Genomic DNA, 131274 nt, shown 5'->3' with positions numbered 1-131274 from the left:
GAGGGGCAACCAGGACAGAATCCGGCGCCCCAACCGGGACTAGAACCCGGTGTGCCGGCGCCGCAAGGCAGAGGATTAGTCTATTGAGCCATGGTGCCAGCAACAATGAGTTTCAAAACTTTTAAAAATTAATTGATTAATTTGAAAGGCAGAGAGGAGAATGAGCGCGCTGGAACTGCAGGTGGAGCTGTGTCTGAACTTAGTCACTCCGATATGGGATACACGTGTCCCAGGCAGCATCGTAACTGTGTACCAAATGCTGCCTTGGTAAAGAGCCTTCTTAAGGGCAGCATGATAGTTCAGTGAGTGAGTGCTGGAGTTTGCAACAGGGTAGAAATGAGTGGATACCTCCGCACCACAGCTCCTCAGCTGCGGAGCAGTTGGGCTGCTTGGTTCTTAGAACTTAGAAATAACCCTGTAATTGATTTCCACTCAATAAGTAATTGTGGGACACCTGCTGGGGACCAGGCTGTGAGCTCAGACTTCAAGCAGGACAGCAGGCAAGGCCCTGCCCCTCGGGGCCCGCGTGGCCATGGCCACCCACCTTTCTGGATTTGGAGACCCTCGTGGATCGAGGAAGAGCTTTTGACAGAGCTTCTGACTATTCCAGTTGTCTTGCTGAAGGTCAGGGTGACCTGAAATTGCCCCTGCTGACATCCCACTCAGGAGTGGGCTGAGTGGGGAGAAGGTGGACGTCTCCCCGGGGAGGAAGAGGCGGGCGTGCTGGGGAATGGGGAGGGGAAGGGAGGGCTGACCAGCGGATGTGGTTTCTACCCAGAGGTGCTGCACACTGCTTCCTAATCGCTCATCTCAACCTCTGTGCGAGGCCCTGGGGATGAGGAAAGACATCCTTGCCCTGAAGGAGCCTGGTCTGCTGGCAGGTGCATCATTAGAATAAAAGATAAGCGCTCAAATGGAGATGGAAGTGGCCTAACAAGCCTGTCCATTTGTTTATATGGGACATGGGACGGGAGGGGGACTTCAGGGGAGGGGGGGGTCTTTGAAATGGGCCTTAGAGGATAACCAGACATTCACATTCAGGGACTAAGGAGCAGAGGACACAGGTGGAGGGCGGCAGAGTATGGTGGGTGCTCCAAGGCAGGTGAGTCAGAGGTGGTGTGAAGGCCACTGGACTGGATGTGGAGCGTTACCCTGTAGCCCGCAGCTGCTGGAGTAGGAAACACAATCAGATGTGCATTTTAGAAAAATCACTGAGGTGAGTAGAATGTGGGTGGGGAGGGAGCCCAGAGGTAGGGGCTGGTTAGACCTGCACGGCAGGAGGTCCAGAGGGAGTGAGGAGTGCTTGGGGCAGGGGAGGGGCAGAGGACAGGGCTGGGCTCCTTCACCAGGCCTGGACCTGAGGCAGGGGGCAGTCTGGGATGGCGTGGGGGGCAGAAGTGCTGCTTCCGGACAGGAGAAGGAGCATGGGAACAGACACGGGGAGGGTAAGTGTGCACCGTGACAATTAGGAGTGATTTGGCTGCAAAAAAAAAAAAAAACCTCAGAATATTTAGCTACCAGCAGTTTAAACAGCCGGACTTACTTCTCTCCCATAACAGGAAGTCTGGAACTGCAGCTCAACAGCGTGGTCTAAGACCCAGCGCTCCCGCTCTCCTGCCCTCACGCCCCTGGTTACGAGATGGCTGCCTCAGCCCCAGCCACCTTCAAGCTACAGTGACCACAGGAGGAAGCTCTCCTCTGCAAAGGAGCTCCCCTCTGGGCGGGTACTTGGCACAAGGTTAAGACCCGACTTGGGACTCCCACATCACACACCAGAAGAGCTCCAATCCGATTCCAGCTTCCTGCTAATGCACACCTGGGAGGCAGCAGGTGTTGGCTTGAGTGCTTGGGTCCTTGCCACCTGTGTGGGAGACCTGGCCTGAGTTCCGGGCTCCAGGCTTTGGCCTGTCCCTGTGGGCATTTGAGGAGTGGTTCAGGATGAAGCCAGGAGCCAGGAACTGCGTCTGGGTCTCCCACACGGGCAGCAGGGGCTCAAGTACTTGGGCCATCATCTGCTGCCTCCTGGGGTGCACATTAGCAGAGAGCTGGTTTGGAAGAGGAGGCAAGGTTCAAATCCAGGCACTCCAATATGGGATAGAGGCATCCCAAGTGGTAGCTTAGCCAGCTGCCCTGCAATGCTCACCCCCTCTCTGCCTTTCAAATAAATAAAATACAAAATAAAAAGGTTACCTTTAAAAGAAAGGGAGGGAGGGAGGAAGTCCCTGGCTGGGTCCCAGCTAACTCCCCCCTCCACCCCCAGCTCCCTGGGCCCCTGCCTCCACTGTGCCTGAGAAGGAGAAAGTTGAGCGCCCACTGGCGCTGAGCAGAGGCTCTGTCCCCCAACCGTGCAACTGCTCTGCTCCCCAAAGGCACGGATTTTGTTAGCCTGGAAGCAGGGGGCACGTGGCTTTTGGGTGATGGTGACCAGTGTCTGCGAGACGTGTGGCATTGGAGGGCCCAGTGGGACTCCTAGGAGAGGCAGGAGGAGGCCAGAGAGGTCGGCTCTGGAAGCTGAGGCTCGTGGGGAGCTGGGGCTCACGGGAAGGACTTGCCCTTGACCACAGGCAGGGAAGAAGGGTGGACTTGTGCTGGGGGCTGGGGGGCTGCGCCCTGCAGGGCAGAGCTGGGCACCGTGGAGGAGCTGGGCACAGCAGAGGAGCAGCAAGTCAGCCACTTTTATTTCAGAAGCAGAAACTTTTATATAACTTTTCCCCCCTAATTACAGAAACAAATACGTGACCTTTACAGAAAATGGAAACATAAGAAAAGAGGAAGGCCCCCGAAGTTCCGCCTCGGGAGCGAGCACCCGCCTTGCCTCTTTCCCATGGCTCTGTAATTTTTTATGGCGAATGTTTTCGGGAGGTTACAGCCCAGCTCGGAATCCGTGCGTTTGTGTAACCTTTTATGATGTTGCCATGTTTTCAGTGGCGTGTTTTATCACCGGCCCTTTCGTCCTTACAGACCCCCATGTGTGTGAGGTGGGCAGAGGCGGGTGCTGTGGCATCCACTGAGCGGCTGAGGAGGCCCAGGCTCAGGCAGCCCCCAGAGGCGCCCCTTCTGCAGCTCCCTGCCTGGTGGCCCCCGGGGAGAGAGGAAACTTCCCCTCCAGGCAGGGAGCTGTATGTGCTGTGAGCAAATGGATCCAGCGCCTGGAGAAGGGAGAGGAAGAGATTGGGAAAGCGGCAGCTCCTTCCAGAACCAGAGCCCCCTGGGCAGGGGAGCGGGGGTGGGGGGTGGGGGGTGGTAGATCCTGGAGGGGACTGGAGGGAGTCTGTGGTACAAGCTTTGCAATGCAGCCCCCCAGGGCTTGAGCCTGCCCTGGCGCATCCCTGCAGGAGGTAGCTGTCCAGATACCAGCTCCTTCTGGTTACTACAGGGGATCCCAGATAAGGCAGCTTGTGAAGAGGAGCACTGTGCAGAGAGCTGGGTTTGGGTCCCACCTGTGGAAACTTGGGGATGTGCTTTAACCTTTATGAGCCTTAGTTTTTTCATCTGTAAAATGGGGGCAAGGCTCTCTTTCTTCATGAGATTATTAGAGGGAGCAAATGAAATAACAGATTCAAGGACCCGGGGTCGAGCCTGGGGAAGTAGCTTGTGTTTCATATCACATGGTTCCAACGGAGAGGGGTGTCTTCAGGATACAGGGGCGGTGGGGAGGAGGCCCAGGAACGTAAGAACTGGCTGAACCGGGTGGTATGCTATGCAAGCCGTAAGGCATGGCAGCGAGAGCTCTGAGGTTCAGGGGGAGGGGGCAGAGAAATAGGCGAGACATGGCTTTTGGGGGCTCCCTGGTGGGAATGGTAGGTCAAGGGCATCCCACACCCAGAGGAGCCCTGAACCTGCAGGGGTGAGGGGAAGATGTGATAGTGGCTCGGTCCCCCGGAGGCTGTTCTTCCCTCCTGCTGTTCCTCATTCTGCCCCCTGACTCCACTCCACTCCCCCACCCTCTCCTGCACTTGTTCCGCATGGTCTTGGCATCATGGAGTCCACCAGCCCTGGGCCAGGCTGGGTCCCGGGGCCCCCGAGCTGGGGAGCTGGGTCTTAAGCAGGAATGTGAATTGCTAAGTAGCAGTGGTAGGAGGGCACAGAAAACACTGACAGAGACCAACTTGCAGGGGGTAGAGGGTGGGACCAGGAGCCACCCAGAGAGGTGGGGCAGCTGCGAACGCCAGGCAGAGCGTGGCTGGTGCCTTGGAGGGAAGCAGACATGCTGACCATGGCACTTGGACAGGAGACTCCTCTGGACCACAAAGTGTCCGGGGAAGTGTCTGGAGAGACAGACAGACACCCTGCAGGACATCCTCAGGACGCATTCCAGATAGGGCTGGAGAAAGGCCTCAGGCCAAGCAGGGCTGGCCTCCGATACAAACTGAGGGGTTGCACTTAGCTGGGGAATCCAGGCGGAGGGAAGGGAGAGAGAGCAGCAGCTGGAAGAGCGGATAATGGGTGAGGTGTCCCCGGGGAGCAGGGGCGCAGCAGCGGCTGGTGTTCCAGGAGCACGCTCTCCCTCCCTGGCTCATTTGGACACTTTGCATGCATTAGTGCACTCAGACTTCGCAGGCAGCCTAAAGTGCATCTCCTCACTTCACCCATGAGCACACTGGCTCACAGAGACATGGATGCCTTCCCTGAGGTCACACAGCTGGGGAAAGGTGAAGCCAGACAGCACACCTCAGAGAGGCCTCTTTGGACCCCTGAAATGTCCGCAGCTGCTCCTACAGCGGTGCTGCTCTGCTGGCCTCAGGTACAGGCCACTGGGGACACAGGGATGATGCAAGAACATTCCAGAACATTCTCTCCAGGGAGCTGCAGCTGCAGGGATGTTGAGGGGAGGATAGAGGTGTTGGTTCAGCACCAGGAGCCCAGCTGGGTTACAAAATCCTAAACACAAAATACTTCCTCCCCAGGTCCTTTGTGCCATAGCTCAGCCAATCAGACGCGGCCACCCGGGGCTCCTCCTTGGGGCAGCTGAGAATCCTTTTCTCTCCAGGGCTCCCCATGGTCCTGGTGGCCCCCTGCACCTGCCCATCTCCCAAGGCAGGTTCCCAGCGCTCCCACCCGTTGTCTGAATGACTGAACGTCCTTCCAATAAATTCTTTTTCTGCTTTAAGTGACCTAGAGTCATTTTCTGTGACTGACAAGAGAGTCGGTGATGGTGCCGAGATGTGCCCCCTGGGAGACGGGAGACAGGAAGGGTGGAAGAGTCTGAAGACAGGGCCAGGGCAATCAGGGGCAGGCGCTGGGGGTGGCGTGGGAGGCAGGAGTCCGATCTCAGCAGGTTAGATTTGAAAGCTTGGGAATTCCCAACGAATGGGTTAAGAGGAAGCTGCGGATTTGGGCTTGGACCTGGAGCTTTGACTTAGGTGCTATGATGGGGTTGGGAGCAGAGGCCCTGGAAGGGCCGTGCTGGGGGTGGAGAGCCGCGACAGAGAGCTGGCTTGCAAATGCGGTGTCTGCCCGAGCCGGGCAGGCGTCAGAAGCGAGCAAGGGGCCCAGGTGGACTTGTCACAGAGGCTGGCATCCCTTCACCCCAGTGAGCCCAGAAGGCAGAAGACACCGCTGTGGGTGCAGCCAAAGCCCACATCTGTCAGGGGCCGCACTCGGAGTCTCCACCGGTCCCGACGGCCTGCTCCAAGCACCGGCTCACTCTTGCACCTGCGAGACGGGGTGACCCCACCCACACGACACGGCTCCAGATGGAGAGGCTCCCCAAAGGAAACTGGGCAGCCATCCCCAGGAGGGGGAATGGCGTCTGGGCAAGCCAACAAGCAGGTGCTGGGGGTGGGGGTGGGGGGAGAGTGGAGGGAGGGCCACAGCAGCTTGAGGAGGCAGCAGAATGCAGGGAAGGATTTTTTTTTTTTTTTTTGACAGGCAGAGTGGACAGTGAGAGAGAGAGACAGAGAGAAAGGTCTTCCTTTGCCGTTGGTTCACCCTCCAATGGCCGCTGCAGCCGGCGCACCGTGCTGATCCGAAGGCAGGAGACAGGTGCTTCTCCTGGTCTCCCATGGGGTGCAGGGCCCAAGGACTTGGGCCATCCTCCACTGCCTTCCCGGGCCACAGCAGAGAGTTGGCCTGGAAGAGGGGCAACCGGGACAGAATCCGGCGCCCCGACCGGGACTAGAACCCGGTGTGCCGGCACCGCTAGGCGGAGGATTAGCCTGTTGAGCCGCAGCGCCGGCCCGGGAAGGATTTTTTTTTTAAATGAGGAAGCGTGGGCCCTGTTGTAGATGAAAAGGAGGAGCGAACCAATCAATGGAGGCAGCCTGGAGATGCAGGGGGAAACTGAGGAAGTCAGCCTCAGGAGGGGCTAAGGCGAGGGCCAAGCTGTGGTGCAGTGGGTTAAGCCGTGGCCTGCGGCACCGTCATCCCTTGTGAGCTGCAGTGAGAGTCCTGGCTGCTGCGCTTCTATTTTTTTCTAAGACTTTTAAAAAGTATTTGAAAGACAGAGTTACAGGGAGAGGGGGAGGGGGAGGGGGAGGAGGAGGTGGGGGGGAGGGGTCTTCCATCTGCTTGTTCATTCTCCAAATGACTGCAACGGCCAGGGCCAAGCCAGACCAGGCACATGCTTTCCCAGGCACATTAGCAGGGAGCTGGACCAGAAGTGGAGCAGCCAGGACCTGAACGGCACCCATAGGGGATGCCAGTACTGCAGGTGGAGGCTTTACCCTGCCAATGATCCTGGGAGAAAAGCAGACGATGGCCCAAGTATTTGGGCCCCTGTACCTACTCAGGAGATCTGGAAGAAGCTCCTGCCTCCTGGCTTCGGCCTGGGCCGGCCCCAGGTACTGTGGCCATTTGGGGAGTGAACCAGCAGACGGAAGATCTCTCTCTCTCTCTCCGTCTCTGTCTCTCTAACTCTGCCTTTCAGTAAATAGAAGCGGATCTTAAAATAAATCAGTGGCAAAGAGGGGAGAGCAGCTGGTTCTCAGGGTGGAGTGGGTCGGGGTGGGGGCGAGAGGAGTTGGAAGGAAGCCAAGAGCCGATTCCCAGGTCATCTGCTCTCCCAGGCCTCCCACAGGCAAAGAACCTGGCCTTGGGAGACCGGCTTGTCCCTCAGTGGCGAAGCCGAGCCCCTGCACAGGGCCCTGGACGTGGATGCTCGGCGCCACAGGCCCCGAATCCCTCGGCGATGTTTCCTCGCCCTGCTCCACTGCCTGTAAACCCAGCTCGGGCTGGAGCTGACTCAGTGAATGGAGCGGGTGGTGCAAGCCTGCCCACAGGCTCCCAGATCACAAGGTTCCTGGGGTCATTATCTCTTCCTTTATAGATAATATCTTCATGCTTGCCTTTATCTTGAGAGTTTTTCCAGGAAATGAGTAAAAAGTACCTGCCCAACGTGTACAGCCCCCAGACCTGACTAAAGCACGCTCTACCATCCCCAGAATTCCCGGAACACGGTATCACTGACCCATCAAAGGAAGGCCACAGCACGGCTGACCAGCCAGGGCCTCGCACAGGAGCAGAGCACGTCCTTCTCAATCCCAGTGTCCATCTGTGACATTCCTTACCGCGGGGCAGGCATTTGGCAAAGCCATGAAGATGTGGTGCCGCCACTTGCTGCACAGGTATCCCATATGAGATCCCTGCTTCCGATCCAGCTTCCTGTTAACACACCTGGGAGGCAACAGGTGATGGCTCAAGTTCCTGGGTCCCAGCCACCCATGTGGGAGACCCGGGTGGAGTTCCAGGCTCCTGGCTTTGGCCTGACCCAAACCTGAATTCCACCTGGCTATTGCAGTCATCTGGGAAGTGAACTAGCAGATAGGACCATTATCGCTTTCTCTCTCTCTTGCTTGCTCTGATTTTCAAATAAATAAATAAATAACCCTTAAAAAAAAAAGACACAGCTTGGGATGCCTGCATCCCATATCTCAGTGCCTGGTTGAGTGCTGACTCCCAGAATTCCAGAGTGCTGATGCTCACTCTGGGAGGCAGCAGGTGACGGCTCAAGTACTTGTGTCCCTGCCACCCATATGGGAGACCCAGATGGTGTTCCTGGATCCTGGCTTTGGCCTGGCTTTGGCAATGGAAGAGAAAAAGAGAGAGAGAGGGAGATATATATATATATATATATATATATATATATATATATCTTCCATCTGTTGGTTCACTCCCTAAACAAACACAACAGCCAGGGCTGAGCCAAGCTGAAGCTAGGAGCCAAGAGCTTCTTCCAGATCTCCCACGTGGATACAGGGGCCCAAGGAGTTGGACCACCCTCCGCTGCTTTCCCAGGCACATTAGCAGAGAGCTGGAATGCAAGTGGAGCAGCAGGGACTCTAACCCGTGCCCTATGGGATACTCGGGCTACAGGCGGTGGCTGTACCCACTACGCCACAGCGCCAGCCCCTAAATAAATAAAATTTAAAAAAAAATTAAATCCCTTGCCCATAACTCCTCAGAGAGCCCAGGAATTAAGCCTTGACTGCCTGGACCCTTGCTCCGCACTTTGCAAATCAGCACCTACTTCCTCCCGCTGCCCTGATGTCGATGAGTGGCTCGCGGCGTGCATGCGGGCTGAGTAGATCGAGGTTTGGCGCCTCCACAACACTGGATGCGACCCCGGGCAAATCCCACTGGAGCTTCAGTTTTCTCATTTGTAGAATGAGTGTAGGACCACAATGAGGATGGCATGAGATGGCATGGAGAGGGGCTGGCACGTCTGTCACCGGAGGCCTGGGACCGGCCACTATTACGGTAACTATAAGGACTTCACAGCACAGGGCACCCGATCCCACAGGCACCTGCCCTTGCCTGCCGGCAGCCGCCCTCCAGCACCCAGTGAAGTTCTTCTCAAGCATTACTGCTGGTCCCCAGGGGGTATTCCACGGGCTCAGGAATGCACCTGTGCTTGCCGGGGTGCAGCTGCTCTGCTGGGCGCAGCAGCTTCCTGCTGGTGGCGGTGTGGCGGTAGGCGTCCATCTGCTGTGCTGGGGGTGCCCAGGAAAGGCCACTCTGTGTCCCCGTGTGATGGTTCTGGGCCTCCGCTCCTTGGTTTTCACCCACAGCAGCCTGTGCCCATGGAGCCCGGCCTGCTGCCTGCCGCCCTGCCATGCTCTGGGGGGGTTTCTTGTTCCCTCCGAGGACGGGGGCCTTTGCCACTGAGCCATTTAGGAGTGTCCTTAGCCCCTCTGCGACACTCAATCCTGTGCAAGTGCTCCCTGCTGACCCCAGAACACGCACAAGCCATCAGGCTCTGTGCGTGTCTTGTCACAGTCCCCGCGGCGATGGCAGCCCAGCTCGGGCCTTCTGCAGAAAGCTGGGCAAAGCAAGGGACCTGCCCGGCCCTAGGTGAGGGCAGCCGAAGGGAAGGGGATCGGGGCTGAGAACACAGCTGCGGATCCGTCAGCAGCAGGTGTAGCGGGGTCCTGGCGAAGCCCTCTCTAACTCTGGGCTACACTGTCACCAGAGGCCTGGGGCCAGGCCCTGACACCCCAAGGCCCTCAACAGAGCCTGTCACTGCCCTCTTCCAGCCGGAGGACACACCCAAGCCCCTCCTCCCTCTCTGCTTTACCCCTGCACCCTGCACGCACATGTCAGCTGAACTCACCCCTCCCTCCTTCTGACAAGTGAATGTCCCCACGTGTCCCCTGTACAGTGGCAGGAGGGCAGGACAGGTGCCAGACCCCAGCCAACCACAATGCCCTGCCAGCACAGAGCCACTGATTCTAGAACAGGTAAAGCTGATCTGCAGTGACAGAAAGTATCTCAGTGGGCAGGGGGCAGCAGCCGGGGGGCATCAGGGAATTCCCCTGGTGGAAGGAAGTGCTCTTTATCCTGATTGGGATGGTGGTGACGGGGGGGTAGGCAGGTGTCAAAAGTCATCATCGGGGTGGGTGCAGTGGTCGGGTAGCTTGGGACTCCTGTATCCCATATAAGAGTGCCCGGTCAGAGTCCTGGCTGCTCCAATTCTGATCCTACTTCCTGCTAATGCATGTTGAGGAAGGCAGCAGGTGCTGGCTTAAGTACTTGAGTTCCTACCACCCATACGGGAGACCCAGGTCTCCTGGCTTTGGCCTGGCTCAGCCTGGGCTGTTGTGAGCATTTGGGGAGTGAACCAATGAATGGAAGATCTTTGTCTGTCTGTCTCTGTCTCTCAAAAAAATTTTTTTTTTGGGTAAAAACTCATCCTCAACCTCTATACAGCCATCCTCCAGCGTCTGTGGATTAGCTCCTTGGACACCAAAATCCTCAGGGCCTCAGGTCCCTCGTGCAAAACGGCACCGTATTTGCATATCATCCACGCCCCAGCGTTCCGTGCACGTGAAATCCTCTCATGATAGCTGTCACACCTAACATCAGGGAGCTGCTATGTAACTAACAGCCATACTGTGTCGTCTAGGGAACACTAGCAAGGAGAACGCCCGCGCTGCTGGGGTACAGATGCACCTGTTTCCCCCGCACATTCTGGGTCCTTAGCTGAATTCACGGGGGCGCGGCGGGGAGGGGTGGAACCTGTGGGTATAGAGAGCTGACCGCACTTCAGAGTGGCAGTATCAGCGTATCACTGTCAGAAAATTCCACGTCGGAAGAGCTGACCTGGAAACAAACTGGAGACCCGGGTTGTTCCTGGTGAAGGGGCAGGGGTGAGGGAGCCAGAGTGAGTTCCAAAGACCTGCTGAGGACCAAGGCTGGGGGCCCTGCCCCGTCCCGTCCCAGCAGGTGGAGAGGGGAGAGGGCCTCTCCTCTGCCCCGAAGCCGAAGCCGGAGTCCTGGGAAGTCTGATTCTCAGCCAGGAACCCCTTGCTCAAGACGCTTCCCCGCGGGTCCACCCAGAGCCTGGCCCGCTGGCTGTGTGCCTGCTCCACTGAGGAACCAGGAAGATGGCTCCTCGCCCCCGGCTACCGGGCCGGCCTGTAAAATAAACATGGCCAGAAACACCAGTGGCCGCAGAAGACACAGATGAAGCAAAAAAGACATTCAAAACACACAGAACCCTGCAACCGCCCCCGCTGCGCCCCACCCCCCAGCCTCGGGCGGCAAGCCAGGCTCCCTGGCTGGGGTGGGGGTGGTGAGCAGGCCTGTTGGGTGATGTTTATAGAAGGGGCTCCGTGCCTCCCTCGGGCGAGTGCAGCAAGTTGTAAAATTTGAAGGCACGTTTTAAAATTGTTTAAAATCCTCCCAATGTGTTTCCTGTCTGGCGCTGCGTATGGGGAGCTGGGGATCCGTGCTCCTGTGTGGCCTGGCTCGCGTGTTAATGAGGGAGCCTTGGTGGGGGGGGTTCGCGGGGCGAGAAAAGAGCTCTGTTGTGGGTCGGGTGTGTGTTCCAGGGGCAGGAATGCGTGTGAAGGGCCTGGGGACGTGGGAGGCCACCGAGGCCTGGGAAATTAGCATCTTTTTAAAAACCACTCTATTATAAATCATTCATTAAAGGCCTTGAGGGCTAATAACGCAGGGTGTGATTCTCCCCTCTGGAGCAGGTAGGTGCGATGGTGCCCGCCAGAGCTGCGCACAGGCTGAGTCGGAGGGCGCATCCCGGCCCCGGTCTTTGCCCCGAGCCAGGGCCGCCGCCGCCAGCTGCCGGGCTCCGAGCACCCTCTGCTCTGTGCCAATTAACCACTCCCTGTTCTGGGCCCCTGGCACTTTGTCTTTGACAGCGTTCGCTCATGGCGCTCCTTCTCTCTGAAATGCAGAACACATGTCCCGTTCCCTGTCATAAGTCCTGCGGAGACCAACACTTGGGCCGAGGGTGGGGGTGCCGTCTCCCGTCTTCCCTGCCTGTGTCTGTGTTTGCTGAACGCAGCTGGTTTTTGCTGTTGTCATTAAAAAAATTTTATTTATTTAGTCAGTGGAAAGGTAGAGTTACAGAGATAGACACAGAAAGAGAGAGAGAGAGAGAGAGAGAATCTTCCATTTGTTGGTTCACCCCCGACATGGACACAATGGCTGGGCTGGACCAGGCTGAAGCCGAGAGCCTGGAGCTTCTTTCAGGTCTCCCATGTGGGTGCAGGGACCCAAGCACTTGGGCCATCTGTTGCTGCTTTCCCAGGCGCAGTAGCAGGGAGCTGGATCGGAAGTAGAGCAGCCCCTGGGACTTGAACTGGCACCCGTATGGGATGCCAGCATTGCAGGTGGCAACTTAACTTGCTATGCCATGACACTGGTCCCATCATTTTTTAAAAAAATATATAATCATTTTACTGAATATAAAGATCCAGTCTTGACATGAACAGAACCTGGTAAAAACCATCACGCTTGGAGATTTTTTAAAAAATTTCCTACTACAGATGCATTCATTCTGCATTTAGATTTGGTGGAGTTCAAAACATAATTTGAAGAAAATGCGGTTTTCCTTTAATGTCATGATGTCTGGGTCTCTCATGCTAGGACACCATCGGTTTGGGGAGAGCATCTGGGGGAGTGGGGAGATCCGTGAGGTTTCTGTGCACGTGGTTGACAGAGGATGGCGACACGGCAGTGGCTGGGCACTCTTGCCCGGGGTGGCTTCTCGGATGGGTAGCATGGAACTCAGAACTGCACTGGATTCATATGGACAATACAAAGGTGCCCCCAGCACAACCTCATCCAATGGAAACGGGAAAGGAAGTGGCCCAGCACGTATGTGCAGCTTGCAAAGTGGAGTAACAACAGCGAAGAGGAGGGGCGGAGTCTGGGTGCTGAGCCCTGAGACTGTGTCAGAACTGGCCCGGGTGCCTGGGGGCGGCGGGGGGCGGCGGGGGGCGGCGGGGGGCGGGGGGCGGGCCCTCCCGGGAGGTATCTTTGTCCTGTTCCTTTAGCTCCCAACTGTCCACCACATGCTGGGCCCAGGAAGGAGCAGGGGCTGAGGGGCCCAGCAGACCTGGTGTCCAAGTGCTCCCTGGCAGTGGGCAGGCCTCAGTTCCCTCATCTGTGGAGTGTAAGTAGCTCTCGGGGATTTGGATGCTCCTGGAAGGTGCCTGGCTCAGCACTGGCGGGTGGAGACACACAGCATGCTGGTCTCCCACTTCGCCAGGCAGGTTCGCCTCCAGCCTCTCGCTCAGCCCACCCCTGCTGCCCTTTCTCTAAGTTTAGGCTGATGGAGGGGCAGGCATGGTGGTGCAGCGGTTTAAGCTGCCACATCGGATGCCCACATCCTCTGTCCGAGTGCTGCTTGGAGTCCTGGCTGCTCTGCTCCCGGGCCCCCGGGCTAACGCGCCTGGGAGGCAGCAGGCAATGACTCAAGTACTTGGGTTCCTGCCACCTATGTAGGAGACACAGATGGAGCTCCGGCTTTGTCCTGGCCCAGCTCCAGCTGTTGTGGCCATTTGGGGAGTGAATCAGTAGACGGAAGATCTCTCTTTCTGTGTCACTCTTCCTTTCAAATAAATAAATACTTTTTTTTTTTCATAAAAGGCAGGTTTAGCCAATAAAACTAGGGAAAACCCAGTAAAATGTGAATTTCGGCTAAACAATAAAGAATTTTTTAGAATAAGCATGTCTGGTGCAGTATTTGGGACATAGTTCTATTAGAACAACATTCACTGTTGACCTGAGTTCAAATCCAGCAGCGTTCTGTGGTCTGTCTGGCAACAGCGTATTAAGTTGCACGTCCTCCACTAAGGACAACTTGGTGACAGCTCCACCCTCTGTAGTCCTGTGCCCTTGAGGGCCTGACACCTGCTGCATGGTCAGGAAGCAGCATCACTCTCACTTATCAGTAATGCAGCCCTGACCACTTGCTGAGTGTCTACAACGCACCAGGCACGTAGGAGCCTTGTTCCACCTGCCATAGCAGCCCCCAAGGCTGGGTCTCCTGTCTTCTTGGTGTCACAGCTGGTACACCGTGGTGGCTATCCTGCCCCAGGCCCTGGCCTGCCCCCTCCTCGCCTCCGCGGGGGTCTGTGGTCACGCAGGGTGCCATTCTACAGCCTCAGAATCGCCTTGGGGACTGATTTCCCAAGTCCTAACCCACATTATGGCAAAAGACCCGAGCGCTCATTCAAGAACAAGAAAGTGTTTAAGCTTCTAGAAATTTCTAGAGTGCTTTAGAGTGGAGAACTCCAGCACTGCTGCCTGGAGCGTTGTGAAACCTGCCCCCGGGCAAGGTCCTGCCGGGCACTGGCACCGCACTGCAGGTGTGGCACGGTGTGTGGTGTGTGACGCACAGGCAGCTGGGGCCGCCGGCCACAAGGACACCGTATTCCCACGGTTGGTTGGTTTATTTATTTAGTTAGTTTTTGGGTTAAGCTTGGGAATCAACTGAACGAAGTGGCGGTCTTTCTGGAGAAGGCGTCAGGCATGATCAAGCAGCCTCGGAGGCCGGGCTCTGGGGATGTCCCTTGCTCGCTGGGTCCCCACTCCTGGGGCGGGGAGGACGGGTTTAGGGTCGCCAAATGGAAGTGCGACTCCTTTTGTTGTTCAGACCTCAATTAACAGATGCCTGCGACTTCCTCGCTCGCTTGCTGCTTCAAAGTTGGACACAGGCAGAAGGGCCAGGCACACTGGGAGCCTGGACAGCAGGAAGTGAGGTGGCCAGCAGGCGGGGGCTCGACCCTCCATCCGCGCTGGCTGGCGCCCCCTTTTCCTCTCATCCCGGCTCTTGTCTCTCTTGTTTCCCACTCTAATCTATTTGCATTGTGGGGAGCTGGTTTTACAAAGGGAGCGGCCTGTGGCTGTGATCACGGGGAGCAGCGCCCTCATGCGGGGGTGAGGCTGCGGGACTCGCACACCTGGAAGTGGTGGGGCTGGGATTTGAACGTGGGTCTGTGTGCGGTGAGGCTCAAAGCCGTGGGGAACGTGAGGGGTTAATCACATGAGTCTACTCGCAAAGCCACTCTGAAGCAATGATGATTCATTCCATTGAGCGCCTGGCTCCCCTGGCGATGGGCTCGGAGCGCCTTCTGGGAGATGGACAGCAGATGGGGAGTGGGAACTGATTTTTTTCACGAAAGGAAGCAGCGCTGAGCTGGGAGCTTGTAGAGTGAAGTCCAGCCAAAAGCCAGCCTGTTGGCTTCCCCAGCACCAGGGAGGGCTCAGGACTGGGGAGGAGCAAAACATCCTGCAAGGCAGGAGGTAGCCCAGGGCTAGAAGCAGCGATGGGGAGGCGGGGGACAGGGCAGTGAGCCCCCCCCCCCCGCCCCGCTCTTTCCCGCTGCCCCGGAAGTTAAGCAACGGCACCGCTGCAAGCCCTGCCTGCTCCATGGGGACCCCACAAGGACGCAGAAATTTCCATTTCACCCAGACCTTGCTCCACCTGCCAATCACTAACCACTCAGCACTTCCGTCAGGGTGTCTAGCTGGCACCTCACATGGATTTTATTATTTTAAAATTTTACTTGAAAAGCGGGGGGGGGGGGGCATTTACCATCTGCTGCTTCATTTTATTCTCTCTTTCTTTTTTTAATAATTTGCTTATTTGAGAGATAGAGTTACAGACACAGAGAGGGAGAGACAGAGAGAAAGGTCTCCCATCTACTGGTTTACTCCCCAAATGGCTGCAACAGCCAGAGCAGGGCCAATCTGAAGACAGGAGCCAGAAGCTTTTTCCGGGTCTCCCACGTGGGTGCAGGGCCCCAAGCACTTGGGCCGTCTTCCACTCTTTCCCAGGCCATAGCAGAGAGCTGGATCAAAGAGGAGCAGCCGGGGCATGAACCAGCACCCATATGGGATGCCGGCACAGCAGAGGGAGGCTTCACCTTCGACGTCACAGCGTAGATCCCTGCTGCTTCATTTTCTAGATGTCCACAGCAGCCCGGGCTGGGCCAGACTGAAGCTGGGGGCGGGGAGCTCCATCTGGGCCTCCCACAGGAGAGGCAGGGACCCAGGTACTTGGCCATCACGCGCTACCTCCCAGGGGTGCGCCAGCAGGAAGCTGGAGTGAACTGAGGCCCAGGCATTCCGACGGGGACTACAGTGTCCCAAGTGACGTCTGAGCCTCTTCACCGAGTGCCTGCTCAGCTTCGCTGGATTTCCACCCAGCTCAGCCCGCGCCCCCTGTGTTCCCTTCCGTCAAAAGCTGCGCTACCTAATCTCCAAACAGACCAGAGCAAGACTCCCCTGCTCTGTCCTCTCTCTAGACCATCAAGCCGCCCTCAGCGCTTCCCATCAGCTCTGCCTGCAGTCCAGGCCAGCCCCGCCTCGTCCACCCGGGCCCAGCGGCCGTCACTTTTCCCCCGGACCTGGGCCACAGCCCCCGCGCCCACCTCACCCCTCTGGTCCCATTCTTCACACATAGTCAGGTCCTGTTCTGTGTCACCACCTATGCTCCCCTGGCCAAACCCTGCAGGGGCTCCAGCACCAGGGAATTCACTTAGAACTTAGGCTGGAGACATCTTCTCAGGGAGTGCATTAACTCGTTCAGAGGCGCCTCCTTGATGCACCTGCGAGCAAGCTCCCACAGATGCCTGACACACAGACGGGCGTGCCCGATGCTTTCCACACACACACACACAGACGGGTACAACCACACACACATAGTCCCACACACACAATACACACATACAGACGGGCGTGCCCCATGCTCTCTACACACACACACACATAGACACAATCACACACTCACACACATACTGGCATTCCGGATGCTCTCCACACACACACACACACACACGTATAGTTATAAACATAGACACAGACACATTCACACACAGACACACACACACAGACTCGGCATGCCTGATGCTCTCTCCACACACACGTGCACCACACGCACACAGTCACACGCACACTGACTTGCTTGCCTGATGGTCTCCATAGCAGTCACACACGCGCACACACATGATCACCTGCACCAGCGGTGGGGGGGGCTCCCTGCTGGCCCAGGTGTGGATGTGGAAGTCGCTTCTGTAAGGTGGCACAGTGTTTGCATATCACCTGTGCTGCCCTGACCTCGCGCCTTATCAGACCTAACACCCGGAAAACACTATGCAAACAGCAGGCTTATTGGGTTATTAGGGAGTAGTGCAAGGGGAGAAAGTTTGATACATTTGATGCATATGTATATATTTGATATGCGATATGAGACAGAAGCGATTTTTCCCCCAAATATTTTCAACCCATGCTGGTTGAATCCTTGGATATGGAGCCTATGGGTAAAGAGGGTTAAATGAGTGTGTGTGATTGTGTCTGTGTGTGTGATTATGTATATATCTATGTGTATGGTTGTGTATATGTCTACGTGTGTCTGAGTGTGTATAAATCCCTGTGTGTGTGATTGTGTCTGTGTGTGTGATTATGTATATATCTATGTGTATGGTTGTGTATATGTCTACGTGTGTCTGAGTGTGTATAAATCCCTGTGTGTGTGATTGTGTCTCTATCTATGTGTGTGTGATTATGTAATATATTCATGTGTGTGTGGTTGTGTCTATATTTATGTGTGGTTGTGTGTGTGATTGTGTCTATATCCGTGTGTGTAATTTTGTGTTTATCTGTGTGTGTGCTTGTGTGTGCTTTTATGTGTACTCTTCTTTTTAAAGATTGATTTATTTGAAAGGTAAAGTGACAGAGAGGGAGAGAGGGTGAGCCATCTGCTGATTCACTTCCCAGATGCTCACAACAGCCAGAGCAAGGCCACACTGAAGCCAGGAGTCAGGACCAGGACTCCATTTGGGACTCCCACATGTATAGCAGGGGCCTAACTGATCTGCTGCTGCCTCCCAGGCACATTAGCAGGAAGCTGAATTAGAAGCAGAGCAGCTGGGACTGCAAATACCAAGTACTCTGATGTGGGATGTAGGCATTGCAAGCTGCAGCTTAACTGGCTGCACCACAAGGCACACACACACACACAGGGAGAGAGAGAGAGAGAGAGAGAGAGAGAGAGAGAGAAATATGCTCTCTGTTCTATCTGTTTCATGTTTTTCTGGGCAGACTTGGTTCTCTACTGTAGAGAACAGTGCCCAGGTAGAGGAGGGCCCTGGCCATACAGAGGGATTTTAGAATACAGGAAGGGCGTGGTGCCAGCCTCGGAAAACCAGGCAAAAAGACTTCGAGGAGCATACAGATGAAAACACCAATCTGCATGCCGAATGGTGAGACCAGGCCCCCTACCCCTACCACTTCCTGAAAAGCCAGAGTCCTACTCCCAGGAGGGAGAGCCGAGGTTTCTTTCCTGGACACCAGTCCAGAGCGAGGTCCTGAACGGAACCAGGCTAGAAGACACGGGACGCCGCCAATGTCCTGGGATCCTTTCCTTCCACCCGCACTGCCATGCTCTTCCTGCAAATGTTTTTAAACACATACTAATTGCCAGACATTATCAAGGTGCTAGGACTCTATTTGTAAACAAAACTGCCCTAGATCTTTGCCTTGAGGAGTTTACTTTCCAGAGGGCGGGCAGTCACAAAGCCAGCTTGCCCATCCTGCTAGCCAACAGCTTTTTTGTGGTCAGCTGAAATCCGTACAGGCCGGGGGGGGGGGGGGGGGGGGCTGGTGCTGTGGCATAGCCAGTAAAGCTGCAGCCTGCGATGCGGGCATCCCATATGGGTGCCGGTTTGAGTCCCAGCTGCTCTGGACTTGGGCCGTCTACTTCTGCTTTCCCAGGCACATTAGCATGGAGTTGGATTGGAAGTGGAGCAGCCAGGACTCGAACCTGTGGCCATATGGGATGCTGGTGCCACAGGCCAGGGATTTAACCTGCTGCACCGGCCCCTCCCCCAACCAACATCTTAACTGCTAGGCTAAATGCAGTGACAATTTTGAAATTTAAGCTCATTTTTCAATAGGTAGTGCATTTGCATGGTTCAAAATCAAAATGATTGGAGCAAGAGCTGGTGTTGTGGTATAGCCAGTAAAGCCACCACCCGCAACACCTGTACTCCATATAGATGCCAATTCGAGTCTTGGCTGCTCCACTTCCAAGTCTCTGCTAACGGCCGGGGAAGGCAGTACAAGATGGCCCAAGTACTTGGGCCCCTGTACCCACGTGGGAGACCTGGAAAAATCTCCTGGCTTCAGCCTTGCCCAGCCCTGGCCATTTTGGCTATTGTGATCATTTGGGGAGTGAGCCAGCAGATGGAGGATCTCTCTCTCTCTCTCTCTCTCTCTCTCTCTCTCTCTCTCTCTCTCTTTCTCTCTCTCTCTCTCCCTCTCTCTCTGTAACTCTGCTTTTCAAATAAATAAATATTAGAAAAAAAGACTGGCGCAGGTGTTCCGGCTAGTGATGGAGGCGCTGGAGTCAGCTTCCTGCCGGTGCAGACCTGAGCGGCGCTTGTGAGTGCCCCTGTGACTGGGCTCTCGACACCCGCGTGGAGGATCACTGTGAGCCATGGCAGGCATTCAGGGGCGAGCGCACTCTCTCTGCCCGTGTGACTCTCCACCTTGCAAATACAAAGAATGATTTTAAGAGCAAAATGACTCCACACACATCGTCTCCCCCTCAAATAAGCTATTCTCTCTCTCTCTCTCTCTCTCTCTCTCTCTTCATATATATGTATTTCATTAGCTTGTCAGGTATACTGCCAGTGGGTTTTCTAAAAGTTATCCTTACAAAATGTATAACATGAAACTTATCAACGTTATCACTTAAAGGTTTGTTTTTTGTTTTTGTTTTTTGGCAGGCAGAGTGGATAGTGAGAGAGAGAGACAGAGAGAAAGGTCTTCCTTTTTGCCGTTGGTTCACCCTCCAATGGCCGCTGCGGCCGGCGCGCTGCGCTGATCCGAAGTCAGGAGCCAGGTGCTTCTCCTGGTCTCCCATGCGGGTGCAGGGCCCAAGGACCTGGGCCATCCTCCACTGCCTTCCTGGGCCACAGCAGAAAGCTGGCCTGGAAGAGGGGCAACCGGGATAGAATCCAGCACCCCAACTGGGACTAGAACCCGGTGTGCCGGTGCCTCAAGGCATAGGATTAGCCTGTTAAGCCACGGCGCTGGCCCACTTAAAGGTTTTTATTAGCAGTCATTGTCTCCATTTGTGGGCTATGGTGTGACCTTCCGGTTCATGTATACCGAGGACACTGATGGAGGTGAATGATCAATGTTTCCCCCCTTGTGGACGCTGCTCCCTGGGTGGAGGCTTGGAGGTGCTTTCTTCTGTTCATAGAATACCTGTGGGTCACGGTGGACTCTCCTCTGCCCACTCTGCTGTGTGGCGCCAGCATCATCCCCTCGGACTCTGAATGGTCCCCACTGTCTCAACCCCCTCCATCCACTCCCTCCCACTGCTTCCTGCCCCTAGTCATCACCATTCTGTGTTCAGACTGACTTCCTTATTTTATTTTGTCTTGCTTTATTTTATTTACTTGAAAAGCAGAGTTACAGAGAGAGAGAGAGAGAGAGATCTTCCATCCTTCCATCCGCTGGCAAACTCCCCAAATGGCCACAATGGTCAGGGCTGAGCCAGCCTTAAGCCAGAAGCCAGGAGCTCCATCCGGGTCTCCCACACAGGTGCAGGGGCCCAAGCACTTGGGCCATCCTCCGCTGCTTTCCCAGGCCATAGCAGGTAACTGGATTGGAAGTGGAGCAGCAGGCACTTGGACAGGCACTCACATGGATGTCAGCTTTGCAGGCAGTGACTTAACCTGCTGTGCCACAGTGGGGTGCACAGATGGAGGTTTTTATTTTTAGCTTCCGCATATGAGGACGAACATGTGACATTTGTCTTTCTGTGTCCGGCTTAATTCACCTAACAGCCTTCAGTTTCATCCACTTTGCTGCAAATGACAGGACTTCATTCTTTTTTAGGGCTGAATAGTGTTCCACTGTGTACACCACACTTTCTTTATGCATTCATTTGATGATGGATGCCAGTGCTTCAGGCCAGGGCTTTAACCCACTGCACCACAGTGCCGGCCCCTTGCATGTGTCTTTTTTTTGAAAATCAGAGTTACACAGAGAGAGGAGAGGCAGAGAGAGAGAGGTCGGTCATCCATCTGCTGGTTCACTCCCCAATTGGCCACAACAGCTAGAGCTGCAAGGATCCAAAGCCAAGAGCCAGGATCTTCTTCCAGGTCTCCCACACAGATGCAGGGACCCAAGGACTTGGGCCATCTTCCACTGCATTCCCAGGCCATAGCAAGACACCTGGATCAGAAGTGGAGCAGCTGGGTCTCGAACCGGCACCCATATGAGATGCCGGTGCTTCAGGCCAGGACGTTAACCCACTGTGCCACAGCGCCGGCCTGGCAACTTCACCATTTTTAAGTGTGCAGTTCAGCAGTCTTAACTACATTCACAGAGCTATGCTCCGGTGGCTTTTTTTTTTCCCCCAACAAGATACAAGTAAGTATGAATGCACGACCTTATCTTTCTCACCTACTGTAGGCATTGTTCTTCACTGTGCTGTTCCACTTTATGATAACCCTGGAGGTCTTGCCGGGGAGAGCTCTGCATGGTTTTGTCTGATGGCTCAGGGCAGCATTGTGTGCATGTGCGCTAGTTTATTTAAGCAACCTTCCATAGGAGGATGCTTGGGTTGGTTCCAGTATTTTACTATTGTGAGTGCCACAATGAATAACTCTACACGTCATTTTTAATGTGCTCAGACATAGCTGCAGGACAAATTCCCAGAAGTGGGATTGCGGGTTAAAGGGTAAACGCATTTGTAATTTTGCTGCTATCACCAGCCCCCTTCCGTGTGAGTTACACTTCTTTCCCTTCCCACTGGCACCGCACGAAAACGCCTGTTCCCTGAAGCCACATCAACAGACGCTGTTGTAAACTCTTGGAGTTTCGCCAAGCTGATAAATGAGAAATGCTATCGCAGTGTAGTTTTAATTTTCATTTATCTTCTGTGTGAGATCGAGCATCTTTTTAAAAATTTAAAAGCTATTTGCATTTCCTTCCTGTGTGCTCTCCATGTTCTTTGGCCATTTCTCTCCCGGATTGTTGGTCTTCCCAGTTAATTATTAACTCCAAGGAAAATACAAGGTGGAAATAGGATGGATCACCGTACATTATGTGGTTCAACGGTGAATAATTGTTGCAGTTTCACAATCACCTAATTGCTCAATACCGAACAAAGCAACATTTTGGATTTAACTCTATTGGGAGGGTGGGGCGGAGTTGATGCGTCCGAGCGTTGAGAGGTACAACAGAGAACGGAATCCTCCACCTCCTGTGAGAAGTCAGTGGAGAAAGCCTAACACTGAACACAGGAGAAAGGGAAGAAACACGACACTCCAGTGTCTCCTTTAGAAATCCGAAGCACTGTGGCACAGCAAGTTAAGCCGCTGCTTGCACCTCCAGCATCCCATCCTGGAGTGCAGGTTCGAGTCCTGGCTATGCCACTTCCTAGCCAGCTTCTTGCTATTGCACAGGGGAAACCAGTGGAGGATGGCCTAAGTGCTTGGCCTCCTTGTCACCCATGTGGGAGACTCGGATGCCTTTGGGGCCATCTGGGGAGTGAACCAGTGCATGCAAGAGCTCTGTCTCTTTTTCTGATGCTCTGTTTTGCCAATAAGTAAATAATATATAAGAGATTTTTAAAAAGATTTATTTATTTATTTGCAAATCAAAGTTACACACAGAGAGGAGAGGCAGAGAGAGAGAGAGAGAGAGATCTTCCATCCAACTGGCTGCAACGGCCGAAGCTGCGCCGATCCGAAGCTAGGAGCCAGGAGCTTTTGCCAGGTCTCCCACGTGGGTGCAGGGGTCCAAGGACTCAAACCATCTTGTACTGCTTTCCCAGGCCACAGCAGAGAGCTGGATCAGAAGCAGAGCAGCTGGACTCGAACCAGCGCCCATATGGGATGACAGCACTGCAGGTGGCGGCTTTACCCACTATGACACAGTGCCGGCCCCAGTAGATTTTTTTAAAGTAAAAGCTGGAGCCAGCATTGTGGCACAGCAGGGTACGCCACCGTCTGCAATGTCGTCATCTCATGTGGGCTCTCGATCCATTCCGGCTACTCTACTTCCTACCTGGCTTCTTGCTGGTGCGCCTGGGAAAGCAGTGAAAGACGGCCCAGGTCTTTGGGCACCTGCACTCACATGGGAGAACCAGCTGGATGTCTAGGCTCATCACTTCCCATGGCCATTGCAGCCATTTGGGGGGAGTGAACCAGCCCGTGGAATCTCATTCTCTCTCTCCCTCTTCTCTCTGTAACTCTGCCTTTCAAATTAATTAATTAATTTTAAAAAGTAAAAGCAAAACAATGGAGGGAAGTGTAGGAAGAAACCATCAGAAGTGCTGAGGGGGTCGCGCCTGTGATTGGCAGCCGGGGAGGGGCGGGGCAGGGGCTGTCCTCCCATCACGGCCCTTCAGTCCCGATGGACCCTCTATGTAACGGTGTGACTGTGATACAATACCGTTAAAGGCGCACAATTAAAAGGGGTGGTGTGTGCACTACAGGATAGAGCTCCTGCTTTTTAAAATAACGGGGAGTATTACAAGGTGTGCCCCCAGGGGTGTGTGCTGGCGCTGCAGCGGGGAAGGGGCCACCACAGAAGGCCCAGCACCGACTTTTGGTAAAGAATGAACTTCACGAGGCGCGCGAAGTCTCTTCCAACATCACAGGCTGACTCGGGGCCGGGCCGCAGTCCCAGGGGCCACCTTCTTCCCTGCTGCCTGTTAACCACGGGCAAAGCTGACCAGCTGGGTGACAGAAGGGTATGCAGCCAGAGGACAAAAGGCAGATCGGGGTGGTGGTCCCCGAGAGAGAGAGAGAGAGAGAGAGAGAGAGAGCCTCAGAGAGAGCGAGCCTCAGAGAGAGCGAGCGAGCTCTGGAGGTCTGCAGAGTCCCTGTCCAGCCTTGAGGTGCGAGCCTGTGAGCAAATGCCCAGCACGCTTGGGGACAGCAGCGCAGGAAAGGAGCCGGCCACGCCCAGAGCCCACCGGAGCCCCTCTGGCCAGGGACACTCTGCGTTCGTCCCCCAGCCCAGTGCGCAGAACTGACAGCGCCGAGCCTGTCAGCTCTAAATGGATTCTTTCTCGCCGGCTCTGTGGAAATGGAGCCAAGCCTCTCAGGGTGCTGGGCTGCCAGCTGGCAGGCTGAGCTCGCAGCCGCGGGCGCTGGGGAGACCCAGCGGGAGGAAGGCGCCCTCCCCACGCCCGCTTCCTGGCTGCACCCAGGGAGTGGCTCCTGGGGGACTCTGTCCCGGCCCCAGCGATCCTGGCTGCTGCTTCCACGGGCTGTGCCTGTGTCTTTTACAGCTGTTTGTTTTTCACTAACCCATCCCTCCTGACTCTAATGGCTTGTTACAGTTAATAATTCTTCAAACTTTGCCTGTTATACCCGGTCTTCTGACTGGGGGCTGGCTGATAGATGGGGCACAGTCCTTTTTTTTGTTTTTTTTTTAAAGATTTATTTATTTATTCAAAAGGCAAAGTTACAGAGAGAGAGAGAGAGAGAGGTCCTTCCATAAGCTGGTTCACTCCCCAAGTGGCTACAATGGCTGGAGCTGCACTGATCTGAAGCCAGGAGCCAGGAGCTTCTTCCAGGTCTCCTACACAGGTGCAGAGGCCCAAGGACTTGGGCCATCCTCCACTGCATTCCAAGGCCATAGCAGAGAGCTGGATCAGAAGTGGAGCAGCTGGGACTCGAACCAGCACCCATATGGGATGCCGGCACTGCAGGAGGAGGCTTTACCTGCTATGCCACAGCGCCACCCCCAGTGTAGCCCATAGAATGTACTGCCTCAAGTGGCCAGACCAAAGCAACTCAGACCAAATGCTGTTCTGGTCTTGCCAGAAGGCAAACCTTACCTCGACTTATGTTCCTCGGTGACACAGCCACGGCCCCAGCAAGGCTCAGATACTCAAAGGAGAACAAAAAACCCAGCACCAAACACTTTAAAACACTCAGTGCCTGGCATCCAATCAAGAATTACCAGGAGTCGGTGCCGTGGGCCCAGCAGGTTAAAGCCCTGGCCTGAAGCGCCGGCATCCCATATGGGCACCGGTTCTAGTCCCCGGCTGCTCCTCTTCCAATCCAGCTCCCTGTTAATGGCCTGGAGGATGGCTCAAGTCCTTGGGCCCCCTGCACCCACGGTGGGAGACCCAGATGAAGCTATTGGCTCCTGGCTTTGGCCTGGCCCAGCCCTGGCGTTGTGGCCATGTGGAGAGTAAACCAGCAGATGGAGAATCTCTCTCTCTCTCCTTTTGAAATAAATAAACTTTTGGGAAAAAAAAATAATTACCAGACAGGTGCTGGCACTGTGGCATAGCAGGTTAAACCAGTCCCTATGACACCAGCATCCCATATGGGTGCCAGTTTCAGTCCTGGCTGCTCCACTTCCAATCCAGCTCTCTGCTATGGCCTGGGGGAAGCAGCAGAGAATCTCTTTCTCTCTCTTTCTGTAACTCTGACTTTCAAATAAATAAATAAATTTTTGAAAACAAAACCAAAAAACCCATAAACCTCAAAAATCAGCAAGTTGGGGGATAACCTCAAGCAGCCTGTGTGGCTTTTGGGGACTGAGATAGATGGGAGGGGTGCAACGGATTAATATTTGAGGAAATAGGGCCAGGAAGTGTCCCAGTTTGGTGAAAGCTATAAACCCACAGACCTAAGAAACCCTAAACACGAGAAATATGGAGATGCCACATGAAGGCGCATCACCATCTGCCTTCGTACCTGCACAATCCCAGGGAGAGAGAGAGAGAGAGAGAGAGAGAGAGAGAGAGAGAGAGAGGTCTTCCCTGCACCCAGTGGTCCACACCCCAAATATCGGCAATATCTGGGACTGGGCCAGGCTGAAGTCAGGAGCCCAGAACGTAATCTGGATCTCCCACGTAAGTGGCAGGCACGCAGATCCTGAGCCCTCACCTGCAGCCGCCCAGGTGTGCATCAGCAGAAAGCTGAGACTCAGCCTAGGCACTTCAACATGGGATGCCAATATCCCCAGCAGTCTCTCTCTCTCTCTCTCTCTCTCTCTCTCTCTTTCTCTCTCTCTCTTTAAGATTTATTTGGTTATTTGAAAGTCAGAGTTACAGAGGCCAGCGCCATGGTGCAGTGGGTTAAAGCCCTGGCCTGCAGTGCTAGCATCCCATATGGGCACTGGTTTGAGTCCCAGCTGCTCCACTTCTGATCCAGCTTCCTCTTAATGTGCCTAGGAAAGCAGTGGGGGATGACCCAAGTGCTTGGGTCCCTGTACCTATATGGGAGACCTGAAAGAAGCTCCTGGTTCCTGGCTTCAGATCGGCTCAGCCTGGGCTGTTGCAGCCATTTGGGGAATGAACCAGCAGATGGAAGACTTCTCTCTATATATATAAATATACCTTAAAAAGAAAGGAAGAAGACTAGTGTCTGCAAATACTAACTGATAGAATAAAAAAGGGAGAGAATGATCCAACATGGGAAGTGGGATACACAGCAGACTCATAGAATGGCAGATGTCCCAAATAGAATTCTGGCCTCAGAATCAGCCCTTAAGGCATTCAGATCCAGCTGAAAAGCCCATGAGAGTATTTTAGGCATGGAAAGCCAAGACACTGTGGCAAACAAACAAACAAACCTAAATGAAAGATCTCTGTGAGTGAGATCCCAGTGGAAAGAACAGGTCATCAAAGAAGGAGGTACCTTTCTCCGAAGGGAGGAGAGAACTTCTATTTTGACTATGACCTTATCTAAATATGATCAGAGTCAGTGAACTCAAAAGGCCTCCATAGCCTTGGCAACTCATGACAAGAGCCTAGGGTGATTACTGACGCCATAAACAAGAGTGTCAATTTGTTAAGTCAACAACAGAAGTCACTGTGCACTTACTCCTCATGTAGGATCTCTGTCCTAAGTGTGCTGTACATTGTGATTTAATGCTATAATTAGTACTCAAACAGTATTTTACACTTTGTGTTTCTGTGTGGGTGCAAACTGTTGAAAGCTTAATATATGCTAAATTGATCTTCTGTATATAAAGATAATTGAAAATGAATCTTGATGTAAATGGAAGGGGAAAGGGAGTGGGAGAGGGGAGGGTTGCGGGTGGGAGGGAAGTTATGGGGTGGGGGGAAGCCACTGTAATCCATAAGCTGTACTTTGGAAATGTATATTCATTAAATAAAAGTTAAAAAAAAAAAAAAAGAAAGTCAGAGTTACAGAAACAGAGGGAGAGACACAGCGAGAGATCATGCATCTGTTGGTTTACTCCCCAGATGGCTGTTGGGTTGGGCCAGGCGAAGCCAGGAGCCAGGAACTCCATCCAGGTCTCCCACGTGGGTGCAGGAGCCCAGGCACATGGGCCATCTTCCACTACTTTCCCAGGCCACAGCAGAGAGCTGGATTGGAAGTGGAGCAGCTGGGACTAGAACCAGCGCCCATATGGGAAGCTGGTGTCACAAGTGGCTCCTTTACCCGATACACAACAGTGTTGCCCCCCCTAAGCAGTGTCTTAACTGCTGAGTCAAAGGCACACTTCTCAATGTCTTTTTTTTTTTAAGATTTATTTATTTGTTTGAAAGGCAGAGTTACAGAGAGGCAGAAGCAGAGAGAGAAAGAGAGAGAGATTTTCCATCTGTGGGTTCACTCCCCAGTTGGCCACAGTGGCTGGAGCTGCACCAATCCAAAGCCAGGAGCCAGGAGCTTCTTCCAGGTCTCCCACATGGGTGCAGGGGCCCAAGGACTTGGGCCATCTTTCACTGCTTTCCCAGGCCATAGCAGAGAGCTGGATCAGAAGTCAAGCAGCCGGGATTCCAACCGGTGCCCATGTGGGATGCTGGCACTGCAGGCAGTGGCTTTACTCACTACGCTACAGCGCCGGCCCCCTCAATGTCTTTAAAGTGCAAAAAGATAAACACTGTCAATCTAGAATTCAGCAGAGATAGCTTTCAAATATGGTGATGGAATAAAGGTGTTTTCAGACATTTAAAAGCTGAAAGAATTAATCACTGGTAGAGCTGCACTCTTAAGAAATGCTTTTGAAGTCCATCAAACATAAGAAAAATGACACCAGATGGAAACGGCTGTCTCTGCAAAGGAATGGAAAGCATCAGAAATGGTGAATATGTGCGAAAACATAGAAACTAAAAAAAATTTAAATACATTTTTTATCAGGGCCAGTCTGTGGCATAGCAGGTAAAGCCACCACCTGCAGAGCCATCATCCCATATAGGCACCAGTTCAAGTCCTGGCTGCTCTACCTCTGATTCAGCTCCCTGCTAATGCACCTGGGAAAGCAGCAGAGGATGGCCCAAGTGCTTGGGCCCTTGCACCCATGTGGGAGACCTGGATGGAGTTCCTGGCTCCTGGCTTCGCCTGGCCCAGCCCTGGCTGTTGCAGACATTTGGGGGAGTGAACCAGCAGATGGAAGACCTTACTCTATCTCTCCCTCTCTCTCTGTAACTCTGCCATTCAAATAAATTTTAAAATAAAATTTTTTAAATAGAAAAATAAATTTTTATCTATTTGAAAGGCAGAGGTGTGGGCATTAAGTGTGGTGGTTAAGATGCTGCTTGGACTGGGTTCCTGGCTCTGTGGCTCAACAGGCTAATCCTCCACCTTGCAGCGCCGGCACACCGGGTTCTAGTCCTGGTCAGGGCGCCAGATTCTATCCCGGTTGCCCCTCTTCCAGGCCAGCTCTCTGCTATGGCCCGGAAAGGCAATGGAGGATGGCCCAAGTCCTTGGGCCCTGCACCCGCATGGGAGACCAGGAGAAGCACCTGGCTCCTGACTTCGGATCAGCGAGATGCGCCGGCTGCAGCGGCCATTGGAGGGTGAACCAATGGCAAAAAGGAAGACCTTTCTCTCTGTCTCTCTCTCACTATCCACTCTGCCTGTCAAAAAAAAAAAAAAAAATACTGCTTGGACTGGGTTCCTGGCTCCTGGCTGTGTCCTGGCCCAGCCCTAGTTGTTACAGGCATTTGGAGAGCTCTCTGCTTGCCTTTCCCTGTCTCTCTGCTTCTCAGGTAAATAACAATAAAAGAAAGATAGTTGAGGGTTGAAAGCAAAGTCTAGGCATTGTGTGCCAACAGCACCAAGCCTCGGAGGTGCTTCTGCTCAGGGCTGCGATGTTGCTGGAGGAAGGCAGGCTGCAGGTTAGAGAAGGAACCACGGAAACAAAATGCAGACCTAGCTTTGAAAGCCACCAAAGCGGATGCAACGGAGGCATGATCACAGGGGGCCGCCAGGGGGCGCAGGGGCCACCCGCTGTGCAGACCGAGCCACTGGGCGGGCTCCCCTGGAGCCCCCGCAGGTGTCTGGGATAGAGTAAGTCCTGGCAGAATAGCACTTCCTCTCCTGCCACCTTTTGGCAGTAAATCCAGCCTATTTTTAACTCAGGTCTCTGTTTAAGTGCTGTTTAAGCGCGGTGGCTTCTGACTCTGGCGGCTGCAGTCTGGCTGGCTTCTCCACTCTCTGGGAGGCTCGGAGACTGCTCAGATGCCCCCCACCCCGACGGCTCCTCAGCCACTTGTTCCAGGACAGGAGGCACACTCACTGCTGTGGGTGCCCACAAGCCAGGACACGCGTGGCTTAGAGCACCTCTAGGGGGCGCCACTCACCCGGCGCGGGGCCTGCGGGAATCCTGGGGCGGAGCAGTGCCGGGAATGGACTCTGGGGGAGGGGCCTGTGAGGGCATGGACTTTCTCGCTGAGTGTGCTTAGGGTCCCTGTGTGAAGGGGCGGGCTCTGCTATGCCTGTGGATGTTTTTGTGGCTTGGCGCAATGAAAACGAACCAGTCAACCTCTGTCTGCCCTCCTGATGGCGCTGCCCCTCGGTCCCCCAGCCCATGGCCGCGCAGAGCCCGGCGGTTCCAGCCAGGCCCTCCTCTCCGCCAGAGTCCTCCAGAATGGCCGTGGGTCAGGTAGCCAGGGTTTGTTAGCGCGGGGCCTCTGTGGGGTTCACCCTCCAGGAGTGAGAGACGCGCTCACGGCCCATGTCAGGCACCTTTCTGGGGTACACTGAGAATAATCCCTTTTCCCAGCATCAGACCAGGTCCTGTCGGGCCCCAAAGGGCACCCAAGAAGCAGGCCTCGCAGAAGGGTGCCAGGATCCCCCCGCACGCCTGGGGTGCGCAGTGGTGTGGAGGCCAGGGTTGGCAGGTGTGGACATGGCCGCACGTGGTGTAGCCTCTGTTAGTCCCTCTGGCCTCCTCCCACGCTTCGCCTGTGCGTCCTGTGGGTGGCGTGGGCAGGGGGCCTCTCTGTCCAGGACATGGCTGGGACTCTTTACAGCCAGCTGCACCTCCACAGGGCAGAGACGGGGAGGTGGCACCTTGGGGTGTCTGCGCCTACGCCAGGTGGGAGAGCCAGAAGCCCCCGCCTCTTGCTGTGTCTGTGCCTGGACACCTCTGGTCCTAGAGACAGGAGCTGTGGCTTCCCAGAGGGTGTGACGTGGCAATGCTTGCTCACCCGCCTGCTCCCCTCTGCCCCACCCCGGACCTCCCCAGACTTTGCCCAGCGGCCTTGGCGCTACCCTTCCCCGCAGGGGCCACTGTTTGTTTAGCTGGGCCTGCCTGCAGGTCCGCGTGGGAGGACCCGGCATCTGTCGCTGGATGCCAGCCCTCGAGTGTGTCGCTGAGTGTCCTGGTGTGGGCTCACACTTGCGTGAGTGTGTTAGGTGGTGCTACGCTGCTCCGGGTGCACGGGAAAGGTATGAGTGTGACGTCTATGAAGTGACATGTGGTGGGGGTGGGGGAGGGATTGGCATCGCCAACCGCACATGCAGCAGGTGCAGGTGGCCTGTGTGCCTGCTCCCTCCAGCCTGGGGTGAGGCCCACTTGCCCTTCAGCTGTGTAAACAAACCGCCCCCCTACCCCCTCCGTGCTGCTGTCCCCCCCACCCCCCTCCCCAAGCCACCAGGTTGATCGACTGCAACTGCGTGGGGTGGAAAGGTTGTGAGAGTGTGAGTGCATGTGAACCACAGTGTGAGCCCAAGTCGGAAGCCGGCGGCCGGCGACTCTCAGGGGCAGGCTGGGGACCCCCGGCCAGTGGAGCCCCGCTCTCCCAGGTTCCAGGGCCGGCCCAGCCATCCTTTCAAGGCCAGGCTTGGCAACAGCACTGTAATTACCTAAGGTCAGAGGCTGTGGTGAGCGTGGTGCCGACCCCCTGGGGGAGCAGAGACCCAGGCGCACGTGGGGTCAGGGGCAGCCACACCTCCAGGCTCTGCCCTGGCCCTGGTACGTCTGAGCTGTCCCTTGTGTCCGCATCACACTTCCGCTGGTGTGCAGCGGCTGCTGCTGCCCAGCTGTGTCGCCATCAGTCACGTCCTCTCAGCCCCACAGCCCCGCTTCTGTCTTTTGGTCCAGTCTAGTCTTCTCCCGGCCATGTCCCTACCACATCTTCTAGTCCACGTCCCAACCGGTGGGCCCTCAGCCTAGCCCATGCCCAGGCCCCCTGCTTGGCCAGTGGGACAGAACAGAGTGTGGGTAAAACGTGGAGGCTGGGGCCAGCATCCCATGTCAGAGCACAGGTTCAAGTCCTGGCTGCTCCACTTCTGCTCCAGCTCCCTGCTGATACACCTGGGAAGGCAGTAGATGATGGCCAAATTACTCGGGCCCCTGCCAGCCATGTGGGAGATCCAGACGGAGTTCCTGACTCTTGGCTTTAGCCTGACCCAGAACCAGCTGTTGTAACCGTTTGGGGAGTGACCCAGCATATGGAAGACCCCTCTCTCTCTCTCTCTCTCTCTCACACACACTTTGCCTTTCAAATAAATAAATCTTTAAAAAGAAAGAAAAAAAAGGAAAGAGAGAGAGAGAGAAAGGAAAGGAAGGAAGGAAGGAAGGAAGGAAGGAAGGAAGGAAGGAAGGAAGGAAGGAAGGAAGGAAGGAAGGAAGGAAGGGAGGGAGGAAGGAAGGAAGAAAGAGAGAAATGAGCTGAGCCCCTCTGGGTGGGGGAGGTGTGGAGAGGCCCAGGTCTGCTCGCCAGCACTCAGCACAGAGTGGGGGAGGGATAAGCAGAGGGCAGGGCTGGGAACAGTGCCGGCACTGGGAGGGGGCTGGGTCCTCTCCCTCCTGCCCCAGGCCTGAACGAGGGTCCCGCGTGCAGCCCCTGCTCCCGGCAAAGGCCCAGGCCCACAAACTCTTCCCAAGCTCTGCCCACGCACTCTCGGTACTGTGCCACCTGGTGGCCGTCTTGCAGACGTGCAGGCTCCAGGGCAGCCTGGATGGCAACACTCCAACCCTATCTCCACCCAGCTCCCCCTCCTGCGCTGGGCGGGCCGGGCTCTGAGCCTCGCTCCCCACCCCAAAATCTGGGTCCAGTACTTTGTTGCTGCTGCCATTTCGCACCCTGGAGAAGACAGGAAGGGGAGGATTGGTGTGAGAGCCTCTATGGGCAACCGAGGGCTTCCGGGTCGGCTGTGACCGTCCAGTTGTCCTTGCTGGAGGCAGATGAGACCGGCCAAGGAGGACGAGTTGCCTGCTCGGGGTGCAGGTGCCACCCGGCTGGAGCTGGCCTGGCCCGCCTGCAGCCGGCACAGCTCACTAACTTGAACTTCCCTGCCCTGCCCTCTGGGGCGGGGAACACCAGGATGGACAGAATGTCCAGGCCCTGGGGCACCATCTGGCAGTCACCAGCAGACTAGGTGACCCTAGGTGCAGGGTGTTGTGGGAGGAAGGGAAAGGGCGGCTCGCTCACCGTCCCCTGCTCTGGCCAGGGCCCGAGCATTCCATGCTGCTCTGTCGGTCCCCTCCATCAGTCAAGGCCGAGTCTGGGCTTCGAGTCTCCCTCCTCCGCTCCCCCCAGCCCCACCACGAGGGCCATCTCAGCAGTGTCTCAGCCAGGACACCCTGGGCCACGCAGGCCTTGGCGTCCCACGGCAGGGGCTGGGGACCTGGCAGGCGTGGGGAATCTTTTCTCTGCTAAGGGCCATGTGGACATTTATAACATCACTGGGGGGAGGGGGGGGCACACAAATTGATCAGCTGATTCTGAGTCCCGCCTGCAGTTGACACGGTAAGGCCGGACTGTGTGAGTCCCGCGGGCTGAGCGTGCCCACCCCGGGGTGCTGACGCTTCTCCCCAGCTCCCCTTGCACGCTTGGGAAACTAAAGCCTTGTCCCAGGTGAGATCCCAGCAAGCCCCGGCAGCTTCTGGGCATCCCGTGCGGAGCAGCGTGTCTCCCTCGCAGTCACTGCCTGACTGTTGGGAGAACTCTGCACCAACCTGCAGCTCCTGCCCACAGGGGCGTCTTCCCTCCTGGGGTGTCCCGGGATGAGCAAAGAGACACCAGGCGCTCTGTGGACCTGAGGTCCAGTTGTGCCTCTGCCACAGATGCCTGCGTAGCTGGGGGCCAGTCACCTGCTCTCCCCAAGCCCCAGGCGCCCCATCTGTAAAATCAGGGGTCAGCCCGGACCTGAGATCCTTTGGTGTCTTTCTCTACAGCTCCAGTGGCACAGGTGGGAGAAGGTGACAGGTTGTGGACATTGGGGGCAGGACTTGTAGGGAAAGGTCCTGAGTGGTACAGCAGGTTCCGGTTGTCAGAGGACAGTGACAGACCCACGATGGCTGCCAGCCTAGCACGTGCCAGGCTATGTAACCCTTGTCGATGGACATGGCCTCCTAGACCCTCATCGGTGCTGATAGATAGTGAGCCTTGGGGCAGGCGCTGGGGCACAGGAGACGAAAGCCGCTGGCTGGGACGCACACACCCAGCATCAGAGTACCTGGAACGGAGTCCTGCTTCCGTTGCTGGAGCTCCCTGCTGAAGCTCCCGGGAGGCAGCAGATGGGTCTTGGGTCCCTGCAACTCATGTGGGAGACCCAGATGGAGCCCCTGACTTCTGGCTTCAGCCTGGCCCAGCCCCAGCTGTTGTAGGCATTTGGGAAGTGAGCCAGCAGATGAAAAATTCTCTCTCTCTCTCTCTCTCTGTCACTCAGCCTTTCAAATAAATAAATCTTAAAAAAAAAAAAAAATTGTGAGCCCAGGGCCAGCATTGTAACGTAGTGGGTAAAGCTGCAGCTGGCAATGCTGGCATCTCGTAGGGTCACTGGTTTCAAGTCCCGGCTGTGCCACTTCCAATTCAACTCCCTGCTAATGGCCTGGAAAAGCAGTGGAAGATAGCCCAAGTGCTTTGGTACCCACATGGGAAACCTGGACAAAACTCCAATCCTGGCCATTTTGGTCATCTAGGGAGTAAACAAGCAGATGGAAGATTCTCTCTCTCTCTCTGCCTTTTTTTTAATTAAAAAAAATTAAAATATTTTTATTTATGTATTTGAGAGGTAGTTACAGCAGGAGAGACAGAGAGAAAGGTCTCCATCCACAGATTCATTCCCTAAATGGCTGCCATGATCAGAGCTGGACCAATCTGAGGCCAGGAGCGAGGAGCTTCTTCCAGGTCTCCCACCTGGGTGCAGGAGCCCAAGTGCCAACATCCCATATGGGTACCGGTTCGAGTCTCAGCTGCTCCACCTCCAATCCAGCTCTCTGCTATGGCCTGGGAAAGCAGTTGAAGATGGCCTCTCCTCTCTCTGTGTAACTCTGACTTTCAAATAAATAAGTAAATCTTAAAAAAAAAAAAAAAGTGAGCCTTAAGATGGCACAGTGGAGTTGGCATCTCCTGGCCCCTCCCCCCAAATGCATGGCCTTTGCATAGCCTCACTGTTCCTAGATTCCTCCAATCCAGCTCTCTGCTATGGCCTGGGAAAGCAGTTGAAGATGGCCTCTCCTCTCTCTGTGTAACTCTGACTTTCAAATAAATAAGTAAATCTTAAAAAAAAAAAAAAAGTGAGCCTTAAGATGGCTCAGTGGAGTTGGCATCTCCTGGCCCCTCCCCCCAAATGCATGGCCTTTGCATAGCCTCACTGTTCCTAGATTTGTGAATGCACAAGACACAGCCCGGCAGCCACACATCATGTGTGTTAGTGATTTGTTATGTCATTATGTGTGTCAGTGATTTCGGTTCATACATCAACATGCACAGAGTTACCAGCTTATTTGAGGCTGGAGGCTGTGTCTCTTTGTATCCCCAGGACCTGGGTAGAGCCTGACGGCATCCATGAGCCTCAGACTGGTCCACTGGCTGCCCTCCCGCTCCCACACCTCCCCGCTGCCCCATCGGGAAACCCATCCTCGCTCTCCAGAGCCCGGCTGAGGCGCCATCTCCTCCGCTTTATGAGTACAGGAGGGAGAGAATCCAGTGCACTGCCCGGGGCTCACGCTCACAATGCAGCTGAGGGAGGTACAGGTGCACACAGGAGAGGCCCCCCCTGGGGACCACCAGCACGGTGCACAGCTCTGCAATATGAGGACGGCCCCCTCCCCGGGCTGGGCCACTCTGCTCGGCAAGTGAGGCCCCTGGAAGCTCCGCGCCGTCGCGTCGCCGCTCGCCGCTAGCTGCCCACCTGTACCGCCCGACCCCGCCCAGCCCGGCCGCCTGAGCGGCCGCCTCTGCCCGCTCCCCGCGTTCCTCCCGAACCCTCTGCTCCGCCGCTGCGGGGTGCCGGTGCTGTCCTCCGGTGGTGCAGCGCAGCCAGCTCCTAGCCCTTTGGGCATCGAGTTTTTAAATGAATAAAATTACAAAGAGTTATAAAGGAAACCAATTATATTGAAACACAATTATCAAAGCATTTACATTTTTTGGTATAGTAATATATAGATATATGCTCCTTATTAACACATTGAGAACACGGAAGAGCTAACAGCTATGATCATTTCAAAGTGATGTGCATCAATGATATTTTGAGATATCGTCAACAATTATTATGCAGTCAGAAAACATCTGTGATTGCTGTTGATTACAAAGTCGCGGGTACCACGAGTACCGTGGAGGGGGCTGCTGCCCAGTTCCACACGAGAATGCTAAATTCCAGTTACAGGCGACAGAAAATTAAAGGCAGAATTGCTTTCCTATCTAGGTTCACAACCCCTCCTGGAACCCGTAGACCCCCTCAAGGACTTCCGATTACAGAGCGGAGTGGGAAGGGAAAGCCGTCGGGAGCGCGCCTTTGGCCAACCCCGGGAACTGCGCGTTCTGGGTCAGTTGTTCTCATGGGGTACTGGGGCTCAGAGTCGCTAAGGGACTCCCCCAAAGTCAGCCAGGCCGGCTTGGAAGTCCCCGCGACTGCCCACACTGAGCGGCCTCTCTCCCATCTGGGGAGCCTCAGGCCGGAGCGGGACAGGGAGCTTTGGCCCCAGAATCCCCTCCCCCCCCCACCTGTGGGGTTTAAGCAGCGCAAGAGAAGGCTGGTGGCTCCTGGAAATCACACACACTCCGTTATTTTTATCTCCAGTTTATTTTTTTAGACTAAGAGCAGAGTATGAAAGTCACAGCCAAAGCACTTGAAAAAGGCCCAGGAGGATGGGTGGGGACCACAGAGGGTGGGCAGGGGAGCTCCCGGGAGTTGGTTCCGGCTCAAGGCTGGAAGGGAGGGGGCGTTGTTGTCTCACGGTCTCCAAAAGTGTCGGTGCGTTGCATAGGTCCTGTCTTCACGGAAGACAAAAGGGCCAGGGGGGTCCCCCGGGGGCGGGGGCGGGCCTAGCCTGGTGGGGAGGGGTCTGAAGCTGGAAGGGGGAGTCGGGAAAGGTTCGGGGTCTGAGGAGGGGGAGGGACGGTCTGTACATTATATAGAGAGATATAGAGTCTGTACATGCCTGCCTGGCACCCGCTGCCCACCCCTTGCCGTGCCTGCCCGCTGCCTGCCCCCCAGGGGGGTCTACTTGTAAACCTGGATTCAATCCAAACCACAATCCCGGAGTGCGGGTGGGGGAGGGGAACGTGCTTATTGCTGTAAACCGGGGAAGGGGCGGCGCCGCGGCTGCCCCTCGCCCCTCTAGTCCCCTCCCCGCCGTCTGCCCCTAGAGGACAGGGAACGGGGTGCCTCCCGTGCTTCCATTTGCTCTCTCTGGGGCGCGCTCCTTCTCTGGGGGACACAGGCCGAGGGCACCAGGGGGCGGGGAAAGGTACCAGGGGGCGGGGACTCCTGAGCCGCTGCCCGCCCTTGATGGCCCCTAAGTTTGGTACCAAACATCTCCAGAGCCACAAGGCCCTGGGGACTCGTGGCTGCCCCTGTGCCTGCTCCACCACAGTGCCCTACCTGGGGGGGAGGGGGGTAGAGAGGGCGGGCACAGATGAATGGTGTAGACCCCGCCTCTAGGCAGGCTCCCCTTGGAGAGGCCCAAGGCTCCCTGCTCCTTCCCAACCCCGCCCTGCCCCATCTCTCCCCGCCGAGCGTGGGGGCAGAGCTAGGAGGCCAAGAGTGTCATGAGGAAGAAGGCGATGCCCACGGCCAAGGGCAGGTGTTCCCGCTTGGGGCTGGTCCCGCTGATGCTCTTCTCAAGCTTGGGCACCTGGGGGTTCTCTCCCTCAAAGTCTTCTGTGGACAGATGAACAGACAGACCGGTGAGCGCGGGGCTGCGTGCCTGGGCAGGGGCACGCGGCAGCGGCAGCAGCAGTGGGCGTGACCACCCAGGGGCAGGAAGGATCGGGGTGCCCAGGAGCAAGCATGCGAGGTGAGCAAGGCACGGGGGAGGGGGCTGCGGTTCCAGCAGTGGCCACCAGAGGGCGCTGCGCAGACTCACCCAGCACGTTGATCTTCACATTGGGGCCCATGGTGAACTGGGGGAGAGTGGGGACCGGCTTCTCCCCGGAGTGCGATGCTGCGGGGTGGGGTGGGAGTGGGGAGAGAGGAGGGGAGAGTCAGGGCCAGGATCCCCCTCCCTCTGCTACAGCTGGGGAGCAAGCCCCCCTCGCCTGTGCCCTCCGCCCCAGTCCCCAGGAAGCCAAGGGAGCCCCAAAGCAGGGGAGCCGAGGAAGGGGGCGCGGCCGGGAGCCGACGGTACTCACTGGAGGCGCAGCAGACGAACACCTTCATCCTCAGACACTTCCAGTGCAGGTTGTGGGTGGGCGTGGCTGGGGGCGAGACCGGGTCTGAGCCGCTGCCGCCCACTGGCGCCCGGCACCCTCCCTCAGCGCTCGCGCTTGTGGGCCTCCACACTGCTCCCCGGGCCGACCCTCGACGTGGGTCACCGCGGCTAGAAGCCCCTGTTCCTGACCGCTGAGGTCCCGACCCCAACATGCCCCTCACAGGAACAAGTGAGTGCGTATGCACGCTGGGCACGGTCATCAAACCCCTTTCCTGGCTTCGCGACCCCATCGGTGCGACACCCCAGGCGGCCGTTCCTCCGCCCGCCGCTGGACCCGTACTCTGGCTGTCACTCAGGCTCTAGCTTTTGGGCCCCGCCCCCGAGCTGTCACTCAGTCACCAGCTTTCGGGGCCCCGTCCCTTGGCTGTCACTCAGGCTCTAGCATTTAGGTCCCGCCCCCGAGCTGTCACTCAGACACCAGCTTTCGGGCCCCGCCCCCGAGCTGTCACTCAGGCTCTAGCATTTAGGTCCCGCCCCCGAGCTGTCACTCAGACACCAGCTTTCGGGCCCCGCCCCTTGGCTGTCACTCAGGCTCTAGCATTTAGGTCCCGCCCCCGAGCTGTCACTCAGACACCAGCTTTCAGGTCCCGCCCATCGGCTGTCATTCAGGCTCTAGCTTTGTGGTCCCGTCCCCGAGCTGTCACTCAGGCTCTAGCTTTTGGGTCCCACCCCGGAGCTGCCACTCAGGTACTAGCTTTCGGGCCCCGCCCCCGAGCTGTCACTCAGGCTCTAGCTTTTGGGTCCCACCCCGGAGCTGCCACTCAGGTACTAGCTTTCGGCCCCGTCCCTCGGCTATCACTCAGGCTCTAGCTTTTGGGTCCCGCCCCCCAGCTGTCACTCAGATACCAGCTTTCGGCCCCGTCCCTCGGCTATCATTCAGGCTCTAGCTTTTGGGTCCCGCCCCCGAGCTGTCACTTCGGTACTAGCTTTCTGGCCCTGCCCCTCGGCTGTCACTCAGACACCAGCTTTCGGGCCCCGCCCCTCGGCTGTCACTCAGACACCAGCTTTCGGGCCCCGTCCCCGGCTGTCACTCACAGATATAGTAATACTCGTGGCCGGCGTGGAATTCGTAGCCCAACGAGAAGGCGCTGTAGCGCTGGAACTTCTCCGAGAACTTGATGGGGCTGTGGGGCGCGTGCGGTCGGTTGCACTCCCAGCGCTTGAAGCCTTGGCTGGCGTTGCAGGTGCGGTAGCCGCTGCGACTCACCATGTACAGCACGTACTGCTCCGCCCCGCCTCCGGGCCCCGGCCCCGCCCCGGGGCCCAGCCCCGAGCTGTTGTAGTGAGGGCAGTAGATGTCCAGGTAATCGTTCACGTTCACCTGCACGGTGTAGCCCTCTCGCCGCAGGCTGTGGGGAAACGGAAGCCGCTCAGAGAGAAGAAACCCCAAGGCCAGCCCGCTTTCTGCGTCACCGCGCCGCAGACCTTCCCCTGGGTCCCCGGAGCGCCCGACTTTTCCTCGGAGCTTCCTCTCGTCTCAGCCCCGCTCTCGCCACCCGGGCCCTAGCGCCGCCAGGCCCCGCACTGCCCTTCCGGCCCGGTCCTCCTCGCCTCCCCGGCCTGTCCTTCTCCGGGAGGCCACCAGAGGGCAGCAGAAGCGCAGGGAAGCCCTCCGGCCTCCTAGGGGAAGGAGACGCGGGGCGGGGCAGAGGCAAGGAGAAACGTGCGCCTCGGTTGCCACAGAAACGGCGCAGGCCCCGGTGACTCCCAGACCCAGGCCCGGATTTCCTCTGTCCATCCCCCATAATTCAGCATGGATGGCAGGGATGGAAGCGAAGGGTGGAAGTGGGAGGGATCCCTTCCGTGGGGCGCACACCTCCATCTCCTCCCTGCTGCAGTCGTGCCCCCGCAAGGCCCGCGCAACAGGACCTGCCCTCGCACACGCGCGCGCACATCGGCGGCTTCATGCACATGCAGGCACAAGCTCCGTGGAGCGCACACACACACACACGCCCGCCGCCCACTCAGGGGCGGCACACAGAGCGGAGCCAGGCTGCGTGTGCGCCCAAGCGCAGGTCAGTGTTGGTTGACTCAAGCAATCTCAGGCCTCTGTGCCCTGACTCCCACTGACCTGCACCCTGTCGCCATGGACGGCCAGGCCCCCCAGGCACAATCAGGGAGTACAGGGCCGCTGCGCGAAGGTCCCGTGTGGCATCATGCCAGCCACTCAAAACTGTCTCTTTGTGCACCTTCCTCCCCTGCCTGGGCACCACTGCCACCCATGATAACGCCAGGAGTAGTGGGCACGGTGCCCAGACAAGATGGCTCTGCCTCTGACTTCCCTGATCCTTTCTGGGACACGGGGGCAGGTGCCGGGGCTTGGTATTCCCCACCTGCCTTGCCGGTCACCTTTAAAGCGTTAGTCCTGAGCTGGGTGGCGCTACCTCTTGGTGTGGGGAAGGGAGGAATCTCTGAATGAAGAAACTTGGAGTAGTGGGCAGGGGTCTTCCCTGAATTCCTTAGGGTAGGAAAGCACGCAGCTTGGCAGCGAGAGGGGAGGGTATGGCTGCAGGAAGGCAGGGATACCAGTCAAACTATCCAACCTTGGGGGTCCCTAGTCCCTTGGGAGCTCACCCAGAGTGAGGGGCCTGGCTCTCCGTGCACCAGGCACCACGCAGTTCATAAACAGTGATTAGATCCATTAGGGAAATGAACTGGGGGGGCCCTCTACTTGAGGTGGGGCCTTGAAGGTGGGGCCTTGAGGTCCCACCCCCACCTTACCACGTCCTGGGCTTTGCCTGTGCCGCCCTCTCCCCGAGGAGTCCAATCCAAGCTTCACAGCAAAGCAGCCGGGTGAGAGCTGGTGTCTGGGCACCCCAGTAAGAATGGGAACAGCCTCCTTGAGTCATCAGGAATGCCACCAGTCCCACTCGGTTCCCAGGGAGTGATGGGTCACCCGGCCCCTCCCTGGCCTTGGCACTCAGGTGGGCCTGGGGCACTGGGAGCAGGAAAACGGGTTAGACCAGGCCTGCCTCCCAGCCGCCACCTAGGCCTGCCTGTCCATCGTGAGCCATGGGTTCCTGGGAGGGGACCACCAGGCCTGGGCGGCTGCACAGCCCTGCTGGGTCTTCTGGCCTCGGACCTCGGCCCTATTTCCAGCCCCACTCTGAAGGAGACCCTCCCAGCTGCACGGGCCCCCCACAACACACCCCATTCCAGCAGGGAGTAAGTCGGCTTCCAGGCTATTCCTACAGGTCCCTCGGCAGGGGACTGATCTTACAACAAGAGTGCTGGCCACCACAAGTGAAGAGAAGCCACCTCTTATCTATGCCCACGCTAGTGGCAGGAGTGAGCCTCCAAATGACTCGCAAAGGTGAGCAAGCAGGAGAAGCTGGTGTCGCCGGCCCGGGGGCAGGAAGGGCTGGGTTCCAGCGATCTCCAGCCGCAACACCTGCGAGACCCGACCTGGCTGCTGGGCTTGGGCACTTCAACTGGATCTGTCAGCATCCCTGGCCTAGCAGTGAAGAGCGGCGCCGCCAGGGCCCCGGGCGCAGCCGCCGCTAACCCCGCCTCCAGGGCCGCGCCCCCGCGGGGACTGGGCTGTGCCCGGCCGCTCTAGACGCTTCTTTATCCTCCACCTCTCCCGCGGGAAGGCGAGTGTCCACACGGCTCCTCCGGAGCAGGTGCCCTCTCGCGCCGTTACTTCTGTCTCTCCGGGCTTGCAGCTCCCGAGGCGCGCCGGGGCCCCTCTGCCGCACGTCTTTAGGGCCCGCCTCCCAGCATCTGGCCCTCCTCAGCCCTCCGTCCGCGGAGGGCGCAGGACCGGCGGCTAGGGGTCGGGCACGGAGCAGACCTCTCCCACAGGCCAGTTAAGGGCAGGTCAGCAGCGCTCCTGACAAGCCCGCGGAGCCAGGAAGGGACCCCAAGAAGCTCCGAACTCGCCGAATCCCTGCCACTGTCGCTCTCCCGGCCGCCTCTCGGACGCGGGCACCCAGAGTTTAGGGAGTGGAGGACCAATATAAAGGGACCCGACCCGGTTCTTCCTCCCTGTAGCGCGCGCCCCCGAGGCTGCGCGCCGCGCGTTCCAGCAGGCGAGGCCGGACCACGTGTGCACGGCGTGGGGTCCGCGCGCCCAGGCTTGGCGGGGGAGGGCAGGTGGCGGGAACGCTCGCGGGCCGGCGCGTGCACGCCAACACCCCCGCACCCCCCAGGTGTCCAGATGCTGCGGTCCCGGGTCTGGGCCAGGGGGCTTCCCCCGGCCGCGACGGAAGGGGGAGGATCAGCGCGCCCGACGCCCCCGCCCCTCCTCCCTGCGACAGCGGCGGCGGCGGCGGCGGCGGCGGCGAAGGCGAAGGTTTATTGATCTGCAGCGGCGGAGAGGAGCGAGAGACCCGCCGAAAGCGAGACGCAGAGGCCCAGCGAGAGGGGCTCGCAGCCGGAGCCTAGACCCGATTCACCGACAGGGGAAGGGCGAGGGGCGCAGCGGCAGACCGGGAACGCGGGACTTAGAAAATCGGAGGGACATAGAGGCCGGCGGACAGCGGAGGCCAGACAGAGCCCGGGGGCGGGGGGGGATCAGGGACGCTGAGGCCGAGGGCAGAGAGTCGGGAACTGGGAGAAAGCGGCGAGAGACCATCGGGGACATAGTAGAGCCTCAATAAATATTTGTTGAATGAATGTATGAATGAGAGAGCCCAGCAACAGACGCGTTTCATAGATAAAGAGGTAGGGAGTTGGCTAGGGAAGATGTCCCTGAGGCACAACACCCTCGCTCGGTTCTTCAGGGAAATCACGCCCTGGCCAGGGGGCCTACCAAGGGGGGAACCCCTCAGATTCAGTTTCTGGCTCAGGAGACCCTGGACCTCACACGATCGTGCGTCCCTCCGCCGGACAGTCGCCATCCTTAGTTTCTGGGCCGGGTTGGGGGCAGCTCTCGCCTCTTCCAAAGGACTAAGCAGAGAGTCTGAGCTGGGTGGCAGAGGGCTAGGTAGCGGCTGCAGCGCCGGGCACGGCCCCCAGGTCTGTCAAAAAAGGCCGCTGCACGTGTCCCACCAGCACCCCACCACGTGACCCCCGGAGGCGGGGTCGCAGGACCCTCCCCCACGTGACCCCAAGGGGCAGAGACCCTCAGCACGTGACACGAGGTGGGAGCTAGGAGCCCGGCTCACGTGACGGGGGGGAGGGGGCGCGGGAGCCTGTGGCTCGGCCCGGCCCCGCCCCCAGCTCCCCGGCCCTCTCCACTCCCGGCTCCGGAGCACGTCGCTCTCACGATTTATGGGGCCGCGGCTGCCGCAGTGAGGGAGCCGGGGAGCCCGGGCGCAGCGGCAACAAAGGCCGGGAAAGCGAGGCGGGGGCGGCGGCGGCCTGCTGGCCCGGTGCGCACCCCCCTCCTGCCTCTGCCGGCCCGGGCTCGCACCGGAGTGGAGCGGGCAAAGAAGGCTCCCGGAACCCCGGCTTCCCCGCCCCCTCCCCAGCTTTCACCTGCGCCCAGGTGTATGCGGGGGAGGGGAGCCTTATCAGCACCCCCCTCTGTCAAAGCCATTCCCGCACCCACTCGGCTCAGGCTTTCCCTAAGAACGCGGGAGTGCCTCTGGGGTGGCGGGGAACCCGGGCCCCTCACCTGGGAGCTCTCCACTCCCCGTCAGACTCTGGCAGGGCGAGGGGGGGGGGGCGCCGGCGGACATTTGAGTCCGGGAGGAGAACGAGCCAGATAGGGCAGGGGAATCAGCCCCCAGCCCCCCCCCCCCCCGAGTTCCCGGAGTCCCACTCCAGGGAGGAGGGGCCGCATCCCCACCCCCGAGGTTTCCATGGGAAGCGAGAGGGGGGCGTCGTTGGCTCATCCCCACCCCCAGTCTGACACTCCGGGCGCGAGGAGGGAGAGGGGGAGGCGCGGAGCCCCAAACAACAAAGAGCGGAGCGGCGAGCGGCAGCCCCTCCCCCGGAAGGTTGGGGGTCGCGGCCGCCCAGCCCTCCCGGTCCTCTCCCCTGGGGTCTCGCCATTTGCTCCGGAGTCGCCCTCCCCGGAGTGGGGGGAGTCAGAGGCAGCGCTATCGCCACCGCCCGGGCAGGTGTGACAGTGACCCCCGTGTCCCCAGGGGTCCCCCCCGCCAACACACAGACACACTGAGGCGGCCAGGGTGATCCTCTCGGTGGCTCGGCGGGGAGGAGAGGACAAGGGCAGCCAGGACTGAGCCGAATGAGGACCGGCCCCTCAGCCGGCACCCGGCCGCCGCGCCACACACCGAGGAAACCGCACGGCCGCTCCGACACCCGCCCCGACCGCCGCCGCGCCGGCAGCCACGCCAGCCCAGACGCGTCCCCGGCCACGCGGACACCGACCGCAGCCCCCTCCCCGACTGGCCGCCTGCTCCCACCCCCGGCCGGTCGCCGACGCAGACACACAAATCACACACTCTGACACACGCACCCTGACAGCGCGCACGCCCGCTCACACTCGCAGCCGTCCGCCGTCTCCAGCCCCGGTGAGGGTGTGCGTGTGTGACACGCCGGCACCCCACCTCCCCAGCCCCGCCGAGCAGCGCTACCGACAGCGCTCTCCATCGCGGCGCCCCAGCCCGGCTCGCCGCGGCCGGCTCCATCCACGCAGCTCGGGCAGCCCAGGCGTTTCGGTGCCAGGGTGGTGCGCGGCCGAGCTCCCAGTCTCGGCTCCGAACCCACTTCTGAAAGCAGGGGATCCTAACTGGAACCCCCTGGAAGCCCTCCTGGGAGAAAACGGGTCATCTCTGAGCCCCCGAATGCGGCGGCCTATCGCCAGCACGCCGGCACCCCTAAACCCCAGCCCAGTCCAAGGGAGTGAGGATGGGGGACTGTGGGACAGGGACACTATTCCGGCGGCGCTGTGGCGAGAGGCCAAGATAGGGTGAGGGGTCCCCCCGGCAGCCTCCCCCGCGCGGCCCGAGCGCTCCTTACGATAGCCCAGCAGCCTCGCAGACACCCCCGAGTTCGCCGACGCTAGCAGCGTGCGTTCCCCTCTCCCTCGCCTCCCAGCCCCCAGCTCCGGTCTCCCAGGACCCCCACCCCGGGCTCCCCCCAGGACCTCCCCCTCTCCCTGACGCGGGAAGCGCGGGCGCCCGGGGCCCCCCGACTCACTGCTGGTTGGAGCTGTTCCAGTACACCGCATGCCGGTTGCCCAGCGCCCCCCCGGGCCCCTGGGCCAGCAGCGGCAGCAGCGGCACGGGCACGAGCAGCAGCAGCAGCAGCAGCGGAGCCGCCGCCATCCCCGGAGCCGCCGCCGCCGCCGCCCCCCGACTGAGCCCCGCGCTCCCGGCTTCTCAGCCAGCTAGCTCCCTGCTGCCGCCGCCGCCGCCGCCGCGGCCCCCAGCCTCAGGCCACGCCCACAGCCCAGTCCCTCCGCCCTCCTGGGCGCGTCCCCGAGGCCCCGCCCCTGGCGCGCTCCCGCCAGGCCCCGCCCCGCTCGGCCCGGGAGCGCGCGGCGCGTGGGAGGTGGCGCCCGTTGGGGCCCCTCGGGAACGACCGGAGCGCGCCTTGCGTCTCTGTCTAGGTTGGGTTTGCTACAGCTGGCCCTGGGCCTTATGCTCCCCAGGCTGGAGTTCCTAGGAGAAGGTTCTGGGCGTCCAAGGCGGAGATCTGGATCTGGCGTGAGCCGACTCCTCTGGGAGAGGGAGCAGGGGCCCACCCCTGGATGAGCAGGCTTGCCCCCTGCTTTGCCAACAGTCTGGCCCTCTGTCCGCCCCTGCCCCTCTTCCCCTGTGCGTGAGGAGTCAGGTGGGCACAGGAGGGTGGTGGAGAGGCCCTCAGCTGGCACCGTGGACCTGACAGCTGGCGACCCCACGCTCCCAGCTGAGCCTGAGGCTTGTTTTTCCTGGAGGTGGAGTAGAGCAGCCCAGCCCCCAGGAATGTGGATATGGGTGCTGGAAGGGCGCAGGAGGGGGCCCAGGGGATGTTTGGCCAGAGTAAGGCAGGTACAAAGGGCTCCTCACTCTCCGGGGGGGGGGGGGTGGACCTTCCTGGGGCAGCCAGTGGTGTCACCGGGCATTCTCACTCCTACTCGCGCCGATGCTGCCCCTCAGGGCAGAGCACCTTGTGTTCCAGCTTTCAGCACAGCCATTGTCCTCAGAGGGACACCGAGCACCCACATCGCACACGCACGTTGGGCAAAAACGCAGACACCCAGAGGCGGGGAACAGACACACACAGACACCCCTGGCAGGCACACAGGGGTCAGGGTGCTGGCAGCCAGCTGGAGCCCAGGAGGAACACAGGCACACAGAGACAGAGACACACACGCAGACACGTGCATGCTCACACAATGCCTCGCACACACTAACCCACATGTGTGCTCATCCTAGGAAGGAGAAACCCAGGAGAGACCTAAGCATGTGCACCCCTGTCTCTGCTGGCTCCGGCTAAGAGGCCCAGGCTAAATGAGAGTGACCAGACAGAACCAGGAGAGACTGGATCCTCAGAACCCATGCCAAGCACCTGTGCCCTTGCCCGTGATGCCGAGAGGCCGTTTTCCGACTGTGCTTCAGGCACCCTCTGTCTGCTGATCCTTGGCAGGGCAGGGTCCTGACCACAGGTGGGCCTCAGGTGCAGGGCTGGGGGCGGGGCTGTGTGCTTGCCTGGCTGCTACCAGGGAAGGGCAGGCTGAGGCCTCTCTGGGCTCTTCTCCACCCTGGGGGATTTCTTCTCCCTCTTCTGGAGCAAGAAAATAAATTGGGCCCCTTGGGGTAGGAGTGGGGGGACTTTGCAAACAGCTCTCCCTGGCCCCTGGCTCCTCATCCCCCGAATGATGCTACCTGCCTGCTCCAGGTGCCTCCACTGCCAGCCCCTTCCCCTCCCGCCCCTCCCTGCTCCACACAGGCGGGCTTGGCTCTGTGGGCCCCGCAGTGGACAGAGCCACTGCTCACATTCCTGTGAGTGGGAGCCTGTGGTTTGGTCTATGGCTTGGGATTCCCTTTTAGGAACCCAAAGTCCTGTGTCTGGAATCTGCTTCCTGCTTAAGGACTGAGGGTCCAGCTATTCCTCTCTCTCTTTTTTTTTTTTTTTTTTTTGCAGGCAGAGTTAGTGAGAGAGAGAGAAAACACAGAGAGAGTTATAGACAGTGAGAGAGAGACAGAGAGAAAGGTCTTCCTTCCATTGGTTCACCCCCCCCCCCCCAAATGGCCACTATGGCCGGTGCTGCGCCAATCCGAAGCCAGGAGCCAGGTGCTTCCTCCTGGTCTCCCATGCGGGTGCAGGACCCAAGCACAGGAGGGCATCCTCCACTGCCCTCCTGGGCCACAGCTGAGAGCTGGACTGGAAGAGGAGCAACCAGGACCAGTACCCGGCACCCCAACCGGGACTAGAACCCAGGGTGCTGGCGCTGCAGGTGGAGGATTAGCCAAGTGAGCCACGGCGCTGGCCACCAGCTATTCCTCTTTAGAGCCCAGCACCACTGGGGCTGACCTTGTGGTACAAGGGGCGAGGTCACTGCTGGAAACTCCACTTGTGAGCCAGCTTCCTGCTAATGAGACTGGGAAGGCGTGGAGGATGGCTGGAGTACTTGGGCTCCTGCACCCACCTGGGACACCCGGATGGCTCCTGCCTTGGCTGTTGCTGCCATTCAGGGAGTGAACCAGCAGTTGGAAAATTAACTCTCTCTCTCTCTCTCTTTCTCTCTCTCTCTCTTTCTCTCTCTCCTCTCATGCTTTGTCTTTCAAATAAATCATTAAAAAAAAAAAGAATCCAATACTTTGCCCTCCCTGGAGTCTGGAACTCTCTCTGCAGGATTTAAGGCACTCTCTCTGTGGAGTCTAAGCTTCTGTCTTTTGTTTTTTGCTGTTGTTTTTAAGTTTTATTTATTTCGAAAGGCAGAGTTACAGAGAGACAGGAAGAGACACAGAGCTTCCATTCGGTGGTTCACTCCCCAGATGACCGCAAAGGCTCAGGCTGAGCCAGGCCAAAGCCAGGAGTCTGGAACCCCATCCTGGTCACCCACATGGGTCCCAGGGGACCAAGCTGTCTTCCACTGCTTTCCTGGGCAGGGAGTTGGATCAGAAGCAGAGCAGCCGGGACTCAAAAACTGGCTTTGCTCCTAGGAGATGCCAACACTGCAGGCAGCTGCTTAACCCAGTGTGCCCCAATGCCGGCCCAGAGGTCTAAGCTCCTGGTTTATCTTTTCCTTTTTTTAAAGATTTGTGTATTTATTTGAAAGGGAGGGAGGGAGGGAGAGAGAGAGAGAGAGAGAGAGAGAGGTCTTCCCTCTGCTGATTCACTCCCCAGTGGCCACAATGGGGAGTCCAAAGCCAGGAGCCAGGAGTTTCTTCTGGGTCTCCTTCATGGGTGCAGGGGTCCAAGCACTTGGACCGGCCTCTGCTGCTTTCCCAATTTACATTAGCAGGGAGCTGAATTAGAACTGGAGCAGCTGGGACTTGAACCAGCACCCGGTGCCAGCCCCTAAGTGTCTGTTTTGTTGTTGTTTTTGACAGGCAGAGTTAGACAGTGAGAGAAGAGACAGAGAAAGAGTTATAGACAGTGAGATAGAGACAGAGAGAAAGGTCTTCTTTCTGTTGGTTCACTCTCCTAATGGCTGCCATGGCCGGTGCTGCGCTGATCCGAAGCCAGGAGCCAGGCACTTCCTCCTGGTCTCCCAGGGTACAGGGACCCAAGCACTTGGGTCATCCTCCTCTGTCTTCCCGGGCCACAGCAGAGACCTGGGCTGGAAGAGGAGCAACCGGGACAGAACCGGCGCCCTGACCGGGACTAGAACCCGGGGTGCCGGTGCCGCAGGCGGAGGATTAGCCTAGTGAGCCACGGCGCTGGCCTAAGCTTCTTTTTTTTTAAGTTGAGCTACTCTCTGCGGGGCCTAGGCCTGTGCCCCGGGGGTCCGGTCCTCTGTCCCTGGGCCTCTGTTCACAGGGCCGGTGGCTGATGCGGGCCTTTGTGTGCATCAGAGCAAGCACCCTGTCACAGCCCTAGTCCCCAGAGGCATCTCCTGGCAGGTGCTGCCTTGTGCTAAAGCCAGGGTGCTTCTCCCTTCAGTGGAGAGCCCTGGGTCTCTCTCCCTCGCCGGGAAGGGACAACAGGGCTGACATCAGCTTGCCCTTGGTGGCTCCTTTGTGCCACACACAAGCTGCACGACTCTGTGGCAGCTCCGTGTGTAGTAGACACCTCTGGCCATCATGCTCAGGCCTATCTACAGCTCTCAGCTTCCCAGAGGCTGGGTCCCTGTGTGTAAGACCTGGGCCACTCTCCACAGGCCTGGCACCTGCTCAGCAAGCCCGGGCTGCCCTCTGTGGCATCTGGGTCATGAGAGGACCCTGGCATCTATGGATGGGGCTAGGCCTTTATTTATAGCACACGGTCCCTAACTGTGACCCACAGGAGGAGGGAGCTTTCCTTGTCATCCACCACACACTCACACACACACACACACACACACACGAATGAAACAATGTTTCATGAAACAATACCCTCACTTAAAGAGGCTGCACTCTGATATTTTTCTTCTGTTCTATTCTTAAAAAGAAATAAAAAGCTGGTTGAGACCCATAACTTTGGTCTCTTAATTTCACGCCCCACAGTGGTCACAGTGCAGCACTCTGGTGTCTGCGCCTGGACGCTGATCCACCTCTCCCCAGGGCCGTGCTGCCCCAGGGGGCTGGGCCTCTCTCCAGGGCCTCCAGCCGCCAGCCTCGCCTTCTTCTCCCGGTGACCCTCGGGCCTGCCAGCACTCCCGTTGGCTGCTGTGACCTCTCCAGGGGCTCCAGGCTCAGGCCTCCTGGGGGCTCTCTGACACTCTGCTGCACTCTCCCCTCCTCCCCCGGGGCCCAAGGAAGCAGGGAGCTGAGCAGGTCTGGGGCCGGGATCTCTCGGGCTGTGTGGCCCGATGCGGCTCCCGGGACAGCGGGTGGCAACCACAGAGCTGAGCTGTGTTCAATAAATCATGGAGGCTAGGGCCTGGGGGAGGGGGAGGCCAAGAGGGAAGGGGGAGGGAGGCCTGGATAAATAATTCATTAAACAAATAAACAAGGAGCCTGTGAGAGGGAAGAGCGGGAGAGGCAGCCACCAGCTTTAGACATGAAATGTTCACAGGTTCTGCACCTTGCCCAGGGCCCACGTGCACCTCGCACAGGCAGGCTATTGGAGCCGTGGTCACACGGAAAGCTGGGTGCTCACAAGGAGGGCAACCCACGTGTCCCGTGACTTCCAAGTGCGCGTATCAGCATGGCTCCATGCTGTTGGAACAGCCACACACGACTGGCAGCAGGGAACACGGTACACAGTGTGTGGTCCGGGACATTGGGAATTAGCAGGCAGCACTGGGTGGGTGGGCTTGGGGTGTCACAATCTCTGATTCCAACAGTCCCTGTGCCCCCCACCGAGACCAGCAACCAAGAAGCCTGGCCTGGGGAGGTGGCTCCGGGCTGCTCCAGGTGCGCATGTGTCCTCGCGATGTAGTCAAGGAGTGTGCTGAGTGGGAGCAGCTCAACTTCGCAGCTGGCAGCGGCGGCCTGGGTTTGAATTCCAGTGCTAGCGCTTACCTGCTGCCTCTCTGTCAAGTGGGCATAATAACACCCTGCTCCGGAGCTGGCCGCGGTGCACACCGAGCTCCATGATGTCTGGGAAGCGCTGAGCACCGTGGTAGAGCGATGCTTGATTAATGCCGGCCTCACCAACCTTGTTATTAAGAGGTTATCTGCTGAGGTCTCCTTAACATTTGTTCGCACTCATTCCCAAGCTTCCGGAGAAGCTAGCACAGGGAGGAGGGGGATGCAGGCCTTGGGGAGCAGGGCAGGACTCCAGGGAAATGGGGAGGGGGCAACTTCTGGCCAAGTGGAGGAAGGGGGTCTGGGCCACTCAGGCCCCACAGGCGCTTCTGAATCCCACAACTCTCCTCCCGGAGATAGAGGTTTTCCCCAAAGTTTGCCTTCCAGGAATTGGCTGCAGGGAGACAGAGAGACCCCAGGCCAAGGCTCCCCAGCCCTCACTGCCACAGCCCCCGGCCCCACCTTTTCTACCCAGTGGCTGAGGGGCTTCCCTGGCAGAGCTGGCTACGTCTGTGCAAAAACCTACAAAGTGACACCCCGAGTGGGTGGGGGAGAATCCAGGCTGGAGGGAGCCTTTGAGGGCCGGGGTGGAGTATCTGGCCCCTTCCCAGCAGGCACCAGCATTCCCCAGCCCTGTGTCCCCGGAAAGGATTGGCTCCTAGGGGGAGGGAGCCAACAGACAGGTCTGAGCCGGCCTGCTTCTCTGCAGACACTGGAGGAGCAGGCTGGGGGAGGCGCCTGGGTGCTTGGTGGGGAGTACGGGCTGTAACCCCCAGGCCTCCTCTGAGGAGTCAGAGGCAGAAGTGTCTATGGTCTGGGCACATCCTACCATAGCCAGGCGCCCACCCTTGGCCGCCCTTGGCCAGCCTGTTGTCACTTAGGGGTCCTGGGGTCTGGGCCCCCAGGGTGAAGATGGTACCTGCCTACCCCTTCCTGAGGAGCCAACTTCAGCTCTGCACTTCCCTCCCCTGGGCTGGGCAGGTTCAGGCCAATCTACACTAGAGCCTCACAGCAAACATTGATCTGTAATAAAACCACAATGTGTGTTCAGGAGAAGGGGTTCCAGACACAGAGGGAGCTAGACAACACACACACACACACACAGAGATACAAAAGATACAACTCTTGGACGGCAGACACCAGCAGCCCTGGAAACATCTAACTCGGACCCAGGACCGTGCCAGACACACCAACATTGTCAGTGTTACTCATCCATAACTCTTTGCCATAAAATTTGCCCTTCAGAAGCAAAACCTCGTCTCGCAGCCCATTTTCCCTGTGTTCCCACAGCACTTCGTACACAGCTCTATATTACATCTGCACTTGGTGTTACAATTACGCACTGGCCAGCCTGTCTCGGGGGTAATCTGCAGATTCCTTAAGGAGAGCGATCATGTCTGATGCAGGTGTGGATCCCCAGCATCTAACATGAAGCCTGGTATTTGTCAGTAGAAGAAGGTGTTTAATAAAAAATTGTTGAATTGACAAAAACAAAAGAATAAAAGCATTCTGGGGATGGGACACCCATTCCCAGGACTGCTGTCGAATACCCATGCCGGTTACACCTGCCTCCTGGCTTCCTGGTCTCTTGACCTCACCACCTCTCAGTGTCCTCAAAGGTCCTCCTTTCCCCCCTCTTCCTTGGTGTGTGACCATGAATTTGAATTTCACCGGAGGGCTGGCAGGCAAGGTAAGGGTTAATGACACCTCATTAGTGCTTAATTGGAGGAAGGAAGCTGCCCTGGCACCAGACAGGTGGGCAGGCCTGCCCCTTGCTGGAACCGGGCACTCTGAGTTCCAGCACCCTGCCAGATGTGTGGGTGATCTGGCCCTGGGGACCCTCCACGCAGCGGGGGGCACCTCCCCCTGCCGTGGCTTTGCCAATTCAGTCTCCAGGCAGTAGAGACCAGCACTCCCCATCTGTCACCAAACAGCTAGAGGGACAGGCAGAATCCATGTCCTTTCTCCTTTGGATACGATTTGCCCCCTCCCAATCCCGAGAGACACTGTGGGGTGGGGGTGGGGCGGGGCGTGGAGCTGGACGGCTGAGGGCGAGATCAGAGAGTGCGCAGAGATAAGATTCCCCATACAGACAAGGGACAGGAGTGGGGATGCGGAGATGTCTGCCCAATTTGACCTTAAATGAAGAGAATGCAAATGAGATGCAGACGATATGCAGATGAACACAAGGATTTCAGAAGTGACATTCCTGGCGGCTGCAGCTCTGCACCCAGGAACCCCACGCTGTCGCCCATAACCTCCTCCTAACCTTTCTGGGTTAAGTGGCGTTGACCATTGCTTTAAGTGAGGGGAAAAAAGAGCGCAAGAGCTTGGTTAGGCTGCAATCGCAGGATTTGGGAGACTGAGCCCCACCCCAGCTGCCCAGCCCACTTCCAAACACCCACCTAAGCCGCCGCGGCAGCTCGGGTTAGGACCACTCCCCAGGTTACTAGCTCGGACGCGCCGTCGGTTGCTATGGGGACCCCCTCTTCCCCTCCAGGCTTGAACCAATGGATATCACCGCTGATGACCTCATGCCCCAGGCCCCGGGATTCTATTGGCTCTTTGGAAACCAGAGTGTACCCTTTCCAACTGCGTCACCGGCGGGGATCCCCCGACGACCCTAGCTACGAGGAGCGCTGGGAATGCACGAATGCGCTGAATGGATGAATACGGAGAAAAGGCACAAAAAGGAAGAAGAAAGAAAAGACCAGAACTTCAGGGTTTGGTCTCTAAGGGGAAAGGGCGATGTGCGGCCCGGCAGGATCTGGGTCGCACAGATCCGGATTCCGGCTCTCAGCACAGGGAGGCAGGGCGAGGCAGAGACCAGTGGAGTTTTCGCTCCTGCTCAGGAGAGACTAGGGCAGGTCCCGCAGACTGAGGGCCCCACCTTCAGCTGTCTAGCGCCTCCGAGTTTAGTTAGGGAAGGCCGGTGACGCCCCAAAACTTGCCGGCCTACCCAGCCTCCTGGCACCGCGCCCTAGAACACGCCTCAGGGCTCGGTGCGCGGCCGTCTCAGCCTCAGCAGCGGCCGGGTCTCAGTTCTCCACGGGGACGCGCCCCAGACGGAATCAGCCACCTGCGCAGGGCCCAGGCTGCGAGGAGAGTGCACGCGGGGAGGGCCCGCTTGGCCTCAGCGCCTGCAGCCAGGCGGGCTCGAGCTGTCGACCCCCAGAGCAGCCCCTGGCGGTCACCCAGGCACCGCCCTCGCACCTGCAGAGCGCTGGGCGGCGGGCGAGGGCGGGCGTCTGTGTCGGGCGTGCGCGTCTGGGTAAGGGCGTGTGTCTGGGAGCGGAGAAAGGCCACCGGCCCAGCGTCTCTCTCGCACATGCGTTCTTTATCAGCGGCTGATCCGCGTGCCAGTCTCAGACTCGGGAGCGAGCGCACCCGCCTCGGGCCGCAAGGGAGGGGTGTCTGGGACCGCGGGAGGTGGGGACAGACCCCCACGGTTCTCATTCCAGGGTCGGGAGTCGCTGCTAACCAATCGCCCCTGGCCTATTCGCGCGAGGTTTCTCTGGTGGGGGGGGGGGGGCAGTAGCACAGCGGTTTCCATGGCAACACGTAGACATCTTCCTGGATGATGGTAGAGACAGAATTCGAACCCAGGACCGGAAGACACAGTCCATACCTCCCCCAGCTCAGACTCCACTCTCACGCCTCCGCACCCCAGCCAAAGACTTGGTTTTGGCGACGGCCCTACAGACTTGGCCTTCACCTGGGAAGGGACTGCCTCAGAGCTTTCTCTGTCCGCCATCCCAGACCTCCGCCAGAGCGTTGGACTCAACGCTAAGGATGACAGCCCAAGTCGGTGCACGGTGGTGGGCGAGTCTCGCCTCCCAGAGCGGGGCTCACTGGGCGGGGGAGGGGCTCGCAGCTCTGGGCATCTCGGCCTCCGCCGGCCTCAGGACCCCTGGCGTCCTCCCTCCCCCGCCCCCGCCCCCATGTTCACACGCCGCCTCTCGCTGCCGCAGCCGGCCGAGCTAATCAGCACAACATCCACCTATCGATCGTGGGCTCGGTGCCAGGCCGGCAGGCTCCTTGCCAGGGGAGGCTGCGGGGCACCAGGGCGGACAGAGCACAGCTGCAGGAAAGGGGTGTCCCTTCCCTGGCTCCACACGGGACACCGTTCAGAAAGCGGACCCCAGCGGGCTTGGTGCCTCGCCGGAGCCTTGCCCGCCCGCCGGAGCAGGAGCGTGAGTGCGGGGCAGAGAGCACGGGACCCTCCCTCCTCGGCCCCTCCCCCTCCTCCTTATAAAAGCCAAGAACAAAGAGGCCGCTGGGGAAGCAGGCTTTGATCTGACCCCACCTTCCCAGTTCTAGGCCAGGCACCGCCCAGAGTGCCCTTGGGGAGGGGGAAGGCTGCCCAGCTCAGGGACCCGGGCACCCTGAATGGTGGGTGCTGCCTCCTGGCACCCTTTGCTTTAGCCCCAGCCCGGGAAGGCGGCGGCGAGGTGTGAGAGGGGCCGAACTCCACAGCTGCTGCTGGCACCCACCCGGCCCTGCCCAGAGGGGTGCCCACCGAGGCCGGGCACGGATGGCCTGGGCACAGCTGGTGTGGAGGTCAGGCCCTGCCAGGCTGGGGGCACGGGCAGCAGGGAAGGAGCCAGTGGGCAGTAGGCTGGGGAGGGCAACGAAAAGATGGGAGGTTTATTGAAAGTTTGGTCCAGACACTTATAAAAATACAAACTGGCATGAAATTCAACCTCATGGCAAAGTCCGTCTTCACAGAAGACAAGTGAGTGACCCCCTGGGCAGGGCAGGTGCTGCCCCCAGGCACGGATGCCCGGGGCTGCTGCTTCATGGGGGGCCAGCAGTCCACCTGTCCCAGGCCTTCAGCCGTGGCTGGCTCAGGGGTCCTATTCCAGCAAATTCCTGTCTTCCCAGGGCTGAGATGAGAGCATGGAGCAGCCGGCGAAGCTCCTAGGCCTGTCCTGCCTCTGCTCTGGGGGCCCGGCTGTCTGCAGCTCCCTCACGTTCCTCTTCAACCTGAGGCGAGGGGGCAGGGTCCTAGAAGGGTCACCTCAGAGCCCCTGGACCCCCGGAGATGCTCCGCCTCGTCTGACCCCAGGGCCGGTGGTGGCAGGGTTCCTCCTCCTCCTCCGGGGGTTTCCGGGGGGCCTCTGGCTCCTTGGGGTGGCAGGGAAGGCCCGCTTGGCTCAGAGGACTCGCAGCAGACGCAGGATTGGGAGCAGCAGCAGCAGTAAGAGACAGAGGGGGCTGGGCGCGTGGCCCCCTCGCCACCCCGATGTGCCGCTCTCTCCGGGGCTTCCGACGGGATGGGCGGACTCAGATTCTGCGAGGGGAGAAGGAGAGCTGGTGGGGCCTCCCGCCTCCTCAGCCGCCTCCCCTCCAGCCTGCCCATTCTGTGGGGTCTCCTGAGCCAGCCCCTCCCTTCCCAGATGGCCTGCAGAGACCATCAGCGCAGCGGCTTCAGGCCTGCAAGGGGCTCACCCTTCCAAAGCCCAGCTCCACAAAGGGTGCGTGGAGGCTCCCGCAAAGCTAGCTGGGGAGGGGGCACGAGTGGAAGGCCCACCTGGAGCCCTGAGCAGATGCTCCCAAGGCCCCCCCTCCCCAGGGCCCCCACAGCCGCCAGCCACTCACTGCTCTCCTTGCAGCAGACGGACACCTGCAGCCTCAGGCACCTGCCAGGAGCCTCCGGAGTGGGCACCGCTGGTGGGAAATTGGGAGGAAGAAGTCAGCACAGGCGCTGGCGCTTTGTACACTGCGCCCCGGGAGCGTCTCTGTGCCCCCAGCCACGCCCCAGCCTCCTGGCTCCTCTGCCCCCTCCTCTCTGCAGACTCCCTCTGGCCATTCCCGTGCTGTGCCCTTCCCTGGGCGCCGCAGGTCCCCAGCAGGTCCCCAGAGCAGTGGTGGCCTCGGCCTCTCCTGCCCCCCGCCCCGCTGTCTGCCTGGCCAGGCGGCCACACAGGGAGCCCGCTCTCTCCCCCGCTCCCCCTGGAGGTGCCCGCCCCGCCACTCACAGATGTAGTAGTAGGTCTCTCCAGGCAAGAACTCAAAACCCAGGGAGAAGGGGGTGAAGCGCTGAATCTTCTCTGAGAAGCGCACAGGGCCCGAGGGGGCGAAGGGCAGCGAGCACACCCAGCGCTTAAAGGCGCCCGAGCCCTCGGCCCGGCAGGCCTGGTAGCCCCGCCAGTCCACCATGTACAGAGCAAAGGTCTCGGGGCCCTCGGGGGGCCCTGGGCCTTCATAGTGCGGGCAGTAGATGTCCAGGTAGTCGTTGAGACCCAGCTCCACCACGGCGTCGCCTCGGAGCAGCCTGCAGACAGAGGGAGGGGTGGGCTGAGGGGTTCTGGCCCAGCACTGCAGGGTGAGGGCCTCGCACCCCTTCTCAGGGGTCCCCGCCAGCCTCTCTCCCACCTGCTGGAGCTGGGGCAGCTCAGAATCCCCATCCATTCAGAGATTCAGTGCAGGGAAGGGGCTGGGACCACAGCGCCCACCGCCACGGGGCTTCGTTGTGAGCTGGCATCCCCCACCCTGCAGGGGCCCACACTAGGCCTGGCACAGCACCTGTGCGTGAGCTCATAGGCAAATGGCTGCTGGGACAAGGTGGGGCAGACGGACTGGCCCACCATGCAGGGACAGAGATGGAGGTGGGGCCTGGGAGCAGCTCCCACTCCCAGCAGACACAGAGCCCGCGGTGGAAGGCAGGCCATGGGTGCCGGGTACAAGGTGCCTCCTCTCTTCTCTCCTGCCGGCACGAGGAATGCCAGGCACACGCCATCTCCACCCACTGCCCAGAGCACAGCCCCCTGGGAGCTGCAGGGGCAGCCAGTACCAGAGGAAAAGGCACCCCTACCCCCGCCCCACCAACACAAAGCAAAGTGTGACCTACGAAAGCCCCCATTGTCCCTCAGTGGGTGGCCGGCCAGAAGGCCACCAGCCCCTGGGGTTCAGAAATGAGGGCTCCTGGGCTCAGCCAGGCCTTAGGAAACGCAAGCTAAGCAGGACAGGGCCACCCTGCTTTGTCCCAACTCCAGTGCCTGGAAAAGTACACAGGAGGAAGTGCATGGCTGAACTGGGAACCTGAATTTTTAACAGGTCCTCGACCGATTGGGAGGCACTGGTCTGGAACAGAGAGGAATTCAGGGTCTGAGGAAAACAATAGGCCTTATCACTTGGTATTGGTATTGTAATGACAGGTCATTACCCAGCCCCCCCCCCCCAACCCCGGGTCAGTGGGCTCCCAGGGCACAGGGTCCCAGGTCCCCTCTGCTAATCCCCAGCCGCCTAGCTCAAGTCTCTGCACACAGTACGTGCTTAATAAATGCTAGCCAGCGAACAAATGAACACAGATTGTATCAAGCAGAAAATCAGCAAGGAAAACAGATGGGGACAGCAGAGAGCAGGGAGAACTGGGGAGGGGATGAGGCAGTGGAGCTGGGGATTCAAAGGCAGGCAGCAGAGAAAGCCGGATAAATAATGGTCTGTCTGCACAGCCCGCATCTCCCTCCCTCACACGCGCGGCCTCCGGAGCCGCCTGGCTTCTCAGGCTACCAGGTATTATTAGCCCATTTTGCAGATGACATAACTGAGGTTAGGGAGGTCAAATGACTGGCCTAAAAGGTGATTCAGCTAGAAGAGGGCAGGGCCGAGACTGGACCGAAATAGGAGGGTGGGTAAGGATCCAGATGAAAGCAGAGATACCCAAAGAGGTCCCGGGTCGCCGAGAGCCCAAGGGAAGGGCGCAGCGCGCAGGGCAGCCTCTCGCTCTACCACCCGAGTGCAGCCCCCCGACCTCGCCGCGCGGGCCGGAGGAGGGATGCGGACCGCCGGGCGAGAGCGAGGGGGGCGGGGCCGGAGCGCGGGCCGAGCCCCCCAAGCCCCACGCGCCGCGCCCCCGCGACCGCCCTCGGGGCTGGGGTCCTCCGCCCACCCCCAACACGTGCGGGCGGGGGGGAGACCCGGGACGCGCCTCGCCCCTCCCCCTCCCCCGCCGGCTCAAACAAAGGAGCCCCGGCGCGCGGCCCGGCTCTGGCGGCGCCGCGCCGAGAACGAGTGGCAGGCGCGCGCACGGCCCGGGAGCGCGCAGGCCCGGCAGGGCGCCCGCCCGGTTCGGCCCGGCTACCTGGGGTTGCTGGAGTTCCAGTAGATGGGGTGGCGGAGGCTGGAGCCTCCCCGCAGAGGGGAGCCGAGGAGCGCGGCCCACAGGACAGTCCACAGCAGGGGCAGCGGCCGCATTGCCCCCGGGGTCGGGTCCGGTCTGGCCCTGCGGGTCCCGGCCCGCTTCGCAGTCGGGGCGAGAAAGGTACAAAGTGGAGAGGTGGGGGTTGCGGAAAGGGGGGTGGGGTGCGGAGACTCCCGGGCCACGCCCCTGGATAACTTTCCACCAATGGGAACGCGTCTCCGCCTCTCCACTAGGAGCCAACTCTCGTTAACCCTTTGTGCGCCGCATCGCGCGCCAAGTTTAGCCTAAGCTGCAATCGAGGCCTCACCGCACAGCCCGGGGGTCACCGAGGAGGAACGTACTCCACGGAGTGTTTTTTTTTTTTTTTTTAAAGGGAGATCATGCATTTTATGCCTGCGTTGTTAGTACAGCATAGAAAGCATTGGAAGTTCGGCACACACCTTTTGCCAAGATGGGGAAAGTGCAGCAGGGCAAGGTCTGAGAGTACCCAGCCACCTTCAGGTATTGCCTGCTTTTCTTTGCGCGTCTAGGGCTAGCACGAGAGGAAGGGACAAAGCTGTTTAGGACGCCACCCCCCACACCCAGCCCCAGAGTCTAACCACAGATGCACCTGGGGGTTGGCGCCCGGCCTTTCTGACCCACACCGCTCTGGGCCGGGGGCCCAAGTGTCCCAAAGGCGAAGCGACCAAGTGGTGATGCCAGTACAAAGCACCTTTGTTCCCAAGCCCTCAGGTGGGGGCGGGGCGGGGGAGGGGGAAGAGGCAGGTGAGCGGCCTTGGGACCGTGGGAGCCGCCGCCCCGCCCCGCCCCGGCTCCGGGGCTCTGTGAACACCAGTCAGATCCACTTTTTCCCAGCCACTGGCCAGAGGGTGGGGACAACAGGTCCGACAGCTTGGCCGGCCGTCCACAGCCGCCCCTGGGGGCCACTCAGCGTCGAGGGAGAAGACCTGGAGACTGGGGGTGGCGAAGGGCGTACAATTCCCTGTGTTGCAGAATTGCACGGGGAAGCCATCCCAGCCAGGATAGGAGGAGGCCCGGGGCCTCGCGCACCGCGGGCGCGTCCTGGGACGCCCGTCCTCGGCTGAGGCGGCAGCGTCTCCTGGCGGCCACACCTGGAACCGCAGCAGGAGCGCCGCGGTGTGCATTAGCAGACAAACACCGAGCCGCGCGCTCAGAATCCCAAGTTTATTGCACAGAGCGGTGACAGGCGGTGCGCCCCTCCCGCAGCCCCCGTCCAGCCGCAGCCCCGCCCCGGCCCCCGGGCTGCAGCTCCGTGGGCAGGTCCCCTAGAGTGCTGCTCGATGGCGTGCTGTCTGAAGACTCCTGTTCCGCCGCGTGCAGGCTCTGAGTCTTTCGGTCATCTTGGGGTGGGGGGAGGGGACTCCAAGGGGTGAGGCTCCTTCTTGGAGTCCTACGTCCGGGTTGGAGGCAGCGGAACCTCAGGAGAGATCAGAGGTAGAGCGAGGACACTGCTGGGGGCGGTGGTGCTGGCCTGGGGCGCGGGAAGCCGAGAGGAAAAGGTCAGAAGTCCCCTCTCTCCAGACCACCCGCCTCGCCCACCCGTCTTCAGCGCCCACCCTCTACCTGGAGGGTATCACTGTAGGTGGGATCCCGGCTCCTGGGCCGGGCGGGTCACCTGATGGGCGCCGGCCCTGCGGGTCAGCAGGCAGTGGCTTCCTTGGGGGTGGCGGCTTGGCAGGCCCCTGGGACTGGGAGAGAGAGGAGGCAGGAGGGCGGCTTGGGTGGGTGGGGGGTGTCACGTTGCTCGCCCCGATGCACCGGTAGGAGGAACACCAGCTTGGGGACAGCGGTACCAAGGTACCAACGGTCACCCTTGTCTCCGAACAAACCTGTCACCATTAAGGGCGCCACCGGGGTACGTGCCCTCGGGCACAGAGGGGACGTCTCGCCACGGCCACCAGCGCCACAGCCCTACGTGGGGGGAGAGGCTGAGCCCTTCTCTCCCCCCACGGTTACCTTCGGGCGCCTCACCACCGGGTCAGCGGGCAGCGGGCGGGTAGGGGGATTGGGCCGGTCAGCCAGTGCAGCCTGAACAGAGAGAGGGGCGGTGGCTGTGAGAGCACGCAGAGGTTCCCCGGAGCAGCTCGGTTCTGCATGCAGTCAGTCTGGGGGGAGTGGGGGCATGCGCAGAGGGCGTGAGTGCATGCGCGCAGTTAGCAGTCTCGGGGAAGAAAGGGGAGGGTCGGCCCTCGGAGTCCCGGGCCGGCTGCAATCCCGCCGCTGACCACCAGATGGTGGTAGAATCCAAGGCAGGAGGCTCACCCTTTCTGTTGCTGGGGCTCAGCGTGTCGGAAGGCTGAGGGGGCCCCCGGTGACCTGACTGGCAGGGAGCAGGGATGACAACTGCAGCTGGGCGCCAAGCCTCCCACCTGCCCCCGGGGAGGGGGCCTGGCCCAGGTTTACCTGCAGTCTCTTGGGCACAGGGTCAGGCGGCAGCGGCCTGGAGGGGGCCCCTGGGAGGCCGGGAGTGCTGGCCTGATGAGAGAGCAGGAGGAGCTGACAGCCCAGGGAGGCAGAGGAAGCAGGCAGACGGGGTTAGTGGGGGCCGTGCGTGCAGTGACCGGGTGGCATGCGTGGCTGACGAGCGGGGAGCCAGAGTGCTGCCCACCTCCGCACGCGCTGCTGGCAGACGCCGGGGGCACAGGGCACAGGCACTCGGCAGCCCTACCACACGTGGGGGTCGGGGCCTTGTCCCACTGGGCGCCACCCTCCGCCACGTGCCCTCCACGGGTCACCCACCTCTCCAAGCCGCCAGCTCGGGCAGCTGAAAGAGCTCAGCACGCCCTCCTCTGGCCACTGCCTCTCCCCACTGCAGGCTGGACTCGGGTTCTGCGCCTGCAGCCAGGGGTTGGGCAGGGCTGGACTGACTGCCTTGGCTGACTCCGGGCAAGGCCAGCTGTTTTCTGAGTTGAAGCCTTCAATGCCTCCCCGGGGCCCACGCCAGAGGCCGGATCGAGCAGGCCCCCCTCTTCCCCGGCCTCAGGACTCACCTTAGCGCCCGGCACCAGCAGGGCCCTCCGTGGGGGTCCCGGTCGCTCCGGGGGGGCAGATTGGGCCACCCTGAGCATGTGGAAAGGCAAAAGAGGAGGGGGCCCAGCCTCAGACCCTGCTGCCGCCTGTGTGCACCCTTGGACAGGCGAGTCCTTTGGAGCCCCGAGGAGAGGAGCCGCTGTGGGGGAGGTGGTCAGCCTGAGGGGTGCTCCCAGGAGAGGTGGCCCTGGCATCTTGGGCAGCCCACGGGGGACCCGTGCGGTGAAGGTTTGGGAGCCTGGGTAGGGAAGGCAGGTGTGTGGGTGAGGCAGTCAGCAAGTCCAGGCTTGGGGCTTGGAGCTGCGGGCGTGGCGGGGTGGGGGAGGCTGCACTGTCCCAAGTGGAAGTCGGGGAGCAGAGAGGCGATGCCCCACCTGTATTGGCAGCTGGGTCCCTTGAGCTGGCAGAGTCGCTGGTGTAGGCGGGCCCGGTGCCAGTAGCTGGCACCAAGCAGCAGCAGGACCAGGAGCAGCAGGAGGCTGAGGAGCAGCCCGGTGGTCAGGGAGCTGCTCGCTGTAGGGGGGGGTCAGGGTCAAAGGCGGGCTGGGCCAAGAAGTCCGCACCCAGCAAGGGGCAGGGGCCAGAGTGGGTGAGGTGAAGGGGTCTGGGGTCAGAGTCGGGGAGCGCCCCCCCCTCCTGTGCTACCTCGGACCCGGGCGGTGCAGTCGGGGGGTGCCCAGCCGTCCTCACAGTGGCAGCGCTTGTTGCTGTCGCAGACCTAGCAGGGACAGGGCGAGCAACACGGGGCTTGCCCAGCTCTCAGATACCCATGGCTGCAAGGTGTGCTGGGGACGAGGGGCAGCGCCCGAGCCCTGGGGAGAGTCTGCCCGGGCCCACAGGAAAGGAGCCCTTCGATGTGCTGGGCGCCAAGCTGGAGGCCGGAAGTGGGCGCTCTGAGCCCATTCAGCAGGTGAGGGACCACTCAGGCTAACAACCTGCCCCAGACTCCCCAGGTCAGTGCGCCAGTCTGAGTCCCTGCAGCCCTTCTCCTGATCCAGCTCTCTGCTGTGGCCTGGGAAAGCAGCGGAAGACGGCCCAAGTCCTGGGCCCCTGCACCCACATGGGAGACCCAGAACCTCCTGGCTCCTGGCCCAGCCCTGGCTATTGCGGCCATTTGGGGAGTGAACCTGCAGGAGGAAGATTCTCTCTTTTTCTGTGTCTTTGCTTTTCAGATAAATACATCTTTAAAGAGAGAAAAAAAAAAAAAAAACTCACCTGCCTCCACACAGTAGGCAAGTGGCAGAGCCAGGATCAGAGCCGTGTGTAGCTGTCCCCAAGACAGTGTTCTTTCCTCCCTGGAGCCCCCGCCCCTCTCCCAGCCCCCACACCTGCTCACCCCATGCCCGTGGCAACTGCTCCGACATTCTTGTGCTCCCAGGAGAGCCTCAGGCTGACACCGGCGGTCCATGCACACCTGCCCCCAGGGAGAGAGCAAGAGTCCGGCCCTCAGCCTAAGCCTCATGCCCTCCGCCTGCCGGCACACACGAGTGGGATGGCAGGGCCGTGCTCCGTCTGCCACCGCACACGGCTCCCTTTCCTTCCGGCCTGCCCACCCAGGCTGCTCACCATGCCGGGGCCGCAGGCTGTGCCGGGCAGAGTCAGGAGGGGCTGGGCCACATCACTGCCGAGGTCCAGGTGCACCCAGCTGCAGTTCAGCTGGGTCCCGTTGGCTTCCACCATCTCCCAGAGTCTCTCTCGAGCCGAGCCCAGTAGGGGTCGGGCCCCGCCCCCCTGGCACTGGAGCTGCCCACAGATGGCATCACTGGGGGGTGCGGAGTGGACAGACAGGGTCAGTGGGGGGCACACAGGGGACACCCAGGGGAGCAGGCAGGTTTGCTCACTCACCTTGGGGTGCAGGGCACGTAGCTGCCATCCGGGCTGCGCCCGCAGCTCCCAAACACATCCCCCCGTGTGTTGGCTGTGCGGAGGCAAAGTGGCTGGGCAGGCTGGGCTCTGGGCCCCCAGAGTGACTGGCACTGCTGGGCATAAGAGGCACAGCGCCCATGCATGCACACAGCCTGGCCGCCGGCACAGGGCTCGCCGTCTCCCAGGCTGGAATCAGGGGGGCACTGGGAGCTGTCTCCTGAGCACACCTCGGGCAGGTCACAGTCACCTCTGGGAGGGCGACACTGCCAGCCAGCTGGGCGTAGCTGTGGGGGGGGGGGGCAGCGTCAGTGTGTGCCCCCCCCGGCCCACCGCAGGCGAACTCTGGGGGGCCCCCCTCGGTGCCCACCTGGCAGTTCTGACAGCAGGGGCCGTCGGATGCACACTGTGCCCCTGGCCTGAGCTGGCAGGTGAAGGCGTCACAGCAGGTGTCAGTGCAGTCCTGGGGGCACAGAGTGCTGAGCGCCAGGGCGGGGGCCGAGAGCCTCCCCCACCCCCACCCCGAGACCAGACCCCGAAGGGTGCCCAGAGCTGGAGCCCACCCCACGAGCCCTGCACCAGCCCCACACACGGAGGGTGCGGAGAGAGGTCTGGGAGGGGCCCCTCCGGAACGAGCCCGGAGCGCAGGAGGCTCAGAGAGGGCTGAGGGTGGGGGTGGGAGGCTCACGTCTGGGAAGCCGCAGTCACACTGCTCGCCCGGGTCCACAAACATATTTCCACAGAAAGCGGCCATCACGGGCAGGCTGGGCGAGCGCTCCAGGAGGCAGCCGCCCAGCCCGGCCAGGAGGGCTTGCTCCAGGGCCCGGCGGCTGCAGTTGCTGAAGTTCAGGCCTGGAAGGAAGCTGGGGCAGGTGACAAGGATGGTGGGGGCTGCAGGCCGCCTCTGGCCCCGGCCCCGCCCCACCCCGCCCCGGCCCCGCCCACTCCCTGCACCCTGCCCTTACTCTGTGGAGGCTTCCATGATGCAGGTCTTGGCTGGGGCTGGGCCGGGGCAGGGGCAGCGGCTCCCAGGGGAATCGTGGTCCAGGCCCAGGCTGTGGCCCAATTCGTGTGCGATGGAGGAGGCCACACCCAGGATGCTGGTGGAGTGGTCCTGCGGTTGGGGGAGGGGACACTGCAGGTGCAGCCACAGCTCGCCTCCTCCCGTGCCTGCCTCTCCGACCTCTGGGTGCCCGTCGAATGTTTCTGTACCTGGGCTCTGCCAGCTGCGTCGCCTTCCCTCACTGTGCGGCCCCTGGAGGTTACCCAGGCCCCTGGGCCTCGGCAGTCCGCACTCTCTGATGAGCCAGCTCGCTAGCCCAGGCCATACCCTCCCCGCCCCACCTTCCATATCCACGGTGTGGACCTCGGGCAGCTTGGTAGGGGCCGGGGGTTCAGAGAATAAACTGTACCCTGCCGGGGAGGAGGTGGCCTGGAAGACGACTCACCATGTTGACGGCTCCTGAGGAGTCAGAGCAGATGGAGTTCTGCACCGTCATGCCCACCACAGGCCCGGAGAACGAGATGCCGCTGTGGGGTCAGAGGTCAAAGGTCAGAGCCAAAGCCATTGCGGTCAGAGCTCCAGGGTCTGAGGCAGGGAGTCGAGGTGGCAGGGGACTGGCCGGGTCAGGGTCCGCCAGGGCCCCTCTGGCTGAGCCCCGGGGCCTTACGTCACCAGCTGGGCACTGTCATGGGGCAATCGAGGCAGCAGGTCCGCCTGGCGCCAGTGCAGGAAGTTGTCCAGCGTGACGGCTGCGTCCGGGCTCACGTCCACCAGGTCGTGCTGGGTCCAGGCCTCCAGGCCCACCAGCGCCACGCGGACATTCAGGGGCCGAAAGAACTGAGTGAGAGACTGGGCTCAGCGGACGGCCTGCGGACTGGGGGCTGGGGGCTGGGGGGGTGGGGGCGCTGTGGCGCTGCGGCTCAGCCCTGCACTCACCGTGTCCAGCAGCAAGGCCACTTCCAGCGTGCGGTTCAGCAGCTGCTGGAAGTCCGGGTACCTCTGCACCTGTGGGGCGGGGGTGGCAGGTGTGAGCGGGGCCTGCGTGGGGGTGGGCAGGGCGGCGCGGGGCGTGCAGGAGCCCGTGGGCTCACCTCCGCGTGATCGGCCACAACCACCAGCTCCACAGTCTTGGTCTCGGTGAGCACGTCACGCCTCCGCTAGGGACAAGAGAAGGAGGGGTCAGGGAGCCTGCTGCCGGGGACCGGCCCCACGTCTCCCGCCCGAGCCGTGTGCTCACAGAGCCGGCCCACTTCACAGCTGAGCACACTGAGAGCCAGAAGGGCCGGGGACTTGTCCAAAGTGGACACTTTGCTGGCTCCAACCGCCGTGCTTTTTCCAAATTAAAAAAAAAAAATCATCATAGCGAACACGATCAAATCCCCTGTGCCAGCCACGGTTTTAAGCACTTTTCGTACATATTGATCCATTTAATCTTCCCAGCAACCCTGTTAAGTTGGTCCTACTAGCCCCATTTTACACTTCAGGAAGTTGGGTCTTTATGGCTTTGTACGTGACAACCACGTATGAGGGGCTTCAAAATGTTCATGCAGGGGAGGGCGCTTGACGCAGTGGTTAGGGTGGTGCTGGGGCACCTGCTTCCCATGCTTGCCTGGGTTCAAGTCCCGGCTCCACCCCTATTTCCAGGTTCCTGCAGATCTGCGTTCTTGCAGTCACTGATGGCTCCAGTACCTGGGTCCCTGCCACCCCCGCGGGAGACCCACAGCTCGTTCCTGGTTCTTGGCCCAGCCCCAGTTAGTATGGGCATTTGGGGAGGGAGCCAGCAGGTGGAAGATCTCTGTCTCTCTCTCTCCCCTCTTGTTTCTCTGCCTTTCAAATAAATAAAATGAAACAAGAAGTCCATGGAAATGTGTTTTATGAAAAAACTACATGGATTTCAAATTAAGTTTATCTTTTTTTTTTTTTTTTGGACAGGCAGAGTGGACAGTGAGAGAGAGAGACAGAGAGAAAGGTCTTCCTTTTCTGTTGGTTCACCCCACAATGGCCGCTGTGGCTGGCGTGCTGCAGCCGGTGCACTGCGCTGATCCGAAGCCAGGAGCCAGGTGCTTCTCCTGGTCTCCCATGTGGGTGCAGGGCCCAAGCACTTGGGCCATCCTCCACTGCACTCCCGGGCCATAGCAGAGAGCTGGCCTGGAAGATGAGCAACTGGGACAGAATCCAGTGCCCCGACTGGGACTAGAACCCAGGGTGCCGGCGCCTCAGGCAGAGGATTAGCCTATTGAGCTGCGGCGCCGGCCTAGTTAGTTTATTTCAAAGACAGAGAGAGACTTTCCATCTGCTAGTTTTTTGTCTTTGAACTCTGTAACAGCCAAGACTGGACCAGGCAGAAGCCAGGATCTGGGAACTCAATCCAGATCTCCGCATGGGTGGCAGGGACCCAACTACTTAAGCCATCCACCTGCTGCCCCCCAGGGTGCACACTAGCAGCAGTGGAGCCAGGACTTGAACCCAGGCACTGGGACATGGAGCACAAGCATCCCGAGTGGCATCTTTTTTTTAAGATTTATTTATTTGAGAGGTAGAGTTACAGACAGAGAGAGAGAGAGAGACAGAGAGAGAGGTCTTTCATCTGCTGCCTTACTCCCCAAATGGCCATAATGGCCAGAGCTGGGCTGACTTGAAGCCAGGAGCTTCTTCTGGGTCTCCCATGCTGGTGCAGGGGCCCAAGGACTTGGGCCATCTTCTACTGCTTTCCCAGGCCATAGCAGAGAGCTGGATTGGAAGAGGAGCAGCCAGGACTCAAACCAGAACCCATATGGGATGTTGGCGCCACAGGCAGAGGCCCAGCCTGCCCCGCCACAGCGCCGGCCCCTGGAGTGGCATCTTAATGGCTGCAGCAAACGCCCACCCAGAGCTCATCTTCCAATTCCATTTGCACGAGCTTTTTGAAGTACCATCACATTTCCTGTTCCCAAGCGGGAGTGGACTCTGAAGACGCACAAGGGGCTGAGCCAGCTGCCCGGCCCTGGGCAGCTCACCCAGCCTCGCTGGGGCAGGCTCCTCCTGTGGGAATGGAGCCATAGCTAGCACCCACCTCCTAGGGCTGCTGGGCCCCAGGGGCAGAGCCCTTGTTCCTGTGAACAATGGCTCTGAGGCTCTGGGGTCAGCCCTTGAGACAACTGAAGCCCAGCCCTCTGCAGACCCTCCTCACCCGGTGGCTGGGGCGCTGTCTGTGGGGGGGCTCCGGCAGAGGCTGGAGGGTGGGCACAGATGTGCGCCAGCTCAAGGCACAGGTGTGACCTGGCAGGAGGAGGTCTTGGATCCGGGAGATAACGGGAGGGCCCTGAGGATCCCCAGGCCCCGGCTCCAAGGCGTAGCTTCTTTCTGGGGACAGGACCACCAGCCCCCTAGGGAAAGACAGGAAGTCACAAAACGTCCAGCTGTACCCCTGCGGGTGCCCTCACTCACTCCCCTGTCGCGGAATCCACCTGCCGTACCTGAGCCCAGAGCAGGTGCACAGGGAGGCCCAGGAGCTGGTGTGGCCCTGCACCAATCCCTCGTAGCAGCAGTCCTCCTAAGGCGCAGAGAAACTTGTGCCAGCGCGCCAAGCGGTCCAGGACTTGATCCCAGGAGTCAGGCTTACAGGCCAAGGTGTGCAGCGTCTGCAGGGCTACCACCCCCACCCCCTTCTTCCCTCAGCTAGAAACGGGGCACGGGAGGGCCCTGACTCACCAGAGTGTGTCCCTCGCTGACCACCCGGGTGCCATCAGGTTGGTACCACACCAGGGCTGGGCGGCCTGGCACCAAATCCCTGTGGGATGAAAAAAGGGAGGGGCAGTGTCTGGCCCACGTGCCACCGTGGTGCAGCATCAGGCTGCGGCCTGGAGCGGGCCGAGGGGAGGCGGGAGGCCAGGCCACTGCCTGGAACTTCCCCCTCTCTCTGGAGGCAGCAGCGTTTAGTGCTTGGGCCACTGATCCCCTAGGCTGTCCGAATTCCAATCCGGTGTTCACCACATCCTAGCGGTGTGACCGCAGGCAAGTTACTCAACCTCTCTGTGCCTTGACTTGGTCATTTGCACAACGAGACCCTTCTGAAGTCATTAGGGGGTGACAGGAGAGCGGGCAAGCACTTAGGACCCGACACCTAGCGAAGGTGACTGGAGCCGCTGGCCACGTGACTGTCACTGTCAGCACCAGCTCACCTGTTCTGAAGCAGCTGCAGGACGTGACTCTCTCCGTCCAGCTCCAGCTGGATCCTCAGGGCCTTGGGCAGGCTGCTCTGTGGGCACCAAGAGGGCAGGTCACCTCCCTCACCCTGCCCCCGGGACCAGAAGCCTCAGGTCCTCGGGAGAGCACCGAGCATTAGATCACTGGTGGGGGGATCCCCAGGGAGAGACCAGGAAGCCCTGCCTGGCCTGGGGCATTGTTCTGGGGGTTGTGTGAGGAGGTCAGGGGAGGTATCTGAGCCGCCCCTTCTCGGCTTCCTGCCCAGAGAGGAAGCACCATGGAGGCCCCGGCCCAGGCCCCAGCCCTTCCTCTGACTCAGCTGCAGAATGGGGCTGGGGGTGGGGGGCTTTGGGGAAGGCTTGACCCTCTCCAAATCCCTGCCACCATCGCCGCTGAGAAATGGGCAACACCAGGGGAAGGAAGCGAGTCTGGCCTCAGGATCTCCCCAGTGGAGACGGACGGCTTGGATGTGGCCAGGCAGACAGATGAGCGTGGACAGAGAGGGGAGAGGGAGCTAAGTGAAGCCAGGTGCTGGGGTGTGGTGGGGGAGGCAGTCAGACCCGGGGAGGATCCGCTCTAGCTGTGCCTTGGCCTTGAGATACCTGATTGATGGGGGGTGGGGGTGGGTCCACAAGCCAGGGGCAAGGGGAGCTCACCTGAAGCACCTCGGCTAGGCTGAGTGGGCGGTCGTCCTGAAGGATCTGGGGCTCCAAGGACCCACTCCGCAGCCTCTCCGGTCTGGCCTGCGGCTCCTTGGGGCCACCTGCAGTCCCAGGCAGCCCAGGAGAGCGCTGAGGCAATCGGCCCCACACTGGGGTGGCTGGTGCCCTCGAGACCCACAGAAGGCTCCCAGAATCGAGGCCTGTCTGCCTGAGTGGGTCCTGCACTGCATGCTGGGACTTACAGAATATCGGAGCGAGGGGGCTCGCCTCCCACCCACGGGTCCCCAAGTTCCCAGAGAAGGAAGCTCGCTTGTCCAGCCTGCAGCCCCTTCTTGACCTCCCTGGGCCAATCCCAGATTCTCACAGGGACCCTCCCCTCTCCCCACCCCTCCACCCCCCACCCTCAGGAACGCCCTCACTCGGAACTGGGCGAAGCCATGTGGCCGGGTGCCCAGCCACCCTCCCCTTCCCTCCAATGCAGAGGCGGGAACGCCCATTCTGGGTGAGCAAACACCCCCACCTCCCTAAATACCCCTCGTGCCCAGCCAGGCACACCCACTCCCCACAGCCTCGGCTTCCTCCCGGTACCCCCCCCCCCCCAAACAGTGGCCCGCTGTCTTCAGGACATCCACCCCCGCCTGCCCTCTCGGCCCCCCGGCCCAAGACAGCAGCGGGAAGTGAAAGTTCCAAGGAGGAGTTAGTGTCCCAGCCTCTTTCTTGGCCAGTTCGCCCTTCTGGCTCCTCCCGGCCCCTCCCGCCCAGCCGGGCTTCTGGTGGCAAGGACGTCAGGGCTAGCGGGGGTCTGGCAGGCCGGCCTGACACGACAGGGGGCGGGGGGCGGGGGCACTACAAGGATCCTCTGCACTGTGTCCCGCGAGCCAGCGTGCCACTTCGATGGCCTGGCACCAGCTGGAACGGCCAGCTAGGCCCCAGAGGAGCAAAGGCGTCAGTCCTGGGGAGCAGCGACCCTCCTTCCAGGATCCCGCGGGAGCGCTGGGCAGGAGCCTCGATGCCTGGCACCTAAGCCGGAAACTGTCTGCGGGCACCGCGCAGAGGACCGAGCGCCGTCATCCCTCCTTCCCTCTCCACTCCATCGCTAAGACACCGGGCCCTAGGCCCAGGACAGCGGGACAGCGCAGGCCGCGCTCTGGCGGGGCCCGACCAGGGTCTCCGGACGGCCCCAAGGACTCCAGTGGCTCCTCACTTCCCTGTCCCTCCTCGGGTCCGGCCCCCAACCCACTCCCGGGAGGGGGACTCACCTATATCTGGAAGTGGTCGGGAGGGCAGAGGGCTCCCCGCGCCCAGGAGCCCCAGGGCCCAGAGCAGCGCCAGCCGCATGGCAGCGGCGCCCCGGGCCGGGCGAGGGCAGCAGGTGCGGGGCCGCGCGCCGACGAGCCGCGGCGGCCGGGTCTGCCTGAAGTGCCCGGTGTTGCTGCGCAGCCGCCAGGCCCCGCCCCGCCCCCCGCCCCGGCCCGGAGCGGAGTAGGCCCCGCCCAGGCCCCAGGCCCCGCCCAGGCCCCGCCCCCGCCCGGCTCGGTCCGTACCGCTCGGCTCGGTCCGCGCCGCTCCGCTCTGCCACTTTCCCGAGACTGTGCGGGGTGGGGGCGGTGGCCGGATCCCACCAGCCTGGGTGTCGCGCTCCCCAGTGAGCTTCGCTGCCTTTCTGACTCATGTCCGCGGCCCACAGCCTTTTGGGGGATCAATCGGGGACCCCTCTCCCGACCGGCTCTGGCGGCCGCCGACCCCAGGAAGGCGGACAGCAGGCGCGTGCAAGGCGTTTAATGGCACGGAGCGGAGCCAGGCGCTCTTCACTCCGCGTAGGCGGTGTCGTCGTTGCTGTCGCTGTAGGCGGAGGAGGAGAGCTCCTCGGGGGGTGTGCAGGCCGGGCAGCACTGCCGCATGTCGTCCCAGCACGGCCGGCAGTACACAGCCTCGCAAGCCGGCGTCGGGCACACGTAGGACTCGGGCGTCTCGGGCGCCTGGCACACCACGCAGCGCCGGCGCAGCCAGCGGCGCAGCGGCGGGCAGCGGCGGTGCAGCAGGTCCACGAGGTGGTGGCGCTGTTGGGAGGCGGGGGCGGTTAGAGCCCGCTGGGGAGCGAGGCGGGAGAGACGAAGGGTCCCGAGACGCCCCAGAGCCCCAGGCTGGGGGCTGCAGAGCGAGGGTGCTAGGCAAGCGGGCCCTCGAGAGCCCCTCCCGGGGCGCCGCGAGGGAGCGTGGGAGGACGCAGCCTGCAAGGGTCCCCAAGTGTCGTTTGCCTTCCCGGGATCTCGCGGCGAGACTGCGGGGTGACACCAGTGACACGCATCGCCATCTTTATCCCCGGAGTCCCAGGAAGGGGAAGTAACTTTCTGGAAGACACGCAGACCTGGATGCCGCGATTCTAAACCACAAGCGGTCATCCGGCTAGCGGCTTTTTGCTCAAGAAGCTGGGGACGGGAGAGGGGCACTGCCTGCCACCCAAAAGCAGAACTCCTGGGGGTGGCAGCGTCCCCTACCCCACCCCCCGCACCCAAGGGCCGCCCTGTCTGGGCTAGTTCCTCCCGGGCTAGCCTTGGCACTGCACTCCTTTTGGGCTCTGAGCCTTTTCACGTCCTGTTCCCTCAGCTTGGAGGGACGTCCCGCACACTGCCATCTGTCATCTGCAAGTTCAGTTTCCTTTGGGCCTGACCAGGGAACCCCCCAGCTTGTTCACTGTGGCGGGTGGTGGGCTTCGGTGGGGAGAGAAAGCCGTGCAGACGCCAGTCCCACTTCTGTGAGCTCTGCGGGAGCCTCTGCTTGCTAGGCGTCTAATGCCAGGCTCCGTGCTAAGAAACTGAGTAAATGAACCCAGATCAGAACTTGATCCTCTGAGGCAGACACTGGCACTAGGATCACCTTGTTCAGGTGAGAAAACTGACCCTTCCCAGCGTCACCCCGCGCGACACATGGGGAAGGGACCTGCGGCGTGCTGGCACCACCAGTGACACTCCCTCCCTCCCTGCGGGAAGCAGAAGGAAGATTCACCCACTTTCCAGGCGGGAGAACCCACACAGGTCCCGTACCACGCGTGCTCAAGATCCTATGGGGAGGGGGCGCTCACCAGGGGGAGGAGCCAGGGTTTATGGAAGGCTCTAGGTCCCCAGAGCCCCACACCTGCCTGGCACTGGACATTCATCTCTAGTGGGGAGACCCTGCTGACCTGTCCAACTGCCCCGGTCTTCAGAGAGAGAAACAGGGGTCCCAGGGAGGACACTGGCCAAGGTCACGCAGCTTCCTGAGGGGATGTGGACTGGACTCTGTTCCTTCCCACTGTGCTCTGTGCCCATACCATGTGCCCCTGCCCACCTGCCCACCCTTCTTCCTCTGCACTGTGCTGAGCTCCTGGGTAGAAGGTGTGGCTCTGCCTGGGGCACCCCCATTTCTGGTAAACCTTGGGCAGACTGTATCACATCTGATTTTTTTTTTTCCTGCCTGCTTGCTTGTGGGACACCAAGCATCTCAGGCCGGGCTACATGCTGGACTACAGAGGTGGACACAACCTTGACCTCCAGGAACTGGATGACAAGGGCCTTTAGCGTGCATGGTGTTCACGTCGGCCTGGGGTCAGGGGTGGGTGCCGGGGGGGGGGCATGCCCCCCCCCCCCAGCCCAGAGCCGGCCCGAGCACGCAGCCAGCACTTGCCGGAGCCCTCTGCTGCTGTGCCCGCCTCATGATGGCAGCCCGCCTTAGCTTGGTGAAGGCTGCTCTCTTCCTCAATAGCTCATTGTAGAAGAACAGCACCCGTTTCTTCTCTCGCTGGGGGCAGAGCGGGAGGCAAGAGGACCGTGACAGTGCTGCAGGCGAAGGCATGCCCCGAGGGTGGGGAGGTCAGAAGGACACACCTTGGGGAAGTAGAAGGCGGCGATGACCCTTCGCAGCCGGTAGGCGAAGGCCTGGGCTAGGCAGAGGCAGGCCAGCAGGCCAGTGGGGAGTGTGGCTCTCCAGTAGGCCCTGGCGTCCAGGCACACGGGCTGCGGCAGGCAGGCTGGGGGAGGTGCAGTGCTGTTGGGCATCTGGTTGGATCCCCACCCCAGAGGGAGCTGCAGGTCGGGCCCTTCGCTCCCTGGGCCTGCCTGCCCCCACCCTGCGGGTCTGCAGTGTCAGTACCGTAGCTGTGTGCTCAGTGGGACACAGATCTGCAAAGTGTCACTGATGGCACAGAGTTCCAGGAGCTAGAGAGGCTCTAGAGAGGACTGGGAGGCCCTGGCCCCAAGCCCCCAGACCCTTCTGGCCCAAGCAAGCCCCTTGCCACCCCTCCGAGCCTGCAGGTGTGAGCGTGTGTGTGTGAATATATCTGTGTGTGTGTGTGTGTTTCCCACCCTGGTTTCTCCAACTCAAGCTGGCTCCAATTTCTACGGCAGCAGGGCCCAGACCCCACCTCTCGACCTGGGACCCTCTGGACCCCCGCCCCGACCCTTAGTTCCTCTCACGCATGTTGTTTGATTCCACCGCCATCTCCGAAGAGGTGTTCAGGGCCCCAATGGTTTTCCGAAGCAGCCGGGCCAGCATGGAGTCTCCCCCGACCTTCACCTCCAGTTTGTGACTGCCTGAGACCAGGATGGGGAGTGGGGGCATCGGCAGAGAGTTAGGGGGCGGGGGCCAAGGCCAGGAAATACCCAGGTGCACAGGACTTTCCGTCCCTCTGTAGATCCAGCCCCTCCCTGCTGTGAAGGGGAAACTGAGGCCCAGCAGGTGACCGCAGAGCTGAGATTTGACCCTAAGGGTGGCCCCCGCATTGCGCAGGTGGGGGCCCTGAGTCACAGAAAAGGGAGCAGAAGCGGCTCTGGGAGGATCGGGGTGGCTGCTGGGGGTGGAGTTCCCGGGTGGGGGCCGTCTCTGCAGCTGGCTCACTGCGGAAGGAGTACTGCAGGAAGGAGTGCTGGCGGATGGTGTCGAAGATGGAGTAGAGGGCCCAGTCCAGCCCAAAGAGCAGCAGCAGCAGCAGCAGGACGGGCAGCGTCTCCAGGAGCTCCCTCACCTGCTCGAGGGGCAGCGGGAGGGGTCGGGCTGGGCAGCGGCACCGGGCTGGCAAGCAGCACGCCCTCCAGCCTCTGGGTCGCGCCCTGCACACCACGTTTCTCATCTCAGAACTCTGGACGCTGGGCTTGCAGGGGAAGATGACGGTTTTCTCCTCGGCCTTGCGGAGCGGCAGCAGAGTCCGCTTGCCCTGGGGAAATCAGTGTCTGTGCAGGAAGGAGCCTCCTGGAGCCGGCAGCCTGCCCAGGGCACGCAGCGAGGCGTCTCCGGCAGGGCCGTGCCTCTCACCAGCTTCTTCCTGCGTTCGTCAATCTGGCGGAAGTAGGTGCTGATGTAGATGTTGTCAAAGCGGATGTCCTGGTTGTAACTGTCCGTGTAGGAGAAGGAGCTGGGGACAGACGGATGGGGATGTCACCTGTCCTCCAGGTCACCCACCTCCAGCCATAGGCTTCCTTTTTTTTTTTCCCACATTATTTTTATTTATTTGAGTTACAGGGGGAGAGGGAAAGATAAAGAGAGATCTTCCATCTGCTGGTTCACTCCCCAGGACCCGTCAAGAGCTTCATCCAGGGGACTAGAGCTGTAGCGTAGCGGGTAAAGCCGCCGCCTGCAGTGCTGGCATCCCATATTGGGTGCTGGTTCAAGTCCTGGCTGCTCCACTTCCCATCCAGCTCTCTGCTGTGGCCTGGGAAAGCAGTAGAAGGTGGCCCAAGTCCTTGGGCCTCTGCACCCGCATGGGAGACCCTGAGGAGACTTCTGGCTCCTGGCTTTGGATTGGCACAGCTCTGCCCGTTGTGGCCAACTGGGGAGTAAACCAGTGGATGGAAAACCTCTCTCCCTTTCTCTCTCTCTCTCTCTCTCTCTCTCTGCCTCTCCTTCTCTCTGTGTGTAACTCTGGCTTTCAAGTAAATAAATAATTTTTTTTAAAAAAAGAGCTTCATCCAGGTCTCCCACCTGGATGCAGGGGCCCAAGCACTTGGGCCATCTTCTGCTGCTTTCCCAGGCCATAGCAGAGAGCTGGATCAGAAGTGCAGTAGGGGCCAGTGCTGTGGTATAGTGGGCTAATCTTCCTCCTGCAGTATCAGCATCCCATGTGGGGGCACTGGTTCAAGTCCTGGCTGCTTCTCTTCCCACCCAGCTCTCTGCTATGACCTGGGAAAGCAATAGAAGAGGGCCCTGCAGTCATGTAGGAACCTGGGAGAAGCTCCTGGCTCCTGGCTCCTGGCTTTGGACCAGCCCAACTCTGGCCTTTGTGGCCATTTAGGGGAGTGAGCCAGTGGATGAAAGACCTTTCTCTCTCTCCCTCTGTCTGTCTATAACTCTACCTCTCAGGTAAATAAATAAAATGTTAAAAAAGAAAAAAAGTGGAGCAGCCAGGACACGAACTGATGCCCATATGGGACGCCCACAAAGCCAGTCCCTAGCCATGGACTTCCTTGAGGACCAGGCGTTCAATCCACTGGGCCAGCATCCACCAGTCTACACCCCGGGCCCTGTGCTAGGCACTGGGGATGGTGAGGAGGCCGCTTCTCTTCCAGTTGGGTGGTGTAAGGCATCCGCCCTCATAACCCATGCGGCATGAGCAGGTGAGTGGGAGACGAGGTGGGAGCCCGAGCGGGCTCTGCCAGCCTGCCTGGGAGTGTGGTGCGTGTGCGTGTGAGCTGGGGGCAGGCGGGCTTCCTGCAGAGGCAGGGAAGTGGGAGGCCACGCAAGGCTGCAGGAGTCCCTGCTTCTGGGCTCTGCTCGCAGCGCATCTCCCAGTGCTGACTGCAGGCACAGATCATAACTGCCACTCACCATCCCCCTTCCCGCCTGCCCCTCCCTGGCTGCCCCAGAGCACAGCCGTGATGTGTGCATGCACTTGTGCACATGTGTTTGTGCACGTGTGTGTCACACGTGTGTGCACACGCGCACATCGTCCATGTATCCTTCCAAGTCCCACATAATGCTTCAGTTTCCAGAGGAAAACATGTTAATTGTTGAAAATGTTTAAAACTATAAATGTATATTAGATAAGTGATGTGAAGTCTGAGATTTAAATTCCAGTACTATTGGTTCTGAGACCCTAAAAATTCCATCTTTGCCTTTAAGACAGAAATAGCTACAAATACAAAAACAGACTGTGAGCGCCCCCTTGTGGAGACACCTCCGTGGTGCTGGGATTCCTGAGCCAGGGCCTTGCCCTCCCACGGGCTGGCTCTGTCCCTTCAGCGAATGACCTCACCCAGGCTGAAAGCCTGGAAGTGGCTTTTGACTCTGTGCCTCCTTCCTTCCCTCCCCAAGCTGGCTCTGAGACCCGCTGCACCTTTCCCCTTCCGCCTCTGTCTCCTGCCATCTTCCTGCCGCGCCCCATCCCAGCTGGGCTCCGTCACCTGTGCCTCGGCCTGGCCTCCCTCCCTCCAGTGGGCCCCAGTCCATCTTGCACCCACCCCCAGGGCAGGGCTCTCCGGACTTTTCTGGTCACGTCTACTTGGGCCCAGTCCTCCACGCCAGGCTCTGTGCTCCACGCCCGCCCTGAGATGCCAGGAGAACGCCCCACCCTTCCGGCCATGGCGCCCCTCCTGTAGCCTTCAGAGCCCAGATGTGGTGCTTTGGGGGCCACTGCTCTGTTCCCACACCTAACCTGATGGCCCTTGAACCATGTGCCTTGTGGGTGCTATCACCACCCAACGAGACCAGGAGCTTAAGGGCGGGCACACGGTTCATTCACCTTCAACCCCCCCCAGCTCGCGGGCGGCCACTCTGGGCCCCTCGGACAGGGGCAGGCAGAGCAGGGGCATCTCGGGCACTGGGGTGGGGACAGGGACAAGAAACAGGGTGTCCGGAGGTCAGCAGGAGAACAAGAGCCCGGCAGGCCCAGGCAGTGCAGCTGGACGCCGGGTGGGGTGCGGTCAGGGACTTTGTTCTAGATGGAGGGAAGGTAGCTGCCAGTGCAGCAGGCGGGAGAAAATGAAAGCCAAACTGGGCGATAAAAATGGCACAGAGTCGGAGCCAAGGGGACCTAGCAGAGCGAGCAGCAACCGGAGCTCAAAGCCGTATGGGATGAAGGCGGGGAGGAGGCATGGAGGTGGGGACAGGCACCGTTCCTTCCTCCCGACAAAATGGCCACATTTCCTTTAGCTTTGTGTAAACAATGAATCCAGCTAGGCAAAGAGCATTCCGCGTGGGAGCTGGGCGGGGGTCCGTGACTCACGAGTGCAAGACCAGCAGGAAGGCGCAGGAGAACAGCGTGTGCAGCAGCCCCAGGGCCCACTCCAGCTGGGCCTCCTGGCGCTCCACGTAGTCCCGCACCTCGGTGCTCACGTGTTCCCAGCTGGTGTTGAGGCCCAGTACCGCGCTCTGCCTCTCTTCCTGGGGGAAGGCACGGAGCAGCCTCAGCCCGCGGCACCACCAGGCCGGCCACCCGCGCAGGCGCAGCAGGAGGCAGCTCTTCCAGACTCAGCCCTGCTGGCCTGACCCTGCTCACCTGGCTGCTTTCCTGCCCCAGCCAGGTTCATCCACACCCCCGGCCTGGCAAGACCGCCCCCCCCCCCCGCCAAGACACCAGCACCACGCCCCTCCTGGTGCCCCCCTCTCACGCCTGGTCCCCTCTTCCCTGGGCCTCCCTCACACATGCCCTCCCGCTACCCCGCCTGCCCCTCCCCCACCCCGCGCAGGTGCTTCCCACCTTGATGTCAATGTGAGCCGAGAATTCCCCATCCAGCCCACGAATAGACTGGTTGAGGGAGTCGTAGGTCTGCCCGAAGTTGCCTTCCACTGGGATGCGATGGCGGCACCACACCTCCATCACTGGCAGACAGCAGGGCGGGTCAGGGCCGCCCCGTCCGTGCGCGGCTGGCCTCCCCTGCAGTCCTCTTCCTGCGGCCCTGTCTCCCTGCCTGTGGCTTTCTACTGCACCAGCTCCTCCCCTCGCCTCCCTTCCTGGGGAAGCAGGGCCTGATTTCCATATTTTCGCCTGTCCATAGCCATATAAACGCTGATAATGGCAGTGAACGCCTACAGAGCCCTTGCTCTGGGTGCCAGCTCTGTTACTGCTTTTCGTGTATTATCCACTACAATGCTGGGAAAAGCACTAGCACTCTCATCTGTCAGTGGGAGCGATGGAGCTCAGAGCTTTGCTGTCACCTACCCTATGTCCCAAGGCCAGTTAGTGGTGGGCGGGGCTCAGAGGGCGGGCACTGTGTCCTCAGAGCCTGAACTCCCCCCACCCAGAGTCAGCCAGCTCTCCCCAAGGACTCAGCTCCCTAGCCCTGGCTCTCCCCGCACCCCTGCCCCCGTGCCGACCCTTGGCGATGCTGCAGAAGAACTTGAACTTCATAGGCAGGCAGAGCAGGTGGTTGAGGAGCGGGACCTGGATGCGCAGCATGCACTGTTGGTGCTTCTGGGCAAACCAGCGCCGGCAGCTCACTATGGCCTTGTTCACTACGTCTGCGGGGGAGGAGGGAGGGGTGTCAGAGATCCTGCGCCCCGACCTGGAGCCCCGGCCCCAGGCTGCCCAGCCGGGACCCCTCTCACGGGAGCAGCGCAGCTTCGTCTTCAGCTCATACATCTTCTGGGTGGAGAGGCGGAGTCTGGAGCCCAGGGCTGCGCGGGCCCCCACGCCTAGGGCCATGTCCTCGGAGCCCGCAGTATCCTCGGCGGTGTAGCCGGCCTCACTGGTCACCTGGGCGTCCAGCTCCTCGAAGGAGCTGGAGATGTTGTGAGCCTCCGCTTTCAGTGCGTTTTTACTGCTCTGGGGGTAGGGAAAGCTTGGGGGTTTGAGAGCTGCCAAGCCTGCAGCCTGCCCTCCTCCCCCAGGGCCAGGCTTACCACTCCCGCCCCAGGCCTGCAGGGAGCTGATGCTCCCGGACACAGCCGCTGGTGTCAGTGCTCGGCTGCTCCCATCCCCGTGGCCTCAGCTAATGCCCAGGACTCTGCTCCGCTGCCCCCGCCCAGACCCTTGCTGCTTAGTGGTTTCCTGGTCCTTGGACTTCACACACACACACACACACACACACGGCCACTTGCTCTGATCATCGGGAGATGTCCCCGCCTCCCAGACCGCCCTCCCTTACTCAATTCCTCAATCCCCTACTCCTCAAGGCTTCTGAAGTGTTCAAGGTCGTGGCCCCCAATTTCCTGATATGTTGTGTCACTCATCTGCCCGGAACACCACCCACCCGCTGTTGGGAATGAGGGGGAGGGTGCTGCTGGCACTGGCAGTGGGGACGGGAAGGGAGCCCCAGGGCCACGGCTCCTGGCACAGGTCCGCCCGGCCCCAAGCCCGCCCCGCCCCGGCTGACCAGCAGGTCCTTGAACACGGCCCGCAGGGGGGCAGTGGAGACGCGCCAGGCGGAGCGCGTGTTGTTGATCTGCAGCTCCACGGTGCAGCCCAGCGACGCTATCACTTCGTTGAGGTTGTGCCGCAGATTGGCCGCTGGCCCTGGAGGAAGAGGCCCCAGTGGGTCGCATCCCTGGGCAGCCGCTACTTCCCTCAGACACGGGTGGCACTGGGACCGAGACACCTGGGAGCACTCCTTCGGCTCCACGCTTGATTTTTCTCCACCAGAGAGGGTGAGGAGTTCTCTTGGGGATGCACAACAGGTCGCAGCAGCTGGGGTTAGATCCCTGGATTTTCCCCTTCCCCCGCCCCCCACTTCCCACCCAGGGTCGCTGCTTCAGGTCACCTCGGGTGACCGAGGAACACATGCTCACCCTCGTAGATGGCAGCCAGGGCGTACCCCAGGACAAAAAGCCTGCCCTCTCTGCCCAGCATCTTAGGTACTAGCAGGAGACTGGCACAGCGGACGTGGGGGGAGGTCCCCCAGCCCACGGCTCCCAGGCCTGTGGGGAGAGCAAAGAGAGGGAGCTGCCTCACTCACCTGCCGCAACCCCCACCCCCCACTAGTGGGACCACCACCTTCCCGCTCTGGATGCCTTCATTCATTCTGTAGCATTTACAGTTTAGCAGGAGGCCAGCCTGAGGAGGGCGCAGAGAGAGATGGCTGGTGACTGACTTGGATGAGTGTATGGGTTCTGCGTGTTTGTTTGGGAAGGGAGGGGAAGCCGCCACTTCCCGTGCCCTGGCTGGATCCCCACTTGCCCCTGGTGCCAAGGGAGCATAGATCGAGGCAGCACGAGAAACCTGCTGGGGGCCGGTGCTGTGGCATAGGGGGCTAAGCCTCTGCCTGTGGCGCCGGCATCCCATAAGGGCGCTGGTTTGTGTCCCGCCCGGCTGCTCCTCTTCTGATCCAGCTCCCAGCTTATGGCCTGGGAGAGCGGTGGAAGATGGCCTAAGTGCGTGGGCCCCTGCACCCATGGGGGAGACCCAGAGGATGCTCCTGGTTCCCGACTTCAGACAGGCCCAGCTCTGGCCGTTGCAGTCATTTGGGGAGTGAACCAGCAGATGGAAGACCTCTCTCTCTGTCTCTCCCTCTGTCTGTGACTCTGCCTCTCAAATAAATAAATAAACATTTAAAATAAAAAGAGAGAAAACTGGACACAGCACTGGTGCTGAGTAGCCAGGAGATAGGTCAGGGCCGGCCTCCACGCCCCTGGGGACCTGACACCAGCTGTGGCACTGGCACCCTAACTGCAGCCCCTCCCGGTGTCGGCAGGGTCCCCGCAGTTTCGCCCGGGTCTCCCTGTGGTGGCTGCAGGCCGATGGTGAGCTCCTGGAGGCTCATAACCCGGGAGAGAGACAGCCAGTAAACAGATGACTCCAGCCGCCTGTGCTCAGAGCAAGGCGCTCCGCTCTGGAGCTGTGGGAGCCGGCAGGGTGGGGCTGGAGGGCGGGACCAGGCCTGCGAGATGAGTAAGTGTTGTCAGGAGGCACGGACGACATTCCAGGCCCAAGGAGCAGCAGGCGCTGCTCAGGGAAGCTGGGGGGTGCCCATGTGGCTGGCGCCTACGCCCAGTGATGGCCAAAGCCGGCCCTCCGCCGCCGCAGCCCTTCTCACTGGGGCCGCAGCCTCCTGACGCGTGTCCCAAGGCAGCCTGAGAGGTCTCGGAACGCCTGAGCCAGACTGTGAGGCTTCCCTGCCTCTGCCCGCTCAGGGACCTTCTACCACCCGAGGGTGGGATCCCAGCGCCCCCAAGGCGCTCCCCTGAGCCCCGACCTGGCGCCCCGCCTTCCCATGAGCCTCAGCGCCCCGCCCACGCAGACCTGGCCACTGCTCCTTCCTGCTCTCAGGTCTGCCGGAGCCCCTCCCCCGCCCAGGTCTTCACATGGCCGGCTCCACCTCGCCATACAGGTTTGTGGCGAAGCCCGGCAGGCGCCACCCAGCACTCTTCCTGCCCTCTCCCTCGCTAGCACAACTTGGGTTTTGTTCCAGGGCAATAGCCGGGCCCTGCCCCAGGCCCCTGGCAGGGTGGATGTGGGTGTGTCTGAACCCGTCGCGGCCTTCTGGCCAAACACTCCAACTGGGGACAGAAGCTGACAAGTAGCTGACCTACATTCTAACCAGAGCCCCGCCGGGTGGGTGGCAGGTGCCGTCCGTGGGCTCACCGAGAGCAACACGAGTCTCCCAGTCCTCTACCCCAGCCAGCCGATATCATGTAGGGACTGGAAATATGACTTCTCTGGAAGTGGGGAGGCGTGGTCGGAGCAGGCAGGCACTGGAGCAGAGTTGGGCGAGGCTGGTGGCACGCGTCACATGGGGGCCCCTGGAGCCTCTCTCAGCTCAGCTGCAGGAGCAGGCTGCCACCAGGGCACAGGGACTGGAGGGCCGGGGTGAGCTCAGCTTGGTGTCTCCTGGACTGTGGGGCGGGAGTGTGAGCATGGAGGCCAACAACACCTGCTTTTCCCAGGACAACCCCAAGTGGGCGCCCCCCCCGGGGGGGGGGCGCTGGGCCTGGAGCCATCAGCGAGCTTCTAAAGGAAGAGGTTGGGGGTGGCCTGTGGGTGCTAAAAGGGCTCCAGTTGAGGTCAGCTAAAGAGAAGAGCCCTGTGCAGAAGGCTGGGCACTGCCGAGGTCCACGCGGAACCCCCGAGAGGCCAGCGTCAGCGCCGAGACAGCCAGCCTGAGAGCGTGCCAGCTCGCAACAGCATGGGGACCTGAGACTTTTGTCCCTTTTCCTCTCATTCTTCTAATCCCCTTTCTGATATCAGAAGAACCAGAAAGGGAAGGAAGTGGAGAAACAAGTGAGCGCTGGAGCCCAGCCCCCTCCTCTCCTGCAGACCCCACGCTGGGATCCGGCCTGGGGGTGGGGGCAGGGAGGTTGGCAGGAGAAGGGGAAGGATTCCAGGATGAAAGCCAGGCTGGAATTTTCGTGGTGAGACTGCACTTGACCGCTGCCCCCTGAAAATGAGTCACAGTTACGGAAGCAGGACGAGGTCTTGTAAAGGCAAATGACCAGAGATAAGGTCTGCATAAAGGCCACTGGTGGAAGAACATGCCTGAGTAGAGCGACCAGAGAAAAAGTTTCCTGCTGGTATCAAACAGACTCAGAGGCCGGCGTTGTGGGGCTGCCGGTTAAGTCACCAACCGCCATGCCAGAATCCCATACCAGAGCGCTGGTTGGCGTTCCGACTGCTCTGCTTCCAATCCAGCTCCCTGATAATGCGCCTGGGAAAGCTCCTGGAAGGCGACCCAAGTCCTTGGGCCCCTGCCACCCATGGGGGAGACCTGGATGGAGCTCCAGGCTCCTGGTTTTGGCTTGGCCCAGACCCAGCTGTGGCAGCCATTTGGGGAATGAACCAGCAGGTGAAAGATCTCTATGTCTAGCCCTCTCTCTCTAACTCTGCCTATCAGATAAATTAAAAAAATAAATAAATCTGGGGCTGGCACTGTAGCACGGTGGTAAAGCTGCTGCCTGCGGCTCCAGTATCCCATGTAGGTGCAGGATCGAGTCCTGGCTGTTCCACTTCCCATTCAGCTCCCTGCTAATGATGGCCTGGGAAAGGAGTAGAAGATGGCTCAAGTCCTTGGGCCCCTGCACCCACATGGGAGACCTGGAAGAAGCTCCTGGCACCTGGCTTCAAATCAGCAGAGCTCAGGCCATTGCAGCCATCTGGGAAGTGAGCCAGTGGATAGAAGATCTCTCTCTCTCTCCCTCTCTCTCTCTCTCTGTCTCTCCCTCTCCCTCTCTTCCTGCAAATCTGCCACTCAAAGAAATAAATCTTTTTTAAAAAAAATCTTAAAAAAAAAAAACCCAATTCATTCATACTGGGTACAATGCTAATTCTATCCCCTTGCCTGGAATAGGTTCTAGGTCAGCCATGTGTGGCCGTTCTTTTTCTTTTTTCCTTTTTATTTTTTAAGATTTATTTCTTTATTTGAGAGGCAGAGTCACAGACAGAGAGGGAGAGACAGAGAGAGGTCGGTCTTCCATCCGATGGTTTACTCCCTAAAAATGGCCACAACGGCCAATCGGGAGCCAGGAGCCTTTTCTGCATCTCCCCCATGGGTGCAGGGGCCCAAGTACTTGGGCTATCTTTTAGTGCTTCCCCAGGCCATACGCAGAGAGTAGGATCAGAAGAGGAGCAGCAGGGGCTTGAACTGGTGCCCATATGGGATGCTGGTGCTGCAGGTGGAGGCTTAACCTACTATACCATAGCACCAACCCCTTGTTTTTGTTTTTATTTATTTTTATTTATTTATTTTTATTTATTTTTATTTTTATTTTTTGACAGGCAGAGTGGACAGTAGAGGGAGACAGAGAGAAAGGTCTTCCTTTTTGCCGTTGGTTCACCCTCCAACGGCCGCCGCGGTAGGCGCGCTGCGGCTGGCGTACCGCGCTGTTCCGATGGCAGGAGCCAGGTGCTTATCCTGGTCTCCCATGGGGTGCAGGGCCCAAGAACTTGGGCCATCCTCCACTGCACTCCCTGGCCACAGCAGAGAGCTGGCCTGGAAGAGGGGCAACCGGGACAGGATTGGTGCCCTGACCAGGACTAGAACCTGGTGTGCCGGCACCACAAGGCGGAGGATTAGCCTGTTATTTATTTTAAAGGCAGTGTTGTGTGCGCACACACACACACGTATCTTCCATCCACTGATTCACTCCCCAAATGGCTGCAATGGTCAGCACAGGGCCAGGCCAAAGCCAGGGGCCTGGAACTCCATCTGGGTCTCCCTGGTGGGTGACAGAAATCCAAGTACTTGGGCCACTGTCTGCTTTCCCAGGTGCATCAGCAGGGAGCTGGGTCAGAAGTGGAGCAGCCAGGACTTGAACCTGTACTCATATAGGATGCTGATGTTACAGGCAGTAGCTAACCTGCTGTGCCACATGTTGGTTCCATGTTGCAGATCTGACCAAAGATATATGAAAGTCTGCTGGGGAGAGTACGGGAAGTTTTCCTTGTTCCTGGTCTTTAATATTGTTGTAAAAAGATGAGATATCTGGAGTTGTTGCAGCCATTTTGTGACCTGAAGAGAAGTAGCTAACAGGCCAAAGATGGAAGATAGAAAAGCCAGAAGGAATTTAGGCCCTTGCTGGTTGGAGCTGTTGAGTGATCCAAACTCCAATGATATCTTACCTTGAATCTTTTTGTTACATGAGATAATAAAGTTTCTCTGTGGTTGAACCACTGTTAGGTGGGTTCTCTGTTCTCGCAGCCCCACACCTACTGACACAAATTCTCCATTCAATATCACCTTCTCAGAGCTGGCACTGTGTGCAGCCGGTTAAAGCCAGGCCTGCAGCGCCAGCATCCCATATGGGCACCGGTTTGAATCCCGGATGCTCCACTTCTGATCCAGCTCCCTGCTGGTGCTCCTGGGAAAGCAGCAGAAGATGGCTCAAGTCCTTGGGCCCCTGCACCCACGTGGGAGACCCAGAAGAAGCTCCTGGCTTCTGATCAGCTTGGGTCTGGCTATTGTGGCCATGTGGGGAGTGAACCAGCGGATGGAAGACCTGTTTCTCTCTGTGTCTCTACCTTTTTCTATAACTCTTTCAAATAAATCTTTAAAAAACAAAAAACAAATATTACCTTCTCCAAGAAGCCTTCCCTGACTACTCAAGCTACAGAGGCCCAGAGAGAACTGCGAAGGGCCATGGGATTTGGACCACATCACGTGGCAGAGCCTTGAGGGTGAGGACTGTGTCTTCTTTCTTAGACTGGGGGCCTCTTCTCTCTGGATGGCCCCCTAAACCTAAGAGGAGGCCGAAGCCTCAGGAAAGCCTGGGGACAGAAGGCAGCAGCTCCAGCTCCACCCAGCCCACCCCAGGCATCCAGGCCTGGGCCGAGTGCCACAGGCCTCTGCCCGGCACTAACCCACCAAGCCGTACAGCATCACCATCTTCTCCTCTTCATATATGTTCACGGGGTTCACCAAGAGCTCGAAGAGACCTGGGGGCATGGGGCAAGCTAAAGGTCCAGAGCCTGCCCAGCTCTGGTCCAGCCCCCACCAGCCCCGACCCTCTGCTTCCATACACACCTATGGCCAGGAGTCCCCCAGTGCCTGCCCCCAGCAGGAAGGCGGTGACGGGAAACTCGCCGGGCCGGCGTCCAAGGAAGCGGCTGCAGGGGCCTGGCAGCCCCCAGCTCAGGAGCCTGTGCACCACTGGGAGGAGGGACACACAGGAACCCACCCCACAGCTGGCACATGGAGCAGTAGGATTGGGGCTGCCAGGGGAACCTGGGGAGTCCTGGAGGAGGTGGGGCAGGTGTGAGGGAGAGGAGATGAGAGGGCTGGGCTGGGGCCGGGGAGCAGGGCAGGACAGATGGAGGATGGGGCTCCCCAAGAAGAGGGCAGGGGTCTCTGGAGGAGAGAGGTGGGGGGGCGGGGCCCTGGGGACTCACTGGTATGGGGCGGTTTCTTCCTCGGCCCCCATGCTCCCTTCTGAAGGAGCTCAGTGTCCATGCGTGTGTTCCGTGGAGCCCTCTTGTAGCTCAGAAGCCTCCCCAAGGATAGCCTCCGTGTGAGGTGCTGGCCAGAGAAGCAGGGGCGGGGCCTGCGGAGGCTTGGAGGTGGGGGGATGGGGACCAGAGACCTCGGAACTGGCTCCAGGGCGTGGGGACACAGCACAAGCCCTCAGAACCCCCGGAACACGGAACACGGTGACACTCCGGGGCCACAGAGCCCGGGGGGCCTCCCAGGAGACGGGTGAACCTTGGCCCCAGCAGCCATGCCCAGAGTCAGGGAGGACGCTGCGAGCTCCTGGGTGGCAGAGGAGCCCAGTCTGGCCCGGGCTGTGGTCCGAAGCACTGGGTGCTTCACGCTGGGCCTGATCCTGGCCACTGCCTACGGGCTCCTGGAGCTGCTGGTGGAGGGGCTGAGCCCCTGGGGCTGCCTAGTGGGCACCCTCACTGTGGGCGCCTTCCTCAGCCTGGGCTTGGGCTTCTCCCGCCAGGTCCGCGCCACTGTGTTCCTGCTGCTGCCCCAGGCCTTCTCCAGTGAGCCCGGCACCCACCCGGCGGCGGGGCAGGTCCTGGGGCAGGAGGGCTGGGGGTGGGGTGCGGCTCGGGGTGAGGGGACTGTTCCGCAGGCTCCCGTTCCCAGCAGGGGTCCCGGTCACAAAGACACCTGTGTCCCCTAGGGCAGGGCCGGATGCTGCTGCTGGTGGCCGCGTTTGGCTTGGTGCTGCAGGGGCCTTGTGCCAACACACTGCGGAACTTCACCCAGGCCAGCGAGGCTGTGGACTGTGGGGCAGAGCTGGCCCTGAACCAGACTGCTGAGATGCTAGAGAGGGCCCGGCAGCCCCTCGTCAGTAAGGACCCCCCCATCTCCTGCTGGCCTTTGCGTCCCCTCACCCTGCACATTCTGGGGTCCTTTGGCCCCATTGCTGTCTGCTGGTCTGGTATCTAACTTCAGAGGGTCCGAGGCAGGAAAGGGAGTCTGGGCCTGGCCTACCCCTGCCTCATCCTGGGTCTCTGGCCTCCTCCTCTGCCGGTGACCACAGCCCCCAAGACCTGAGCATCCAGACTCCCCAGTTCTGGGGAAAGTAGCTGTCTCTGCCCTCCCTGCCCCAGGGGAAGTGCTGCCAAGGAGCCCCTAGAGAGGGAGCCTCCCAGAGCCCCTGCCCCACCCTTAGGTGCCCTGCACAAGATTAAAGCGATTGCCCAGAGGGCCAAAGTGGTGGCTGACCGGGTGCGCAAGTTCTTTCGGGCCATCATGGACGGCGTGAAGCACGTGGGTGAGCCATGGAGCGGATCCAGGTTGCTCCTTCCTCCTGGGGGGGAGGGGGTTCCAAGTGCACCCAGCCCCCCCCCCCCCAGCCTCTCCCGAGGGGACACAGCCTAGTCAGGCCACACCGACAGGGCTCTGCTGCTGGTTGGTGGTCTTGGCCCCTGGGAAGAGGCTGAGGGGCTTGGGCCCTTGGTGCCAGCCCCGTGGCTGTCCACAGCCAGGGCCCTGCGCAATGTGTGGTACTGGCTGCTGCACATCGGCGACGTGTGCAACGCAGAGCTGGGCAACCCATATTCCAAGTGTGCACGGGTCTTCGACAACGCCAAGGACAAGTGCGTGACAGTCATTCCCCGCGCCTACCACCTGTGCTACACACTCATGCCGTTCAAGCTTGTGCTCTGCGGACTTGCCAGCCGTGAGCAGGGCTGGGGGTGGGAATGAGGGGGTCAGCTGGGAGGGCAGGCCGGGGGGTCCCAGGGGGTGATGAACAGAGAGCCAGCGAGCACACTGGGCCTAGGACCTCCGGAGACAGCCGGGTGGGAGACCAGGGGTGGGGCAGGGGCAAGGTTTCAAGCCAACGTGGAGGCCAATCGGAAGTGGAGAAGGCCCAGGGCCGGGAGGGGTTGGGGGGGCGGGCCGCGTGTCCTCCCGGCTCCTGACCGCGCCGCTGTGGTTCTCAGTGGTCCAGGTGTTCTGCGTCATCCCTGAGTACATCCAGCCCTTCTTGCGCAAGACCATCGGCACCCGTGAGCGGCCCCTCCCCCGCCACAGGCGGTGCCCCTGGGTGGTCTCCTTCCTCGGCCTGCTGCCGCTGCCAGTCTACCCCGGGAAAGGGTCTCAGGAGGCCACCAGCCCAATGTCCACGTGGTCCCCACAGGAAAATGGAGGCCAGCAAGGGGAGGTGGCTCAGCAAAGCTGGGCTGCAGAGCAGCGACCCTGCCCCCACCCCAGGTCCCTGAGGTCGCTCACGGGCCAGGTGCACACTCAGGTGTGCAGGCTTGGTCCCCTGCGCTGTGCACCACACACCCACGCTCTGGGGGTTCCGGCTGCTCCCCAGGGACACCTCTGCCCCCTCCCGTCTCTGCTCCCCCCTGACCCTGCTTCCCCAGGGACACCCTGCCCCCATCTCTCTCTGCTCCCCCTGCTTCCCCAGGGACACCCCTGCCCCCATCTCTCTGCTCCCCCCGCCCTGCTCCCCCAGGGACACCCCTGCCCCCTCCTGACTCTGCTCCCTCCCCGGGGCCCCAGCTGTGATGGAGCTGATTAACCGGGTGCGCAGGGAGTTTGAGTTCAACATGACAGCCACGCACTACTTCTCCGTGGACCTCAATGCCTCGCGGAGCCTGTCGCAGGTGGCCTTGGACTTGCAGGAGGCTGTCAGCCTGAAGCTCTACCATATCCGGGAGGTGCTGGCGCTGATGGGCTACACTATGCCTCTGCTGATCACGCTTCTGTACCTCCAGTGAGCACTGCGGGGCTGCCGTGGGGACCCGGGCTGAGGGTGGGCGGGGCTGCTCAGGGTGCTCTCCATCCCCAGGGCCCTGTTTTATCGGTACTGTTACCTGAACTGGGACGATTTTGACAACGTCTACATCACCAAGCGATTCCTGCACATGGAGGCTGTCCGCTCCCTAGCGGGGCTGCCCACGGTGCTGCCACTCAGTGCCCATGAGGCTGGACGCTACATCCAGCCTGGTGTGGGCCCTGAGCATGGGGCGGGAGACCAGGGCTCCCCCAACTCCAGGCGGGCTTGGTGCAAGGCCAGAGGGAGGCGCCATGAACCAGGCCCTAAGGACTTGTCAGGCTAGGGGGAGCCCTCAGGAGTGGGAGGCAGGGAGTGGACAGGGAGCAAAGGAAGGGAAGGGAGGGAGGGGGCGGCTCTCTGGGCAGGAAGTGCAAACGGGAGTCTGATGCAGGGGGAGGGGCAGGAGTGATCCTGGTGCAGGGGAGGAGGAGGGAAGGGAAGGTGTGCCTGCACCTCCAGCCCGGGGCCCCCTGCCCATGGGTCCTCCCAGCTGCCTTCCTCGCCTCTTCCAGATGAACAAACAGGCCTAGGCAGGGGCAGGTGCCCTCCCCAGGGGCTGGGGTTCAAGGGGAGGGGTGCGGGGCGCAGCCTTCTGACCAGCGCAGTGCTTGCAGGTTCCATCTTCCTGTCCCGATGGGAGCAGGTGTTCTACATCCTGGACACCTTCAACCTCATGCGCCACCTCCTCCTGGTCCTGCTCCTGGTCTTCCTGGACTATTCCGTCTTCTGGGTGCTTGACCTGGCCCGGTACCAACTGCAGGGAGAGGTCGTGGCCCGCAGTGAGTGCCTGCGCCTGCACCTCCCCAGCCTCCCCTCATCCGGAGGGGTGGCCTGAGTGTCCCCAAGTCACCACCCACACCCTTCTTCCAACTCTGCCTGGTAATACCTGTGTGCAGGTCAAGGTCACGGCGCGCCAGAGCAAAGACAGCAGCTCTGCCGGAGTCCCACCGGCCTGGCTTGGAGTCCCGGCTCTGTCGTCTGTCAGGCGGGTTCTCCATCTTAGCGCTGGGAAACTGTGTGTGTCCAGTGGCCGCTAGGGCCACAGCGGCAGCGTGCCACCAGCCGAGGAAGGTCGTTGTCCCAACTCTGCGAGCCAGGGCTCCTGGAGCACAGCAGCAAACACAGACCCCCCCCACCCCCCCCCCACCCCCCCCACCCCACCCCCCAGCAGAGCAGTCCGGGCCTGCGGTAGCCGGTACTCAGTACTCAGGCAGTGATTCAAAAGAGCTCTTCCTGGCCGGCGCCGTGGCTTAACAGGCTAATCCTCCGCCTTGCGGCGCCGGCACACCGGGTTCTAGTCCCGGTTGGGGCGCCAGATCTATCCTGGTTGTCCCTCTTCCAGGCCAGCTCTCTGCTGTGGCCCAGGAAGGCAGTGGAGGATGGCCTAAGTCCTTGGGCCCTGCACCCGCATGGGAGACCAGGAGAAGCACCTGGCTCCTGGCTTCAGATCAGCGCGATGAGCCGGCCGCAGCGGCCATTGGAGGGTGAACCAACGGCAAAAAGGAAGACCTTTCTCTCTGTCTCTCTCTTTCTCTCACTATCCACTCTGCCTGCCAAAAAGAAAAAAAAAAAAAAAAAGAGCTCTTCCTGGGGTGGGCGCTTGGCACAGCAGTTAGAATGCTGCCTCCTTTATCAGAGTGCCTAGGTCCCTGGCTCTGCTTATGATCCAGCTTCCTGCTAATGTGCACCCCAGGAGACAACAGGTGATGGCTCAGTTACTTGGGTCCCTGCCACCCGTGTGGGAAGATGAGCTCTGGCTGGGGTTAATAGGAGGATAGGAACTCTGTCTCCTCTGTGTCCCTTTGCCTTTCAAATAACTTACAACACACTAGTAACACAGTAAGTGTTTCTGGGTGCTCATGGAGGCAGAGGGTGCACTGACAGACTGCTGAGGTCATCTCAAACCTGTGGCCTGGGCAGGTGGACCAGACACCAGTGGGACGGGGGGGAGGGGCGGGGCAGGTTCTGCCAGCCACCCTCCAGAGGACATGGGTACCTGCCGTGAGTGTCCCTCACACAATTTCCCTGTGCCAGGCCCCGTGTTAGTGTCCATAACCGTGGAGGGAGTTGGCTACACTGGGACTATCTACCGTGACCTGGTGTCGGCATTCGATGTCCTACAACAAGGCAACATCAGCATCTTGTCCCGCCGCTGCCTCCTGCATCCCTCGGAGCCTGACACCACTGGTTATATAGCCATCGGTATCAACCACAGCCCCGAGGGTGAGGGAGCCCAGAATAGTGGGCTGTGGGGGCTGGGTGAGGCTCACAGCCCTGTGTGCTCTCCCAGGCGCTATGTACGGCCTGTGCTTCTTCGTCACGCTGTGTGGCCACTACGTCAGTCGGCTGCGGCGGCTCATCTGTGCCTCCTACTACCCATCCCGGGAGCAGGTGAGGCCCCCGCCACCCGCACTGCCCCTCCCCAGGGGGCTGAACTCCCAGCCAGCTGGCTTGGCTTTGAGAGCTTGGAGTTCTTCAGCAACCCTGTCCTCTCTCCTCTGGTGACAATCCACAGCAGGTTACCTGGACTGTGGGGTCGCTAGGCCCCGGAGGGGGCTGGGAGAAATGGTGCCTCCTGGGGCAGGGCTGCCCAAGCCAGAGCTTGCTCCAGACTTGGGTTAAAACCATGGCAGGGCGGGGGTGGGGTGTGCCGGAGGTAGGGTGGACAGGTGGAGATGTGAGTGGAGACTCACTGTGTGACTGCTCACTTACTGAGCACCTACTAGGCGCCATTCGCTGTGCTCCTCTCCAAGGACCCCAGGGTGAGCCCGGCACTCAGTCTACAGGCAGGCCCTTGGACAGGCTTTTCACGTGACGTTATGATTTAAATAGTGCTTTTGCTAAGGAATGAATTAAGAGCTGTGGGAACTCAGAGCAGGGAGAGGGTCGCTCTGTCTGGGGAAGTCCCAAGGGCTTCCTGGAGGAAGGGGAGCTGCAGCCAAGCCTCAAAGGATTCACGGGAGCTGGAGGGAAGGAAAGGATGGGGAGCGGAGATGGGTGCAGAGGGCCTTTCAGGCTGACGTCACGTCCAGGATCAAGTGGGGTGCCATCCCCCACCTCCCCCATCTCAGGAGAGGATTATCTACCTCTACAACGTACTTCTGAGTCGCCGGACCAGCCTGTTGGATGCCCTGCACCGCACAGTGAGGCGGCGTGCGGCTGACCACGGCCATGGCAGCGTCCTCCAAGTGCTGGCCAGCTGGTGAGCCCACTGCAGGGGGGAGGAGAGAGGGGACAGGAAAAGAGCCAGGGGTCAGAGTGGACCATTCCACGCTGTTCATTCCCGGAGGAGAGGGGGCGGGTCTCAGAGCAGGCAGTGCAGGGAGGAAGGGGGATGTGGCAGTCAGATGGGGAGGCAGGAAGGCCTCCAAGGCCGAGGCCAAGCTGGAGGGCCTGGCCTGCTTAGCAGCTGCGAACCCGTCTCCTCAGGTGCCCCTGCCTGAGCCCGATTGCCAACCACTACCGGCGGCGCCAGGCCTACTGCCTGGGCTGCGGACAGTCCCAGGACGATGGGGACATGGAGAACTTTGTGTCCTGTAGCACCCCAGGCTGCCGCGGTGAGATCCCTGGGCAGGGGCCTCTCCCCGCTGGGGCTCACCATCCAGGCACATGACCCTTGGCTGCGGCCCCCTCGCTGCGTGGCAATCACCAGGGCCCCGGGGAGCGCCTTTTCTCCCTGCTGTACGCCAGGCCACCACAGCAGCTCCCTGGTGTGCGCACTGGACAGGGATGTTCCCAGCAGGGGTGGCACAGGGCATGGCGGGGCAGGCTCAGGCTCCCCCCTCTGTCCTGGCCACCCTCAGGCCTCTACTGCCCTACCTGCTTCCGCCTCCTGGACAACACCTGCTCCGTGTGCACGGCTCCCCTCTCCTACCAGGGGGACCTGGAGCTGGAGCTGTGAGTGCTCGGGCGAGGTGGGGTGGCTGGAGTCTGTGGCAGCATCGAGAGGGGCCGCCCTCCCCCGGGGACACCGGGTCCCTGAGACCTGGGACTTGTTCAGGGACTCCAGTGACGAGGAAGGCCCCCGGCTCTGGCTGGCTGCTGCTGGGAGGAAAGACCCCGAGGAGGAGCGGCGGCTGCGGCAGCAGCTCCAGGAAGTGCTTGGCGGGGAGTCCAGCTCCGAGTCCAGGTGAGCGCGAGGCGGAAGGAGCTGCCCCTGGCAGCCCGGAGGGGAGGGGCGTCGTGTGCACCGAGGGCTTCCTGGGTGCCTGGACTGGGGGTGGACAGGAGGGAAGGAGCTGAGGTTTGCAGAGTGCTGGGGCGGGGCCGAGGGAAGGGGGGTGACATCACTTAGGTCACAACAGCAAGGGGAACAGCCGGATAAAGGAGCAGAGCACACCCCACCAGGACAGGGGGTGCATTACGAGAGGTGGAAACACACCGGGCTGGGGGCACACTGCGTCTTGTGGGGCTGAGAAGGGGGGGGGGGCGACATTCCAGGGGAGGCCTGGAGAATGTGACACATTCAGGACGGTAAATAAAGACAAGGCGGACCAGATGCACGGAGGGGGTGGGTGGGGGTGGGGGTGGGGGCTGAGCTGGGAGCGGAGCGGGGCGGGGCGGTGGCCAGGTGGGCTAGCACCGCCGATTGAAGCTGGGAAGAGCCGGCGTCCCGTTTGCCATCAGCAGAGGTGGCCGAGCTGAGGCTGGCTGGAGCAGGAAGGTGGGTGGGGGTGGGGGGACAGTCACGCCCGCCACAGCCCAGGAGCTGAGAGCCACGGGGATTTCTCTGCTTGGCCAGAGATCGGTTCTGGGAGAGAGGACGGCCCAATTTGAGATCTTTGAGGAGGTTATCTGTAGGGCAGCCAGCCGGGGATGCCCTGGGGCGGTGGGAAGGGGGCAGGGCTCTGGGCTGGAGGTGTCTTTTGGGCGGCTGTAGACTTAGAGAGGAAGAACTAGATCCTCCTGGCGTAGGACGTAGGACGGGGCCGGAGAGAGAAGGCGGCCAGGGACAGAACCCTGAGGAGCTCAGTCACAGCAGAGGGTGGGGGTGGGGCCGAGAAAGCAGGGGAGCCAGGACGGGACCATTGCTGGGTGGCTTTTGGGAATGTTTTAAAAATGTTTATTTATTTGAGGAGAGAAAGGGACCACTCTGACCTGCTGGTTTGTTCCTGGCGTGCTTGGCAACAGCCGGAGCTAAAGCTGGGAGCTTGGGAACTCCATTCACGTGTGTGTCCTGGGGTGTTTCGGTGCGGTGGGTTAAGCCACTGCTTGGGGTGTCTGTACCCCATGTTGGACTGCCTGGGATAGGGTCCTGCCTCTACTTCCAATCCAGCTGCCTATGGATGTGCACCCTGGGAGGCAGCAGGTGACGGCTCATATACTTGGGTCCCTGCCACCCACGTGGGAGACCCGGATGGAGTTCCTGGCTTGTGGATTCAGCCTGGCCCAGCCCCAGCTGTTTGGCATGTGAGGAGCCAACAAGCTGATGGAGAAAATCTCCCTGTTGTTCTGCCTTCCAGATAAATAAATAAAAACTTACACACACACACACACACACAGGAGGTCTCCTATGTGGGTGCAGGGACCTAATTCCCGAACCATCACCACTGCCTCCTAGGGCCCGCACTGGCCAAGCCGGAGTTAGGAAGCTGGTTCCAAACCCAGCTGCTACAGGTATCTTACGCACAGGCTAACCACCTCCTCCTGTGGGAACAGTTTTCAAGGCCAGCCTCCAGCCATGGTGGGTTGAGGAGCGGGTGGTACAGAGGACTCAGACATGGGGGCTGGCGTGGCAGCGCAGTGGGTAGGCTGCTGCTGGTGACGCCGGCATCCCGTATAGGAGCATTGCTCCTCCCATCCAGCTCCTTGCTAACGTGCCCTGGGAAGTAGACAACGGCCCGGCCCTGTTCTTTGTCTCCCTGCCACCCACCTGGGAGACAAGGATGGAGTTCCTGGCTCCTGGCTTTAGCCAGGCCTACCCTTTGGCTGTTGCGGCCATATGGGAAGTGAACCAGTGAATGGGAGATCCCTCCTTGTCTCTACCTCTCTGGCACTCTGCTTTTCCAACAAATTAGTCTTTACAAAAAGGAGGAAGAGGAAGAGGAGGAGGAGGGAGAGGAGAAGAAGAAAAGGAAGCTTGGGGGCCAGCACTTTGGCCTAGCGGGTAAAGCCACCACCTGCAGTGCCAGCGTCCCATATGGACGTCGGTTCAAATCTTGGCTGCTCCACTTCCAATCCAGCTCTCTGCTGTGGCCTGGGAAAGCAGTGGAGGATGGCCCAAGTCCTTGGGCCCCTGCACCTGCATGGGAGACCCTGATGAAGCTCCTGGCTCCTGGCTCCTGGCTCCTGGCTTCAGATGGGCCCAGCTCCATCCATTGCAGCCATCTGGGAGTGAACCAGCAAATGGAAGACCTTTCTCACTCTGCTTCTGCCTCTCTGTAACTCTGCCTTTCAACTATCTTTAAAAAGGAAGGAAGGGGCTGGTGCCGCGGCTCAATAGGCTAATCCTCTGCCTGCGGTGCTGGCACCCCGGGTTCTAGTCCCGGTTGGTGTGCCGGATTCTGTCCCAGTTGCCCCTCTTCCAGGCCAGCTCTCTGCTATGGCCCAGGAGTGCAGTGGAGGATGGCCCAAGTCCTTGGGCCCTGCACCCCATGGGAGACCAGGAGAAGCACCTGGCTCCTGGCTTCGGATCAGCACGATGTGCTGGCCGCAGCGCGCCAGCCGTGGCGGCCATTGGAGGGTGAACCAAAGGCAAAAAAGGAAGACCTTTCTCTCAGTCTCTCTGTCTCTCTCTGTCCACTCTGCCTGTCAAAAAAATAAAAAAAATAAATAAATAAAATAAAAAGGAAGAAAGGAAGGGAAAGCTTGGTGATGAAGAAGAGGAAGGAGTCAGTCTTACACGACAGGAGCTTGAAGGGGACCCAGCATTAAAAGACTTTATTTTTACATTTTTATTTATTTTCATGACAGAGTCAGACACAAGAGAGGGAGAAGCATTTCCCACCTGCTGACTCACTGCTCAGATGCCCACAACAGCCAGGGCTGGGCCAGGCCAAAGCTTGGAGACAAGAATTCCATCTGGGTCTCCCATGTGGGTGGCAGGGGCCATCAGCTGCCACCTTCCAGGGTGCGCATCTGCAGGAGACTGGAGAGGAAGTAGAGCTGGGGCTCGAACCCAGGCACTCCGCCATGGAACGTGACTTCCTCAGATGTGCTCAGTGGCTGCCCCTCCAAGATCTTTCCATATGCAAGCACAGGAAGAGCTGAGCATTTAAGAAGTGGACGAGAGCGCACTATCAAGGGAGGGCTGGGTCTCAGGGCCAGATGGACAAGATGGCCTTCGAGACCAGCAGGCTGGCCCCAGGCAGGAGGGGAGATCCAGACACCTGTGTGCCGAGCTGAGCCTACTGGAGCCGGGTGGCCTGGCCTTTCTCAGGGGAGTAGGAGGTGAGGGCACCTGCTGAGACAGCAAAGGGGTGGCTGGGAGTGGAGTAAAGGTTTCAAGGAGTGGGTGGCGGAGGCGGAAATACCTGCTTTGGGGAGTGTGCAAAGAAGCCAGTGAGGGAGGCCCCAGCGATGCTGGGACCCATAACCTGCTGCCTGTGCCTGGTTACGTGGTTTTCTCGGACAAGTGTGGCAGCCACGGACAGGATCTGAGTGCTGACGGCTTTTCCTGGGCAGCTCAGGGGAAGGACGAGATGGGGAGAGAATTGGGCGTCTTCAGGAAGCACCTGAGATGACTGGCCTGGGCAGGGGGAAGGAGCTGAGGAGCCAGGGCAGTCTGGCCAAGGTCTATGTGCTGAGGAGATGTGAAAGCAGGGCCAGTGGCCAGGAGGGAGAGCCGGCCCCATGAGGGTAGGGGGCTTTGAGGAACGGCCATGTCACAGCCATGCAGCCAGGGGAGAGAGCCAGTGGGTAGCCAAGCAGAAGAGGACCTGGGCAGTGGGGGGAGTGGTGCTGTGGCTTAGTGGGTAAAGCTGCCACCTGCAGTGCCGGCATCCCATATGAGCACTGGTTCTACTGCCGGCTGCTCCACTTCTGATTCAACTCTCTGCTATGACCTGGGAAAGCAATAGAAGATGGCCCAAGTCCTTGGGCCCCTGCACCCACGTGGAAGACCCAGAGAAAGCTCCTGGCTCCTGGCTTCAGATTAGCACAGCTCCAACCGCTGTGGCCATCTGGGGAGTGAACCAGCAGATGGAAGACCTCTTTCTCTGTTTCTTCTTCTCTCTCTGTGTAACTCTGATTTTCATATAAATAAATCTTACAAAAAAGGAAAAAAAAAAAAAAAGAGAGAGAGAGAGAGAGGAGGACTGGGGGCAGAGGCAACGGTCATCAGAGCCAAGGAGGTTAAGGATGGAAAAGCCAGCGTGGGGTGGGTCCTCCACTGGGGAGGCAGCCAGGCCACGCTGGCGGCCAGCAAGCCCAGGGCAGGCATCTTGGGTAGATGTGGCCAAGGGTCGGGGAGGCCTGGTAAGACGCACAGCACCAGGGCTGTCACTGCTGTGACGGCCGGAGGCTTTGAACAAACACTAGGGGCCAGCTGTGTCTGAGATGGGTAAGCCGCCTCCAACTTGGGAGGATTGCAAAGAAAACTGTCCAGTGGGCACATTCCAGCGTGAACAGGGCCCTAGAGGCCGCGCTCTGCAGAGGGGCTCAGGGAAGCAGCGCTGTCTTCCGGGAGCTTCCAGAGCCCTGAGAGTCACAGGCTGGGTCAGCACCGGGGCAGCTGGAGCCTGAGCAGCTCTGACGGCCGAGCTCACCGGCGGGTCTGCCCTCCCTGGTTCAGCCCTCAGCACCAGCTGAAAACCAGAAGCTCCCTACAGCCACCAGCTGGTGTGCCCAGCGCACCTGTGAAAACAGACGCTTGGTGACTGGGCTGCCTCCTTTCTCTCTCCCCTAGTGACCTGGACGAGGAGCAGGGACCTCGGCAGAGGCGGCACAGGCAGCAGCCCCTGCCTGAAGGCTACCAGTCTGTCGGCATCCCCATGGTGCCTGAGCCCTACAGACCACCCCCCAAACCCTCTGCCCTCAAGGCAGCCCCCTCCGCAGCTTCAGAACCCCCAGTCCCTCTAGCTCCCACCTCCCACTCCTCCTGATCCCTCCCACCCACCCCTAAAATGAAAGAACCAAAAATGGACACAAGCATGAATCTTAAATTATTATTATTTCGTCCTGTCGCTTACACCCGAGGTGGGGGGGGGGGGGGGAGGGCAGGGGGAAGGGAAGGAACAGGAGAGGGGGGACCGCCTGCCCCCCTAAGGCACTGATTGGGAAAGCCGCAAGTAGGGAGAGGGGAGGCCACGCTGTCCCCGGTCTCTGGGGCTAGGCCCCAGGTCTCCCCCGCCTTGGGCTCCCCCTATCACCTGAAATGCTAAAGATGAGGCCCAGGGTGACCCGACCTCCCCCCCACCCCAATATATTACATCATCACTTCTTAAATAGATACAGGGACTGGTCCCGCTACCCCCTCCCTGTGACCCCTCCCCACTGTAGGGGGTACCTGGGCAGCTGTGCAAATGGGCATAGGGGTGCACGGGAGGGAGGGAGAGCACCGGGCCCCTGAACCTGCCCCTTTTAGGAGGGGGAGGGACCGCCAGGCCAGGGAGGGGAATAGTGCAAGGCAGAGCCCAGGCCGCAACGGGGGTCCAGCACCCAGCGAGGAAGGGGGAGGGGAGATACTCCCCCGCCCCAGCAGAATTGGGTAGTTAAAAATCTGAGACTAGATTTCCACAAGACCAACAGAAGAGGCTATGTACAGAGGGGGTGGATTCGATCCTCAGAGAAGTGGCAGGGCACGGTGCTCCCCCCGCCCGGCAGGCGAGTAAGTGGGAAGGGGCTCTTTCTCCCGCGGGTGCGCAGGCCACTTTCCCAGAGGCCAAGCCAGCGAGGAGGTAGGCGCCCGCTCCGCCGATGGCACGGCTCGGGTGCGCCAAGACGCTTCCCGGTAAGTGGCCGCCGGGGGCGCTCACCCGCGCAGGGCACGGCCGCCAGAGGGCGCCGGCTCGCCCGCTCTCCGCAAGGCTCCCCCCAACCCCTCACCCGGTCCCACGCCCAGCGCCCCGCCAGCCCGGGGGCGGCGTGAGTCAGGGGCGGCAGCGGTGGCGGCGGCTCCGGCTCGCACCTGGGCGGGGAGGAGGTAGGGAGGAGGAGAAGAGGGTAAGACGCCGCCCGGCCCGCCCTGCCCTCTGGCCCCAGGGAGGGAGCGGCGGGAACAAGACATTCCCTGCCCGGGGACGCGGGAGGGGAGTGGAGGGGAGGGGAGCGGAGCCGAGCGGCTCCCCTAGCTGGGCGGGGCCCCTCCCGCTGCCCCCAGGGGCGGGCGAGCCAATCAGGCCACCCCGCCCCCTTCTCCAGGACCCCATGACTCAGCGCTGGGAGCAGGGCGGAGGGGACTGGGATGGCTCCTTCCTCACAGGCCCAGGCCCCCCCAGCCTTCAGCGCTCCCACCTTGCTCTCCCTCACCTACCCTTCCTTTGCCACCTCCCTCTTTGCATAATTCATTGCCAGGAAAAGGGAACAGAAACCAGGAAGGAGGGGTCTTGGAAGGGAGGGGCGGTCCTTCACCCCCTTTCAGCCAAAACCCCCAGGGGGCGTGGGAGCGGGGCAAGGCTTTGGTCCCAAGCCTGCACCCCCTGGAAACCCGCATAGCCGAAGTGGGACCCCACAAATCAGAAATACATTATTGCTTCTACTGCCCAGGAGCAGCTGGGGGACAGGGAGCCCACCATTCCGACAGCCGTGAATACATCCGTGCTGGCGTTTGGATCGCTCCTCAGGCGAATCCCTCCACCGGGGAGCCGCTGCCCGCAGACCCTCTCAGTGCGCAATTGCAATGAGGGCTCGAGCCCACGGGGCCCGTCCTGAGGCCAGCAAGGCTCGTGCCCCCGGCCTCAGCTCCGTCCTGCCTGCTCCCACTGCTTGGCATGGGTGTCCCTCACCTTGTGCTGTGCCAGCCTGGCCACTGCCACGCGCCCCTCTTTAAGAGGATTCCATGGCGCCTTCAGCCTGGGGTGTGGTGGGCGCCCCCTCCTCCTCGTCGTCATCGGGGGGCCCCGGGGTGGAGACAGGGGGCCCTGTGGGGGCGGACTGCTCCCAGAATCGAGCCAGAGAGAGGCGGAAGGTGTCCAGGTGGCCGTTGGAGAGGTCGAGGCCCGCGGGGGACGGGGCAGCGGCGGAGGGCGGTGGGTAGTGCGGCGGTGCTTCGTCCTTGCGGCGCCGGCGGGTGCGCACCTCCAGGCAGTTCTGGCCCTTGAGGTGGCGCTGCAGGTGGTCCTCCTTGGCGAAAGCCTTGTGGCACAGGTGGCACTCATAGGGCCGGTCCCCCGTGTGCAGGTGCATGTGGTTCTTGAGGTCGTAGCTGTGCAGGAAGCGGGCTGGGCAGTGCGGGCACGAGTAGGGGCGCTCTCCTGTGTGCTTCCGCATGTGGATCTTCAGCTTGTCATTCCTGCACAGGCAGGTGCCAAGGGAGAGGAGCGGGGCTCAGCATGGGCCTCCGGGGCCTGTCCCACTCCAGCCCTCACCGTTTGCCTCCCGGGACGCCCTTGCTGACTTGCCTCCTGCTGCACTGGGCCCCTGGGGGGCCTCACTTCTTGGGCAACTGAACCTTCTGGGCCCCAGACCCACTCTGCTTGTCTGGCTTCCTCCTGGTCTCTCTCCTCCTTCCAGTAACCCACACATGGCCTAGTCCCCCTTCACCTACGCCCACCCCCACCCCCCATCCCTGCAGTGTACTCACAGTCCCTCCCCCACTCACCTGGTGAAGCGGACGCCGCAGACCTCACAGGCAAAGGGCTTCTCGCCCGTGTGGGTCCTCATGTGGCGCGGCAGCTTGCCTGCCCCGTGGATTATCTTGTGGCACACCGGGCACTCCTGGGGCATCTGGGAGCGGCGTTTGCGCACCAGCTTGTCCTGGCCATCCAGGCCCGGAGCCAGGGCGTCCTGGTGCAAGGAGCTCAGGTAGGCCATCAGGTCAGGGTCAATGGCATCCTCATCTGAGCCCAGCTCCTCCGGGGACAGCGGGGGGCCGCCACCTTGCGCCAGCCCATAGGCTGGCGGGTACACCAGCTCCTCCTCTTCTTCCTCACCCTCATAGGCCTCGTAGCTCAGGGGCCCCTCCGGAGGTGAGGCGGTCCCCGCGGGAGGGCTGTAGCTGTCTCCCAGCCCACTGCCCCCGCTGCTGCCCACTCTGCTTACCACCTCCTCCTCCTCATAGGTCGAGGGGTGGGTGGGCACTGCGGGCACCTCGGGCACTAGGTGGTTTGCCCGGGCCCCCTTGGTTTGCAGGAACGCTTTTCGGGGCTTGCGGCTGCGGCGGGCGACAGGCCGAGGTGGCGGGGGTGGCGGTGGAGGGAGGGCCACCTGCGGAGGGCTGTCTTCGCTGCCGTTGGGAACTCCTGAGGCTGAGGCCGAAGCTGTGGCCGTGGCCGTGGCCGTGGCGAAGGCCTCCAGGTACTGGCGGGCTCGCTCACAGTCGTCCTCGTCCGGGCTGGGGGCTTCCAGCCCGCTGCCCTGCAGGATCTCCATGCAGGCAGCGATGACGCACGGGATCTCCAGCAGCCGGGCAGCCTGGAGCACGGCTGGCATGTTGGCGCTGCTAGTGGTCAGCGTGGCTGTGTAGGCAAATTCGAGCAGGGCACCCAGTGCCTCCGGCCCTACGAAGTCCAGCTCACACACGCCGGCGCCCACGCCCCCTGCAGCTGTCCCGCTGCCCCCAGCTCCCATGACAGCTCCGCCACCGCCCTCCGTGAAGAGCTTCTTGAAGTAGTGGCTGCAGGCGGCTAGCACGGCCCTGTGGGTGCGGTATTCGAGGCCCTGCGTCCGGATGGTGAGGTCGCAGAGGTGGCCCAGCTGGCGCTGCTCATTGAGGCAGCTGAGGAGCTCACTGCTGTGGTCTGGGAATGGAATTCCGATCAGGTCGTCCTCAGGGCTCCCCATCTTCTCCTGTGGGGTCAAGCCGAGGGGGAGGTTAAGCGCACTGTGCCTGCAAGTGGGGTCCGGAGCAGGTGTGCCGACCACAGCCGACACTTCCTGCGGCGTGACCCCAGGCCAGACACTCTCCTGCGTACTCTACACCCACTTCCTCTCCCGCGACACTTGCAACTGTGAGCAGCACCGATTTCAGACAAGGACACCTTCAGACAGGTGAAGCAACCTTGCAGGTTAGGTGAAGGACAGGGCGCAGACCCCGAGACCGACCGGGGCCCCAGAGTCTGCTCAGCTCGTGTGTTGTGCTGTGACAGCAGGAGCCCTGCCTTGCCGGCCCTTGCTTAGAGTGCCATGTGCTCCACCTGCCCCAATCCCCACCCCTCCAGGCGAAGCACTGGACTGGCAGAGTTCAGGCTTTGTGCAGTTGACTGAAGAACTCTGGCAGCTGCCCTCGGTCTGCAAAGTGGGGTGGGGGCCAGCACTATGGCACAGAGGGTAAAGCTATTGCCTCCAGTGCTGGCATCCCATATGGGCACCAGTTTGAGTCCTGGCTGCTCCACTCCCGATCCAGCTCTCTATTATGGCCTGGAAAAGCAGTGGAAGATGGCCCAAGTTCTTGGGCTCCTGCACCCGCGTGGGAGACTCAGAAGAAGCTCCTAGCTCCTGGCTTCAGATCAACACAGCTCTGGCCATTGTGGCCACCTGGGGAGTGAACCAGCGGATAGAAGATCTCTCTCTCTGCCTCTGCCTCTCTGTAACTCTGGCTTTCAAATAAATAAATACATCTTTAAAAGAAAAAAAGAAAAGAAAGGTGGGGTGGAAATGTTTGTGATGGAGCCTCCTACAGCCTGGGAGAGGCCAGTGAGAGTCCAGACCTACACTGGCCTAGGGTCTCCGCAGGCCAGGCATAGCCAGCTGCTCCACCTCGAGCTCCTGTGCCTGGAGCATTAGCATACTGGAAACAGGATGCAAACACGAGCCCTGAGCGGCAGCTTCCAAGCACCAGCCTCTGCCTCCACGCCCCTCTCCCCCAGGCACCAAAAAATTCATCTGGGCTCCTGGATTCCCCACCATCTAGAGACCAAATGGGAAACACAGCTCCCAGCATCCCTCCCCCCACATCCTCCCCTCCCCCACGGGGCTAAGGAGCAGCCACCCTTTGCTGGGGTGTCGCTGGCGGGGGTGCTTCCTGCCCCGCACAGATAAGCATCGCCCCTGCCCCCTCCCCCACTGCCAAGAGGCCAAGTTCCAGTCTTACCCTACCCCCTCAGCCCCCTCAGCCCCCACTGCCACCTCTCCCTCCCCATTCCCAGACAGTCCCCTCTCCAGAGGGCCGTGGTCCCCCCCACTCTGTGCCTGCCCCCATCCCCGCCAAGACCCAGAGCAGCCGGCAATCCCAAGGTAGGCAGGGGTGGGCAGGGCTATGGCACTGGCTGGCCTGGAACCCAGTGGGCAGACCTGCTTCCCAGCCTGGCTCTGCGGCTATCTTGCTGCGTGACCTTGGGCAAGCCGTTTCTGCTTCAGTTTTCTCAGCTGTACACGAGGGGGTGGGAAGGGAAGCCCCAAGGGTTCAGCCCCTCAGCCCTGACATTTTGTGGGTCTGGAGCAACTGGAGGCAGCATTGGGAAGTGGAAAGAGCTGGGCTCTGGAGCCCCCACACCCCCTGCTGCCAAAGAGCTCCAAGACTCCACACAAGTGGCTGCCTCTCTGCACCTGTTCCACATCTGGAACCAGGGGAGAACTCCAGCAGACTCCCAGGGTCGTGGTGAGGTACGGCCAGTGCCTGACACACAGTAGGCACGCAACAGATGTTCTGGCCCTGGCCTCACCAAGGGGCAGATTCCACTCAGAAAACTGCTGTGGGACAGTCTGCCTCCCTCCCTCCAACAGCCCTGAGGGATCCAGATCACCACCGGCTACATGACCTTGGACAAGTCACTTCCTTTCCGGAGGGGGTCTGCTCCTCCTTTATGCTATTAAAGGGTGGCCCAGATGATCCTTGGGACGGCTCCCACTGACATTTCGTCAGTGTCCTGTTCGGCTCATTGATGGGGAGAAGTTTATTGTAGGGGAGGGAGGAATTGGGGGAATCAAGGTCCACAGATTTCCTCCTGAGGATACAGGAACTGCATTGTCTGTCTGCCTCCGTGCCTGCCATCTTCATTACAACGCGGGCTCCTGCATGGAAGCCTTGAGTGAACGGCCCCCACGTGTCTGTCTGTCTGTCTGCTTGTAAGCCATACCCAGGCAGCCTTGGCCCACCCCAAGTCCCCAGACCACTTCTCGGCTCGGAGCCCAAGAAGCCCACGAGCTCTCCCAGCTGCCTTTGGTTCTCCAGCCTATACTCAAGGCCCCAGGACTTAGGAACAAACAAAAACCTGGTGGGCAGCACTGCAGCCACGCAAGCAGCGGTGGGCACCTCCTGAGCCCTAGTGGATCCTGTCCCTCCTAAGAAGGATGGGTGGGGCTGTCCTCGGTGTCCATTGGCTGGGAGCTGGGCACCCGCAGGCACGTGGCTCACCCCATCCCTCTCCCTCCTTCCCTACCCACCCCACCCATTCCCGCTGCTAAGCCCGCCTTCTTTCTCCCACCCCAGGGCTGGTCTCCGTGGCAACTTGGTGTGGCGGGGGTGCTGATTGGCTGACCCCACTGTCAGGTCACAGGCTCAGGCTGGTTCACCACGCAACTCACACAGGGCTTGGGCAAGGGTGGGTGTTTAACCCCTTAGGCCCAAATCCAATGCCCATGGCCAAGAGGTAGCAAGGAAGGAGGGAGAGAGGCAGAGGCACACGTGGGAAGGAGAGGGTGTTTATTCGGTTCTCCAGCGTCTGGGAAACTCCCCCAGCCCTTACCTGGGGCTCTGGCTCCCATGCCAACAGAGGTGCCACCTGGAGCTACACTGGTGCCAACCAGGACAAGGGGGCACTCCTAGCCCCATCATCAGGGAGGAGTGGGTGGGGTGGAGGCCTCCCCTTCTTTCTGCCGGGGTGGGGCACTGGTGCCAGGGTGCCCACCCCTACCTTGGGCACCCTTCCCACCTCTGCATCCCAGAGAGCCCAGCTCCCTGATGCCCCACGAAGGCAGCCCATCCCCACCCAGCCTGGCATGCCCCCTCTTGCTAAGACCTTGTGGGCATGGGCGTGTATGGTAGCTGGTGGGGGGGGCTGTGCCAGGGAACCAGACGAGGTCTGTTTGGTCTGTTTGCCTGGTAGGGGGAAGAACTGGGGGCCCCACCCCTTCACTCCCCTCTTTTCCGCCACCCCCCCCCCCAGGCTCCCCTCACTGTCAGGCCTGCTAGACCGGCCAGGCCGGTGGGCAGCTCTCTTGAAACTGGGCCCTGAGTCAAGCCTGCCCCATCTTTGGCTGGGGGAAGACCTTAGGGTAAGAAAGGCGGGAGGGGGGCAAAGGTGGGAGCCCCTATCACCTACCCCTCCGTGCCCAGCAGCACCTGCCAGGGTGTGTCCACCACCAAGAAATCAAAAGGTAGAGGGCACTGGCCCTGTCTTGGAAAGAAAAAAGGAGACTAGAACTCTTTCCAGGTGCTGACCTCAGGCAGTGTCCAGCACAGGGCTGGGGGGCACCAGGGCCAACACTGCTGGCCTGAGCCAGCCGAAGGGCAGGAATAGGAGGCCCCGAACGGGGCAGCTGAGTAAAGCTGGCCCCCCTCCCCCCCACCCTGGGGATTAGGGGAGTGAGGCTTAGTGTGGGGGGCAGCAGGCGGAACCAGGATTAGCAGAGGAGAAAATAGATATGGGCCTGAGACACAGGCACACAGCGCCCCCCCCGCCCCCCAGGCTCCGAGGCCCCTACCTCTAGGCTCTGCCAGGGAGCCTGAGAGGAGCCGGGCCAGGCTTCTCCAGGAGCAGCAGCTCAGGGTGAGGGAGGATGAGGACCAGGTTGGCATCTTCCTGCTGGGGGTAACGGAGAGACCTGAGGCTCTTCCCAGTGTTCCTGGCGCCTCGGCTGGCCACCCCTCCCCCCCTTACTTCTTTCTCCTTTCTCCCCCCAGCCCCCACCCCAGCTCCAGCCTCAGGTTCTCTTCCTGTTTTTTTGGAGCCAAGTTTGCACGAAGCCAGGGCTTTGGCCTGCGGCTGGCCCGGGGGAGTAGGGAAGCTGGACGGCCAGTCTCAAGTCCTCAGGGGCCCAGGGATCCTCGCTCCGCTGCTCCCTTCACGCCTTCCCAGGACCCTTGGGGCTCAGGGGCCACAGCCATCTTGACTGCCCGGCTGGGGAGGCAGGGTGACGGGCCACATGTTACCCAAAGACTGGGCGGGCTTCGGAGGACTGCTCCTCTGGCCAGGGATGCCCTAGGCACTGGTGGAGCCCTCGGTCTCTCCCCCGGCCCCCCCAGGCTTGTGCATGCCTTCCCCATCCCCCTTGTGACGCTTCCCCCCTCCTAACCTCACCACCCCCAGCACTCACACTTCCTGGGGGCCGAGGCGGGGAAGAGAGACCGCAAGCCACGAAGGGGGAAGGAGGCGAGGGGAGTTGGCTGCTTCCCGGTGCTGTGGGGGTTAAGTCTCCCCGCCCCCCGCCCTGGCCCCAAGCCCCCCAATCCTGGTGCTGGGGCTCCCAATGAGGGAGACATCCCTGCCACACAACATCCTCCTTCCGAGGCACCGGCCCTAGCCCACCGAGGGAAAAATGAGGGAGAGGAAAGATGGCGGAGGAGGGGAAGGGGTGACTGGCTTTCTGCCTTTGGGTGCCCCCTGCCCGCCAGCTACCTCCTCTGATGGTCCTCCTCTTGGCCTCCTTTTCTGGCCGCTCACTGCCAACCCTCGTCCTCCGGCCACAAGACCCATCCTTTGCGGCCTGTCCTTTGGCCCCCCCGGGCCCCTCACCTCCTCTCGGCCCCCTCTTTGCGGCGAGGCTGCCTCCTGGGAACCATCCCTGCCTCTCCTTCCCTGGCTCCTCCAGCCTCTCCCGCTGTCTCCATTCGTCCCTGTCCCAGGCATCCCTCCTCACCGACGCACTAGGCAGGCACAGCAAGAGAGCACGGCGGAACTCACTCGGGGCGCACGGCCTGCCCTTCAAGGCCTGGTCTTGCCAAGAGATGGTCGTGTCCAGGGCACTCAGGTGCCCGCTTCGGGATGAGGCGGGGGGCCAAACTTTGGGGGCCAACCGTGGAGGATGAGTGGCGGCCGGGGGGTATGCAGTGAGAGCGGATGTGGGGCGGGGTGGGGGGACGACCGGTGCCTTTCTGCCTGTCAGAGTTTCCAGCCCTGGAGCCTGGACTTTCCCCAGACGTTGCCCATCCTGGGCCAGCCAACTGTCCACTTGGACAGCCCCTGGCCATCAGGGCTCCCAGCAGGTTCTGTCCGGGCAGCGCTGTCTCCCCTTGGGGCCTGTGGAGACCGCGGAAGGTGCCAGGGTCTGCCCTGTGCCCACCCCCTCCCCCAGCGTAGTGTCTCGGCCTGGGTAACCGAGCCGGCTGGTAACCCCACACCTGCCAAGCCGCCGGCAGAAACCTGAGCCCCCCAGCCCCAGAGGACACCCCAGCCCGATCCCCGGAGCCCGGCTCCCTGCCAGCCTGTCCGAGCCCCTGGCTGGGCCCAGCAGCCACTCGGCTCCTGCAGGCCCGTTCTGGTCCTTCTGCGCCCCCTCAGGCTCCCTGGCCTCCCCACACTCCAGCGCCTCAGCTCCCCAGGAAAGTTTGGGCGCCCTCCTCCTGGCCTGTTCTAGGCCTTGGAGCCCCCCTACTGAGGCCTGATCTCCCAGGCTAGAGCAGGGCCTACTCACCTGACCGCTGAGGGGCCTTGCCGGCAGCTCCTCCTGGCCCCGGGGGGCAGCAGGTTGGGAGGGGTAGGGGAGGCCAGGCTGGGGGGAGGTAGGGTGGCTGTTCCCCGCTCCAGCTCCCTCCTTCAAAGGGGCCGCCTACGACCTGGCCCAGCCCCTCCCCCCAGAGCCTTAACCCTCTGGGTGCTGTCCCCCCTCCCCCCAGCTTGGAGGGAGGGGTTACCAGAGGGCTGGCAGCGTGGGAGAGGGCCCAGTCTCGGCTGTGCTGCCCGAAGCCTTGGCTGTCCCCACCCCCGCCTGTCCTTACTCAGTGCTAAAAGGGGAAAAAGGTGAGGGATAGGAAAGGTAGGAGCTGGGGCAGTCCAGGAGGACAGAGGTGAGGAGGAGCTATGGGAGAGGTTGCTGGAGGTGGGACCAGAAGGAAGCCGGGAGGGGAGGGGACAGGAGGCGGAGGTGGCCAGAGGAGGGAGGAGGGGAGCCAGGGACAGTCAGTGCCAGGGGTGACAGGTGCCTGGGTCCTAGACCCTCAGGGCATGTGCGACAGGCACCACAGGGAGGCCCTCCAGACCCTGGTCTGCCCCCCTCAGCACTCCCCCCCCCTACCCGGAGCTGGCCGAATTCTCCCCACCCTGTACTGCGCTGGGGCCCTCGGGGGCTGGGCAAGGCGGCACCCCGCCCTCCCCATAGCCTCACCCCAAACCCACTCACATACCACAGTTCCTCACCCGGGTGCCAGCCCCTGCCAACCAGGCCAGGGGACAGCACTTGTGCCAGCCCCCAGTGGCCAGGGGGATCAGGGGGACAGAGCCGACCTGAGCGGGGTAGACAGATGGGGGGAGCTGTGGGCACCGAAAGAGGAAGAAGCCGGGAGGGGGCATCTGCTGGGAAGCGCCTAGCCCCACCCCTTGCGCAAGCCTCTGCCACCCTGGCCGGTTGGGTGGGACCCGCCTGGGCCTGAGGGGCAACTCAGGAGGGCTCCGAGCCCAGAGATGGGTGGGCCGCAAAGTTTCCCTTCAACAGTTCCTGGGGTCCCGCATTCCTGAAATGAGGGGTACCCCAGTGTCCACTAGACACTAGGCCATCCCAAGTGCTGCCTGGCTAGGAGTGGGGACAACAGAAATGCCCCCTAAAGTGTCCTCCCCCCTTCCCCCCAACAGCTGCTGGCTCAATGCCTCTGGCCTGCTGCCCCTCAGCAGCTCCCGGCCCGGTTGGCACCTGCCCACCAGGATGCTGGCAGTCCTGCCCTCCTCTCCCTTCTACCCCCCTGCTCCCAGCGCCCTATGCCAACTGTGGGCCCAGGGTGGGGGAGGGTCACCCCGGAGCCTTGGTGCCAGCCAGGCGGGCCCAGGCCCCTAGGCCCTACAGATAAGGCCCAAGACCCTGTTCTCAAGGCACCTTCTCGGAAGGCAGCTCACCGGTCAGGGCCTGTCCAAAGAGAGACGGGGAGGTTACGGACAGCCCCATGAGCAGTTATTGAAGGTTCCACGCCCCAGGGTGGGGGCCAGTGTCTCCTTGCCACCAGGCGCCAACCTCCCGGCATTCCCCCTGCCCAGGCAAATGGTTGGGCACCAAAGTCCCTGCCATTCCTGGGAGCCTTACAGCCTGCAGCCTGCGAGGGAGTGGGGTGGGGCTGCTCTCTGCCCTTTGATCCCCATAAAGGGAGGGAACCAGCCTAGAGGGCAGGGGGCAGGCAGGGAGTTCATGGGGCCCCTCATTCCACCTCTGCCAGGGGCAGCAGGGCAGGGTGTGGGCATCTCGTGGGTGGGGCTGTCAGGTGAGGATGGGCAGCATGTCCCAGCAAGGGAGCTGAATGCCAATCATGGTGTCACATGGGAATGGGATGGCAAGAACAAACTAGAGGGGGGATGCAGAGGTAAAGAGGGTATCCACGTTCCAACCCATACCAACCCTAGCTCTTACCCTCATCAAGAAATATTTCCAGTCTCTAACAAATTAAGAGCCCTTGGAGGACTACAACTCCCAGTGTGCACTGCAATTGCACTGTGTGTATCTTGGGAGTTGTAGTTCTCTTAAGCAGCCTTGGGTTCTCTTTCCCAGAGCCTTGCTGCCAGAGTGGGGAGGGCAGAGGACGTAGTCTCCAGTCTCCACGGGTGCCGTGTTTAGGAAGAGGTAAAAGACTTAGTGGTCCATGGTCGGGGTGGGGAGAAGACCCCTGATCCTAAGCAAAGGGAGAAGAAAGGAGGAAGGAAGGAGAGGATGTCTGTTGAAAGGGACATATGGGTGGGGAGGAGTTGGGGGGGGGGTGGAAACAGGAAGGAAACTGAAGCCAGTGACATGAGGTCGAAAGAGAGGGCCTGGGGGAGCCCCACTCGAGGTCTGGCAGGGACTGGGAAGGCATTTCCCCCTGCCATTTTGGTTACCTGGGGAGGCGTTAGAGGAATCGGTGACGGCAAACAGTAGCAAACGGAAGTATCTGTGGGATCACTGGCTCCATCTGCCTGTGGTACCCTCAGCCCCCTGGATCTGGCCAAGGTATCTACTGGCCCGGAGGCTCTGAGGGCTGACCTGCTCAGGGAAGCTGGCAGGCAGCGGAAGGGGTTGGGGGAGCTCAGGGTCAAGGCTGAGGTGAGCAGAGGCCTGTGCGGGCCAGGGCCCAGGTGTGAGGTCAAGGCAGGCTGCTGGCAAAATGAGGATGCTGTCCTCCGGGGCAGAGCCCATGCCAGCTGAGAGCCAGGGCCAGCTGCCTCCCACCCAGCCAGGTGGAGGGACGGGGTGAAGATGGCGGCCCTCTCTAGCTCCCAGGGGAGTTTGCCAAAGGTAGCTTTCTACCCTGTGCCAGGTAGCCTTGACCATTAACGACAGCCACTCGGGGGCAGACAGCAGCTGCAGGCCTCTCCCTAGCAGGGGTGGAGGTCAGAAGTGGGCAGGGGACTTGCTCTGAGGCCACTGTTTCTGGACTCCCCAGCCTCTGGGACATGCTGAGAGGCCACAGCCAAGACTCTCGCTAAGACCCAAGCCTGGCTGGGTGGGAGGTCGTGCTCCCTGGAGCACTCAGAGTCCTTGAGGGGTGGATGACAGTAGTTCTATCCCCTTCCCCCCAGTTCCCCCAGGCCCGCCTTGGCTCCTGGCCGCTTGTGTGTTGGCAGGACTGGGGGGGGGGGGGGGCGAGGCAACTTCAAACTGTCCGGGCAAAACGTCAAGTTTACTCACGAGTTTACTCAGCAGAAGGAGGGGGAAGAGGCCAGGGCGGGCACACCCCATGCCAGGGTCCTATCCGTCTGCCTGTCCCCACCTTCCTCCCCCACCCTCCTCTTCAGCCCTAGGCCAAAACAGGCATAGGCCCCAAGGCCTGGTGGCAGGGAGTCTTAACTCAGGAAGGTCAGGGAGCCAAGCAGGCCGGAGGCAGGAAGCCCTGAAGCAGGCCCAGAGGCTTCTGTCAGAGGGCAGTGCCCTGCCTGGAGCCCATTCACTCCCCATCTCGGGGCCCCGGCCTGGGGCCATGAGAACTGGGTCTCTGGGCCCTCAAGAAGGGGGCAGTCCCAGGCCAGGTCTCCTCTATCTGAGCAGTCCCCTGGGCAGTGACTTCTGACCCCAATGCCCAGACTGGGCTATGCCTCAGGCAGCAGTATGATGGCATTGAGACAGCCATAGGATCAGGGGCTGGTGCTCTCGGCCTTGGCCTGGGATGGGGGGCTGGTACCCTATCTGACCTACTTCCCTTTCCTCCCCACCTGCTTTCAGTCTCTGCTCCTCTCCCCTAGCCTGCACTGTCCCCACCCCAGAGGCGCTCCGCCCCCCCATGCCCGCTGGGCCCCCCTCCCCCACCCTTCCCCAGGGTGCCAAGTGCAAGCACACAAAGGGCCCGATGGTGCATTGTTAGCCCAGCCCCCGCTGCCCGCCGCGCCCTCCCAGGGCGGGCACTAGGCCAAGGAGAAGCTGGGGGCCCTGGGTGCCAGGGGGCACCATGGGGAAGGCAGAAGAGGGCAGCACCTGCCTCCCAGACGCTGGAGTCCACACCAGCCAGGGCTTGGTAGTGCCGAGAGTGCCCCATTAGAGCAGGCCTCTCTCCTTGACACCTGAGCCTAGTGGGCACTGCTTTCTTTCTTCCCCAGAGCCCCTTCCTGGTGGCATTAACCCCTTCCTGACCCCCCTGCACCACAGCTGGGGGGTTGTGGTACCCAAGGGAGAGGACAGTGTCTGGGGGTGCCAGCAGGCTGTGTCGTGCCCACAGCAACCACCTAACAGAGGCACGCTGCGGGAGCTGGGGTCCCGGGGGCCAGGGACAGAGGCACTGACAGAGATTTCGCCTTATTTCATCAGCTGCTCCAGGGGGAGCCCCCTGCCCTTCTCCCCAGTTACCACGAAGGAGGAACACGAACTACCACCCAAGCCTAGTCACAAATACGTCCCTCTCCAGGCCACCACAACGCTCCTTGTGCCCACTCTCTCTCCACCTGATGATAACTCCACGCCACCTCTACCAGCTGTGACAGGAGGGTACAGGGGTGACCAAACCAGGTGGGGGGGACAGCCCCAGACAACCCCATAACCCTCCAGGTCTCAGCACCCCCCAACACATACACAGACTCCCTCAGGGAACACAGAGTTCCCATCTTGCTTTAACCCCTCTCTTCCCAATCTAAGCCCCCCACAGCCCCCTCCTCAGATAAATGGTCTCCCTCCTTCAGCAATAAGTCGGGGGAAGGGGGAGTAGCTGCGCTGACTCACTCCTATTCTCAGCTGCAGCTAGGGGTCTCCGAGGCATTCAGGCGGGGGTCAATTCAAGAACGCCCTCCACCTGGCCCGGAAGCCAGGACAGACTGCCGGTCTCCCCCTCTCCCCAGCACCCACTTCCGGTGTCCCAAACTAGGTCAGCAGCGCTCGTTTCCTGTGGGTCAGCTAGCACCGGCGCCTCTGCCCCTCCCCTGCTCTGGACCCAGGCTCCCGGGTGCCCCCCCACCCCCTAGGGCGCCCCGAGGTCTCACCACGTCTCAGCCGCCCTTTGATACATGGGGGTTGTGCGGGGCGGGGGGCAGAGGACCCGCCCTCTCTCCAAACACCAGCAGGGCCGGGGCGCCTGGGCAGGCACGTGTCCGGGCACAACCCGCTGCCCACGCTGCCCCCCCACTCCCGGCCCCCCCTCGCTCTGGCCGGGACACGTCGCTCTCTTACTTGGGGTGGGGTGGGAGGAGGGGAGAGAAAGCTGGAAATTGAAAGCAGCGCCCCCCACCCATTTGAATGGAAACCCTCGCGGCCAGAGGCGCACACTAGGTTCCGCACGACATGGTAGCGACCCCCACTCTGGGTAGGGGCAGGTGCGCCGGCGCCGGTGGGGGACGGGTGGTAGGTAGGAAAATTCTTCCTAGTCACCCAGCCTCGCTCTCGGGTTCTGGGGGGGCATGAGCTGGCTTTGAAAAGGTGGCGGCCGGATTGCAGCCTGAAGGCGGGGAGTATGACTGAGGGGCGGGGGCGAGGGGTCGTTCCGTGTCGTTCCGAGGCTGCTTCTGAGCCTCACGGCCGCCGGAGAGAGAACGCGGCGCTGGAAGCGCAGGAAACCGAATAGTCCAGCCGGTAACTTTCCCCCAAGCCCCGGCTCCTCCGCGCCCCCCCCACCCCCATGCAACTGGCTCGGGTCCAACCCACCGCGCAAGGGGGCGCGCAAGGGGGGGGGGGGGCGCTGTCCTAGTTTGAGTCCGTCAGCGTTTCCATTCCCTCCACTCGGTCGGGTCTGGGGTCTCCCTCCAAAGTCACGAAGGAGACTAGGGGAACGCTCAGTGCCTCCTCTACCCCTCTCCATCCTGGAGCCCACGGTCTGATCTCAGAAGTGCAGCGAAAGTTTCTGGAGACCCTCCGCCCAGGGTTGGGGGACGGCCGCAGTTCCTCCTCTACCTTTCTTCCCAGTTAAAACCAATTCCAAAGACCCGAGGTGCCGGGAAGACATAGGGAAGGGGAGTGGTGGGAATCCGGTCTGCATGCGTGCGTCTGTGGGGGTCCCACGTACAGGACGGTCGAAGGACACTGCAGTAGTTTCCAGGCTAGTGGACCCCGAGCTAGCAGGCAAAAGTGGGGTACACTCACCTCTCGGCCGTCGGGTCTGCTGGCTGGAGCTGCTGAGGCACAGAGTGTGGGGAGAAGCGCGTCCCCCCGCCAGGCCCGGGGGCTTGGGGCCCTGCTCCAGTCCTGGTCAGAAGGCCGCGGTCAGTCGCTCGCCTCTCGCTGCTGGGGGGCTCCTCCTCCGCCGCCCTCTGCCTCCTCCTGCCGCCCGCCCCCCCTCGGCCGCCGAGAGCCGTACATTCACCTGGCTCCCACCCGCCCCCCCCTCAGGGCCCGCCTCACCTGTCCTGCTGTCTCACCTGTCCTCCTGCTTGCTTTCCCCCCATCCCTCCCCTCCCTCCCCCCGCCCCCTGCCACCCCCCAAACTCCCCCCCCAACCCTTAGCAACACCCTCTGTCACTTCCTGGTTTTTCGCCCGCCCCCCCCAGGCCCCCCTCCCTCCGCCCAATAAGGACATAAACTTCAACCCCTTCGTCCAGCCAGTACCCGCAGGGAACACATGGGTCCCTCCCTCCTTTTCCCGCCCCCTTTCTCCGAGCTCTTACTTCGCTCTCCGAGCTTTTCCCACCCTCCTCCTCTCCCTCTTTCTTTCCTTCTTTCTCTCTCTCCCTTCACCTGCCGCGGTCCCTCTCCCCTCTCTGTCTTCTCCTGCCCCCTATCTCTCCCAGTCCACCTTAACTTGAGCTCCGCCCCCGACCCCCATCCAGCCCTCTGCTGCTGCTCCGCCCCGCCTCCTGCACTCCACCGCCCTGTAAGCCCATTGGTCTGATCACCCGCCTATCCCAAGTGGGTCCCTCCTTGCGTTCGTCCAGGGAGGGGGCGGAGCCAGGGGGCGGGCCTGAAACCTGGAGGGGAGGGGGAGGAAGCCGTGTCCGCAGCGGCCAGGGAACCCAGCACCCCCCCACCCCCCACCCCCCCCACCCCCAGGCCTCCGAAGCTCCGTCCCCTTGAAGAGGGGCTTCAGTAGAGCCAGCACCTTGGGAGGAAGGGTATGAGAGGTTAAGGATAGGCTCGGTGGGGGTGAAATGGGGACGTAGGGTCTTGAGGGAAGGGGTCCCGTGAGGGGCTATAATCAGGTCAGGGCCCCAGGAGGGAGGGGGAGGGGGCCAGCAGGCCTTCAGCTCGGCCCCTTCGCCCCACCCCCCTCAGCGGGAGCGGAGGAGTTGAGGCTGCGGGCACCCTGCGTCCCTCCCCACGCGTGACGGCGCCCCGCGGGGAGGGAGCGGCGCCCTGGGCAGGCAGCCTCTGCGCCCCAGCCGGTGCCCGCTGCGGCCTTGGCATTGTCAGAGGGGCGGGGCCCGGCCCGAGAAGGGGTGGGGGAGGCGCGCTCCCGCTGCTGCTCCCGCCGCCATCCTGCCCGTTCCCCAAGTGGAGAAACTGAGTCTCCACGGAGGAGGGACTTCTTGACACCAGGTGGTGAGGGGACCCTGTGTGTTCTAGGATGCCTGCGCGACAGGGCTTGGGGGGACGACCAGGCTCCGTACTGAAGTGTCCCCCGACTGGGAAAGTATCCTGTGAGGGTACTTCCAACCGGGCCTGCGGCGCTGCGTACCCCAGAGGGCCCCTCCCGAAAGTGTCAAGCGGAACCAAGTCCGGCTCCCTAGGGCCAGGCTCTGCTCCCCTGTCGCCCGCCAGGCCGGACCGGGTCGGACTCGCTTTTCCCTCCCAACCCCCCCCCCCTCCGCAGGGGGCCTCCCTCCCTTTCCAGCAGGTGGCTCCGCGGGACACCAGCTCAACCTGTTGGACCACAATGGGCGGCGCCAGGGGGGCCCTGGCCCTCACCCGGGCTGACCCGGGATCCCCGCGCAGGGGGAGGGGCGGAGCCCGGGTCCCGCCCTCCCTCTTTCTCTCTCTCCCCGGCCGTGACTCAGCCTCGGGGCCGCTGCCCTGCGCCCCAGCCAGGGGCGGAAAGTGTGAGGCGCCCCTGAGGGCCCAGGCCAAACCAAACAGCCCCCCACCCCAGACATTATCTCACTGGAGAATTAGGGGGGCTATAGGAAGAAGGGGGCCGGCAGCAGGCTGGGGGCGCTCCGGCTCGAATAATCCGCTCCTGGTTTTCCTATCGTCCCGGTCCCCCTTGGGTCCCAAGGCCGATCACCGCTCCGGGTTTTCTTCTCGGCCCCGCTGGACAGATTCTGGTCCTGAGGGCCGGGAGCGGGTGGGGTCCAGGACGGGGTTTTTCCCTTCTATCTCCAGCCGTCGGGGTCGCGCTGGCCTGGGCGAGGGCCGTGCGGGGGGCCCGGCGGCCGTGCCAGAGGCACAAGCGACTTGGAGCAGGGGCTGTTCCGGGGCGGAGGGCGCTTGGCCGAGGACGGGGGTGGAGGGTGGGGGGAGGTGGCGGGAAAGTGGCCCAGGGCCTCCAGTGGCAATGCAAGGGCGGGAGCCTTGGCACCAGCCCTCAGGTACAGAGTCTCCAAAAGGCGCCCAGATCCCCAGGCTTGCCTTGCCCAGCCCCCACTCTGGGGGTCGTGTCCAGCGTCTGGCGGGACACGAGCTGGGTCTTTCGGCGCCTGGATCGCCACTCCCTACTTAAGTCCCTGGTCCTGGAACCTACTGTTGGTTCCGCAGTGACTCTCCCCCACCCCATGTTCCTCCTTTTCTGGTGCAAAGAGCTCTCCTCGCTCATGGGTCGGAGGGGGGGATCCCCGACTTGAAATTCCCGCCTACCCCCCGACTCCCGGCCCTTACCGCGCCAAACCACTGAGACTGCCGCGGCCGAGAAACGTTGGCTGCGGGCCCCGCCCCCTCCCACGAAACCCAGGCCGGGCCCCTGGGGCCTGTGGCCGCCCCCGCCCCGCCGCCACCGGGCGGGACTGGAACCCAGAGCTGGAGGGCAAATGTGGGGCCTGGAGGGGCCTCCTGGGGATAGGGGCGCGTCCCGGAGCTGCACGCTGAGCTAAATCTTTAGGCAACCCTCTAGACCTTAATATTTGGGGAGAGAAGCAGAGTGTGTGAATACCCAGGGAGTGAGGTGTTCGCCCTAAGAGAGGCACGGAAGCCCCGGCTGGGAGGGCTGGATACCTGGGATTGGGGACAGCGACTCGGCGTGGCGGCCAGGTGCCGGGACTGGCTGGGCCACGTGCGTTGAAGCTAGTTGCTTGCTGAGCCAGGGGTTCAAGAAGGATCTCGGCGGTGAGAGAGGCAAGGAGCGGGTCGGGGGACCTGTTTCGGAAAGTGGGGGGCTGAACTGCAAGCGGAGCGGCAGCCTGCGCCAGGCGCCCACCTCTTCCCCGCTACCCCCTTCCCCCTTCGGCTGCCTCCGCTTCCCTCGAAAAACCCGCCGCCCAGGAAACCACTGGGGGCGCGGAGACCGCAGCCCCCCCCTGCCCGCCGCCCCCCAGCGCCCCCACAGCGACCGCCCAACCCACCTGAAGGGACCGTGGCTGCCAGGGGTACCCCCTCCCGCCGACTCCCCCCACACCTGCGGGCGGCACTATTTATAACTCCGCGCCTATTCCGGGCCTCCGGGCTGCAGCGGGCTGCCGCGCTGCGATAATCGCCGCCGGGATCTCTGCGCCCCTCAGGACCGGGGGAGGTAAATTTAGCTTCAGGAAGCTCCGGGGAACATTTTCCAAAACTCCACGTCCCAGAGAAGGCGAGACAGAACCCCTGCACCCTCGGCCCCCCTCCGACCAGCCGCTAGGCGGCGCAGGTCTCTCGACCCCTCTAGCACAGCCGGCCAGACAGGAGTTAGAGTCGCTGCTTTGAAACTGGGGTGGGTTCAGGGCTGGGGGCTATTGATGGAAAGGTACTGCAGCAGGGCAGGGTCGGAGACGTCGGAGAATGGCTGGAGAGACTGGGTACGCTTCGAGGCTGGCCAAGACTCCTGAGCCAGAGAAACTGAGAGGAGGGGCAGGACTTATGTCTGTGGAGGGGGAAATAACTCACATGCAAACCGCATGCAAATAGGACGCGAATAGATGGCCACTCTCCTCATTTCCACCCAGCCTCTCCGTGTTGCTGGGAAAACAGTGGGACCCTTGCATGATCATTTCTATAATATTCTATAATTTATATAATAATTGCGTGCTTCTTGGCCCCTCTACACCTGCCTGCCACCCGCCATCCGGCTTCCATATCCGACACAGTCCACTTCCTCTTGTCTTGGTGGGTGGGGAGGTCATTTCCAGAGTGGCCACCTTGTCCACTCCATTCCTACCCTAACCATTCTTGTGGCTACTAGAACTGTCCCCTCCCTCCAGCCCCACTCCCACCCCTGTCCCCTGGGCTTGCATGGGTGGGTGAAGAATTACAACCTCCCCACCCCCTGTACCCCCACCCCCACCCCCATGCAAGTTTCTGAGCCAGAAGTCCGCACACTCACAGCCCGAGGAGCTCTGGTTGGGAAGCCATGGGCCAGGAAAGATCTCCTGTGTGGTTTAGGTGAGGGGCGGAGAAGCAAGCACAGGGGATTTTTAGAGAAGTGGGGCCCGGTGGAATGGGTGCAGCATGGGCGAACGGTGCTCTCCACACTCGCTTGCCTGGCTCTGCCTCCCAGCGCACTGAGGCCATGGTCGTCGCCAACACCAGCTCGGAAGAGGAAGGCAGGCCAATTAGGAAAAGCCCTGGATTTCAGCTCTGGAAGTCTGGGCTCACTAAATGGCGGTGTGCTGTGAGCTGGAATGAATCACCTCGTCTCCTGGGCCTGCTTCCTCCACATTACTGTGGGATGATTGCTCTTGTCCTCCACGCTTTCCGAGTGGACATCTGTGAGGCTAAAAGCACTCAGGAACGTGAAAAGGGCTCTCAGAGTGGCACGTGGAGCTCCTGTCACTCTCCTCGCCCCTTTCCTTTCCAGCTCTCACACTCTCTTAGGCCACGGTAGTTTCCACTCCGTTCTGCCTCCCCAGTGCCCAGCTCACCACAGGCCACAGCCCTGGGCTCTGAGTCCCTCCACCCATCGCTTCCCCAGTAATCTTGTAACCAGGAGTATAGGATTTGGGCAAAAACTCGGGCCAAGGATCCAAGACTGTTTGTAAGTGCCTGCTCTCTTGAGCTTGTCTTTTGAGAGAATATTCCAGGAAAGTTCACTTTGCAACATTGTACTCAGAGGGAGCCAGACCACCCCAAATGGAACAGATAAAGGCTGTAGGAACCCCTGCAAGTCAGATCTTTGTGACCTCAGCTCTCCGCTGCTTACTGGGCATACAGTGTATGAAGATGTATACTGCTTATATTGTACAAGCAGGAGGGCCCTTCATTGCCTGCTCAGCTACCCCTGCCTACAGAAGCCCTGGCAAGCTGTGTCTCCCCAACACAGTTTCTTTTCGGGAACTAAATCCTCTCACAGCCTCCTTTACTTGCTTTGCCCTGTCAGCGTGGGAAGTTTTGCTCAGGGCCTAGCAATCCTGAGTTGCTGACCTGAAGATCCCAAAGGTAGAGTGGCCACCTGGACCCCTTTTTGCTCAGCACCTTGTGGAATGGAGGGGTGATAAACTTGAGATTGCCACTCTAATATTTAACTGTCTAACCTTTGGTGAATGTGAACACCAGGGGGCAGGCATTATGGTGCAATGGATTAAGCTACTGTTTGGGATACCCACATTTCATATCCGGAGAGCTTGGCTACTCCACGCTTCCAATCCAGCTTCCTGCTAATGTGCCTGGGAGGCAGCAGATGATGGCTGCAGTGGTTGGCCCCCTGCCACCCACATGGGAAAACAGGATGGTGCTCCTGGATGGAGCTCCTGGCTCCTGGCTTCAGCCTGGCCCAGCCCTGGCTGTTGTGAAGTGAACCAGCAAATGGATGATCTCTCTCTCTCTCTCTCCCCCCTCCCCCCTTTTTCTCTCTGTCACTCTCTACATCATGCTGCCTTTCAAGTAGATAAAAATAAATTAATAAACATTTAAAAAAACAAATTGAAAACAAAGCAAATAAAACCCAATGCTCCCCCTCCTAAACCCAAAGGGAACTCCAGGGTCTCCTTGAGGAAAGGGGCGGGGCTCTCAAACCTGTAAGGAGAAGCAGAGCAGGGCCACCTGTACCCCGAGCCCTGAGCCTGCACTCGGCTCCGAGCACTGGGGAGCTCCAAAAACCTCCACCCTGTTCCTCTGACTACAGCTGGCCTTCACTATGGGGCAGCGTGGTCAGCACCCCGCTCCCAGTGCACAGGCCTTCGCTCAGCGCTCAGCGTAGGAGAGGCGTGTGTGCTCTGCTGTCAGAGGCCAGGTGGGGAAGGAGGGTGGTTTTTTTTTTTTTTTTTTTTTTTTAAGATTTATTTATTTATTTGAAAGTCAGAGATACATAGAGAGGGGAGAGGCAGAGCGAGAAAGAGGTCTTCCAACTGATGGTGCACTCCTCAGATGACCACAACAGCCGGAGCTGTGCTGATCAGAAGCCAGGAGCCTCTTCCTGGTCTCCCACGTGGGTGCAGGGGCCCAAGGATTTGGGCCATCTTCTACTGCTTTCCCAGGCCATAGCAGAGAGCTGGACAGGAAGTGGAACAGCCGGGATTCAAACCGGTGCTCATATGGGATGCCGGCGCTTCAGGCCAGGGCATTAACCTACTGCGCCACTGCATTGCAGCGCCGGCCACGAAGGCGGGTGATTAACAGGTGTCCATGCCATTCACTGCCTCTGACTTGCATAATTAGAGGGCTCATGTTAAAGGCCTGAGAGCCAACCCTGAGGAACTCCTGTCACCAATAAGGGGCACTTGTACAGTTCATAATCCCACCTGGGCAGATATTCAGACTTTTTTTTTTTCCTCTAAAGTTTTATTTATTTGAAAGGCAGAGTTGCAGAGAAAGAGAGAGAAACAGAGACACAGAGAGAGAGAGAGAGAGAGAGAGAGAGAGAGAGAGAGAGAAAGTGGTCTTCCATCTGTTGGTTCACTCCCCCAAATGGTTTCAGCAGCTAATGCTAGGCCAGCCAGAAGCCAGGTGCTTGGAACTCCATCCTGGTCTCCATGTGGGTGGCAGGGGCCCAAGCACTTGGGCCATCATGCTCTGCTTTCCCAGGCACATTAGCAGGGAGCTGGATTGGAAATGGAACAGCTGGGACTCAAACCTGTACTCATGTGGGATGCCAGCACTGCAGCAGGTAGCTTAACCTGCTGTGCCACAATGCTGGGCCAGGTATTCAGACTTTAGTGACCAGCCCTGTGACAGCAGAAGCAAAGGCAGGTGTGCTAACCAAGGCCAGGGAAGAAGCTGACAAATAGCTGCCAGCCCACCAGAAAGATGAGTTCCAAAGATGGCTCCAACCAAAGGGTCTCCAGAGGTTAGGGCATTTTAGGAATATTTTGCTAAAAGGCATGCAGGAAGTAAGCAGGTCCCTCTCAAAATGCAGTAAGTACGGGGCTGGCTCTGCGGCTCACTTGGCTAATCTTCCGCCTGCAGCGCTGGCACCCTGGGTTCTAGTCCCGGTTGGGGTGCCGGGTACTGGTCCCGGTTGCTCCTCTTCCAGTCCAGCTCTCTGCTGTGGCCCGGGAAGCCAGTGGAGGATGGCCCAAGTGCTTGGGCCCTGCACCCATGTGGGAGACCAGGAAGAAGCACCTGGCTCCTGGCTTCGGATCGGCTCAGCATGCCGGCCACAGTGACCATTTGCGGGGTGAACCAACAGAAAAGGAAGACCTTTCTCTCTGTCTCTCTTTCTCTCTGTTTAACTCTGCCTGTCCAAAAAAAAAGGAGTAAATAGGAAACTGTCTGCCCTTCTAGAGGCTGAGTGGGTGCTTGGACAGTCTGATTGGGACCCTGAAACCCCCAGAAGTCGAGTTGTTCTAAGCACCTGCTTCCTATAGAGTGTTCTGGACAACCAGAGAAAGCTTCAGAAATTGGCTGTTGGTCCAGAGACTAATTGCTGAGAACTGACAGAGATTACCTTTAAGGTAAGACAAGCAAGGCAAAGGCAGGCAGCTTTATTGGCCATTGCTCTCCAGCCAGCTCCAGGTAGCCCAGGTGGACGAAGGAAGACACTAAGGTGAGAAACAGCAGCCCCCAGTGTGGGACCAGTAATAGGCCACCAGCTAAGTGAGGGCCCGGCCAGTGTGCGTGGTGCAAGTAGGCAGGAAACCGGAAATGCGGGTGTCCAGGTCATCACTGGGGAGAGAGGGCTCAGGGCAAAGCTGGTTCCTCTCAGCTCCCAGGAGGCCACTGGTGCTAGGGGCTCTCCGATTGGTTCCTCGTAGTAAAATCCAGAGCTCCCCTGAGAAGCATTGGGATACCCTAGAAAAAGAAGGAAAGAAATATGTTTTTGCTTGACACTGGAGCCATGTTCTCTGTGTTGACTGCCAAGAAGGACTCTCTTTCTAAAATAGAGTAACAGAAAATCAGGGAAAGATTTCTGGAGTTTCTTTTTTCAAAGATTATTTATTTGGAAGGCAGATTGAAAGAGAGAGAGGGAGAGAGAGAGAGAGCACTTCTATCTACTGATTACTCTCCAAGTGGCTGGGCTGGGCTGAAGCCAGGAGCCAGGAGCTTCATCTGGTCTACCACGTGGGTGCATGAGCCCGAGGACTTGGGCCATCTTCTGCTGCTTTCCCAGGTGCATTAGCAGGAAGCTGGATCTGAAGTGGAGCAGCCAGGACATGAACCAGTGCCCCTAAGGGATGCCAACATCTCAGGTGGCAGCTTAAACTGCTATAACACAACACCGGCCCTAGATTTGTGGAGTTTCTTTTCTTTCTTTTTTTCTTTTTTATTTTTGACAGGCAGAGTGGACAGTAGAGGGAGACAGAGAGAAAGGTCTTCCTTTTTGCCGTTGGTTGGTTCACCCTCCAATGGCCGCCGCGGTAGGCGCGCTGTGGCCGGCGCACCGCGCTGTTCCGATGGCAGGAGCCAGGTGCTTCTCCTGGTCTCCCATGGGGTGCAGGGCCCAAGAACTTGGGCCATCCTCCACTGCACTCCCTGGCCACAGCAGAGAGCTGGCCTGGAAGGGGGGCAACCGGGACAGGATCGGTGCTCTGACCGGGACTAGAACCTGGTGTGCCGGCACCGCAAGGCGGATGATTAGCCTGTTAAGCCACGGCGCCTGCCCTCTGGAGTTTCTGACCTCTAAAGTAGGCCCTGAAGTCCTGACTTCTCATTTCCATACATTCCTGAATCTCTCATTCCATCCTTAGGAAGGGCTGTGGAGCTGGGCTGGGTGCTGCTGGGTATTTAAGTCAAGTCAAGCCCCATGCAAGGCCCCAAGAGCCAGGGAGCAGAATTCTCAGCTCTCCACAAGGTGCTTTGGGATCGTGAAACCATTCCAGAGAGTATTTCAGCTGGGGTCAAAACAGAAGGATGGGCCCGGGGTCAGGTGGCAGGCTGTCAACAGCCAACCTGTAAAACTAACACTAAAGAAGACTGGCCACTGGTGCTGGGTCAAGCAGGCTGCTCGGAGGCCCGAAGCGATCACTGGAATCTTAGTGGCCATAAGCACTCCTCAGTCGGGGCCTCAGCGGCCCTGTAAATCCCTTTGCTTCTCCTGTACTGCCTGCAAGGGCCCGGGCTCTGGTAAGTGTAGGTTTGTACGGGGCTTGAGGGCTGTGAACGAAGCAGTTCAGGACGTCCATGCTGTATTACCCAGCCCCTATACTCTGTTGTCCACGTTGCCAGGGGATGGCAGGCATATACCGTCCTGGACTTAGAGAATGTGTTCTTTTGCATCCCCTAGACCCTGAATCTTAAGTTATTTGCTTTTGAGCAGAAAGACCCCCAGACTCACCAGAAGCTGCAATGTTGTTGGACTATTCTACTACATAAGGTTCTAGAATTCTACAGTTTTCAGGAAAAGTTTGAGTGAAGACTTGAGGAGACTAGAGTTAGAAAAAGGGACAGTCTTAGAATATATGGATGACATTCTTATCACAAGCCCCTCAAAGGAGTCTTCCGATTACAGACATCATCTAGACACTGAATCATCTGGCAGAGAGAGGATATAAGGTATCAAAGGCACAGGGGCAGCTGGTGTGGCGCAGTGGGTTAAGCTACCACCTGCGATGCTGGCATCCCACATGAATGCCGGTTCGAGTCCGGGATGCTCCACTTCTGATCAAGCTCTCTGCTAATGCACCTGGGAAAGCAGCAGAAAATGGCCCATGTGCTTGGGCCCCTGCACCCATGTGGGAGACCCAGATGGAGCTCCAGGCTCCTGACTTCAGCCTGGCCCAGCCCCAGCTGTTGTGGCCATTTAGGGAGTGAACCAGTGGATGAAAGATCTCTCTCTATCTCTGTAACTCTGCCTTTCAAATAAATAAATAAATCTTTAAAAAAAAAAAAAAAAAAAAAGGTCCCAAGAACTGTGGAGCCTACTGCAAGATGGCAAAATGGAAATTTGTAACTTGGCTCCATCCAAGACCAGAAAACAATTACAGGGACTCTTAGGGATGGCTGATTTCTGTTGGATTTGGATACCCAACTTTGGTCTAACAGCAAAACCACTTTACAGCTTATTAAAAGAAAGGAAGCTGATCTCTAACTGGGTAAACAGTGTGATCAGGTCTAGAAGAGTTTAAGGAATAAGAGCTCTCTCTCTCTGTTTTTAAATTAATTTATTTATTTGAAAGGCAGAGTTATAGAGAGGCAGAGAGAGAGAAAGAGAGAGGTCTGAGGTCTTCCATCCACTGGTTCACTCATCAGATGGCTGCAGTGGCCATAGCTGGGCTGATCAGGAGCCAGGAGCTTCTTGTGGATCTCCCACGTGGGTGCAGGAGCCCAAGGACTTGGCCCATCCTCCACTGCTTTCCATAGGGGAGAGCTGGATCAGAAGTGGAGCAGCTGGGACTCAAACCTGCGCTGATTTGGGATGCCGACACTGCAGGTGGCAGCTTTACCTGCTATGCCACAGCGCCGGCCCCTAAGATAACTCTTGTTAGAAATCTCTGCTTTGGAATCACATCATCAAGAGAGCCCTTTGACTTGAATATATGTGAAAGAGAAGGAACTGCGGTGAGAATCCTGACCCAAATGTTGGGACCATTAAGACAAGTGGAAGCTTATTTTTCTCAACCATTAAATATTGCATTCCAGGGATGGTCACCCTGCTTGGCTGGCAGTTAGAGCCACCAGTATGCTGATTAAAGAAGCAGGAAGGGCCGGCGCTGTGGCTCACTTGGTTAATCCTCTGCCTGCTGCGCCGGCATCCCATATGGGCGCCAGGTTCTAGTCCCGGTTGCTCCTCTTCCAGTTCAGCTTTCTGCTGTGGCCCGTGAGTGCTGTGGAGGATGGCCCAAGTGCTTGGGCCCCTGCACCCGCATGGGAGACCAGGAGAAGCACCTGGCTCCTGGCTTCGGATTGGCACAGCGCCGGCCGTAGTGGCCATTTGGGGAGTGAACCAACGGAAGGAAGACCTTTCTCTCTGTCTCTTTCTCTCACTGTCTATAACTCTGTCAAAAAAAAATAAAAATTAAAATAAAATAAAAAAGAAGAAGCAGGAAAGCTGGGGGCCGGCACTGTGGTGCAGCAGGTAAAGCTGCCACCTGCAGCACCAACATCCCATGTGGGTGCTGGTTATAGTTTCAGCTGCTCCAACTCTGATCCAGCTCTCTGCCAATGAGCCTGAAAAAGCAGTGGAAGATGGCCTAAGTGCTTGGGGCTGTGTTACCCATATGGGAGGCCCAGATGGATTTCAGGCTCCTGGCTTTGGCCTGGCCTAGCCCTGACCATTGTAGCCATTTGGGGAGTGAACCAGCAGATAGAACATCTCTCCCTCTTTAATTCTGCCTTTCAAATAAACGAGGAAGTAAACCTCTGCATAATGTAGAAGAAATATGGTTTGTAGATGGCTGCAGGTTTATGGCAAAGGGTCAATGGAAAGCAGGGTGTGTAATCATGACTTACACAGAGCTGTTGAAGCCATGCATCTCCAGAGACATCTGTGCTAAAGACAAAAATAATAACCCTAACTAGAGCACGAGAACTTGGGAAAGACTTTATATATATATATATATATATATATATATATATATATATATATATAAAACAAAAAAACATATATATATATATATATATTTCTTTTTTACTTACTTGAAAGGTAGAGTTACAGAGAGGCAGAGACAGAGAGAGAGAAAGAGAGGTCTTCCATCCGATGGTTCACTCCCTAGATGGCCGCAACAGCTGGAGCTGCACCGATCTGAAGCCAGGAGCCAGGAACTTCTTCTGGGCTTCCCATGTGGGCGCAGGGGCCCAAGGACCCTCCTCTGTCCTCCCAGGCCACAGCAGAGAGCTGGACCGGAAATAGAGCAGCCAGGACTTGAACAGGCGCCCATATGGGATGCTGGCATCGCAGGCGGTGGTCTCATTCACCATGCCACAGCACCAGCCCCGGGAAAGACTTTAATAGTTGATACTGACTGTAGGTATGCCTTCTCTGTGGCCCATGCTCACAAAGCCATTTGGCAAGAAAGGGCTCCTAAATGCTGAAGGTAGAGACTGTAACCAAGGGTGCAGGATTGGGTAAAAAGGGGGCACTGGAGTGTGGACAGAGCCTCTGTAACAGTTTGTTCCTCAGAGGATGCTCCAGGAAAGCTTCTCTTACAGCACTGCGTTCACAGGGGCACAGGAAAACTGCAAGAAACCAGTCTGAATCCGATTCTGGAACAGAGTGTGAAGACGCGTCTTGTTTGAAGAGGAAGGGCCCGCCCCTCCCCTCTTTCCTCCACTCTGGACTACTCCCCTAACCCTTGCTGTAAAAGCCCTAGCTGCGCGCTCCTCCAGAAAGCGGTTTCTGTAGGAATGCCACTTCCCACTGTCTCCTTGTCACAGTAAATGCAGCTTTCCTCTGAGCAACTCCCATGGGAGCCCAGTTATTTGGTGACACCCATGCAAAGGGACCCCTTGTGTCAGCTAACAAAGTTAAATATGATAAAGGAATTCTCCGGCTGCTCCAAGCTGTGGAAGAAATAGCTGTCGGACACTGCGAGGACATTGCAGAGGAGGCTCTGAGGCCATAAAAGGGACCAACTCTGCTGCTGCTGCATCCCCAGACGGCCGCGACGGGCAGAGCTGCACCGATCCGAAGCCAGCAGCCGGGAGCTTCTTCCGGGTCTCCCACGAGGGTGCAGGGGCCCAAGGACTTGGGCCGTCTTCCACTGCTTTCCCAGGCCATATGGGATTCCAGCACTGCAGGTGGCAGCTTTACGTATTACGCCACAGCACCGGCTGCAGTCCTTGAATTTTTAAAAATAAACATGTATTATATATTTGGAAGGTGGAGAGAGAGAGAGAGAAGAGAGAGATCCTCCATCGGCTAGTTCACTCCCCAGATGCTTGCAACAGCCAGGGCTGGACCAGACTGAATGGAGCCAGGAGCCTGGAAGTCAACTGGGGTCTCTGGCATGGGTGGCAGGGACCCAAGTACTGAGCCATTGCCTGTGTGTTAGCAGGAAGGCAGATTCTGGCGCAGAGCTGGGCTTCAGCCCAGGCACTTTGATGTGTGATGTGGGCATCCCAAGTGGTGTCTCAACCAGTGTGCCAAATGCCCACCTGTGGGCTATTATTAAGTGTGCCTGTGATGTCATCCATTATGATGGAGGCAGGCTTTTGACAAGATGCTACTTGGGATACCTGTATCCCATATCAAAGTGCCTGGGCTCCAGTGCCAGCCTGCCTCCCACTCCAGCTTCCTGCTAATGTGCACCCTGAGAGGCTGCAGGAAAGGTTGAGAAGAGAAAATGCATGAATGACCACTTAAGGTAATCAAAACCCCAGGGACGGAGGACTTGGTGGATAAAATAGAAAACAATGCACCTACGGCCATAAAGATAACGTACAGGGACAGTGTTGTGGTACAGTGGGTAATGCCACTGCTAGGGACACCTACATTCCACGTTGGAATGCCAGTTTGAGTCCCAGCTGCTCCGGTTCTGATCCATATTCCTGCTTATGTGCCTAGGAAGGCAGCAGATGATGGCTCAAGTAATGGGCTCCTGTCATCTCTGTGGGAGACCAGGATGGAGCTCTGGGCTCCTGGCTTTAGTCTAGAACAGCCCTGACTGTTGTGGGCATTTGCTATGTCTCTCTCTTTCTCTCTCTCTCTCCATCACTCTTTCAAATAAATTAATAACTATTTTACGGGGCCAGTGTTGTAGTGTAGCAGGTTACGCCATTGCCTGTGATGCCGGTATCCCACATCAGAGTGCCAGTTTGAGGGGCTGGCATTGTGGTACAGTCTGGCTGCTCCACTTCCAATCCAGCTCCCTGCTAATGTGCCTGGGAAGGCAATGTTAGATGGCCCAAGTACTTGGGTTCCTGCCACCCACCTGGGAGACCTGGATGGAATTCCTGCCTTTGGCCTAGCTGTTGCAGCCATCTGGGGAATGAGCCAGCAAAAAGAAAATTTTTCTGCTTCTCTGTCATTTTGTCTTTCAAATAAATATATATTTTTTAAAAAGGCTCTATAGACCAGGCCTTCTAAGCCCTTCACTACCCAAAGTGGTATACAGGCAGGGCTACCTTGCAGGTTAACTTCATGGTTCTATCTTCAGCCCAGGGGGATTTAAATGCTTCCTAAGGGTTGTAGCACATTTACTGGGATGATAGAAGCCTCCCTCTGCTGAACTGAAGTCATTAAAACCCTACCAATAGAAATTATCCCGAGATCCACTCTGCTCAGGACGGTGGAAGGTGGCAACGGATTGTGCCCCAGGCTTCGGGGCTGAGTTAGAAAAGCCAGGCTCCTGGAGGCCCTGGTTGTCTGGGGAGACCAAGACAAACAATCAAGCCGCAGAGAGAACCTTAGCTAAAATTGGCCAGGAAGCTCCTGAAAACTGCCTGAAGCTCTTACCCCTTGCCTTAACCTGCGTTAGAGCAGCCCCCAAAAGAAAACCAGCCTCAGCACGCACGTTCGAGTTGCCCTATGGGAGACCCTTTCCCAGTGTGGCTGGCCCTGGAGCTGCCCACATGTGGAAGAGAACAGGAAGACATATAATACAACTCAGGCAGGTGGTGACTGCTTTTAACTGATAAGCAAACAAGAACCCACCCTCCTCTGTTGAGATAAAGCTCCTCCCACAGGAACCAAGAGATTGGGTTCACATCAAAACTTGGAAATTGGGTTACCAAGATCAGCTAAATCCCATTGGGACAGGACTGCACTCGGTTCTGCTGAACACATGTCTTTTTTTTTTTTTCCCCTAAAGATTTATTTGTTTATTTGAAAAGCAGAGTCCAGAGTGAAAAAGATCTTCCATCTGCTGGTTCACTCCCCAAATGGCCACAACAGCCAGGGCTGGGCCAGGCCAAAGCCAGGAGCCAGGGGCTTCTTCCCAGTCTTCCACGTGGCTACAGGGGCCCAAGCATTTGGATTCTGTTCTACTGCTTTCCCAGGTACATTAGCAGGGAACTGGATCAGAAGTGGAGCAGCCAGGACACAAGCTGGTACCTGTACGGGATGCTGACATTGCAGATGGTGGCTTTACCCACTAAGCCACAATGCTGGCCCCAGCATAGTCTTTTAAATTGCAAGATGTGACCTGTTGGCTTCACCATACCCAAGTGAAGAAGGCTCCTGAACTCGCGCTGAGCCTTCTGAGAGATACTCTTAGGGGCCCATGTCAGCCTAAAACTGTTCTTCCAGGAGAGCAGGCACTGATGACGAGATAAAGGTTCTTCTAAACACCGTGTGGCATTGTTGACCTGCTGGTGTCACCGAGAGGTAGATTTCATGCAAAAAGGAGACACTGGAACAGGGGCAGACAACTTGAGCCAGTTTCTAAGTTCCAGGTCTCTGGGCAGGAGGCTGGTGGGGTGGGGGTGGGGGTGGGGTTTCACAGAATGTTGCAGGAAAGCTGATCTCGCAACATTGTACTCAGAGGGCGGAGGGTCTTGCAACAAACAAGGAATAAAGCTGCAAGAAGCCAGTTTGAGTCTTTGAGGTCCCTGGATGAGGAGGTATGTTGCTTTACGTTCCTGCTGGAGGCAGTAGATGCTGGCTACATCCCGGATACTCCCCTAACCTTTGCTATAAAAGCCCTGGCCAACTACTTCTTGAGAAGGCAGTTTCTTTTTGGGAACCAGACCTTCTCACTGTCTCCTTTATTTGTCGCAAGTAAATAAAGCTTTCCTCTGAGCAACTTGGCTTGTGGCTGATTATTTGGCGACACTGCAAGTGAACAGCCCCATTCTGTCCACTAAGCCTTTGCCAGCCACTCCCTCCCCCGGTGAAGGCCCTGGTGCCCAGACCTCCGACTCCAGGATCCACCTCCAGGCACTGCCCTGCTTGGTGGGAGTGGAACGTAAGAAAGGGCAGGAAGGCAGGAGGCCAAGGCCTGAGTCACGGAAGGGCTGGACCTGGCCAAGCAGGGTGCAGGCTGCGAGGGAGAAGCCCCAGGGTCAGAGGGGAAGGTGAATCCTGTGACTTCTCCCTGCTGGGCTTCGTGACCTCGCTGTGCCCACGGAGAGTAGAGAAGGCCTCTGAAGGAAACAGGCCAGGACATGGACTAACCTGCACCTCGGCGATGTCTAAAGAGGGCCACTGAGCTACCAGGAATAGAAATAAACCAAGTGCTACAGAGTACCAGGCTGCTGTATAGAACAGGCAATTGCTAAATGCACTGGCGGTGTGGGGCCCTGTGTCTTCTGCCAGGCACATCACGGGGAAGAAAGCCAGGTGCGGAGAGAGCAGTGTGTGGAGTGTGTTAACCAGTCACAGAGTGAGACCCGGGATGCACTCACTTCTCGCCTGGCTGCTGCTCCTGGAAGCCGGGTCACAGCCACCAGCACGTCCAGCCGGTTTCTGCTCATTACCTCCCAATAGGTCTCTCACCCAGCACTTGCTCCTCTAATGCCTGCTTTCAACACAGCAGCCAGGGTGAGCCTGTGTACACAGAAAGTTCCTGCCCAGCAGCCCGCCCTTGCGCGTTTCTCTGGGCATCAAAGCTCAGGTGCTTAGCTGGGCCCTCCACGGCCTGCCCCGCCCTTCCCCCCCAGCTCCATTCCGCAGTCTCTATCACTTCATAATACTTTTATACTTTTTAAAAAAATGTTATTTATTTGAAAGGCAGAGTTACAGAGAGGCAGAGGCAGAGAGATATATAGAGATCTTCCATCCATTGGTTTACTCCCCAGTTGGCCACAATGGCTGGAGCTAGGCCGATCCGAAGCCAGGAGCCAAGGAACCTCTTCATGGTCTCCCATGTGGGTGCAGGGGCCCAAGGACTTGGGCCATCTTCTACTGCTTTCCCAGGCCATAGCAGAGAGCCGGATCGGAAATGGAGCAGTTGGGACTAGAACTGGCGCCCGTATGCGATGCTGGCACTGCAGGCAGCGGCCTTACCAGCTACGCCACAGCGGCTGTACCTCCCCCCCCCCCCTTCTTTTGAATGTTTCTGGTTCATCTGTCTTCACCCACCTACATTCACAGAATGTGAGCTCCACAAGCACAGGGATGTGGTTTGTTCACTGCTGTATCCACAGCACCCAAACAGGCATGGTAGACACTCAATAATGTCTGTTGAAAGAATGAATGAAGATGTAGTCTCCCCATACACTATCTCTGGAATGCTCTCGGAGAAATCTGTAACCATGGTTACCCCCAGGGAGAAGAGCTGGGGGGGAGGGGCAGGAGACCTGTTTACTATGAGGAAGTCTTTACTCCAGGTAGGTATCACGTTTACAAAAACAAAAGCCCAAAGAAGGAGTTAACGGGAAGAGGACTGAGGCAGAGCTGGTCCAGGGACGGAGGTGGGGGGACCCCCAATACCATGCCCAGGCCAGGACCTAGGTGAGATAAGGTGTGCACATGGGGACAGCTAAGTGGGCCCCAAAAGCGCCAGGGCATGCTGGCTGGTGATCCAGGCAACACTGAACAAGCCCTGGGGCTGGCTTGGGGGCTGTGGGGGGCGAGTCAGCGTGAGCAGTGTGATGTCCGGGCTGCGTGCGCCTCCCACTGTGAGTCATTCAGGGAGGGAAGTCAGGAGTCGGCTGTCTGTGTGTCTGGGCAGAGCTGTGCTGATAAGCCTCAGGGCCCTGTGTGGCCACACAGGTGCTTTCTCTTACAGCTCTGTGTGTGAGCAGGAGCTCTTGCAGCTCATGGGGCCCTACTTCCTCCATGAGCTGGGGACTTGCACCAGCCCGGTGCTTTCCCCTACAACCCTCCCAGCCTAGACCAGGCCTCCGGTTTGAGAAAGGGCTGGGTCCTCTGGGTTCCCCATCCTAACACCCAGGGCCACAGAGAAGACCCCGCCCAAGCTGGAACCCTCC

At 60.0% G+C, this 131274-nt stretch overlaps 6 protein-coding genes across 18 annotated transcripts; 1 reads left to right on the top strand and 5 right to left on the bottom strand.

Moving 5' to 3' along the window:
• Window positions 1-35796: 35796 nt before the first annotated feature.
• On the bottom strand, window positions 35797-44774 carry EFNA3 (ephrin A3). 3 transcript variants are annotated; one of them, XM_062193645.1, is made up of 5 exons: window positions 44647-44774; window positions 38632-38945; window positions 37517-37582; window positions 37252-37329; window positions 35802-37046 (listed from the first exon to the last, which is right to left on the bottom strand). In XM_062193645.1, the coding sequence occupies exons 1-5, from the start codon at window positions 44772-44774 to the stop codon at window positions 36916-36918; spliced, it is 717 nt and encodes a 238-aa protein (XP_062049629.1). In that variant the 3' UTR covers window positions 35802-36915. The 3 variants fall into 3 exon arrangements, with proteins under 3 accessions (XP_062049631.1, XP_062049629.1, XP_062049632.1); XM_062193648.1 differs by lacking the exon at window positions 44647-44774 and adding an exon at window positions 39022-39082 and having other exon boundaries at window positions 35806-37046; XM_062193647.1 differs by lacking the exon at window positions 37252-37329 and having other exon boundaries at window positions 35797-37046.
• A 9900-nt stretch (window positions 44775-54674) lies between these two features.
• EFNA4 (ephrin A4) lies at window positions 54675-58328 on the bottom strand. Its single transcript, XM_062193649.1, has 4 exons — window positions 58135-58328; window positions 56030-56325; window positions 55650-55718; window positions 54675-55341 (listed from the first exon to the last, which is right to left on the bottom strand). Exons 1-4 carry the CDS (start codon window positions 58245-58247, stop codon window positions 55205-55207), a joined length of 615 nt encoding a protein of 204 aa, XP_062049633.1. The 5' UTR covers window positions 58248-58328; the 3' UTR covers window positions 54675-55204.
• A 1042-nt stretch (window positions 58329-59370) lies between these two features.
• ADAM15 (ADAM metallopeptidase domain 15) lies at window positions 59371-70332 on the bottom strand. 9 transcript variants are annotated; one of them, XM_062192392.1, is made up of 24 exons: window positions 70218-70332; window positions 68953-69059; window positions 68272-68348; window positions 67802-67880; window positions 67567-67643; window positions 67281-67476; window positions 65203-65268; window positions 65048-65116; window positions 64779-64948; window positions 64557-64638; window positions 64074-64222; window positions 63797-63971; window positions 63479-63571; window positions 63091-63395; window positions 62812-63007; window positions 62582-62659; window positions 61891-61963; window positions 61620-61758; window positions 61206-61275; window positions 60955-61050; window positions 60619-60690; window positions 60172-60243; window positions 59779-59903; window positions 59371-59686 (listed from the first exon to the last, which is right to left on the bottom strand). In XM_062192392.1, the coding sequence occupies exons 1-24, from the start codon at window positions 70294-70296 to the stop codon at window positions 59644-59646; spliced, it is 2688 nt and encodes an 895-aa protein (XP_062048376.1). In that variant the 5' UTR covers window positions 70297-70332; the 3' UTR covers window positions 59371-59643. The 9 variants fall into 9 exon arrangements, with proteins under 9 accessions (XP_062048376.1, XP_062048378.1, XP_062048377.1 ...); XM_062192394.1 differs by lacking the exon at window positions 60172-60243; XM_062192393.1 differs by lacking the exon at window positions 60619-60690.
• A 434-nt stretch (window positions 70333-70766) lies between these two features.
• Window positions 70767-85731, bottom strand: DCST1 (DC-STAMP domain containing 1). Its single transcript, XM_062193644.1, has 16 exons — window positions 85679-85731; window positions 85314-85439; window positions 85151-85225; window positions 79651-79779; window positions 79239-79378; window positions 78472-78688; window positions 78241-78384; window positions 77624-77745; window positions 77150-77307; window positions 74245-74344; window positions 74051-74146; window positions 73831-73957; window positions 73410-73526; window positions 72822-72964; window positions 72622-72735; window positions 70767-71018 (listed from the first exon to the last, which is right to left on the bottom strand). Coding segments are annotated over exons 1-16 (2061 nt in total). The 5' UTR covers window positions 85680-85731.
• A 273-nt stretch (window positions 85732-86004) lies between these two features.
• On the top strand, window positions 86005-97596 carry DCST2 (DC-STAMP domain containing 2). Its single transcript, XM_062190153.1, is given in 16 exon segments — window positions 86005-86272; window positions 86416-86586; window positions 86911-87012; window positions 87223-87420; window positions 87686-87751; window positions 88254-88467; window positions 88543-88700; window positions 89145-89309; window positions 90565-90732; window positions 90821-90921; window positions 91602-91732; window positions 91960-92087; window positions 92334-92427; window positions 92531-92659; window positions 97376-97553; window positions 97555-97596. Coding segments are annotated over 16 exon segments (2313 nt in total).
• Window positions 97597-97648: 52 nt separating this feature from the next.
• Window positions 97649-113485, bottom strand: ZBTB7B (zinc finger and BTB domain containing 7B). Of its 3 annotated transcripts, none has more exons than XM_062192388.1 (4): window positions 113434-113485; window positions 113176-113277; window positions 100229-101415; window positions 97649-99919 (listed from the first exon to the last, which is right to left on the bottom strand). In XM_062192388.1, exons 3-4 carry the CDS (start codon window positions 101407-101409, stop codon window positions 99454-99456), a joined length of 1647 nt encoding a protein of 548 aa, XP_062048372.1. In that variant the 5' UTR covers window positions 101410-101415; window positions 113176-113277; window positions 113434-113485; the 3' UTR covers window positions 97649-99453. The 3 variants fall into 3 exon arrangements, with proteins under 3 accessions (XP_062048372.1, XP_062048373.1, XP_062048374.1); XM_062192389.1 differs by lacking the exon at window positions 113434-113485 and adding an exon at window positions 105211-105311 and having other exon boundaries at window positions 113176-113353; XM_062192390.1 differs by lacking the exon at window positions 113176-113277 and having other exon boundaries at window positions 113434-113457.
• Window positions 113486-131274: the final 17789 nt, after the last annotated feature.

Source organism: Lepus europaeus, chromosome 5, assembly GCF_033115175.1.
Source record: "Lepus europaeus isolate LE1 chromosome 5, mLepTim1.pri, whole genome shotgun sequence".
NCBI classification, from domain to species: Eukaryota; Metazoa; Chordata; class Mammalia; order Lagomorpha; family Leporidae; genus Lepus; species Lepus europaeus.
This window is presented reverse-complemented; position numbering and strand designations above follow the sequence as displayed.

What these genes read in the sequence shown, in the direction of transcription:
- EFNA4 (XM_062193649.1), bottom strand. Translation starts at nt 58,247, where the DNA reads ATGCGGCCGCTGCCCCTGCTGTGGACTGTCCTGTGGGCCGCGCTCCTC. An exon ending in TGGAACTCCAGCAACCCCAG is followed by an intron (nt 56,326 to 58,134) that starts GTAGCCGGGCCG and finishes CTCTGTCTGCAG; the next exon opens with GCTGCTCCGAGGCGACGCCG. An exon ending in AGAGACCTACTACTACATCT is followed by an intron (nt 55,719 to 56,029) that starts GTGAGTGGCGGG and finishes ATTTCCCACCAG; the next exon opens with CGGTGCCCACTCCGGAGGCT.
- ZBTB7B (XM_062192388.1), bottom strand. Translation starts at nt 101,409, where the DNA reads ATGGGGAGCCCTGAGGACGACCTGATCGGAATTCCATTCCCAGACCAC. An exon ending in TGCGGCGTCCGCTTCACCAG is followed by an intron (nt 99,920 to 100,228) that starts GTGAGTGGGGGA and finishes CTGCCTGTGCAG; the next exon opens with GAATGACAAGCTGAAGATCC.
- DCST1 (XM_062193644.1), bottom strand. An exon ending in ACGAACGCAGGAAGAAGCTG is followed by an intron (nt 74,147 to 74,244) that starts GTGAGAGGCACG and finishes TGATTTCCCCAG; the next exon opens with GGCAAGCGGACTCTGCTGCC. An exon ending in CCTGCAGTACTCCTTCCGCA is followed by an intron (nt 73,527 to 73,830) that starts GTGAGCCAGCTG and finishes TCCTGGTCTCAG; the next exon opens with GCAGTCACAAACTGGAGGTG.
- ADAM15 (XM_062192392.1), bottom strand. Translation starts at nt 70,296, where the DNA reads ATGCGGCTGGCGCTGCTCTGGGCCCTGGGGCTCCTGGGCGCGGGGAGC. An exon ending in GTGACTGCGGCTTCCCAGAC is followed by an intron (nt 63,572 to 63,796) that starts GTGAGCCTCCCA and finishes CTGTGCCCCCAG; the next exon opens with GACTGCACTGACACCTGCTG. An exon ending in GGACCCAGCTGCCAATACAG is followed by an intron (nt 61,276 to 61,619) that starts GTGGGGCATCGC and finishes CCACATGCTCAG; the next exon opens with GGTGGCCCAATCTGCCCCCC.
- EFNA3 (XM_062193645.1), bottom strand. Translation starts at nt 44,774, where the DNA reads ATGGCGGCGGCTCCGCTGCTGCTGCTGCTGCTGCTCGTGCCCGTGCCG. An exon ending in CCACGAGTATTACTATATCT is followed by an intron (nt 37,583 to 38,631) that starts GTGAGTGACAGC and finishes TCTCGCCCCCAG; the next exon opens with CCACGCCCACCCACAACCTG. An exon ending in TGTGAAGATCAACGTGCTGG is followed by an intron (nt 37,047 to 37,251) that starts GTGAGTCTGCGC and finishes ATCTGTCCACAG; the next exon opens with AAGACTTTGAGGGAGAGAAC.